At 41.8% G+C, this 144179-nt stretch overlaps 2 protein-coding genes and 1 pseudogene across 7 annotated transcripts; all 3 read right to left on the reverse strand.

The window, feature by feature from the left end:
* Window positions 1-4303: 4303 nt before the first annotated feature.
* On the reverse strand, window positions 4304-27451 carry Tmem39b (transmembrane protein 39B). 4 transcript variants are annotated; one of them, XM_076860848.1, is made up of 9 exons: window positions 27373-27451; window positions 25416-25542; window positions 24691-24910; window positions 23989-24072; window positions 23570-23724; window positions 12553-12889; window positions 11520-11707; window positions 6454-6574; window positions 4304-4740 (listed from the first exon to the last, which is right to left on the reverse strand). In XM_076860848.1, exons 1-9 carry the CDS (start codon window positions 27374-27376, stop codon window positions 4498-4500), a joined length of 1479 nt encoding a protein of 492 aa, XP_076716963.1. In that variant the 5' UTR covers window positions 27377-27451; the 3' UTR covers window positions 4304-4497. The 4 variants fall into 4 exon arrangements, with proteins under 4 accessions (XP_076716963.1, XP_076716965.1, XP_076716966.1 ...); XM_076860850.1 differs by lacking the exons at window positions 23570-23724; window positions 23989-24072; window positions 25416-25542; window positions 27373-27451 and having other exon boundaries at window positions 24691-24763; XM_076860851.1 differs by lacking the exons at window positions 23570-23724; window positions 23989-24072; window positions 24691-24910; window positions 25416-25542; window positions 27373-27451 and adding an exon at window positions 19954-20001.
* A 3222-nt stretch (window positions 27452-30673) lies between these two features.
* Window positions 30674-78277, reverse strand: Khdrbs1 (KH RNA binding domain containing, signal transduction associated 1). 3 transcript variants are annotated; one of them, XR_013091841.2, is made up of 12 exons: window positions 77708-78277; window positions 63873-63997; window positions 62691-62807; window positions 60834-60980; window positions 56946-57079; window positions 56037-56238; window positions 55520-55587; window positions 53983-54041; window positions 51239-51432; window positions 48525-48585; window positions 33456-37136; window positions 30674-30942 (listed from the first exon to the last, which is right to left on the reverse strand). XR_013091841.2 is itself a non-coding variant. In XM_076860865.2 (9 exons), exons 1-9 carry the CDS (start codon window positions 78087-78089, stop codon window positions 51335-51337), a joined length of 1332 nt encoding a protein of 443 aa, XP_076716980.1. In that variant the 5' UTR covers window positions 78090-78277; the 3' UTR covers window positions 50087-51334. The 3 variants fall into 3 exon arrangements, 1 of the variants encoding a protein (XP_076716980.1); XR_013091840.2 differs by having other exon boundaries at window positions 30674-37136; XM_076860865.2 differs by lacking the exons at window positions 30674-30942; window positions 33456-37136; window positions 48525-48585 and having other exon boundaries at window positions 50087-51432.
* An 18305-nt stretch (window positions 78278-96582) lies between these two features.
* On the reverse strand, window positions 96583-96901 carry LOC143404511 (small ribosomal subunit protein uS4 pseudogene; annotated as a pseudogene).
* Between the last annotated feature and the right edge of the window lie 47278 nt (window positions 96902-144179).

Below are 144179 nucleotides of genomic sequence, written 5' to 3' on the forward strand. Positions count from 1 at the left end.
TTTTCGCCCAGAAACTCATCCCTTCCTTTGGTAATTAAAGCCAATTACAGACTCTGAACTGAATAAGAGTAAGGAATCATCTAGAGAGGAATAGTGACTCACTCAAGGCCATAGAGATAGAGATAAAGAAAGGAAGAAGTCAAGTCTAAACCCAGGTTTTCTAAGTCCAACACCCAAAGCTGTACTTAAGACTGCAATCTTTTTTTTTTTTTTTTTTTTTAAAGAGAGAGTGAGAGAGAGAGAGAGAGAATTTTAATATTTATTTTTTAGTATTTGGCAGACACAACATCTTTGTATGTGGTGCGGAGGATCGAACCCCGGCCGCAGGGATACCAGGCCAGCGCGCTAGGGCTTGAGCCACATCCCCAGCAAGACTGCAATCTTATTGGGAGATTAAGAAATAGAAAAATAGGGACTGGGAGTATATATATAACTCAGTGGTAGGGCACATACTTAGCATGCCCGCAGACCTGACCTTAACACCAAGCACCAAAAAAAAAAAAAAAAAAAAGAGGCGGGGGGGGGGGGGGGGAGGGAGGGAGGGAGGGAGGCCTGTGCAGCAAGCCTCTTGAGGGCAGGAATCAGTTTTATATTGTTCACCAGTGTATGGCCAGCACCTAGCTCAGTATCTGAGACATGGTGTTGGATGAATAAACAAATACAAAGGACAGTAAGTTACACAGAGCAAGTGGCATGATCTCCTTTTTTACCAATAAGGAAATAGAGGCTGGGAGCGTTTATTTCATGTGCCTTTTGAATCAAGAAAATGGCTGGACAGAGTGCCTATAATCCCGGTGATTGAGGAGGACCAGAGTTTCAGGATAGCCTCAGCAACATAGTGAGATTCTGTCTCAAAATAAAAATAATAAAGGGCTGGAGGGGGGCTCACAAGTAAAGCACCCCTGGGTTCAATCCCCCATTACCACAAAAAAGAAAGAATAAAAAAAAGTAATGGCTGGTACCCATTAGGTACTAGCTCCCTCTCCACACTGGGGATCAAAACCAGGCCTCATGTATGCTCTACCATTGAGCCATACCTCTTTTTTTTTTTTTTTTTTTTTTTTTTGGTACCATGGATTGAACTCAGGAGCACTCAACCGACCACTGAATCACATCACCAGCCCTTTTTTGTATTTTATTTAGAGACAGGGTCTCACTGAGTTGCTTAGCGTCTTGTTTTTTGCTGAGCCTGGCTCTGAACTCATGATCCTCCTGCCTCAGCCTCCCAAGCTGCTGAGATTCCAGGCTCCAGACCTCCTTTTTGGCATAATAAAATGCCAGTCCACCCATCTTTTACCTCAACCTAGAGCCAGGTTATGTCTTCAGGTCACAGGTCCCAAAAAGGACCTAAGTTTTAGAGAGAGAGAGAAAAAAAAGGGCCTATGTTTTAGAGATTAAAAAAAAAAAAAAAGGACCTGAAGGACCTGTTATCTGGTGCCCAGGACTGTCAAAACAAATAGCCAACTCTAGTTGTGTGTCTGGCCCATTCAGGGAAAAACTCAAAAGGTAAACTGTAGGGGCTGGGGATATGGCTCAGTGGTGGAGCCTGTGCCTTCCATGTGCTAGGCCTGGGTTCAATTCTCAGCACCAAAAAAAAAAAAAAAAAAAAGTAAACTGTCTCAATGTTAGGAAAGGGAACACTCTATTTCCCTTCCTATTGTCACTGCTTAAGGTCAGATCTCATCACTGTTTGTCCTGCCTCCAGATTCTCCCTTTCCCCACAGTCTGTTAAAAAGCAGAGATGACCTAAACCAGGCGTGGTGGCTTAAATCAGGCATGGTGGCACATGCCTGTAATCCCAGCAGCTCCGAAGGCTGAGGCAGGAGGATTTCGAGTTCAAAGGCAGCCTCAGCAAAGGCAAGGCACTAAACAACTCAGTGAGACCCTGTCTCTAAATAAAATACAAAATAGGGAGATGTGGCTCGGTGGTTGAGTGCCCAGAGTACAATCCCCAGTACCAAAAAAAAAAGCAGAGACCTAATAGTGCCACACCTTGGTTTAGCAACTTCCCACTGCCTGGGTGCCAGATTGGGTAATGCCCAAACATTTCAATCTGGTACACAAGTTGGTCCTTACCAGCTTCTTAGGCCACTCCCCATCAGGCAAACCAGGCTTCAAATATATTTAGGGAAACTTTTTTTTTTCTCAAATATACTCCTATCTTCTCATGTGCATTTGCATATACTGTCCTCCACCCCTTGACCCTGTAGCAAGTATTCACTTTTTTTTTTTTTTTTTTTTTTTAGGTACTGAGGATTGAACTCAGAGGCACTTGACCACTGAACCACATTCCCACCTTTATATTTTAATTAGAGACAGGATCTCACTGAGTTGCTTAGTGCCTCACTTTTGCCTAGCACTCTACCAACTGAGCTCTCCTCAGCCCCTGAGTATTCACTTTTAAGACACAATTCAACAATTACCCTTCAGAAGAAGCCCACCTTTCTAATCAGGGTTCTGTCCTCTGTTTCTATAGTACTGAAGCCAAATTTAAAGACAGGTAGTCAGTGTAGTTAGGTAAATCGGGTCTAATATCCAAAATGGAGGTCATGTTGAGAATGAATTCTGGAAAAAGCAGAACAACTCTTGGATGTTAATGTCCCCAAGGCCCAGAGCCCATCCCAAAGAAATGTTAATGAAACAGCTCCCAGCAAACTTGAAGACTTGAAGATGCCGTCCAAAAGTCCTAAAAGATTATTTGTTTGGCATACCTGTGCCCCACTCTTTGGGCCTTCCCACCTACATTCCATCACTGAAAGATAACAGAACAAAGCACAGGAATGGGGGGGGAACAAGATAAAAAGGGGAGACAACCGCACTTCCACGGATTCCACCTGTTGGGTCCCCTTCTTCCTCCAAGAGAAGTCTTTTCTGCTGTCCTTTAATAAACTTCTACTTTCCACTCTGACCTTGCCTCAGTGTGCTTCTCTGGTGTTATTCTTCAACATTGGGGAAGCAAGGACTCGTCACTGGTCAACAGCGTCACTGGTCAACAGCGGTAACAGTACTCTGGACATTTTGTTTTCCTTAGGACTTCACACCCTAATTTATTCATAAGGTGCATTCATCTCTCTCTCATCTTTGCAACTATCCCAGTTTTTAGCACAGTGCCTGCCACAACAGACACACCAAAAACATGTTGAAGAGTCTGTCCCCCATCCAGCTCATCTACATACCTGTGGCCAATAAGGGTTCAGGGAGTATAGGTTGTATAGAAGAGAGTGGCGGCTTCTCTCCTTCCAGCCTAAGCTCCCTCAATTTAATGCCAATAGAAGCCAGGTGACCCTCCACACAGCTGTTTCCATTCTAGCATTTGGCCCTACTCACACACCTCCCTAGGCTAAGGCCCTAGGTCCTCCCTGATCTAACCTCTGTTGTCCTTTTCAGCCCCACCCCTCACCCCACTTTCTTTATCCTTTCTGCCTTAGAAACCACATTCTGCTTACCCTCCCCAAGCACACCCAGATGTTCCAAATCTATATGCTGTTGTTGGTACCCTTTTCTCTCATTGGAATGTTCTTTGCTCCTCTTGCTCACCTCTGAAGTGACTAATACAACTCAGACTATCCCCTCCTGTAAGCCCAGAGAGTTTTAAACATTCTTTCTCTGAAGTATAACTGTGACACTCATCCAGTGTAGTGTTGTTTGTATGTGCATCTTGGCATCCTGTCTACCACAGTACTTGGCACACAGCACAGCTGCAGTGTCTGCATGCTGAGAGAGTCAAGATATCACCTTTCACTAGGGCACCAGTGTCATCATTCAAAAGTATTTTTTTAATGTCCATTTCTACCACTTCCTAGCTGTGCCAACACAGGCAAGTCACAGTAGCTCTCTGAGTTCCACTTCCTCATCTACAGGAGTGATACCTCCTAGGGTTGCCATTAAAAGTTAGATTTGGTCAACCAGTTGCACATGCCTGTAATCCCAGCAGCTCGGGAAGCTGAGGCAGGAGGATGGCCAGTTCAAAGCCAGCCTCAGCAACGGCAAGAGCAATTCAGTGGGACCCTGTCTCTAAATAAAATACAAAATAGGGCTGGGGATGTGGCTCACTGGTCGAGGGCCCCTGAGTCTAATACCCAGTAGCTAGATTTGACAAGGCCTGAATACACAGAGCAGCATCTATACACAGCAACCAGTTAGCAGCAACAATCACCACCATGGCCTCTGATGCCTTCTCCTCTGATGCAGAGGCCCCAAGACCAGAAGCCACATGTGAAGCTTCCCAACCCAGAATTCCATATTTCTGACTCTCTGACTGACAGAAGAGAAAGAACCACACAGTACACATGCTTGTTGGGAATATAAAAATAGGACTTTTTTTTTTCTCTTGTCACATCAATTATCAAAGAAAGAAACAGTACGTAACAAAAATACAAAGCTCTGGTGGATTTTTTTTTTTTTTTTTTAAACCCCACACTCAACCCTCCCCAACAGCCACTTTCCAGGGAGCTCCTGGCTGAAGCCTGGATGCTGTTCCTGGGGTTACCCTGAGACTCAGGAGAATCGGTGATCCAGGTCTCTCTGGGGGCTGGCTGAGTAGGAGTAGGCCTTGCCCAACACAAGGCGGTCCCGCAGCAGCTTGAAGAAGGCATAGTAGTTGCTGAAGAGGATGAGAGCCAGTGAGATGGTCTGGTGCCACTTTTCGGAGGACATTAAAGAGTACAGCTGGTAGACAATGACAGCACCCTCCAGCAGGAGGAGGATGTTGAGGATCCGTAAGGGTTTGCTGAAAAAAAACTGTTCAGGAAAGGATAGGCATGGACCAGAAGGTATGCTCCAGAAACCTGCCTCTTGGACGCAGTCTCTAGGTGGGCTAGGAAAAGGAAAAGCTTTTGGGGCCCCATGCACACTTGGTGGGGAGAAGACTGTAAGATGTGCGTGAACTTTGCTACCTCATCTGCCTTTGCTTGTGGTAATTCTCCTGACAGGTCTGCTGCTCTCACCTAGTCGTTTAAGATACTGTTCAACTCCTACTTCCTCCTGGAAGCATTTCTTGAGGTCTTGCTTGATCTCTCAAACTGTCTCTCTGGTCTAAAATAAACATGTTTTTATATGTCATCCTCTTGGTATTATTGGGCCTAAACAAATTAGAATCTTATGTCATTGGCATGGAAAGTTACTATAGACTGTACAGCCTGCCTACCTACTATTTCCTGTGTGGCATCCCTAACTAGGCTGGAAGCTTCCAGGGAACATGGAAACACCCCACTCTTACCTGATGTTTCAGAACAAGGTAGAGTGCTGAACTTAAGAACTCCTAAGTTCAAAAGAGTGCTCAAGGGGCTGAGGTTGTGGCTCTGTGGTAGAGTGCTCACCTTGCATGCATGAGGCACTGGGTTCTATCCTCAGCACCACATAAAAATAAAATGAAGACATTGAGTCTACCTAAAACTAAAAAACAGAGTGCTCAAAATCTAGGAAATCTCAGGCTGGGGTTGTGGCTCAGTGGTAGAGTACTTGCCTAGTACACGTGAGGTACTGGGTTCAATCCTCAGCACCACATATAAATAATAAACAAAATAAAGGCATTGTGTCCATCTACAACTAAAAAAAAAAATGTAGGAAATCTCAGCTTTGCTGGGGCTAAGAAACCTAAACCTCTTCTCTGGGAGAAGAGGTGGCAGGAAATGGGAGTTCAAGAAATTGGGATGCCACGCTCAGCCTCCACTCTGCACCTGACAGTTCCTTCCCTCTATGGGCCTCAGGTTTCACAACTGTGAAATGAAGATAACATCCTGGATCAGTGATTTCTTAAACTATAATTTTTAGAGTGCCAGGTTCCCCAGAATTCCCCCAGGAGCTTCAACAGAGGCAAGTGGGAAATAAAGGGAGATCCAACCCCTCCAAATAGAGCAGTACCATATAAAGTCCTATATGTTGAATTTTGGTCTCTTGTGTTGGAAACAGAGATTTTTGACAGTAAAATAAATAAAATGGAGACCACTAGCCTTGCTGATTTTGAGCAGCCTTTTCCACAGTGCTGAGTCATATGTCCTTACCCTCAGTTCCCAAGTTTCCCGGGAAGTACCCTTGAATAAAAGTTAAACTCTCTAAGCTGATTTCAGTATTTGGAAACAGGGATAGCCCTGGCATTTCTCTCTCAAACAAGATTCTGGGGAATATTGAATGGGAGGGTACATGAGTGCTTAGCACAATTCCTGTTATACAACAAGGGATGATCGTTATCCTCTCCACCAAGAATCCCTTCCTTTATTGTATGATCTTCTCCAACAGATACTTCTCTGAAGTATCTGTTCCCAAGTGAGCTGCAATTATGAAGTGATAATCTGTGTCCTTGTGCTGTACGAATGCACTGTCTTCCTATGGGCTTGGGAAATTCTAAAAATAGCTTTCTCTTGCTATGACATCACCTTCCTCCCTGCTGATCCCCACCCACCCGCTGTCCTCTAGATCAGGGTATGGCCCTCCTTCCCAGGGAAAGAAACTCACATGGAACCGGAAGTGGGAGACATCAGAGGGGATGGCCACATTGTAGTGGCCCACTGCCTTGTAGACATTCTTGCTGTGCTTCACCAGTACGCCCTGCGGCCACATGCATTCTTCAGTCCACCTGAAGGCACAGTCCAAGAGTGCCCCTTATCCCCAGCTCACCCATGAAAGAGGACCAGAAGATTGGGCACAGGGTGATTACCAGGGCTCTATTTCCATTTCATTGCTTGGACACAGTGACTTTCTCTTTTTCTGGGCCTCAGCTGCCTCTGCTCTAAATAGGGTAAGAACCATGAGAAATTCACTGCACTGGAAGTCAGAAAGTCTAGAGCTGAAGGGCTACAAGAAAACCCTTTTTTCCTTTTCTAGTGTATTTGTTTCACCTGTTCTCATTTCTATCCTCCAACTGGTCTACCACACAGCTGCATGAGTGTTTGCTGTTAAATACCAGGCTGAGCCTGACTATGAGCTTCAAATGAGCTGCAGGCTTCCCAGTGCCCCACAGTTTTAGCATGGCCTCTGAGGTCCTGTATGGCTGCCTGTGACTCCCACCACATAGCTCATGCTCAAGCCTCTCAGAACTACTTCAGTTCCTCTAGCACACCATATTACTACTGTTTCAGCATGAGCTGCTCCCTCCAACTGGATTGACCGTCCTGATAGCCTTCCAGAAAGCTTTTCATCAGCTTAAAAAACCCAGGATCCTCCAGAAAGCCTTTGTTTGTTTGCTCTGGTGCTGGGGATTGAACCTAAGGCCTCATCCAAGTTAGATAAGTACCACTGAGCTACATCCCAGCCCTTTTTACTTCATTTTGAGACAGGGTCTCTTTCCAAGTTGCCCAGACTGGTCTTAAACTTATGATCCTCCTACCTCATGTCTCCCAAGTTGCTGGGATGACAGGTGTGCATCACTATGCCCGGCCAGAAAGTCTTTTTTAAAACCCCCCAGTGTTGAGCATCCTTTTACTGTTACCTAAATCTCCTGCTACTGGTCCACATTCCCCAATGCTGGTCATTTATTTATTTCCCCATCTGTATCCCTAATTAAGCTGGGAGCCCTTTAGGGATAGGACAGTGTCTGATTCATCTCTGTGTCCTCAGAGCATGCCACAAAGCCTGGCACTAAGAGTCCCCCCCACGAGCATGTGTATAACATGGTGAAATCAGTGAGTTTTTTTCTAACATCCTTTCTTCTCACATTCTCCCAAATGTTCTAGGCCAGAGACTGAGAACCACAGCTCCCTTCTAACCCATTCCTGACCCACTAGTTCATTTAAAAACTAGTTATGGCCAGGCACAGTGGTGCACATCTGAAATCCCAGCTACTTGGAGGCTGAAGTAGAAGAATTGCAAGTTCAAGGTCAGCCTCAGCAATTTACTGAAACCCTAAGCAACTTAGCAAGATCCTGTCTCAAAAAAAAAAAAAAAAAGCTGGAGATATAGCTCAGTGGCAAAGTGTCCCTGGGTCTAATCCCTAGTACCAATTAAAAAAAAGAAGATGGGGCTGGGGATGTGGCTCAAGCAGTAGCGCGCTCGCCTGGCATGCGTGCGGCCAGGGTTCGATCCTTAGCACCACATACAAAGATGTTGTGCCCCCCAAAAACTAAAAAAAAAATAAATAAATATTAAGAAAATCTCTCTCTTTAAAAAAGATAAAATAAAATTAAAAAAAAGAAGAAGAAGAAGAAAGAAAAAGAAAAGGAAAAACTAGTTATGTGTGCCAGCTGCAGTGGTGCATGTCTGTAATCCCGGCAACTCAGGAGACTGAGATAAGATCCTGTGTCAAAATAAATAATAAAAAGGGGGGCTGGGGATGTGGCTCAAGCGGTAGCGCGCTTGCCTGGCATGCGTGCGGCCCGGGTTCGATCCTCAGCACCACATACAAACAAGTGTGTCTGCCGAAAACTAAAAAATAAATATTAAAAACAAAAACAAAAACAAAAACAAAAAATAATAAAAAGGGCTGGGAATACCCCTGAAAACAAACAAAAAAACTATGTGGGCTGGGGTTGTGGCTCAGCCATAGGGTGCTCGCCTAGCACGTCCATGTGCAAGGCCCTGGGTTTGATCCTCAGTACCACATAAAAATAAATGAATAAATAAATAAAATAAAGGTTAAAAAAATTTATGTTATACACAATCACAAAGATGAACTTCAAGACAATATGCAGAATGAAAAAAGATGGGGGCTAGGGATATGGCTCAAGTGGTAGCGAGCTCGCCTGGCATGCGTGCGGCCGGGGTTCGATCCTCAGCACCACATACAAACAAAGATGTTGTGTCCACCGAAAAAAAAAAAATAAAAGATAAACAAAATTCTCTCTCTCTCTCTCTCTCTCTCTAAAAAAAAAAAGAAAGAAAGAAGATGGACATAAAAACATCTACTTATGATTTCATTTATATGAAGTTCTAGAATAGGCAGAACTAACCTATGGTGAAGGAAAGCAGAAAAGTTGTTGTCTTAGGAGTAAGGGGTCACTGGGAAGGACCATGAGGAAATTTTCTGAGGGGCTAGAAATGTTCTGTACCTTGATGGGGGTAGGTTACAAGGTGTACATATCTGTATCAAAACTCAAAGAATTGAGTAGGACGTGGTGGCACACATCCCACTGGCTTGGGAGGCTGAGACAGGAAGATGACACGTTTGAGGATAGCCTCAGCAACCTAAAGAGGCCCTAAGCAACTTAGTGAGACCCTGTCTCAAAATAAATAAATAAATAAATAAATAGAGTTAGGGATATGGCTCAGTGGTAAAACACCCCTGGGGGCAATTGCTGGAACCAAAAAAAAAAAAAAAAGAAAAAAAAAAAAAACCCTCAAAGAATTGTATACTTTGTAATTTGTACATTTCACTGTGTGTAATTTTTTTAATCCTCCCAAAAATGGAGAAAGAAAGAAAAGAGAAAACTATACATAAAAACCACAAAAACTTTGCAATGTACCTATCATAAGCCAGGCAACTCTGGCAGGGGTCAGGGGAGAAAGCTGAGGTTTAAATAGGGCAGGTGCTTGACCTCCAGAAGCTTTCAGTCCTAGAATGGCAGACAGGAAACTAAGTAAACACAGCAGAAAGCATTAAATACAATAAGTATGGTACTAGGTACTATGGGTGCTCAAGGGATAGGTTCCCCATAGGGGAAGGTGCTCTGGGTGTACTGCATCCTGCAGCTAGGCCTCTTTCGCCTCACTCATTCTAACTATTTACTTACATGTCTCTCCCCAACCAGTCTATAAACTTGTTAAGGATTTCATCAGTCATTTCCTTATTATTATCATTTTTTTCTTCAGTGCTGGGGATTGAACCCAGGGTCTTGCTTATGCGAGATAAGCATTCTACCATTGAGCTACATCCCTGGTCCTTTTAGAAAATATTTTGAGACAGAATCTCACTATGTTGCAGAACTGGCCTGGAACAACACCTGCCTCAGCCTCTTGAGTGAGTGGGATTATAGGCAGGTGCCACTTTGCCTGGCCTGAAACCATTCTGAGGTGGTCAGTAAAGTGTTCCTGGAAGAAGCAAAGTACTAACGGATGGATAGGAAACAATCAACCAAAGAAAGAAAGAGCATTCCAACCAAAGATACATTGTGGGCAAAAGCTGGATGCAGAAATATATAAAGCATCTGAAGACCTGGGTCAGTTTGGTCTGGCTAGAGCAGAATATGAATTAGGGCACAGTAAGAGATGGGTAGAGGGCAGGGGATATAGCTCAGTTGGTAGAGTGCTTGCCTCACATGCACAAAAGCCCTAAATTCAATCCCCAGCACCACCAAAAAAAAAAAAAAAGAGAGAGAGATGAGCAGAAAGGTTGGCAGGACTCAGTTCATCAGCTGGGAAACCATGCAAAGGAACCTAGATCTTATCTGAAGACCTTAGTGAGCTGTAGATCAGTTTATGCTCACATTAAGCTAAATTCTCTTTCTACTCTTCCCCCACCTCAGAGCCTAAGGCTAAGTCAATCCTCCTTTGGCCCATTCAGTCACTTTTCTGGATACCTGGAAGGACAGAAAAGAACCCTGATAAGCAAGGAGGACCAATGCCAGGAGGCTTGGCTTATGTGGCCTCCCTGTACATTTTTGCTCCTCAGTGGGCCTACCTCTTTAAACCTATCCTATGGGCCTCCTCTGCCAGGCCTTGTCTTGGGCTCAAGACTCAAATGCAATTCAGAGGTGGTCCTAACCTTGAGGAACTTCAGCCTGATGGGGGAACACAGGCAGGAAAATTAGTATAACCTGGGGCAAAAAGTACTTTGATAAAGGGTGGAGAAACATTTGGCAGCAATGAAGAATAAGCCAGGCTAAGGGGAGGACAGCTCAGCAACTCACGGTTCCTGAGCAAGGTAACATCTGTCTCTGCTCTGGGTGTAGTGCATCCTGCAGCTAGGTCTCTTTCGCCTCACTCGTTCTAACTATTTACTTACATGTGTCTCTCCCCCACCAGTCTGTAAACTTGTTAAGGATTTCGTCAGTCATTTCCTCACGGTGGCCCTCCTTCCCTGGCCAGGGTTCCCTATTAGCTAACATAGCACCACATCCTGTCCCAGGCTGATGTTTCTAAAGCACACCTTGAAACACCTCTGCTGTTCAAAATCCTCTACTGCTCCCCTTAGCCTGTAGGTCAAAGTGCAAGTTCCTCTGCCTGATACATAGAACCCAGTTTGGTACAGAGTAGGTAGAAGCAGATGTCTACTGAAAGAGCAGATAATTTGATGATGAGTGATTAAGCGAGCATGTGAGAAAGGAGTGAACAAGGAATGAATGAATGAGTGAGTGAATGACCTCATGAGCAAGTCAGTCAATGAGTGAATAAATAAATAAGCCAGTGAATGAGGCAACCAATGAGTACATGAATTTACCACCTGCCCGCCTCCCATCCCCAGTACACTACAAGCTCCCCAAGGACAGGAAACAATTCTGTCTTGGGCCCCACCACACCCTACCCTGCATGTAAGACCTAATACTCAAAACAAGCTCAATAACTATTTACTGAAGTGAGCAAATGGGCAGGTGACACCAGACACTGACCAGGAGGGCTGGGGTTGGGCAGAGCCAGGAGGGGCAACTCACGGGTGCTGTAGCACATTGGAGCATAGCGCAGGGTCCACCTTCTGCCAGCAGCCCAAATGGGCAGCAGCTTTGTGCAGCAGGTCGCAGTAGCTGGCAGGAAGCAGGTGTTGCATGAGGATCACTGAGGTGCTGATGGACACTAGCAGGAAGAGCTCACAGGACCAACGCTTGTCGTAGTAATGTGTGTTCTGGGAACAAAAGGAGGTAGGTAAGGCTTGGGATGTTCCTAACAGCCTCACTCCCTCTCTCCCCTGATTCTACCTGCCTCAGAGGTTAGGACAGTCCTGGGGAGACCTCAGGATGGCCTGATACCAAGAATCACACCTAAGAAAGAAGGTTTAGATCCTGTGCCAACTAGTCAGTTTTCTATAAAGAAAAAATTGCTCCCAATGCCCCTGCTCTGAGCCAGAGTACAGGCTGCAGGGTCCAAGAGACATAAACTCAAATCTTGGCTCCTCTGCATATTAACTATTTGACTTTGGGCAAGCCACTGTGCTTTACTGTCCTCATCTTTTAAATGCAGGTAAGAGCACTCTAAGATGCATCAGAAGGATTATAATACACATGAAACATCCTAGCATGTGGTAAGTGCTCAAAAGGCATGAAGTCCTAAATGTGCAGGTACCTTCCTTGAAGGCCATATAAGACAAACACAGATTTTTGAAATGTCTCAGATCTGGATGAATCCTTGCTTCCCTACTTAAGAACAAAGCAGGATATTGTGACATGCTTGCTGTCAAAACAGCCACTGAAATACAAAGTCACTGCTCTTTCTTATCAAACACTATGAATAACAATGCCATGTCTCCCTCATTGGCTAAGTGACCTTGGATAGGTTACTTCCTTTCAGGAAGCCTCATTCTCTGCACTCCAAAATGGAGACAATTGTCACTGTAGTGCTCCAGATGAGAACAGATGGGAAACCCCATCAAAAACAGAAGAGTTATTTATAGAAACAGTAAGACCCCTGTGGGATAGGCAGCAGGGTAAGGCCCCAGCCAGGCTTTTTCACTCTCTGGATTGAGCTGTATACCTTCACAAACCAGACAGGTACAAAGGCCACATAATAGGCACTCAGCATGGAGCTGACGAGCACTTCCTTCATGCGCCAATTGAAGTCCATCTTAAGGAACTCCACTTCGCTGCGGATGAGGCTGGGTGACAGGCAGCAGGCATGAGTGGGCATGGCTTCCGGGCCATATAGCTGTCGTGTGTGCTGCTTCCATGTCTCCCGAAGTGTCAGCAGGTAGTCCCGACTTCTTGCCAGGCCACTGACTGCCTCCCGGGGCCCCACGGAGGCCATGTGGCTGAAGAGGTTTGTCTTGCGGAGATCACAGTTCAGCTGTAGGAATGGAATGTACATCCCAAACCTGCTGGGGAAAACAGTGGTATGGGCAGGCCTGACTGTGGGCCAGGATCCCAACCCCGAGCCTCAGAGGGGACTCTGCTTTCCTCTCTGGGTCTCAGCTCTCCTGGATGCTACAATGGGAGGATTTAGACATCTGTCCAATCATCCATCTTCACATCAATGCTCCCCTTAGCATTGAGTGTGTCATAAGCATTGGGAATATAGCAGGGAACAAGAGACAAGTCCCTGCCCCACAATCTAAATGCAGCCTGCATTTATTGGGTACAGCCTATATTCCAGGTACTAAATACTTTACATGCATCCTCTTATTTTTTCTTTTAAGAAAAAAAGGAATTAGATACTGTTATTTTTGTCTCCTTTTCAGCTGAGTAAACTGTAACTTGGAGAAGTGAAGTAAATTCTCAAAGGTTACACAATTAGTAAGGAAGAAATGGAGCCAAGGCTCACCTCTAGCTCTTCTGGTACCAGAGACCAAGACAGATAATGTAAAAACAAAAAACAAAAAAATCACTACCAATAATTAATTAGTTAAAAGTATACATAAATCCAGCACAGGATGCATGCCTGTAATCCCAACAGTTTGGGACGCTGACATAGGAGAATTGCAAATTTGAGGTCAGCCTTACAATTTAGTGAGACCTTCAGCAACTCAGTAACACCCTGTCTCAAAATAAAAAATAAACTGGGTGGGGTTGGGGCTGGGGATCAGTAGCAGAGCACTTGCCTAGCACATGTGGAGGCACCATATACAAAAAATAAGCACATAAAATAAAGGCACACTCTCCAACTACAACTACAAAAAAAAAAAAAAAAGACTTAAAAATATATAAATAAACTGGGTGCAGTGGTGCATTCCTATAATCCCAGAGATTTGGGAGGCTGAGGTGGGAGGATTATAAATTCAAAGCTAGTCTCACAACTTAGTGAGGTCTTGTTTCAAAAAATAAAAAAAGAGCTGAGGATGTAGCCTAGTGGTAAAGCAACCCTGGATTCAATCTCTGGTACCAATAAATAAACAAATAAATAAAATAATGGGGATGTAGCTCAGTGGTAAAGTACCTGTGGGTTCAACCCCCAGTATCAAAAAAAAAAAAAAAAAAAAAAAAAGGCCACCACAAAAAAGAGGTACACATTGTATAATTGGGTGCATATGTGAGAAGTGGCTCTTCAGTTTGCAGAAGAGGGCAATTTAGGGATGAATATTTATTTTGTGTCTATGTAGTGCACTGGAGGCAGTAAAATAGACCCTTAAATGGTACAAATCCCTTCTTAGAAGCACTCCCAGGCAGGGCTGGAGCTAATCAGTCAAGAGTTTTTCTGAGTGTGTAGATAGTACTTCATTAGGAAAAAAACTACATAAACACGGGCTTAGTGGTGCACGCCTGTAATCCCAGTGGCTTGGGAGGCTGAGGCAGGAAGGATGGGGAGTTCAAGGCCAGTCTTAGGAACAGTGAGGTGCTGAGCAACTCAGTGAGACCCTGTCTCTAAACAAAATACAAATAAGGCTGAGGATTTGGCTCAGTGGCTGATGCCCCTGAGTTCAATCCCTGGTATCCACCTGCCCTCCAAAAAAACTACCTAAACCCACAGCCTAGAAGAATATAGTAGGTCTTCCTTATCTGTGGATTTCATATCTATAGGTTCAACCAGCCCCAGACTGAAAATACCCAGCAAATAATGTTACATAGTGCTGGGCACAGCACCATACTCTCATAAACCCAGCGACAGGGAGGTTGAGGCAGGACTGAAAGTTTGAGGCCAGCCTCAGCAACTTGGTGAGGCCCTAAGCAACTTAAAAAGACCCTGTCTCAAAACAAAATAAAAAGGGCTGGGATGTAGCTCAGTGGGATAAGGTGCACCTCCTTATCTAACAACATTTTACATAGCATTTACTGGGTTTAATCCTGAGTACCCCTGTTAAAAAAAAAAAAAAGTTACATTGTTAATGAGTGCAGCTGCATTTAGGCCTACAATGGTTAAGCCTGTACTGAACTTATCATGTACAGGCTTTTATTCCTTATCATTATTCTCCAGAGTATAACAACATTTTACATAGCATTTACTGTTGTATTAGGGATTAAAAGCCAGGCAGGGTGTTACATGCCTAGAATTCTAGCAACTTGAGGAATTGAGGCAGGAGAATTGCAAGTTAGAGGCCAGCCTTGTCAATTTAGTGAGAGCTTGTCTCAAACATTTTTTTTTTTTTTTTTTTTTTTGGTATCAAGGGCACTTTAACAGTGAGCTACATCCCTTTTTTTTTTTTCCTTTTCTTTTCTTTGGAGACAGGGTCTTGCTTGGGTGCTAAGGCTGGCCTCAAATTTGTGGTCCTCCTGTCTCAGTTTCCCAAGTCCTTGGGATTACAGGTGTAAACCACCCCAAAATAAAATTTAAAAAGGGCTGGGGATATAGCTCAGTGGTAAAGTGCTTGCCTAGCATGACCAAGACCCTGGGTTCCATGCCCACCACCACACACACACACACACACACACAGTAATCTAGAGATGATTTTTCTTCCCACTATTCCTGGGTAAGAACAGTACATGGCACATCCCTGTAAACCCAGTGGCTGAGGCAGGAGGATCATAGGTTCAAAGCCAGTTTCAGCAACTTAGTGAAGCCCTAAGCAATTAAGTTGAGACCCTGGGTTTCAAACTAAAAAATAAAAAGGGGTGGGGATGTGGCTCAGTGGTAAAGCGCCCTTAGGTTTAATACCCAGTACCAAAAAAAAAAAAAAAAAAAAACTGGCCTTCACTCTTTCTTAGGCAACTAACTGGTGGTTCCTCACTTCCAGGAAGTCATCAATATGGTGAACTGAGTATAAACACCCAATCAGCATATGCACTATAGCCCAGAACACCTGGACTCAAGCAACTCTCCCACTGCAGCCTTCCAAGTAGCCCGGAACACAGGTGCATACCACCACGGCCAGCTGGCAGGTATTCCCTTTTATTCAGCTTGAGGCCTCTCAATTTCCCCAGGTCCCTAGAATTACACAACCTCAAAAGGCCTCCAGTGAGGGGGTGTCTCCAAAAGGTTAGGGTCAATGACAGACAGTGATATACTTCTTAAAAACAATATTTTTTTTTTCTTCTTTTTTTGGTATTGGGGATTGAACCCATGGGCACTTAACCACTGAGCTACTTCCCTGGCCCTTTTTAAATTTTGAGACAGAGCCTCACTAAGTTGCTAAGGCTGACTTTGAATTTGCAATCCTCCTGCCTCAGCCTCCCAAGTTGCTGAGATTACAAGGTGTGGCCACTGTGGAGGCAATTTTTTCTTTTTTCCTGGGGACCCAAAATGGGATACCTAAATGTTGGGGGCAAGTAACATCCTGTTTGGGGTTTTGTTTTCCAGGGATGTCACTATCTTTTTTTTTGTTGTTGTTAGTTTTCAGCGGACACAACATCTTTGTTTGCATGTGGTACTGAGGATCGAACCTGGGCCGCACGCATGCCAGGAAAGCGCGCTACCGCTTGAGCCACATCCCCAGCCCATTCACTATCTTTTCTGAGGTAAGGTTAGGTAAGATATCTAGAGAACTATAGTCAAGAGTATAATCTTAGCCAGGTGCCACAGGTACAATCTTGTAGTTCTAGCTACTTGGGAGGCTGAGGCAGGACTACTTGTTCCCAGGATTTCAGGAACATCCTGGGCAAAATAGTGAGAACTTGTCTTTAAAAAAGTATAATAACAACATTTGAGGTCAAAGAGGCCTGGATTAAAATCTCAGCTTTGCCACTGACTAGGTCTGTGATTTAGGATAAGTTATTTAACTTTTTTTTTTTTTTTAATGGTGTTGGGGATTGAACCCAAGACCTTGTACATGCGAGGCAAGCACTCTACCAACTGAGCTATGTCCCCAACCCCAGTTACTTAACATTTATTTTTTAATTTTTTTGTGGGAGGCATACCAATGATTAAACCCAAGGGCCCTTAACCACTGAGTCACATCCCCAGACTTTTTTATATTTTATTTAGAGACATGGTCTTGCTGAATTGCTTAGGGCCTCACTAATTTGCTGAGACTGGCTTTGAACTTATTATCCTCCTGCCTCAGACTCCCGCCCACTGCGATTATAGGCATGCAACACTATACCTGGTAAGTTACTTAACTTCTATGAGCCTCAGTTTCCTTAACTTTCCCTAAGTAACATAGCTGATATTGATCCTCATCTCTCAGCCACACATTAAAATAGTAAGTTTCATAAATTTTTTAATTTATTTATTTTTGGTACTGGGGATTGAACCCAGGGGCACTCAACCACTAAGCCACATTCTCAGCGCTTTTTTTTTTTTTTAAATATTTTTTTAGATATTGATGAACTTTTATTTTATTCATTTATTTATATGCAGTGATGAAAATCAAACCCAGTGCTTCACACATGCCTGGCAAGCACTCTACCAGTGAGCCACATCCCCAGCACTTTTTTATATTTTATTTAGAGACAGGGTCTCACTGAGTTGCTTAGAGCCTCGCTAAATTGCTGAGGCTGGCTTTGAACTTGTGATCCTCCTGCCTCGGCCTACAGAACCTGTGGGATTACAGGTGTGCACCACCAGCAATCCAGGGTCTTCAGAGTACTAGGCAAATGCTCTACCACTGAGCTATATCCCCTTACCTTTGTAAAATTTACTTTGAGACAGGCTTTCCCTAAGCTGCCCAGGCTGGCCTCAAACACTCCATCCTCCTACTTCAGCCTCCTGAGTAGTGGGGTGACAGGGGCTTTCATACTCTTAGTCTTTGAAACAAAACCCAGCATGATGCTTCTGTATAGTTTTGAATAGGGAAAAAAAAAAAAAAAAGGATAGTGATTTTGTGGAGGCAAGAAAGAAGACTGCAATAGAAATTCCTAAAACATCCTCAGAATACCTTATAGGAATGAGTGTGTGGCACTTAAATGAAAATAAAAGGTAAACAGATTCAACCTTAAAAGCAAGTACTTTACCGATTAAGTCCCTATTTTTAAATTTTGTGACTATTTCAATGAAACTGACACAGGTGCGTTAAAATACATTGGAAATCATAATCTGGAGCATATATAGCCTTTATACATATTTTCAAATATGTATATTTCAAATGCTGTAATCATTCACCTATTACTTTTCTCTAAAGAATAAAAACAATATTGATTTTCAGAAGAGCATAATTAGTATATTGTTGGTCAACTTAAATTTTTTACAGGTGTTCTATATATAGGACAATGGATAGTTTAAGAAGCTCCTTGACTTTCCCTCTAAGCAGGACTGCAAATAGGCCCTGTGATCAATTAAATTATTTGGTGATAGTAAGTGACTGCTCTGACAGGTCAGAAATTAGAAGCAGCTTCACATGCAAGATGGCAAATTCCCTCCTACCCCCTCCGCACCCAATATGTGACAGTATAAAAGTAGAAAATAAATCCATACCAGCAGAAAGGAAAAAAAGAAAAAAATGAGTGGGGTTATTAGTACACAAATGATTTTGACAAATTTAGAAAGCATATGGAGACTTGTTGGCAGATGAGGAAGCTGTTACCTAGAGCAGAGCTTTCCAACAGAAATACAATGAGTGTCACATATGTAATATAAGTTTTTCCAGTAGTTACATATAAAGATGAAATTAACTTTAATATTCTATTTTTACTTAACCCAATACATTTCAACATATGATAAACATCTACTAATGAGATTTCTTATATTTTTGTAGTAAGCCTTCAGAAATCTAGTGTGTATTTTACAGTTAGAACACATCTCAATTCAGAGTAGCCTATTTCAAGTGCTTACTAACCACATGCAATTAGAGGCTGCTACACTGGACAGCACAGACCTAGAATATGCTATGAAAGGATGCACTGGCGGGTGGGAACTTATCTGCCCAGAGTGACCCAAGAGAGACTGGCTTGAAATGGGCATATTTGATAGAGGGTGAAAATGAGACAAGGCTGAACAAATGGGATTAAAGAAAGATCTCTATCTGTAAGAATCAGTTCTTTTATTCTACACACTTCACATAACCTACTCTGAACAATTCTAAAGAGAAATTGAGTGAATTGTGTGTGAAGAACTGAGGTCCTAATGTGACCATCTTAGACTAATACCCCCTTCCCTCTTTCTGACCTAAGGGGGCCCACAGCCTAACAACTAACATCTCACTCATTTATTCTAGGGTAAAACCTGCCAGTCAGTGTGTCCTATCAATGTTCTTAGAACTCCCAGTCAAACGTCCCAACCCATTGAAACAGAAGCAGAGGGAAAGGAAACGAACTCCTAATACTCAGTCCTTCATTCTTAAACATAAATAAACAACTGGAAAAAAAACAACTCTACTTGGAAAACTAGGAGAATGAAACAGAAAAACTGGCCCCAGTGAAAAGATAAAATCAAGAAAACATAAGAGGTTTTTAAAACAAGAACAGATATCATGAGAAAAGAACAAATCAGAAAACAAGAAAGCAGCCTTAGTAATGAGGAAAAAAATTACTGAAAGAAATCATTAAAAAGGCTGGAAGACAAAGGTAAAGAAATTTCTGAAGGCAAAGCAAAGAGACAGAAGAAGGGACAGAAGCAGGGTAAGAAATAGAAGGAAAAAAATGGGAAAATATAAGAGAAACAGATGATCAATCTATGAGGTTTATCATCTGATGAACAGAAGTCCCAGAGAGAACAGAAAAAATGGAGACGAAGATATTATTGAAGAAATAATAGAAGAAAAATTCCCTGAGCTGAAGAAATACCCAAATCTCCAGGTTAAAAAATATCCTAGAATATTGATAGGATGAATGACAAAAAGTTCTACACCAGATACTTCTTTGTGAAATCTCAAATAATCAAAACATAAACTGAATATTCTTAAAAGCTTTCTGAAAATAAAAAAATCATCTACCTACAAAGGAATAGGATCAAACTGGCATCAGATTTCTTACTAGAAACACTGAATGCTGGAGAAAATGGAACAAAAATTTGAATTTAGAAATCTACATTCAACAGAACCATCAATAAAGTTTGAGAGCAGATTAAAGACATTTTTAGACATGCAAGGATTCAGAATGTATATACCTCCCACATACCCACTCTTAAGGGAATTACCTGATAATGTACTCCAGCAAAATAAGGGAGAAAACCAAGAAAGAGGAAGACATGGGATCCAGGAAACAGTGGATCCAACCCAGGAGGGCAGCGAAGGGAAGTCTCAGGCTGAGAGCTGTACAGCAGGCCTAAAGAGCAACCACTCCAGACTGGAGCAGGAGAATGGAGGCCTCCAGGAGGGATGTCTCTAGGGGGAAAAATGAACTCCAGGCAACAGGTAGCATGATTGAGAGGCTGGATAAACTTGAGGATATGCTGAAGGCCCATCATTCTTTTGTCAACAAGAAAAAAGAAAGGCAATTAGAAACTCCAAGAAAAAGTAAAAGCTAAGAAAGTTACAATCTAAATATGAATCAAACTAAAATGTGACGATTTTAAGCATTTGATGGAATGTAAGAAAAGAGGAACTATTTGATTCTGACATGAGGAACATTCTTATAAGAGACCCAAGATTATAACTAACTATAAGTAAAGAATGTCATTTATGTACACTACTGGGCAATGAATGATATTTTCATACATATAATTACACCAAAGTTACTTATTGGCATTTAATTTTTATAATTAGCTTTTGACAAAGAAGAGAAGATTTAAACATGGTTATATAGGAGAATATGAATGTCAAGCTTGACAATATAAAAGATTACAGCTGCCAGGAAGTAAGAGGAGGAAGAGGGCAAGAAAGATAGATAGGTAGGATTCCTAATATTCTCATCTTGCATAAAAGGGATTTAAAATACTATTGTTAATGGAATGAAAAACACTTTTTTTATGTGTGTACAGTGCTGGAGATGGAACCCAGGGGCTCATGCAAGCTATGTAAGCAGTCTATTACTAAACTACATCCCCAGCCTCTAGCATACTTTTACTATTGATAAACCAAAAGAAAACTAAAAATAACAGTTGACAAATGCTGGTAACAGTAGGAATAAAAGGTTGAGATAAAACTTCATCGGCTATTGAAAAGAATCAATGTGCATGCACATGCATGCTATGTGTGGCACACTTGTATGTGCATAGAAGATTTATCTCCAAGATATGCAATAAACCAGAAAAATGGGTGATTATCTTAGAAATGGAAACAGTGACTGAGAGGCACAGTCCAGGGGAGACTTTTTTCTTATGCCTCTTGAATTTTAACTATGTAAACCTATTACCCAATTATGAAACCAACAATTATAATTTGAAGGTAATAAACAAAGGTATAAGGGTAAAAGAATTATGGAGGTAACTCAGAAAACAAAAGCAGACAATGATGGGGCTGGGGTTGTGGCTCAGTGGTAGAGTGCAAGGCCCTGAGTTCAATCCTCAGCACCACATAAAAATACATTAAAAAAAAAAAAAAAGGTATTTTGTCCAACCACAACTAAAAAATAAATATACAAAGAAAAAAAAAAAAAAAAAAAAAACACGTATTGTGTCCAACTACAACTGAAAAAAGAAAAAAATTGCAGACAAGGCCAGGCACCAAGGTACATGCCTATAATCCCAGCCACACAGGAGGCTGAGGCAGGAGGATCTCAAGTTCAAGGCCAGCCTGAGAAACTCAGTAAGACCCTGTTTCAAAAATTAAAAAAAAATAAAAAAGGTGAGAGAGATAGTTCTTTGGTGGAGCACCACCAAACACACCTCAAAAAATAAATATATAAAATAAATAAATGAATAAAAACCCAGAAAATAAAAGAGATTGCTTTTGAAGAGTAGAACTAAAAATCTGGAGAGTGGGGTTAGTGGCTACTGCTTTTCACTATAAGCATTTTAGCATTAGATTTGATTTTTTTAATGATGTAAAATCCTTTTGAAGGGCAATTTGTTAATATCTATAACTTTTTTGGAGTGAGTCTTCTTCTGGGAACCTGTTGTACAGAAATATTGGATAAATGTGCAAAGATGTATGTGCCTCATTGCTATGAATAAGGAAAAGCTAGGCACAATTCAAAAGTACCAACAGAAGATAAAAGAATTGAATTTAAAATTCTATACAATAGATAGTATAAGGTCAATCCCATATGTGCCACTGTAGAGAAATATTCAAATTATATGATATTAAATATGCAGTAAATTGTATAAAATCATGCACAGTATAATCCATTTTTTGTTTTAAAAAAGTACATGTATATGTATTTTCACAGGAAAAAACTTGAAGAACATGCTACAAATGATATATGAACTTATGGGGATTGAGATTATATGAGACTTTTCATTTCTATGTAAAAGCTTCTATAGAGATCTGGGATGTCACTCAATGATAGAGCATTTGCCTAATATTTGCAAGGCCCTGGGTTTGATTCCCAGCACTCCAAAAAATTCTTTTAAATCTGTAAACATTTTTATAAAATATATGTCATTCTAGTAATTAAAAACTAGATATCAATCTGGGCACAGTGGTGCATGCCTGTAATCCCAGCAACATGGGAGGCTGAGGCAGGAGGATTGCTAGTTTGAGTTTAGCCTCAGTAACTTAGGCCTTAAGCAACTTAGTGAGACCCTGCTTCAAAAAATAAAAGGAGTTGGGGATATAGCTCAGTGGCAAGGCATCCCTGGGTTCTATACTTAATCAATAAACAAATTAATTAATTAAAAACATTAACTATGGATATTGTTCAGTGGGTTCAATTCCTGGGTTCAATCCCCAGTACCTAGAAAAACAAAAACAAAAACTAGTTATCAAGTGTGACAGGACTCCCATGCCAGTGCTTTCTTAGTTATGCAGGGAGAGAAGGAAAAGTGTCGAGCTCTGAAGTTTTCCAGGAGTCATGATTGGCCCAGCTTCAGAGAAGTTGGATTGGAAAATGACTGTTAATGCTAAGGCAGTCAGAAGCCTGCCCCAGGCAGCAAAATTAGATCCTAGGGTCTGGGGTCATGGCTCAACGGCAGAGCACTTGCCTAGCATGTGTGAAGCACAGGGTCTGATTCTCAGCACCATATATAAATAAATAAAGATCCACTGACAACTAAAAAAAATATATTTTCAAAAAAGAAAAAATTAGATCCTTTGCCCTCCTCAACCTGAAAGGTCAGAAAGGGGCAATCCTGTGCTCTTTCTAGAACTATTCCTCCATCCTCAACAATCTGGGTTCTGGTGAGGTGTAAGAAGTGAGTGAGCTAGACACTGGTGGGGTGGGGGGGCACATAAACATGCATGTACAGACACACATTCATACAGGCATGCTTTGTGCAGATACCCTCACAGAGTCATGCAAACATGCAGTTGTTTGCCAGCCACAGACTTGGGGAGGCACCAAGAGATTATACAAACACTGAGATACACAGAAAGGGAGAGACAGAGAAAGATAAGGAACCAGAGAAAAACGAAAGAAAGAGAGGGAAACAAAGCCTGTTCATTCCCCTTGGGAATGTTCCTTTGGAATATGTACTTAGATCTGAGTCCCATTTTGAACTCCCATCAGTAGGAGCTTGGGTAAATTATGCCACCTCAGTTTCTTCTGTAAAAGAAAGTTAATCTTCCTGATCTCAGTGGGATGATATCAGGTAATGTGAGAGGATACTACTGCTGCCTGCCTGGGAATCTTCCAGATATTGAGGTCTTCCCAGCCACAGGCAGAGATCAGGGGCCAGGTGCTAGGCAGTGAGGGATGAAGTGAAGGGTACTCACGGATAGCAGAGGAACAGGAGGTTCAGGAAGGAGTAGGTCCTGAAGAGGTGGATGAGGGATCGGCACAGACTCCAGCCTGTTGCCGTGAGAACGGTGAAGCGGGTGAGGAACAGCAGGATGGAGCGAAAGAGGGAGACCTTCCCCCTCTGAGAAGCCTGGGTCAGGGCGAGATAGGACGGGATGGGGATGGAGGCCACAGGGACTGTGCCCAAATCCCACCCAGCATGGCCTATGATCCACCCAGGGAAAGGTGCACAGCAGGATGGGCAGAACATGACAAGGTAAAATCCTTCTCTTCGATGCCCAGTAAACTCTGAGAGTTGATGGGATGTGGATAATGTTCTGGGCATATCTCCTTGGCATCCCCAGGGGAAAAGGGAAGTCCCAAAGTCCCTGGCCAGACTCTAGGACCCAGTCACCTCCTTCACGATGGACCCAATGAAGCGGCGGCCCAGAACAATGGTGGTCACCATCAGCAAGTTGAAGTCGATCAGGTGGAAGTTCTGTCGGGGCAGAGGCCTGGGGGTCAAGCGGGCCCCTTGCCCATATAAGGGCTTTTCTCATACCCACAACCTCCCCTTGTCCAGTCCTTTCCACAGAGACTGTACCCACTCTCTGACCTTTATTGGCCTCCAGCTGAGTCAGGCCAGGAAATTACCTAGAGGAGTAGAACAAGACCCAAAGAAGGGAAGTGGGACAGTCCCTGGGGATAAGAGAGTGGTGTGTAAGCCCTCTTGTTCTTAAAACCCATGCCCTGTCCCTGTACCTTCTCTTCTGCACAGGGTTCTTTATACCCCTGAAACACTTGTGTATGTCTGTGGCTTATTTCTCTGATAGGATTTAAGATGACTCTGAGTGCCTTTTGGCAAAATCTGTGTCAGATTAATCTCTGTTACCCTTACATTGACCAGTGTGGTTCTAAGCACACTAGCAGTATTCAAGAATCAGTTTCCTGTTCCTTCTATAATCCTCAATGCTCAGCACTGGGCCAAGTGCACAGCGGTGCTTGGTAGGCTATGTTAAGCTGAAACCAAATGTCTGTCTGTCTGTATCTCTCTCTCACACACACAGATACACACACACACACACACACACACAGTGGGCCCTGGCTAGGCACCTACCAGGGAGGTATGGGAGGGTGGGTGAGAGGGTGGATACCACCACACTGTCTTGTAGATGTTGATGTAGTGGACGAAGAGGGCTATGAGCTGGCAGAAGAAAAGCTGTAACTCAAACAGAATGCTGGCCTGAACTGGCAGCTCGGGGATCTTGCAGTGTTGCAGAGGCACAACTGTCTGAGTGGCCAGAGGAGGGCTGGAGAGGCCTGTTCCAGAACTGCTCCTGGGGTGGGAAGGGAATAACATCAGAAAATGACCTAAGAACCTTACCGGGAAGGGCTTCTGGGGCACAGGACTATGGGGTAAGAATAGAGAAAAGCAGCTTGTAACAGACAAAATCCTCCTACTCTTGACTGGCAGACAAAGAAGATGACAAAGTCTTTGCTATCCCTAATTTTATTCAGGTCATCCAACATCCCCCAGAAGGAAAATATTAGGTCCACTTTACAGATGAGGAAAAGGGGGCCAAGGGAGAAAAGGCAACTAGTCCAAGCCATCAGTAAATCAGAATTGTCCTTGGAATCCAGGTCTTTGAGCTTATTCTAGGATGTCTACCACAGCTGTCAAATGACTACCTTCAATTGAGATCCCTCTGGGTCTTTTCTGCTGCTTACTTCCATGTAAGCACCACCTGGCATATTACAGAATATTACATGCTAGAATTCAGTCATCCCACAATGAAGTTCACTCTGCCAAAGGGAGGGGCAAGAGGCAGAGAAGAGGCTTACCTAGTGCGAGAACGGACACTGGTCACTGATGCGCTAGAAGTGTGGCCCCCACCAGAGCCTCCTGAGGTTCCTGGCTCACAGAGCGGATTTCGACAGTAAGATGTCCTGTTGGGACCTCTTCGTCCTCCTGTGGGTCTCAACATAAAGTAGATGCTCAAGCCAGGGAGTATAAATCAAGGATAATAGCAATGATACTGGCTACCAGTTACCCGTTGTCTCATTTTATGAATTAATTTTGTCATTACCTTTTTCTTTTTTTCTTGGAACTGGGGATTGAACCCAGAGGCACTTAGCCACTGAACTACATCCCCAACCCTTTTTATTTTGAGACAGGGTCTCACTAAGTTGCTGAGGCTGGCTTTGAACTTGCACTTCTTCTGCCTCAGCCTCCAGAGTTGCTGGGATTATGGGCATGTGCCATTATGTCCAGCTTGCTGATACCTCTTGCACTTGGTGTATCCTCTGTCTGAAAAACCCTTCCCAGAATGCCATTTTTCATTTCTCTTCTTTTCATTCTTTCTTTTTTTTCATTGCTGGGTGTTGAAACCAGAACTTCACACAAGCTAAGCACACACTCTACTACTGATCTACCTCCAGCCCTAGCAAATATTTTTGAAGTACCTGCCCCCATCATTTTCTATATTATTTTTATTTTCCCCCCACAATTCACTCTCTAAAATTATCTTATTCATTTGTTAACATATGTATATTGTCTGTCTCTTCCACTAACATAGAACATCAGTGAGGTCAGTAACTACATCTGTCTTTTTCACTGCTTTTTCTCATATCCCTATCACAATACCCAGCCAAGTATATGTTGATTAGCAAATAAGCCCAGAAAAATAGGTTCTTCGTTCAGATTAGGAAGCTGAGCTTACACTGTATCAGAGACTGGGTCTGAGTCCAGAGTTCTCAGCTTTGGTACACATTGGACCCCATTTGGATACAAGTTTCTGGAGGTTTACAATATTCCTCCAAGGTTCTAAGATTCAGTTCAATGGGCATCCAGGTGTCTCAAGGGCAGGACCCAAGGCCTGAGCTCAGGGTCAAGAATGTGTGCTCTGGGAGAATGTTGTGGTTTTGGACCCAAAACTTGAATTCACAACCTATTTCCCTAGGCTTAGCAGTCTAGATCAAGATCCCAGGCACCACCCAGCACAAAGCTCTTAAGCATCTAATTAAATTCATAACCTGTCCATATTCCTTAGGGCAACACAGCAGCCTCCATTCACACACACTTCATGCCCTAGCTCCTCTCTCAGATTTTACCACGTCTCCAAAAAGTGCTTCTCCGGGGAGCTCTGCCTTCAACAAGCCCTCAGAACAAAAGTTCACTATTAAATTTGGCTTGGAAAACCCCACACAAACAGCCTCACCCCAGAAGCTCTGCCCACACCCTCTCCTGTCTGTAGAAGCTCCGCATCCTCTTAAAGCCCCTCAGTCCAGAAGCCCCGCCCCCACACAACTGTCAGCCCAGAGACCCCGCCCACAAGCCAATAAAAGCTCTCAGCCCAGAAACCCTGCTCCAGAACGGGCTTCCTAGTAATGCAGGGTCTCCTTCCTGCTCCACCGCGCCCAGTATAATCCCCTACAGCCCAGAATGTTCACCTCCGCACAAGCACTTACAACCCAAAAAGCCCCGCCTTTAACATAAAGCCACGCCCATCGCCGGACCCCGCCCCCATTTCTAGCCCTGACGAACGGGTCCTCATCAAAGCCCGAGCCCCCAAAGAGCGCTTCATTTTGGAAGCCCCGCCCACCACTCTAATGTCCCGCCCCCACAACAGAGGGCCCACCCCGCTAAACGACAGGAGGGGGCGGGGTCCCATCTGCACCCGCATCCCCTCCCCCTCCCTTCGCCGGGATCCGGTCCGCGTGGGGCAGCAATTTTGCAGCTTGGTCACCCTGACCCCCACGCCCTCTAGTTCCCCAGCCGAGCCTGATCCGCTGTGCTCACCCATCTCCTCCCCCCGGCGCTCTCCGCTTCGCCGCCGCAGCTCCTGCGGGCAATATGTCGGAGAGGACGGCGGCCGGGAGAGGACTAACCGCCGCAGCCCAGTCCTGGGTATCAGCCGCGCGCTCTCGCCTCACTGCTAAATTTGCATACAAGGCGGGCTAGGCGATGGGAGCGCGCTTCTTAAAGGGCCACCCGAACAAAGGCGGTGCCTGAGCTCCCTTTGTCTCCTGGTTCCCTGCGCCCTTCCTGCATTAGCCGCTGAAGAGATAAAATGGGGAGTGGAATTCACCTCCAGTTCTTCCCGTGTTTGCCTTCGCATCTTCAGACTCCAAGAAGAGGCCAGAACAGCCTTTGTGCTCCTGCTGGAGATGATCTGTATCCATGAGCAGCCTACAGGCACTCAAACTCAAAGTGTCCCCAATTGGACTTTTCATCTTTCCCTTGGGCTTTGTTTCATTTTGGTCCACCCCAGCCAAAACCTGGGAGTAGTGGCGCTTGCGGCTAAGCCTAGCTACTGGGGAGGCTGAAGCAGGAAGATCGCAAGTTCGAAGCCTCTCTGGACAACTTGTCGAGACCCTTTCTCAAAATAAAAAAATAAAAAGGAGTTGGAAAGAAGTGTAGCTCAGTGTTACCACCCTGGATTCATTCCCCAGGGCAAAAAACGCTGGAGTCATTTCCTCCTTTCCCTCTGCTCCCACATCCAATCTGACCTAGTCTTGCTGACCCTAAATTCTAATAATTTCTCATATTTGACCCCCACTCTCCATTCTCTGCCACCCACCACCTTAATCCAGATCCTGATTCTTATTCTGCCATTTCCAAGCCTTGAAATCCCATTTCTTGGTTTTTAGAATGAGGTAGGTAATATTCACCTTGTAGGCCTTCATGAGGAATAAATGAGATAACACATGTACAACAGTCTGTTTTAATTAGTGTTAACCATCATTGTTATATTTGGCAAGTACTTAACCCAGAGGATGAATTGGATAAATAAGCTGTTGCTATTAAGGGCTATTATGAGTTATTCCCTCAAAAGAAAAAGACTTATAGGGCTGGGGCTGTAGCTCAGAAGTAGAGTGCCTGCCTTGCACGTGTGAGGCACTGGGTTTGATCCTCAGCACCACATAAAAATAAATAAGTTATTGTCTCCAATACAACTAAAAAAAATTTTTAAAAATGAATAAGACTTATAAACAGTCTTAATCACCTTGTAGCTACATTTTTTATCACAGTGCTTGGCACATGGTAGACATCAATATTAAACCAATTGAATGAATTATCTATTTAATTGATATCTACAGAGCTTATGGCCAAGTGGGAAAATATGGATAAACAAAATTCTGTAGTATGTAAGAAGGGAATGATTGGCATGGAGGAAAAACAAGAGAGAATGGAAGTTTCCAGTTTAAGTAGGATGGGCAGAGAAGACTTCACTGAAGACACTGAGTTAGTCACACACAGAAACCATGAGAAAGGGAACATTCCAGGCAGAAGGAACCACAGTGTCCTGGGGCACAAGTGTGCCTAGTGCATTTAAGAAATACCAAGATCATGCTGGGGGTGTAGCTCAGCAGTAAACTGCTTGCCTACCATGTTGAGGCACTGGGTTTGATTCTCAGCACCGCATATAAATAAATAAATCAAAGGTCCATTGACAACTTAAAAAGTATTTTTAAAAAATAAGATCATGCTGGCAATGGTTCCACATGCCTGTAACCTCAGTAATTTGGGAAGTTGAGGAAAATTACAAGTTTGAGGCCACCCTCAGCAGCTTAGCAAGACCCTGATTTGAAATGAGGACTGGAGCTATAGCTCAGAGATAGAGCACCCCTAGATTCAATCCCTTTTTACCAAAAAAATAATAAAATAGTAAGGTCAGTGTAGCTTTTACTATGAATGAGATGGGGAGTCCTTGGAGGGTTTGAACAGACCCCCTCCCATGCTGGGGACTGAATCCAGAGCCTGTCAGGTAAGCACTCTACCACTGAGTAGTGTCTAAACTTCCCGCAGTGTCTAAACTTCCTAGGTTTTCTTTTATTTTTGAGACAGTCTTGGTCTGTTGCCCAGGGCTCAATCAATCCTGCCTTAGCTTCCCAAATAGCTGGGACTATAGGCATGTACCACCACGCCCAGCTTCCATTTTAAAGAACCACTCTGCTCTGTGAAAAAAACTTCAGGGGCACAAGGATGTAAGCAGAGAAATGAAACAGGAGGTTATAACATTGATCTTATTGCAATGAGATTTTGATGCTTTGGACTACCTTGGGTAAGAAGATGAGACATGGTTGGATTTTGGATTTGAAGGTAAAGTCAACAGGACTTGACATCTTGGATAGGAGTTGGGGGAGAAAGTACATTAGTCCTTACCTGGGGGCAGAGGGAAGTTGAGGCTCAAGGAGGAAAAATAAACATCCCTGGGTCACTAAGCAGAGTAGAATCCAGTACTGATATTTTTCTTTCTTTCTCACTCCCCCCACTCCACTATTTACTTACTTATATGCATATGCAGTGCTCAGAATCTAACCCAATGCCTCACATATGCTAAGCAAGTGCACTACCACTGAGCCCCAGCACCAGTCCTTAGTCATTTTTATTTTTTGAGAGAGGGTCCTACAAATTGCTGAGACTGATCTCCAACTTGCAGTCCTCCTGCCAGTCTCCCAAATAGCTGAGATTACAAGTGCATACCATCAAGCCCAGCTGAGATTTTTTTCCAAAGAAATTCTGAAGGAAAAAAAATGGAAAAAAATTCTGATAGAATTGGCCTCTTTAGAAGGTGCTAAATCTGAAATATATCAAATTTCAAACCCTGAGAGCCTAACACAAACTGGCACATAAAGGGCATTCAATTTGGTTTTTTTTTTTTTTTTTTAAAGAGAGAGAGAGAGAGAATTTTTTAATATTTATTTTTTAGTTCTCGGCGGTATGTGGTGCTGAGGATCGAACCTGGGCCTCACGCACACCAGGCGAGCGCGCTACCACTTGAGCCACATCCCCAGCCCCTAAAGGGCATTCAATTTGTATGAGGTTTGCTACATGAAAGTAGTGGCAAATCAGCTCTTGAAAGGAATCCTAGGGCTGGGGTTGTAGCTCAGGGGTAGAGCGGTTGCCTTGCACATGCGAGACCTTGGGTTCAATCCTCAGCACCACATACAAAAAATAAATAAGTGAAATAAAGGTATTTTGTTCAACTACAACTAACAAATAAAAATTTTTTTAAAAGAGAACCTAATTAGTAAAAAAACCAAAACAAAACAAAAATGATTTCAGGAATATTACACAGAAAACCAAAGCCAGACCATTCTTAGTAATACATTTTAATTCATCAGGTCAATATTTCTTAGCATCTACTACATCCTGGGCACTGGCGATACAGAGGTAAATGAGTGGCAATGGGGAGACAGAATAATTGATATATTAGGCAGTATGTACCAAGTTCAGAGGCAGACAGAGGGTGACTTAACTCTGATGGGAGGGAATGAAGACTTCATATGAGATGACATCAGTTTCCTAGATGTGTTTGCTTGTTGTGCTCCTTTCAGGAAGTAATGGCTTGAATCTGGTAATTGCCTATAGGGTTGGTGGTAGGGAAATGTGTTACTGTGAATCTGTTACATAGAAGGTGTTGGGGTTGTGCATAGTAAATACTAATGTTTGCCAATGTCCAGCATCCATTTCTCCTTATTCTGGTAAGAAAACTGATTTTCTCTTGGTGAACTACCTTTCCTTACTCAGTCCATTTGTGGTTTGGTGAGATTGCCTTACCTTGCAGTTCCAGTGGGCAGATTACCCTGAATTGGCAAATCAAAGCATTCCAATATTCCTGCCACCCTAAGCTAGTGACTGGATGACATTGGGGGAAGTGTCAGGCTAAAAGACATACAATCCCAGGATCTATAATTGAACTATTGGGGGAAAATTTTTTATTCCCTCTTGGGATGGATAAGCAAATATGAGATAAACTTGGAGCTCTTGGTGGCTACCTTGCCACTTTTGGAGAAAAACTTAGCTGACAAGGAAACATTATCAAGAAATCACCATCTAGGCTGGAGATACAGCTTGCCCTGCTTGCACAAAGCCCTGGGTTCAATCCCCAGCACCACCACCAAAAAAAAAAAAAAAAAAAAAAAAAAAAAAAAATCACATTCTGGCCAGGGTACAATAGTGCATGCCTATAATCACATCAACTCAGGAGACTGGGGCAAGAGTAAGGCAAGGACTAGGCTAGCCTGGACAATACAGAGTCAAGAAAATAGAGCTGGGGCTGTAGCTCAGTGAGAGTGCCCCTGTGCTCAATCTTCAGAACTGCAACCCACTCACCCCTGGAAAAAGAAAAAAAAAAAATTACAATATATATATAGTGAGGCTGGAGATGTGGCTCAGTGGTGGAATGCTTGCCCAGCGTGAGGCCCTGGGTTCAATCCCCAGCATTGCCTCACTCCCCACAAATAATCACTTTCTAAGGGCATCATTTAAACTTCTGGATCCAACCAAACCTGAAGGCTTATTGGACTTTCCTGTTACAAAAAGTAACAAAAACAAGTTTGGTTACCTGATAACTGCAACTGAAATAATTTAATATATTAATCCCCATATCTACCAGAAACATCTAGAGATTTGGTCTTTTCATATCTGCCTCCTATAGAGTCCCTAGAAAAAAATAATCATATGATGGCAGGATATTGGTTAGCCTCTTGTCCTCCAGATCTGTAACTGCATCTCTGCTGCTTTGTGACCTTAAAGCCCTCATATCCCCTCTCTGAGCCTCTATTTCCTGAGTAACTTGTTCTCTATTGGATCTCCCAGGAGTCTTGAGTCTTTGAGGAAATGCCACTGGCTCCAGGGCAATCCTGTGTCCTTTTCCTTGGTCATGTTATTCTGGGGCCAAGGCACAAAGCTGGCTCGTCTGTCCACTAGATAGTAATTTTCAACCTGGACTATGCAGACAGCTGGTGGTAGATAGAGGAGATGCTGAAACCACAGGAGAAAACACCACAGCTTTCTGGAAGTAGTTTTGTCCAATGGAAAAGGCATTTTCACTATTAAAATGTAGTTGTTGGGGGCTGGAGTTGTGGCTCAGTGGTCGAGTGTTTGCCTAGCATATATGAGGCACAGGGTTCGATTTTCAGCACCATATATAAATAAATAAAATAAAGGTATATCAACAACTAAAAATATATTTTTAAAAATGTAGTTATTAGGTTAGGGTTGTGGTTCAGTGGTAAAGCACTTGCCTAGCATGTGTGAGGCCCTGGGTTCAATCCTCAGCACTACACAAACTAAATGAATAAAACAAAGATATTATGTCCATCTACAACTAAAAATATTTCTTAAAACTCTAGTTATTAAGAACATCTTATCTGGAGCCAGATTTATATGGAGTAAAATCACAGCCTCACCACCTACTGGCTGTATGACTTTAGGAAGTTACTTAACTTCCCTATGCCTGTTTTCTCAATATAAAGTGAGGATAGAGTTATTACCTACACTGTTTGCAATTATGACGAGGATCAAGTTAGTCTGTTTAAAGTGTATAGAATAGTACCTGGTGCCAAGTAAGTGATACTTATAGTTATTATCAAATCATGTATTATATATGATTGAAGGCTTTGGATAATGTTACCTGCAGTTCTATCCCAGACTGTCAGGGATTTGCTCTCTCACTTTTTCATGCCAGTAAGAATACTTACATCTCATTTTCAATATAGAAACCTACAAGAAATTCTAGACGTCTTCATGTTCTTTCAAATTCTTGGGTCATCATTTTCACTCCATGCATACATTAGTCCTCCCATATAACCTTCCACCTCAGGGCCACCTACACCTAGTACTCACCTAAATATCCCCTGTTTGAAAACAATAAACCATAGGGTTTTGATAGCTAACGTAATTGCAAGTGTGAAGGTAATGAAGATAAAGCATGAACAAAGGTGCAAGGTGGGCTATGTTCCAGGAATGAGTTCATCTTCCCTTAAAAAAACTGAAGATGAGGTTGAAAAAGTAGGTTCAGTTCAGATCACTTGAGGATCTTGAATGCTATATAGGTAGTAAGGAACTTGGACTTACATTCCAAACAGACTTACTTTATAATCTGTTTCATCTGTAAGATTCTGATAATTCCTCTTCATTGTTGTGAGAATTACTGATGGAGATAAGTACATGGGAGAGAAATCCTGTATGAGAAACAGTGACCCATCAGGAGATAAGTACATGGGAGAGAAATCCTGTATGAGAAACAGTGACCCATCAGGAGGTGGAGAGGATTTTTTTAAACATTTATTTATTTATTCATCTATCTATCTATCTTTAGAGCAAACCATCCCACTTCTAAGAATGGCCTGAAATTCAGTCTCACACTGGTATTTTATTCTCCTGCAAGGCACATCTTAACCACCAGAGAGCGCCCAATACAAAGAAATCAGAGCTCTCAAATCAGAGCACAGGAAATTAAGCTGGGCATCTTTGGGCAGGATATGAGAATCTTGGAGCTCCTCAATGGTAGGGGTGAGGCATGCTGCACAACCTAGAGTTTGGTCATATAAGAGAAGGGGGGCTGGGGTTGTGGCTTAGCGGTGTGAGGCCCTGGGTTCAACCCTCAGCACCACATAAAAATAAATATTGTCTCCCACTACAACTAAAAATAAATAAATAAATCTCTAGAGGACTAGGGATATATCTTAGTGGTACAGTGCTTGCCTGACATGCATGAGGCCCTGGGTTTGACTCCTAGCACCACACACACACACACACACAAAAAAAAATGGTTCAGTAAGACTAATCAACCATTCTTATAGGAGAAAAAAAAAAAAAAAAAAAAAACAATCTAGGAAGGTGGAAGAGTAGGGAAAGGAACCAGGTTATTTGGGAGCTTGCCTCCATCACCATCAAGACCCATCAACTCTGCCTCCAAGCCACTAGACCAAATTTCTTGGAATACTGTCAGGCCAGCTAGTTTAGCTAGACCTGGGAAACTAGATGGGACTGCAGTGTGAGGGAAGGGGAAAGGAAGAGTGAGGGTCATCTCTTGAGTCTTTAGAGTGGTATCTACGTGGCATCAGACCTTAGCCTCTAGGTCCATCAGAAAAGATGATGTGATCTAGTTCCTTCAGGATATTTTCAAATCCTTTTTTACCTTGTCTTTCCACTTATCTGCATAAAAACAAGGGACTTTTTTTTTTTTTCTATTATAAATGTCAAAATAAAGGCCTAAAGAAATGTGAACAATTTACCTAAAATCACAGCACAGTTGGATCTTGTGTTCAATAAGAACAGCTCGAGGAGCCCAAGTAAGGAAAGGTAGGCAAAACAGCTTTCAGAATGGTAAGCACTTGCTCCTGGCCAGGCCTCATACAGGACTCTTCTAGGTTCAGCTCTGCTTCCAGACTCCAGGCTGCCGGCCCCACCTCCACACTTCTACCACTCCCTGAGAGCCCATCACCCTGGCAACAGCCAGAGAAAGGTCTAAAATATTTATGGCTCAGAACAGTCCAGAGGCTAGGGGAAGGTTGATGTCATCCTTCTCCACTTGCAGAGTGACCGACATGTAGGGTTGCTGGGTCGGTGGACCAAACCCACCAATTCAGAGTACTTAAAGGAAGATCCCTAGGGACCAAATGGAAGGAGGGTAGAGGGTGTGTGCTACAGGTGACAGGACTGCCAAGACCTACTGGGCAGGAATAGAGCAGGAAGGATGTGTTGAGCAGTGTTATGTTTAGACCTCACGCTAAGCATTTCAAACATACTTCATTTGCTTCTTAGACCTTCTTCAGTAGAAAGGGATTGTTATCCTACTTTTAAGGAGTAAACAGGCCTGAAAAATACAGGGATTCGGGGTCTAGATCTGTTTTGCCCTGTTAAGCTTTCCAATAAAACTTGGTGTCCTTCAAATAAAAATCTTAAACCTAGGGGTGGAGGGGTATGCCTGCAGAGGGTCCTCACCTAATGCAGACTTCTCAATGACCCACTATCTGTAACTAGGATGCCATCTGGCTCCCTCCCCACTGCAACTCCTCCCTTGTCTGGTGAACTGAAAGGACTATGGCCACAAAGTAAGGCCTAAGAGACTAAGAAGCCAAGGAAAGTACAGCCTCAACGGCCAGTCTTGGACTGATAATCACTAATGCAGAGTGACAAATTTTTTCATCTAGGACTTTCTTAGTTTTAGCTCGGAAAGTCCCATATCTCGGAAACCTGACAGTTTCAAAGCACTTGTAGCTGTCTGATGAAGCTTTTTCTAACCTTAGCCAGTTATTTATTCTTTTTAAGCCTCAATTCCCTGTGTAAGAAACAGTGCATACAAATGTTTGACATAGCTGGGCATGGTGGTATTCACCTGTAATACCAGCAACTTGGGAGGCTGGGTCAGGAGGATCACAAATTCCAGGCCAACCTTAGCAACTCAGTAAAAACTTTTTCCAAAATAAAAAAAAAGGCTGGGGATGTGCCTCAGTCATAAAGTACCCCTGGATTCAATCTTTGGTACCCCCCCCCAAAAGGTATAGTTAGCTACTATTTATAGTAATCAACAATGAAGACAAGCAGGTTCAGACATTCAACAGCTTGTCCAATGTAAATCAACTGACTTCAAGGTCCCTTTCCACTACACCTTCGAAGAATGAATCCAAGCTCATTAAAATATCCTCAGACATACTTAAAATGCAGACAGTCTTCCTCCTTAAACCCAGTCCTAGCTCTTGGTTCCTTTGTTAGGATAAATAACCTGAAGGTCTTAGGGAAGAGTGCAGCACTGGAGGTCCCTAATCTCTCAAGAAGCTCTGTAGGGGCTGGGGATGTGGTTCAAGCGGTAGTGCGCTCGCCTAGCATGTGTGCTGCCAGGGTTCGATCCTCAGCACCACATACCAACAAAGATGTTGTGTCCGCCGAGAACTAAAAAATAAATATTAAAAAAATTCTCTCTTAAAAAAAAAAAAAAAAAAAAAGAAGCTCTGTAAATCTCAGCTAGGCCTAGGACCCAGGAAATCAGAAGCCTTTCAAAAGCTGACTTCCCCTTCAAGAGAAAATGTTAAGGCAAACCATTTGGCCCAGTATAGCTCTAGAAGGGGGGCTTAGGTCCTTTCCCAAAGCTAAGAGAAGCTACCAGAGTGGGACCATTTATCACTTGACTAAACCTTTACTGAGCTCCTCAGGGGCAAATACCGGTTGGAAAATAGAATACAGATGTAAAGTAGAAAAGCCCTACCTTTCAAGAGCTTTTTTGAACAAGTAATAAACAATAAGAGAAAAACAGGCTCAGCAAGTAAATGAACCTCTGCATTTGGTTTTCCCTTAGCCCATTACTGAGGAGATGAGGACTGCTCTCTGGAAGTATCCAAGGGCTCTGATGCTGACAGCCACCAAAGAATTTCTGTATGGTGTGAGGAATAGGAAGTGAAAGTAGGGTGTTCCAGTCAGTTCTGTGACAGATTTAGGGGAAGCAGACTGGGAATGGCATAGTGGGAGGTGCCAGTCTACTGATCTGGAGGGCCATGCTAGGGACATTGTTAGTTCCACTCTTTTAAAAGTCTTGAGCAGATAGAACTGATAATATCACAGTCCCCTACTGCCCTGAGGATTCCATTCTGAGTCTAAGAACTCTTAAAGGATGATCCTGGCTGGTTTTCTGTGGTTAATTCAGACAGATCAAGAGGTGGAGTGAGACAGAACTGTTGATCTCCTCTCCATGGTTTCTTTGTGCTCAGCAAATGCCCCAGGCCAGCCTTTGAACAACAGGTAGTTCTCTCCTGGTTACTGGAGTTCTCTGATAGCTGCAAAGAAACAAAGTGGAAATTAAGAAACATGATGCCTAGAGGACAGGAAAGGCAACAGAATACAACATACTTAGTATGGCAATATGTAAAACAGTGGCTGTGTAACCAATGTGATTATGCAATCTGTATACGGGGTAAAAATGGGAGTTCATAAACCACTTGAAACAAATGTGTGAAAAATGATATGTCAAGAACTATGTAATGTTTTGAACAACCAATAATAAAAATTAAAAAAAAAAAAAAAAAAAAAGAAAGAAAGAAACATGATGCCGCCTTACCAAGGGGTTTCCCAGCCTCCCATCTGGCTAGGCCACCTTCCTTCAGTACACAGATTTCTAGGTATGCAGATGAGTGGAAAAACAGCAATCCATAGCCTATTAGCTGTCTCTTTACTCTTAGGTAATAAAAAATGGAGTCCCACACTCTATACCTCCCATCCTTGGCCATGCCTGAGTAGAGCGACCCAGGGAAGAATGAAACTGAACCTTTGGGGCCTTAACTATAGGAGAGACACATCCTAAGGCTGAGGCATAGGAAAGGGGTCTCTGATCTCATACTAAAGCCTATAGCAGTGCTTCTCCTTTTTAAAAAGACATTTATCCCCCTGACCCCAGTCAGTAACCCGGAACCTTAATTTTCAATATTATCCTATTACAAGTCTTCCTCCCAACCCTGCAGTGCTGAGATTAAACCCAGGACCTGGCACATAAATACTGGGGACTGAACTCAGGGCAGCACTGAGTTACACCTCCAGTCCTACCTACAGGCCTTTCTCATTTTTTTGCCCTCACCTAATAAGGTTTCCTATAGAGATGTATTATCAGGAAGTGAAGTTTAAAATCAGAAATCTGAGCCGGAGGTATGGCTCAGCAGTAAAGCACTGGCTTACCTTGCTGGCGACCCTAGATTTGATCGCCAGCACCACACACAAAAATAATTAATAATAATAAAAAAATCAAAACAAATCTGGAGTTGGGGATAGCTCAGGTGGTAGAGTGCTTGCCTTGCATGCACAAGGCCCTGGGTTCAATCCCCAGCACCACAAAAACCAACCAACTAACCAAACAAAACCCAGAAATCTAATGTTATTCTCCACCAGTCACTAATTTAATGGTCTTCAGTGATCCCCCCAGAATAAGGTATAGTTTTCTACTTCACCTTAAACCTGCTGCAGTTTACCCTCTGCTTAGATAATGTGCTCCATGTCCTTTCCCCAAACCCTCTCCCAAGCCCTCTGCCTAGCTAAGCCTTCCTTTTGTATCAGTTTAAACACTATTTGCCCAAGGAAAACCCTAGTTAAGTTGTATACCCTCAAAGCATCCTATCCTTTTCTTTTTAGAACTTGTCATAATCAAAATTAGCTATGTAACTAATGAGTTATCTGTTTAGCATCTGTCTCCCCAAATATTCTGTTAAGCCAGGACCATTTTATGTTGTTTACGCTCCACCAAATCTCCAGAGCCTAGCACACAGTAGGTGTAATAGTCAATATATTTTAAAAAATAAATAGGACTGGGGATATGGCTCAAGTGATAACGCGCTCGCCTGGCATGCGCGAGGCGCTGGGTTTGATCCTCAGCACCACATTTAAAAAATAAGTAAATAAATAAAGATGTTGTGTCCACCAAAAACTAAAAAATAAATATTAAAAAAATAATAATAAAATAAATAAATAAAAGAACAAAAGTGACCATTTGTACTGATTTCTGGAGACAAGTTTATGAAGAATTCTATCAGACCACATGGTATTTCTTTTTCCTTTCTTTTGGCTGTGCTAGGTCTATCATTGAGCTATACCCTCAGGCTTTCTTTCTTTTTCAAAGGCAGATGAAGAATTTGTTTCCCACATTCCAACACAAAAAGCTGAGATGGGGAGCACCCACCTCTAAAGCTGCTGGAGTCATAAGACACCAGAGAAGAATTACCCTGAGTCAATCTGTTCCCAAACTCTTCTATCTCAAGTTCTTATCCAATACCGTGCATGGTACCTGGTGGAAAGTGATTGGCTGCCCTGAATTAGACCAAGCCAGGCTCCAGAGGCAGACAAGGGAAAAGCCCTTCTTCACATCTTAATGCAGTATTAAGATCAGAAATAGTAGCCAAATTTCTGGACATGTGTGCTATTTAGCTGATTAATTTGGGCTAATACCCTGGTTAGGCCTCACACTATCTAGAAACATCAATTTTTTTTTTTTCCCCAGGAGTCCAACTGCCCCTCCAAAGCCTCCTTGAAGCATGAATCTGCCTATATCTAGGTGGGGGAGGCACAGGGCTAGCCTGTGCCCCTGCCTGAAATGCACCCAAAACCAATCAGCACAGTATGGGAATGTGGACACCCACTGCTCAGCAGATCTAGCATCTTTGGTCAAGGAGTGCTGAGAAACTGAGGATCAATCACATGCCTATGAAATTTCAATTCTTTTCCAGATACAAGTCTTCTTTCAGAGGAGAGATGGTTAGGTGAATACTAAATGAGAATGTTCACTGGGCACCAAAGTCCCAGAACAAATGATAAGAGTAGAGGACTCCAGCTCAGGGGCTGGAAAATTGATTCCAGGTGTCAGTGAACATTTCTGCTCTGTATTCCCCCAACAAAAGGATTTAGTCTGTAGCTTGAGTGTAGCCTTCTTGGGAGCTCAGGGCAGCAATCAGGCCAAAGTAAGACTACAGCGCAATGCCCACCATAAAGCCTTTATTTCTAAGGGGCTTAGAAGAGACAGGCCTATTTCCTAGGCCAGGAAACAAAAGAGTGGGTAGTTAGGCAGTTTGGTGTACTTTTTCCCCTCCCCCTAACAGCTGCTATCTCAGATAGCGGTTTCCAGCCTGCCTGTTCAATGCTATTAAATATTCATCAAATGTATGCTAGCTTTAAACATGCAATGACTATTAATCTGAAGAACAGGAGGTACGTGTGGATCTACAAAGACAGAAGGGGAAGACTCACAAGGATTAATCTTTTACCTTCAGGAATCTGGAAAACAAGTCAGGAGCACCCATCCTATACATATACACCAAGATCAGGAACTACTTTCAGTGTAAGCTGATCTTCTGGCTACTCTAGTTACAGAGGAGACTAGGAGGCAGCAAAACAGGAGTGGGAAGACTTGGGTCTGAACTCCAACTTTATGACACATAAGTTTCCAACTCTACATACCAGGTTTAATCCTCACCTCTTAGTGTTATTTTAAAGAATTAAATGAGATGCTGTATATGATATCCCTAGCACAGAGTCAACACAGAATTTAAGGCTTAAAATAGAGGCAGAGACCTCATCCATTCATGACTTGAAGAGAATGGTAATGTACCAAAGCTTTCTTCTATCAGTGGGTCAGAACCCTGAATATTGGTATCTGATTCACAGATCGAGTGAAAGGTATAGGATGTGAGGAGACTACATTAACAAATGGCAAAACCCTAATATCTCGTCAAATAGCCCAATACCTGGATGGAGAGAAGATTCTGTCTTGAGAAAGGCAGGAACCAAAGACCTTCACGCAAGAGGGAAGCAGGAGGAAGTCAAGGGAGATGATCCCCTTTACCCTACCACAAAGGAACGATGCCATTAAAGTGGCAGAAAGCTTCTCTTTTACTTCTATTTCCTACCTTGCTGGCACAGTGACAAACAGAGATGTGGTTCAAGCCCCTCCTTGTATTTCTTAAGGCGTTAAACAGTTCCCTAAACTTCAGCTTTACAAAAGCAACATTGGGGTTGTGGCTCAGCAGCAGAGCGCTCGCCTAGTATGAGCAAGGCCCTGGATTTGATCCTCAGCACCACATAAAAACAAATAAATAAAATAAAGGTATATTAAAAAAAAAATACTAACCTATTTTTCTAGCCTATACATATAGCTAGTATTTATCACATGCTTATTACATGTTATGCTAAATGTTAGTTGCATTAACTCACTCAATCTTTACAACTGTACTGTTTCGTAAATGGTATCTATATTTTATAGATAATAAAACAGATACTTAGGGAGGCTAACACACATAAGATCCTCAAAACTAGCTTTGGAGGAGGTAGAATTTAAAATTTGTCTATTTAAAGCCATAATAAAATGGTATGGTATTTGTTTCAGTGTGGCAAATTCTTAATTATCAGGGCTCAGTTGGTAGAGTACTTGCCTTGCATGCACAAGGCCGAGTTCAATCCTCAGCACCACAAAAAAAATCTAAATTATCCTTTAAGACGGAACTTAAATGTTACTCTTTTTCTTTCCTTTTTTGGTACTTAGGATTGAATACAGAGGCACTTTACCACAGAGCCATATCCCGCCCTTTCAGAGACAGGGTTTCACTAAGCTGCTAAGGTTGGCTTTGAATGTGCAATCCTCCTGCCTCAGCCTCCTGAGCTGCTGGGATTACAAGTGTGCACTGCACTTGGCTGTCACCTTCTTTCTCTGGCATTCCCTAAGCCTGTCTCCTACAGGTCTCTGGTATTCAGTGCAGCAGCAGAACACCATCATCTACTACTGTAACAATGGAGAATTTTCTCCCATTAAACTGTTTCTTGAGGATAAGGACTACAAATTGGATGCAGAAATGTGACTCAGCATAGCCAGCATAAGGCCTAAGTGGTCTCAGCAAATGTTCACTGTAATAATATTCCTGCATAGGAAGTCGTCTTCCAGGACACAGAATGACAAAAAATGTTCCCTAAGACGGTTCTGGCTTGGCAGTTGGAACTTCTAAATTCCATTACATGGTTGAAATTGATCACAGAACCCAAAATCAGACTGCCTGAAAATGAATCTCAGTTCTGCTATATAACAGCTGTGCAGTCTTTGATAATTAACTTTTTTTAGACCTCAGTTTCATTATGTATAAAAAATAGAATAATATTTACTTCACTGGTAGAGAAAATAAATAAACATTAGAATTGACAAAATGTAATAGTAACTAGACTTTTTTTCCAGGATGCATCTCACATTTGCTGTGAAAAGAAATCATGTTAGTTTAATTGGAAGTGTTTTTCCTTTGCAGCACTTAATGATTCATCTAAAAACAAATATCCTTTACAGTTAATGAAATAAGGTATTATTTTATAGAAGCAGCATGCTTTCAGAACAGAGAATGAACTCTGGTATACAGAGAATGGTATACAGTAATATTAATATGCTCCTCTCCCAATTTGCTATGCAACCAATGTAAATTACTGAATCTCTCCTAGAATCATCTGCCTCACTTGTAAAAGTGACACACACAGTAGGCATTCAAACCAAGTTCTCTTTTCCCTTAGCCAGGCAAAGTTACCTATCTTCCCTTTCTTACATTCCCCTTCTTTTAAATGAGGAAAAGATCAGCAAATGGGACAGACTCAAAAGTAGTAAAATGAAGAAAAAAATTTAAATTACTTACTACTAGCATAGACAGCAAACAGTAGCCTCTGTACGTTCACACAAAGAACAACAGTATATCAAAAGAAGGAGCTCATTGCTGCCTTATGCATTCTAACTAAGAAATGATCTTTGGGCAAAGCCTTGGAGGACACAGAACTTCAAAATTGTGAGTCAAGCCAGGCACAGTGGTGCATGCCTGTAATTCCAGCTTCTACGGAGCCCGAAGCATGAGGATTTCAAACTCCAAAGCAGCCTGGGCAACTTGGAGACCCTCAGTCTCAAAACAAAAAGGGATGGGGATGTAATTCAGTGGTAGAGGGCTTGCCTAGCAAATGCAGGGCAGGGCCCCGGATTCAATCAAACAAACCTGAGCCAAACATCTACCACCACCTCTATCCCCCATCCCCCTTCTGCCCCTGGTTCAGGAGCATTTTGCATAAGCATAGACAAGAGGCCAGCTGGGTCCCAACTCAAAGGCTGTTATTCCTGAAACAAAAAACAATCTAGAGTCTATTCCATCACTGGTGGCCAAAAAGCCCTAAAAGCTGCAGATGCACTTCATTCTTAGCCTGAGGCAGAGGGTGGCAACTGGGGGGAAAGAAAACAAAAGTGGAAAAACTCTGAGGCTATTTGATAACTGCTTTATCCCTAGGTAAGGAAAGATGAGTGTTCCTTCAGCATTAAGTGTCATTGCTATGAGTCTGCTGGCTCTATGGAAACAGGGCGAGTGAGGGTTGATAGTGGGAGATAGATATGCTGGAGCTAAGTTTCTGAGCTTCTAGAACTATATGTGGCCACGCATAATACTAGAACAGTTTCATTCCCACTTTTAACAGCCTACAGTATAATGCACAGGACATGCTTTGCAGTCACCCATACAGGGATCAAATCTCAGCTCTACCACTCATAGCCAGTCTCAGAGTGATGCCAAAGCTAGCCAATCATCTAATATTTATTATTTAGCAGCTATCATGTGTCAGAAATTGTATTAGTCAACCATTTTTAGTAGTACTTACTTCAAAAGGAAAATCTATAGATGTCTTGTGCTTTTAATTGGAGACAGGGTCCAATTAAGTTGCTGAGGCTGACCTCAAATTTCCAATTCTCTTGCTCCAACCTATTGGGATTATAAGCATGTGCTACCATACCAAACTAGACCCATAGGTCTAAGGTCAACTGATAATTTTGTTTTTTGTTTATTCACTCCTGAGGACTGAAATAGGGGCACCTTGCCACTGAACTACATTCACAACCCTTTTTATTTTTTGAGACAGAGTCCTGTTTAGTTGCCCAGACTCATCATGGATTTGTAATTTTCCTGCCTCACCCTTCTAAGTTGCTGGAATTATATGCGTATGCCACTATGTCCAGCTTGGTCAATTGATTTTATTTATTTACTGATACTAGGGATTGAACCTAGGGGAACTTAACCACTGAGCAACATCCTTAGCCCTTTTTGAGACAGCCTTGCTAAGTTGCTTAGGGCCTCGATAAATTGCTGAGACTGTCCTTGAATTTTCAATTATCTTGCCTCAGACTGCCGAGCTGCTGGGATAACAGGTATATGCCACTGCACCAGCTGATCACCGATTTTTGACAAGGACATCCATTCAATGTTGGAAGATTAATTTTAAAAAAATATTTATTTTTTAGTTGGACACAGTATCTTTTATTTATTTATTTTTATGTGGTACGGAGGATAGAACCCAGGGCCTTGCACATGCTAGGCGAGCGCTCAACTGCTGAGCCACAACCCCAGCCCCAAGACTAATTTTTTCAACATCCAGATATTCACAACAGAAGAATCTGAACCCCCACCAAAGAAAAACGGCAACAATAAGAAACCCTTACAATTCAATCATAAATAAAACAGACAAGGGCTGGGATTGTAGCTCAGTGATAGAGCACTTGCCTAACATGTAAGGCACTGCATTCAATTCTCAGCACCACATATAAAGGTCCATTGACAACTTTAAAAATAGAAATTTATTTTAAAAAATAAAAAAATAAAACAGACAAATAATCTAATTTTACAGCAGGCAAAGGATTTTTTTTGGGGGGAAGGGAACTTTAGCACCGAGTCGTCCCCCCACCCCCCACTTTTGAAATAGGATCTTGTTAAATTGCTCAGGCTGGCCTCAACTTGTCATCCTTCTGCCTCAGCCTTCTGAGTCACTGGGATTACAGATAAGCTGGCAAAAGTAGGTAAAGGATTTAAAGACATTTCTCCAAAGACAAATAACTGGCCAACAAGTACATGAAAAGATGCCCAATGATAGTAATTAGGAAAATGCAAATCCAAACCACAATGAGATGCCACTCCATATCCACTTTGATGGCTATAATAAAATGGAAATTAACAAATGCTAGTGAAGATATGGGGAAATTAGAACCCTCATGCATTGCTGGTGGGAATGATGGAGACTTTGTGAATAACAGTTTGACCATTTCCTCAAAAATTTAACATAAACCAGGCATGGTGGCATACACCTATAATCCCAGCAACTCAGGAGGCTGAGGTAGGAGGATCGAAAGTTTACAGCCAGCCTGGGCAACTTAGTGACACCCTGTCTCAAAATAAAAAACAGGGTTAGGGATGTGTAGCTCAGTGGTAGAATGTTCCTGGAATCAATTTTAAAAATTGAACAAACTTCTAATACTCGGAGTTGTCTGTCTCAAATGAAAGGGACTGCTTATGTTGTTATTTGTTTGTAGTGCCAGGGATCAAACCCAGGACTGGATAGGCAAGTGCTCTAACACTAAGCAACACTCCCAACCCCTGAAATAGATTGCTTTTGAAAGTAGTGTTTCTTATGACTAGTTTGAAATACTGATATGTACTATAACATAGATGAAACTTGAAAACATATGAAAAGTGAAAGTCAACAGAAAGGGCACATCTACACAATTCCATTTATGTGAAATGTCTAGAATTGGCAAATCCATAGAAAGATTACTCAGGGGTTGGAGAGAGTGAGTGAATACGAGTAGGTATCATACTTTCTTTTGGGGATAACAGAAATATTCTGGCAAAAAAAAAAAAAAATCACTTACAAATTTCATGTTATATGCTTTTCCCCCCCCTTCCTTATAGTGTTAATAGAGTAGCATTTATTCCTGTAAGATGAGCTGGGACCCATAGAGGTTGCCTATGATGTATGAATTTCATCTCAATTAGAAAAGAAAACCTTTACTAAATTGTTTAGCACATGCCTGTAATGCCAGCGTTCAGGAGGCTGAGGCAGAACAATCACAGATTCAAAGCCAGCCTCAGCAATTCAGTAAGACTGTAATCAACCTAGTAAGACCCTGTCTTAAAATAAAAACTAAAAATTCAAAAATAAAAAGGAAGGGGGACAGCCTGGGGATGTGGCTCAGTGGTTAAGTGCCCTTGGGCTTAATCCTGGGTACCAAAAAGAAAAGATCAATACCCTGTTTTTTAATTTACTTTTATGTGGTGCTGAGGATCAAACCCAGGGACTTACACATCCTAGGCAAGCGCTCAACCTCAGCCCCTTAATGACTTTTTTTTCTGATGATAAAGAGTCAGAGAAGTTAGGGATTTGTTTTTGTCTAAGGTGACAAAGGCTAAGACCAGGCAGCACCAAGACAAGTACTCAATCTTGCTTGGCTGCAAAGCTTACATAATTGTAATAAAGTTCACAGGTAGTGAGTACCAGAAAGTTATAGAAAACACTTGGATCAACTAAGATACACACAGGAAAGACAGATCACCAGCAAACCTGATTCTGCCTTTTTTATTACAAAGCTTGAAAATGAAACAGAAGTTTCCCCAAACTATTAATCCATTTCTCTTGCTGCTGCTTTTTTCCCTGTACTGCTGGGGATCAAATCCAGGGCCTCGCATGTCACACAAGTGGGAGGAAAAGGAGCTGGAGATACTGGCAGAGGATACAAAGTAGCAGGTATGAACAAGTCTAGACATCTGACAACAGGAGGACTTAATTATTACTTATTTTGCAGATGGAATTCACACTAAATAAGACTTAAGCTACTCTTGCCATAAAAACTATGTAAGATGATAATCTGCTTCACTATAATAAGTTTTTAATAATCTATATATATACCATATCATGCTCAATAAATATACACAAATAAAATTGATTTATAAAAAAGTCTACCCTGCAGGCTAAGGTTGTGGCTCAGTGGTAGAGTGCCTGCCTAGCACAGGTGAGGCACTGGGTTTGATACTGAGCACTACATAAAATTAATAAAATAAAGTTTTATATATATGAATAAAGTTTTATATATGTGTGTGAATATATGAGATAAATAAATAAATATCGGGGGGAAAAAAAAGTCTACCCTAGGAAGAGTTGAAACTAAATCCTTTTAATTAAGGGATTTCCTCCCCTAAATTTCCTAGCCATTAGTGTGACCAACATCAAACTAGGACTTCCTGAGTGCCAAGAACCATCCACCCAGGTTTTATACACATGACTCTCCTTAAAGCCTCCAGATCTCAGAAGTTCCTGGCTGAGAGGCAGTTTTAAAAGACCTGAGTTCTAAGAGGTCAAATTTTCACTCTCAAAAGCTACATCTACCTTTGGCTCATCTAGTTAAGATCCATTCTCCCCTCAGTGCCATCCTAACACTAACAACTCATTCAGGAACAAAGGGAATAATCAGTCAGTCAGTATACCTTGATGGTTTCAAGCAACAGGAAGGCTCATTATTGATAAAGCCCCACTTATAAAAACCAGGGTGTTAAACTTTAGGGAAAGTGTTCCTAGGAAGAAAAAATACTAATATTTACTATATATATAAAGTGCTGAATTGTTTGGCCTTACATATTATATTTGCCTTTTTGTGGTGCTACCTATCAATTCCAGGAACCCACTCATGCTAGGTGAGTGCTCTACCACTGAGCCACATCCCTAGCCCCAGCTCCATATATTTAAGAACTCCTATAATTTGCCAGTCACTATGAAATTATCACCATCTTCCTCCTCCAAATGTAAAAGACAAATATTAGTTTGGAGTCACTGCACAAAAGATAGCTTATAGATTCAACTCTGGGTTTGTCAAACTCCATGTCCTTTCTACTATACCACAATATCCCTACAAATGGTCTCCTAAGTGTGAGAAATGCCTCATTCCTAGATTAAAAGCAATATACTATAGGGTTAAGATGAAAGATTCTGGGATCAACTTGGACTTGATTTTCAGTCATAAATATGTGACCCTGGGAAGTTACTTAACCTCATTAGGTCTCATTAAAATATATTATACAGTACATCTCTCTTTTTTTTTTTTTTTTTTTTGCGGGAGGGGGGGGGGAGGTATCCCATATCCATTTCCCTTTGCTGTTAACACTTCAACTTCCTTTTGAGGAATTAGGTCTTAAAAGCATATGATTCAAGGTAATGTATGTCCAGCCTGACATTCCCTCCCTAGAACCTGAATCTTAAGTAGGAGAAAGAAACCAAATATAGTATATGAGTTTATTTATTCCATTGTGTCCAAGCAGCCAGTCTCTGCTCCAAGACCATTTACCACTACTGTCCTAGTTCTCTCTAGCTGCTATAGATCCCAAACCAAATTTTCTTTATTTATTTTTTTACCTTATTATTATTATTTTTTAATGTGGTGCTGAGGATCGAACCCAGGGCCTTGCAAGGGCGAGGCAAGCACTCTACTGCTGAGCCATAACCCCAGTCCCCCAAACCAGATTTTCTAGTTTTCATATTTAATTAGGAGTTCCTAACATCATTCTAATAAATTCCCTTTTATTTACATTACCATTTTGATGATTGTAACCAACTGAACTTCAAATGAAACACTTTTGCCAGAAAAAATAAAAAGGGATTCAAGGGATAAAAACTGACTCCATGGGGGATCTTCTTAGCCATTAGAATTAAACTTATGGTCTATCAACTAAGGTAAGTATAGTTGTGTTGTAAATTTGAAATGGCTGTAGGAAAGACTGGCCCATTTATCATCTTCCAGGGTACTTCCTAGCGTAACTGTTTTATGGTTATGATAAAAGGATCATCGTCCTTAACAGTAAGCCACCTTAACATACCTGACATGGGTCTTCACTACTCATTCTATTCCAAAAAATATCTCAAGAAGTTTTCAATCACCTGAAAATGGAGAAATAAGAGATCAGTCTTTTGAAGAGGAAGTTCTACAGACATACCAAAAAAAAAACCAAAAAAAAAAAAAAAAAACCCAAAACAACAACAACAAAAAAAAAGATAAAGAGATCCTGCATGCAGTTTACACATTACAGGAAAGAAACATGCAACTTTCAAGAAATTTTAAGTAACATTTCACTGTGAATATCAATATAGGGTCCTATGAGGCTCATCCTTGTACATTTTAAAATAGCTGAGCAGAAAGCTTTACTTTGGGGTGCAGCAGGAGGTCTAATCTACAGTCATTGAAATTTTACAATGTGTCATTTAAGATGTCAGACTTTGTGCCCAGGTTACATTACAGTTCATTTGTGATGGGCAGGATTATTAAGAGTTATGGCTAATTTATGCGGCAGCATATGGTTTTTCTTTTTACAGCTATTTTTATTAAACAAGTTTTGCAAAGTTTTAACATTAAAATTAACAGCTAAAGAATTGTTTATGCAAGTTGCTGTCACAGTTTATATAAAAGAGAAATATGTGCTATTAAAATCAGACATTTAGGTTACCTTTGGTTTTTTGCGATGCATGTTAGCTTTACACATCCTGATTCTCTTGCGATAATTTTCCTTTAAAAAGGGGGGTATAGAGTGATCTCTTTTCATCAAAACAAGACATAATGCCCTGAAAGCTGACTTCAAACCATGGTTGAAAATTCAGTTATTTACACTTTATCACAATCTACAAATACATTTTTTGTTGGTGTGTTTTTAAAAGAAAAAAAATGTCCATCATGCACTGCTGCAGGCAGCTTGGCACTTCATACAAGAGTATTTTTCACCCCCGAGCAGTTTAGGTGGCTCTCTTAGGGAAGGCATGAGAACCCTGAGAATTAAGAGAGAGGAGTGGAAATGGGGCCAACCAATTCCATATTTCCTCTCTTGATCATGCAGGAGGGAATTCAGGGCCAGTCTATCATGCCAAATCCTGCCCCAGGCCAGCTAAGTTATTCACAGCATTTCTGGGATTGGAAAGCAAACCATTAAGGATATTCAGGGTTTGCTGGATTGTCATATCTAAAGGCAGGTGCTATCCCTTTCTGAACTCAGTGATTTGTTGTAACTCTTTAGGGCCACCTAGGGGATCTAACAAGGTGCAAACAAGGGTGGTTGGCACTTTAAATATGGAGACCTACATATGAAAACCAATCCAAGTTTCAGTCAGTTAGTTGGGTTTTTCTCTCCAGATATTAGAACTTTTGATAGGATTGGTTAAAACTGCTTTCAACAACTTCCAGGGGGTGAAAAAGCTTTGGTTATTTTTAAACTAAAACTTAACAACTCAATAAACTTTTTTTTTTTTTGGTAAACTTAAAATAAAATCCCCCCCACCACTTTTAAGAATGTCTCCAACTTTTAACAAGCCCATTAACTTTAGAGTTAATTTAAGTTTATTTAAAAGAGAAAACTATTTTATTGTCCACCCAAAAAAATGACAATTCATCACATTTACTTTGATTAAAAAAGGACTAAACTTTATTGACAAACTGCTGCAGACATTTTGACATAAGTTTAAGCTACCTATTTAGGCAGACTTACACATGTAGCATTTAATCTTCCGAGAACAAAATGGGAGGACAGTACAAATCCAATTAGGACTTTAACTTATGTACAAAGTGGATTTTGATTCCTTTTTCATTCAGCTGCAGTGTCCCTTTTTATATCATGCTAGTGTTGAGACATACTTGACTATCTTGGGAACAGTTCAATATTGACAACCGTCAACTTACTGAAAAACTTCAGCTTTTGGCCCCAATGTCCAAGTGAGCTTTATGTGGAGTGCAGAATCTCAAATGGACAAAATACTTTTTGTCTTCCTGAATACTGAAACTTTAATTATTAGTACTCTTACTGAAAGATTGTGGCTAAAAAACACTACATCAAATTAAATTTAGATGGCCAGCCCCTCTGCCCCAATCAACCTCTTCAAAACTTACTCCCCCCTAAGTATCTCTCAACACTGTATGCCTGGGGCTAGATTTCAAAACCCACATAATGAAAAAGTCAGTTTTACAAACCTAATTTTGTCATTGTTGTTTTAAGTCAATTAACGTTAATAATTGCACCAACTATTTAATTCATGAGGATCTTTCATATTAAAATTTAACTTAAGATTCAATCGCCATGTGTTTTTAAAGGAAATATTTTTAGAGACGTCTGAGCTCACTTTTGCATGGTGGCACCTACTGCCGTTATCGTTTGTGATTTTAAATCTTAAACAGCCCTGAATTTTGAAATGTAGCCTAGTTTGGGATTCTGCAACTACAACTTTACGGGATGCCTCAAATCAAAACTAAGAGAAAGTTAACAAGCCTTACTTCAGAACCTTTAAGCAAGCAATGTCACTTTTGAAACTAACAGGTTTGTGTTTTTTTTTTTTTTTTACTCAACTTCTTTTTTTTATTATAAAAGGTACACTTCTGTTTATATTTAAACAACAAAGAAAAAAGCATCTACACACTTAAAAAATTAATTCGATATTCCTAAATCTATTTTAACTCATTTTAAAATACTACATACAGAAGCCAGAATGCAGAGTTAAGAATGGAGGAAGGTGGGGAGAAGAAGGGGACCACGAAGAAAAACACTTAGACAATTACTTGTCTGTTGTGGGTAAAGCAACAGGAATCCTGGGAGATACAAGAAATCAGTAACAACTTTGCTCATAACTGATATTTTTCCCCTCCTGTTTGATTTTAATAACGTCCATATGGGTGCTCTCTGTATGCTCCCTTCACTGGCCTAGCTGGAGGGGCCTTCAGTGACGGCCTGGTCCCATTCCAGTCATCTTGGCCTGTGGGAAAAGCGAAGACAGTTTATAAACCATGTGTCAATGGCATTTGGGGATAAGCAAGGGTAGGTCAACCTGGTAAATATCACCAACAACACTGCTTTTCTTTCAGTGTCTTCATACCTCCTTGGAGGTCCTTGTTCTCCACTCCGAACCTCCTGAACCATCTGGACTATTTCCCACAGTTTTGAGTGGAAAGACAAAAGGGAACAACTCATAAAAGGCTGACATTTACTTTGCAGTAATCTCTAGGAGTGAGGTTCTCCAAAGGCAACATGACTGATACCCCAGTACCCAAACCTGGATAAACCCAATACCTTGCAGCAAGAGGGAATCATTAATCTCTGTGGGTCTACAATGGCCTTCTCTGCTTCCAATTTGGTAGATTGAAGGAAGACAGACTCTTTCTATGCAACTGCAAGTCAGGTTCCCTGAGAAGAGAAGTGTTGCCTGGCTCTTTGGCAGAAGCAAGCAAGGGCCATATTTAAATGAGACCATGCACCAGCAGAGCTGGTACTTATTGCTCTGATCAACAGAAATACAATCAAATATTGCATTTACAGAACTTTTGGAACTCCTTAGAGCCTTTCTTATGTCAACAGCAATGAGAAATAAGACAATATGGTTGACATTTACAAATGGTTTTCCTTTGACAGGGAAGTCTGGGATAGATGACCATTTAATTCTACAAGTTGTGTTTAAGCTTATTCTTACCACACATTCTCACACCTTTCCTATGGCAGTTCATTCTTGAAGTATTTCTCCAGCTACCCACATTCAAAAATACCTCCTTCCATCACCACACGTCTTAAACTTCTATTTGAATCTAAAGTTGCATAGAACCCTATTTATATCCCTAGAATAATACAGATGTTCATCAATTTCCAGGAGGCTTCCAGGTACCAACAAAACAATTTATTTTTCTAATTCTGTTTATAAAGGCAGAGATCAGAACAGATTTAACTGTGGCAACATCAGACTAGGAGCACAAGGAGCAGCCTGCCTCCTTTTAGTTCAGTCTTTTCTCTAGCAAAACAGAAATTCCGTTTAGTCAAACACTTACAGAGGCTCCATTGTACTATCTCACCGGTGGAGGGAAAAACCCAATGCAATCATACTACCCTTCTAAATAATGGCATATGAGCAGAGAAGTACAATGTAGCTGATTGGCTACTTCATACCATGCTGAGGGGTTGGATTCAGGCTGTCTATCTGTGGGAGGTCCTAAGACTGTCCATTATTTTAGCTAGGGCTAAGGAGAGACGACTGTCAATCACTGTCTTCAGATGCACTCTCAACTGTTCGGCCAGCTCCTTGCTAAGCACTCTCTTGAAGTTTCCCAGGTATGTTGAAAACACCTCACATTTAAAGAGCTGCTCTCTGCATTCAATGCCACACTGCACTCCCTTTGGGGCCAATTAGCATGGGATCATAATTGGTTCATAAGGACACACTTGAGCAATGTGTTTTTAACCAAACTTCAGGCCATTCCAGCTTCTACTGCTCTCAGGATTAAGGACTGAGTTGTCTCCAAGCCAGTATAGAGCTTGATGCCAGTAGTGCCCTGATTGGTTCCAGCCCTGCAGCCTCTGATCTAATAGGCACTACTTTTGCCCACTAACCTGCTCTAATCCAATCCTTTTCAGCTTGTTTCTACACATTGAGATTCTTTTTGTTAGGATCCAAAATTTTTTCTAATATTTTTTAAGTTGTCAATGGACCTTTATTTTATTTATTGATATATGGTACTAAGGATCGAACCGAGGGCCTCACAAATGCTAGACGAGTGCTCTATCACTGAGCCACAGCCTTAGCCCAAGGGGATCCAAAACTTTTAAAAACTGAGGTGGAGCTGGGCATGGTGGCACACACCTGTAATCCCAGTGGCTCGGGAGGCTGAGGCAGGAAGATCAAGTTCAAAGCTAGCCTCAGCAACTTAGCAAGACCCTGTCTTAAAATTAAAAATTTTGGGCTGGGAATATAGCTCAATTGGTATAGTGCTTGCCTTGCAGGCACAAGGCCCTGGGTTGAATCCCCAGCACCACCACCACAACAAAATATAAAAATAAAAAAATTTTAAGAAAGGGCTAGGGATGTGGCTCAGTGGTTAAGCACTCCTAGGTTCAATTCCCCCACCACACACACACCCACACACACACACACACACACACACACACACACAGAGGTGGGGTAGAAGAATATAACAAAATATGATAAAAGTTCTTGTTTTCTACCAATATGGCTCCAGAAACATAACCCAGGTCTAGGTATACCCTGACTAAAGTAGACAATGATCAGTATTAGCTTAAAAATCTCTGCTCCAGCCCAGCTAACCTGTCATGAGCCCTAGTTTAAGAATGTACTTAGCTTCCCAAGGGTAACAGTATCACCACCTAACTTTCATAATCCCTCTTTGGACCATACATCATAAAATATAAATAAGAACAAGACTCCTAGTGTCTATGAACACCAGGGTCTTATAAAATCCAGTCATCAGCATTCTCCCAGGCACTTACTTGGTCATTTTGCCCCACCCTAGAAAATAAGACATACCATAAGCTTCATAAGAATCTTGAACCTCCCCATGTCCATAGTCATAATATTCTGAGTCCCTGAAAGCCAAAGACACAGTGTTAAAAAACTACAGCGAAACAATATTTTAGTTCCACCTTTCTCTCAAATATATTCATACCTGTCATTTCATTGTGTGTAAAATACAGGGAAAAGCCCATTTTGTTCCTTCCCTAAACCCCAAAATATTTTCAAAGTACACATGATGTACTACTCCTCCTGCAAAAAGATAAACTATAGTAAACTATAGTAAGGAAAAATGGATACCACAACTAAAAATGAATAATTCTAAACTGACCCTCTTAATGAAATTACAATAAACACATATTCACAGGGATCAATGGGGGGGAAAAATAGAAAAGAAAAAGAGCAATTCTGTCCCTAAAGTAGAATTCTGAGACTAATTTTCAATCACAGATAAGATACATGTGCACACAAACAGAATGGTTTAAGCTAAATGGAAAAAAAAAAAAAAGGAAAAGGAAGAAAGAGAAAAATCCAGGTTATGGTAGGGAGACTCTAGCTTCCTCTTAAAAATTCAGGGAATCTTAATGTGGCTGGGTTTTATTTTCCTTGAACCCAAGGTGCTTTATCACTGAGTTATATCCCCAACGCTTTTTATTTTTGAGACAGGGTCATGCTAAATTGTGGAAGGCTTTGCTAAGTTACTGGGACTGGCTTTGAACTTATGATACTTCTGCCTTAGCCTCATGGGTCACTGGGATTACTAGTGTGTGCCACTGAGCCTGGCTTGGGATACTTCTTAGTAAATCAAGCTAAGTGTGATGGTGCATGTCTGTAATCTCAGCAATTCAAGACACTGAGGCAGTATGATCAAAATTTCAGCAATTTAATGAGACCCTCTCTCAAAAGTTAAAAAAAAAAAAAAAAATTTAAAGGAGTGGGGAGGCTGGCAGGTGTAGCTTGGTGGTAGAGAGCACGGTAGTGCCCCTAGGTTCAATGCCCAGTATCAAAAATAAATGAATAATATTTAAAAAGCGGGATGCTGAGGATGTAGCTCAAAAGTAGAGTATTCCTGCTTTTAATCCCCAGCACCGCAAAATAAATTTATTTAAATATATTTTCTCTGTTTCCATGTAGTTTTTCATCTACTATTCACAGATTCTAAATTATAATTCTAGTTGGCACATGCTGATTACAGTGGCATGCACCTATAATCCCAGCAATCTGAGAGGCAAAGGCAGGAGGATCGCAAGTTAGAGGCCAGTTGGGCAATTCAGAGACACCCTGTTTCAAAATAAAAATTATACTCTGTAGAGTAGAATGGCCCCTTGGCTCACTCCTCAGTACCAAAATAAATAAATTTTTGTTTAAAAATTATAATTACTATTCAAATTTTAGAGTCAAGAATGTACCTCACAGATGTCAAAAGCAGAAAAGATACCTTTCAAACCATGAGCCATACTGCTCCTTAGGTCTGTGTAGCTTAAATATCTCAGGTCCCTTAATTCCATGTATCCATCTATCCTAGGGTACCAAACCACACTGCCTGACTCACCCTTGGCTCTGGCTGTAATAGCCTTCGTAGCCTTCATAACTCTGTTCTGCATATGTATCATCATATCCCTAAAACAAATAAAATGAAATAGGTTAGAATCAGAGGAGAGAGATGCTAATTATATCCCATGTGGGTATGATAGGCTTCTGGATTAATAGGACATAAAATTTTCCTCCAAAATAGTAACACCCACAATAGTCAGTCAAGAGAGAAAGGGTTACCAAAAACCTCACACACACGCACACAAAAAAATATCAGATGCCACAGGACAAGTGTGGGCTGAAAGTACAGTATAAAATTGAGCTTTAGTAGGAACATATTCCTTAGTAAAACACTGTACATTAGCTTACTTCCCATTTAATTTACATAGATAGTAAACTGTGCCTAAAAATGGAAAAATCTCATAGGTCAACACCCAGGGCAGATTCCAAATCTTACAGGTATTTCCTGTAAGGGTCATTCAACTTTGACAACCTTTTAGGCATTGAGAAATGTACATTGTTCAAAATATTCTTACATATTCTTCATATGTTTCTGGTGCAGGGGGTGGAGGCAAAGGTATTCTCTGGATGCCTGCTGTCCGTGCTCTTGGTGCTGGAGCACCCCTCACAGTAGGTGGAGGTGGCACCCCTCGGGTCACAGTGGCACCTCTGGTGATGGCACCTCTCACTGGGGTGCCACGCACCAAAGCTCCCCGAGGGGGTCCAACACCACGGCCCCTATAAAAAGAAAATTTTGTTCAAATAGAGCATTTAATAGGTCACTTTCATCTTCAGATTTATTTGCAAATTTTGGAGCTAGATAGATTTTACAATGCCTTAACTAGACTATCATTAAAGCATAGAGCAATGAAAGTATAGATGGGCAAAGGACCCACACAGGAAGATTTCACCAGGTCCTATAATGCATTAGTGCACCTTGGGCAGGAACGAACAGCCCATGTACCATTCCCCCCACACACACACACTGGGTCTCATTATGTGGCCCAGATTGACCTTGACTTCCCATTCCTCCTGCCTTACCCTCCCCAGTAGCTGGGAGCATTCACCACCAGGCCAGTCTAGGTCTCCACAGTTTAAACATTCCATAAGTGTCAGTCACAGGAGGTAAAATTCTGAAGTTAGATCATTAAAAATGCTAGGGCTGTTCAAAATTTAAAACTCAAAAGTTTCAACAGGACTGCAGCATTTGACTATGGTCAAAGCACTTGACATATAAAATTACATTTTTTAAATTGGTGCATTATAATTATATGTAATAGTGGAATTTATTATGCCATATTCAAACATGCACATAATTTGATCTAAAATTCCATTCTTGATGGAACAAATTCTGAGATCCCTCCTAAATTAGAGATAAGAGCACCAATAAGACAGAGATGGTGCTAACAGTCAATTTGCATCCCATTTCTAGCTATCTAATTTACCTGGGAACAGGTGGAGGGGGAGGTGCAGCTCCCCGGCCTCTCACTGGCACCCCACGTCCACGAGAGGGCTCAGGTACTCCATTCAAGTAGGACAGCTCTAGAAATTGCTCCTGGCAGATATCATCCATCATATCCTGGGAAAGAAAGATCACAAGGAACACTGTACAATATCTCCACCTTCTACTGAAAAGTCATCTGGCCCACATAAACCTTAGATGCTAAGAACAACTCTGAAAGCCTAGGTGAAGTCTCAGGTCATTCATTCTCTGAGGTCAAACGATGCCCTACCTGTCACTTCTTTGAGGAAAGTCTTGATAGCAGACCCCTCATTATTCAGATGGAGCTCTTCAGGATGTGGTCCCTGCCTAGCTCTCCAGATTACTTCCATCCTCTCTCCATACACAACCTCCTCTCAAGCTATGCTGAACAATTTATAGTTCAGAACCTGGCACACTCTCACACATCCATTCTCTGCAAATAGTTTCCTTTTCCCGGAATAATAAAAGCCACTACCATTAAGGGAACTCTATAAACTGGGACTATACAATAAACATTATATAGATTTTTCAGTTTAATCTTCAAAATGACCTAGGCAGATCTCTCTATATTACAGTTGGGAAAAGATTCAGGGATTATGAATCAGCCTAAAGACACAAAGCTAGTAAGTGACAGATTCAAGATGTGAATTTAGAATCACCTATCTCCAAAACCTAGGCTTTAAATTAATAGGCTCTATTGCATTTCTTTTACTTTTCTTTTTAACTTTTTCTGGTCTACCAAAGGGACCCTAACTAATCCTTAGCAAGACTTAATGTAAAACGGTATCCCTTTGGAAAAACTCTCTGTTGATGCTATCCCCACACATTCTCTTTTCCCAAAGCACCATGCAGTTCTCTCTATTCAAGCACTTCTCATCATTTTAGAATGGTCTTTCTTTCTCATAAATTATCAGCTCAAGAGCCATTTTTGTAATTTCATACCCAAACACAGTAAATGCACCAAGAGTTCCCAATCTAGTGCCTTTCCTACTGTACCACGAAGGCTTCCTGGTACAGTTAGTGGTTCTAAGGGGAAAATGGAGAGCTCTAGTTACAGATGCAAAAACAGGCTCACTTTTCTTCTTCACAAGACAGAAGAACTTAATCAAATGTTATTTGCAAATTTTTTCACACATTTCCTGTTTTGAGAATCATTCAGTCTTAATACTTCAAGCATATATTCAGGTGGATTCAGTTAAGAACAGAAGATGCTAGTCATTAGAGAGATGTCCCCTTCAACTCTTCATTTCCCCTTTTCTTACACATCACTGCTGCCTGAGACTCACATTCAAGCACCAATGCCAATTCCCGCTCAGACTCGTCTAACAGCCAGGTCAACACTGAGGAAGCCAGATCTACTCAGCAGGCATCTTTTTTCAAAACTTCATTTACATGCAAGCCTTGTAAACCTATTCCATCAGAGAAATAGGTTGGAGAGTAACAATAAAGAGGAGAGGGACATTCCTTCTGCAGTCCTTCAGAAAGCAGGTAGTCAGAAGATTTCAAACAACACTCTTCAAAAAGTAAAAAGTGAAGTCTGGCATGATCATGTACATCTGCAGTTCTAGCTACTCAGGAGGCAGAGGCAGAAAAATGGGCAATTCAGGGAAACTTTGTCTCAAAACAAAAAAAAAATTTTTTTTTTTTTTTACACAATACCTTTATTTTATTTATTTATTTGTATGTGGTGCTGAGGATCGAACCCAGAGCCTTGCATATGCTAGACAAGCAATGAACCGTTGAGCCACAATCCCAGTCCCTCAAAACAAAAATTAATAAGGCTGTATTTATAGCTCAGTGGCCCTAGGTCAATCCCCAGAACCAAAAATTAAAAGGAAGTGAAAAAGGACTGGGGGATATTAGCTCAGTGACAGAACCTTTGCGTAGCATGTACATGACCCTAGGGTTCAATTTTCAGAACTGCAAAGAATAAAAATAAATTTTTAAAAATTCAAGAAAAAATTAACCAGCCATGAGTTTTTCTAATGAAGATAAGGTACTTCAAGCTGGGCATGGTGGTGCACGCCTATAATCCTAGTGGCTCAGGAGGTTGAGACAGGAGGATCCTGGTTTTAAAGCCAGCCTCAGCAATAGCAAAGTGCTAAGCAACTTGGTGAGAACCTGTCTCCATAAATAAAATACAAAACGGGGCTGAGGATGTGGCTCAGTGGTTGAGTGCCCCCGAGTTCAATCCCCAATACCACCCTCTGCCAAAAAAGATAAGGTACTTGAAAATAAAGCAGCCAATGAGATGTCTGAGACAGTATTAGTACTCTTGTGGGTTCAGCTTTCAGGTACACACTTGCCTATCAACTTTTGCTCTACCAATTCTCATACCTTTTGATACTACACTTAACTCCTTCATTCAAGAAATTTAAGGACTATACTTCACCTTTTTTTTTTTAAAGGTTTTTTTTTTTTTTTTAAAGAGAGAGTGTGAGAGAGAGAGAGAGAGAGAGAGAGAGAAGTTTTTAATATTTATTTTTTAGTTATTGGCAGACACAACGTCTTTGTTTGTACGTGGTGCTGAGAATCGAACCCGGGCCGCACGCATGCCAGGCGAGCGCGCTACCGCTTGAGCCACATCCCCAGCCCTATACTTCACCTCTTCTTAAGTTTTAGTGATGAAAACATTACTCAACTTTAGTTAATAGTATTCTAAATCTATCCCAAGGTTTCAGATCCATCATTTTTTTTATTCCCATTTTTTTTTTTTTTTTTTTTTTTACTGGTGCACAATGGATATACATGCACACAATATAACAATATAATTTGGCCCAACACTTCCCCTCCTCCTCCTATTCCTGCTCACCTTCCTCTATTTATTTCCCCTTTTTCCTGAGATCCTCGCCAGATTAAGCCTTGATATTAAATATTCAACAGTAGTATGTTAAAGCTGACAACCACCAGGCCTTGCTAAGAGACAAAAATGGTACCATTCTCTCTTGATAGTAATAAAGGCTGAGCATCACTAATCTGAAATGCCCCCAAATTCAGAACCTTTTGAGTCATAACATGATGCCAAAAGTAGAAAATTCCACACCTGAGTCTGTATGATGGATCATAGCCAAAACAAAGATAAACTAAAAACACTATAGAAGTATCTTCAGGCTATATAAGGCACATATGAAACAAAAGTGAATTTTTTGTTTAGACTAGGGTCCCATCCCCCAAGATACCTCATTATGTAAATGCAAATATGCCAATCCAAAAAAATCCCAAATACAGAACACTTATAGTTGTCAGAATTCCAGATAAGCAACACTCAGCTATAATCTGACAAGGTGGTAATAAGTAAGAAAAGATATTCTGGCCTGTCACAAGACTTCCTAGGCCTCAGTTATATCCTTAAAGAAAGGAGCTGTCTTTAACCAACAGATGCCTCTTCAAATCACTCGACTTCAGTGACCCTCCAGAAGAGGAACCTGAGTGTAACAGGTCAGAATTTAATCCAATAATAATGGATGGTATAAGTTTCTTGCTGTTACCTCTAGATTCAATAGAGTCTGGAAAGTCTACAGCATAAACCCTTCAAGTGCAGGGACCTACCTTAATCATTTTCCTAACACTTTCAAAATACCGAGCTTAATGAAGACTGTTAAATATTTGTTCATCAGATCTCAGAATGGATACTCATGGACTCAAGATATTGACAACAGATACTAGTATACAATGAAAACCACATCAAACACAGGTGCTTTTGGTAATGGACCATCAGAAAAATAAACATAAATGCAGAATTGGTAGCATCAGCTTAGGCAGAGACCCTGGTTAATAACCCCTTCCTTCACAAAAGCATATAATTCTACTTTTCCCTTGCTCAGAAGATAAAGGATATGTGTTTTCTTACTGGTACTAAAAACTTCTTCACTTCTTCCATGGCATGGGCCATGAGAGCATAAGCCTCACATGGGGGTCCAAAGACTTCAATGAAGACATGCAGATCCATATTTAAGTGGGCATACTTTGGGTCTCCGCCTTTGCGAAGCTCTTCTTCCTACAGAAAAATGCAGAGACATTATATTACATGGACTAAAGAGAAAACTTTTACCTCTAGGCCAAAGGGATAGCAAGATATAACCTGAATATTTTGTGAAAAACAATAAGCTTTAAGAAGAAAGTTAAAAGGAAAAAAAAAAAGTTCTGGAGAGGGCTGGGGATGTGGCTCAAGCAGTAGCGCGCTTGCCTGACATGCGTGTGGCCCGGGTTCGATCCTCAGCACCACATACAAACAAAGATGCTGTGTCTGCTGAAAACTAAAAAATACATATTAAAATTCTCTTTCTCTCTCTAAAAAAAAAAAAGTTCTGGAGAATAGTTAATTTACACAATATACTAAACTTATACTTGGTTAACTATTCTCTTAAATCACTGGGTATTCACTGGTGCTCTTATTAGAAGGCACAAAATAGAAAAACTTAATTCTAGTCTCTATTCAGCTAACAGCTTGTTGTTAAACATTTGAAAGTATGTATGGGGTGTGTGTGTGTATTTATGGCCCAAGCATTTGTTTTTAAGTCCCAGGTAGAGAGCTCTTAATCACCACTAGCTATGCTTATCTGCTTATACAGTATGGGGGATTTCAAAGAAGGAAAAGAAGTCAAGATACAAGAAAAACTCAAATTAAGTCTCACAGGTAAACATACTTCAGCCTAAGTGTATGCATCTAATGAGAAATGTTAATGGACAACAGTAGAGGGCCTGAAAAAACAACATTTGTCAATTAAGAAAAAGGAGGCCTGGTGGCTGAGGCTGTAGCTCTGTGGCAGAGAACTTGCCTAGCATGTGTGAGGCAGTGGGTTCGATCCTTAGCACCACATAAAAATGAAACAAATAAAATAAAGGCATGCCATCCATCTACAACTAAAAAAAAAAAGAAAAGAAAAGAAAAAGGAGGCCTGAAAGAGTTTAGACTAGCACAGGTACATCTCATCTAAAAAAGCTGACCTAGAAGGCTAAGACTATTCTGTTGTGGTGGAAGTTTCTTGGTCCTTAAAACAGTACACAGTGAGCCAGGCACAGTGGCGCACACCTATGATCCCCAGGCTGAGGCAGGAGGATCACAAGTTCAATGCCATCCTCAGCAACTTGGCGAGATCCTATCTCAAAATAAAAATAAGAAGAGCTGAGGATGTGGCTCACTGGTTAAGCACCTGGTACTTAACCTAGCAAAAAATGAAATAAACAGAAAACAGTATACAGTGTATGGGCTATGGCATGGAAAAGAAGTAAGTATCGGGTAGGTTTTGTTGTCAGAATTACTCATGGTTCCTTTTGATTACAGTCCCACATTCCAGCTGGCTAAACAACAGACCATCTAAGCCTCAAACTCACAACACTACTGTTCTACTTTTTCATGTTACCAGAAAGGAGATATGTTACATGTTGTTCACATTTTGATGTGGGTAAGTTTTAGTAAACCCAGCTAACATTTCAAGTTTTCACAGTTAAATATAAACACCAAAGATGATATTGCTATTTGGACAGCCAAAATTCTAAAAGAAAACAATCATAAGGCACATCAAGGCTCTTCCAGGGTTGCCAAGCAAGTAAATTAACTTGGTCTATAATCTCTTGTATCCAGTGAAAGCTTAAGAAGTCCTATTGTATAGGTATACAACACTTGTACCGTAAGTCATCCAAACTGGATGCCAGGGCAACTAGAAGGCATTAGGGTGTTATCTTTGCCTCACAAATATGAGCTTACCTTGGCTTTGTCTCTCATTGAACCCTTTCCCAATACAGAGATCTTTGCACCAGTTTCTTCCTGCAGTCTTTTGATTGTATTCCCTTGTGGTCCAAGAATCTTCCCCACAAAATTGAACTGACAAGAAAATTTAAAAAAAACAAAAACAAACAAAAAACAGATTTCTGAAAACACATGGCTCCTATAAAACATTTCCACATATACTATTGATCTTCAACAACCACGTAAAATAGGTATTACCATTCACATTTTACTGAAGGATATAGAGGCTATATACTGTGATTAGGTTAAAGTTATACATCTAAAAAGTTGGCAGTTCACAGACCTGAATTTCAGTTTCATGATATAGTCTAGTGTTTTTTCCCCTAACACAATGCATCCCTTAGTATTTTTTTTAATATAAATAAGCATTTTAACATAAACAGAACATACATATAGCATCATTTGATAGCATGTTTGGTAAAATAAGAAGAAAACATTTCCTTAAAAAGTAAACTTTGAGTAAGAAATAATTAAATTCATCTATCTAGTCAAGAATTTGTGTTTTATTTTAAGATTCCAAGTCATCCCAGCAGCTCAGGAGGCTGAGACAGGAGGATCGTGAGTTCAAAGCCAGGCTCAGCAAAAGCAATGCACTAAGCAACTCAGTGAGACCCTGACTGTAAATAAAATAAACAATAGGGCTGGGGATGTGGCTCTGGGGTTGAGTGCCTCTAAATTCAATCCCTGGTACCCCCCCCCCAAAAAAAATTACAAGTCAATCATTTGACAGAGAGCAACTCTTCAGACTTCAAGGGATTTTGATTGTTTGTTTGTTTTCCTTCTTTTCTCTGAACATCAGATGAAAACAAATTCTTTTTGATAATAAAAAGATGGGGCTGGGGTTGTAACTCAGTGGTTGAGCACTTCACATGTGTGAGGCACTGGGTTAAATCCTCAGCAACACATATAAATAAATATTGTTGTGCCATCTACAACTAAAAAAATATTTTTAAAAAAGATGACTATATTTTCTTTTTGACTATAGCTATGTTATTCATTATGGACTTTCAACTCCCCAAAACAGGTACTCAAGTATGGAAGAGAACCTTCACAGGTTTAGATCCCATGCAGTACAATCCCTGCCAATGACTCCCCTGCTTATAATGTTAATTCAGAGAAAAGATGCACTTTTTGCCTTACCTTTGGGTACTGCTTGACAGGTATCAGCACCCGTTCTTTCAGCTTCATGTTCTTATGAGAAAATAAGTCCAAATAATTCTCCTCATCGTCCTTTTTTGAATCCCCTTTCTGAATCTTCTCAATTTCTGAGTAGGAAAAACAGAATTTATTTCTGCTCTAGTAAATAAAGGCAAATTTCCAAGACTGCTTAAAGCAATAACATGGAGTACACTGTGTAATAAAACCAAATTGTTCAAATGAATGCACTAATTTTAGATAGACTGGCTGAAAGCACCAATGCTATATGAATTTGACTAGGGAACCATGAGTCCGATTTTAATAAAAGCAGTTTGCTCTTCCAACCTCACCTGAAGACTTTACATCATCCAAATATTTCTTGACATAAGAGTAAATAGATTTAACAAAGCTAATGGGGGTGAGATGAAGGAAAGCAAGATAAAGGAATTTTTAAAAAATTTAAATCTTTATCACAAAAAAGTACAGAGTCAAACCTTCATGAAGAAGCAAAAATCAATAACTTATGTAATGGACAGTTTCATTAAAATTCCACTGTAGCAGTAGTGCTTTTAGATACTAGTCCTTAAAAGTTTGAAAGATCTAGTGGGGCAAGGTGGCACATGCCTATTATCCCAGCATCTCAGGAGGCTGGGGAAGGAGGATCTTAAGTTTGAAGCCAGCCTTTGCAATTTACCAAGACAGTATCTCAAAATAAAAAGGACCAGGGACTGAGGTTGTAGCTCAGCGGTAGAGCATTTGCCTAGCACATGCGAGGCATTGGGTTCTATCCTCAGCATCAAATAAAAATAAATAATAAAATAAAGATATCATGTCCATCTACAACTAAAGAAATTAATAATAAAATTGACTGGGGATGTAGCTCAGTGGTAAAAAGTCCCTGGGTTTAATCCCCAGTACAAAAAAAAAAAAAAAAAAAGGAAAGAAAGTGTGCTAGCTTAGCATGTATGAGGGCCCTGAGTTCAATTCCCAGTACTGGGGAACAAACAACAACACACACACACAAAAAAAAAACCCAAAAGATAGAAAAAAATGAATGAATTGAAAGATCTGGTTCTTACCGTGCCACTCGTTAGCTGTGTGAAATTAGACCAGTTATTTCACTGCTCTGAATGTTGGTCTCATTTGTAAAATACACAATATGTACTTTATGAGGTTGCTATAAAGACACAACGAGGGGCTGTGGTTGTGGCTCAGTGATAGAATGCTTGCCTAGCATGTGCAAGGCGCTAGGTTCAATCCTCCATGCCACATAAAAACAAATAAAATAAAGATATTAAAAAAAGACAAAATGAAATAACACATATACATCCAATTAAAGTCCACTCGACGGGTGTGGTGGCACATGCCTGTAATCCCAGTGACTTGGGAAGCTGAGACTGGAAGATCTCAAGTTTAAGGTCAGCCTCATTAACTTGGTAAAACACTGCCTCTAAATTGGGGGGGGGGGGGGCAATGGGGGGGAGACTAGGGATGTAGCTCAGTGGCAAAGCACCACTGGGTTCAATCTCCAGTACCAAAAGAAGAAGGGGAAAAAATAGTCCATTGCTTAGAAAATGCTTAATACATGCCCCTGTTATCTAATCTAAATCCAGTCATTGTCCTTGACCAAGAAAATGTCTCAAAGTAGTTTTTTTGGTTTTGGCAATATTGGGATGGAACACAGGGATATCAACCACTGAGCTACCATCCCCAACCCTTTTATTTTTGGACAGTCTCACTAAATTGCCCAGTCTGCCTCAAACTCCTAGGCTCAAGTAATCCTCCTGCTTCAGCCTCCCAAGTAGCTGTTAGTGCAGGCATAGTACTCCACCAAGCCCAATGGGCAAAACTATAAATGCCAGGGCTTTCCACACTTCTATGTTTCATGCTTAGAACAGAAAACAAATTTGACCTTACAATTAACAGACTGAATGCTCCATTTTTTTAAATGTTTTTGTTTTTGCTAAATGCTCCATTTAACACCCTGTTTGTTTAGTGTTTTACTGGTGCTAGATCCTGCCCTCCACCCCTTCCCATCTACTTCTAATATTAATTTTTTGGTTAGTTTTGAGCCCACCAAACTAATCACACCTTTTCTTGAGTTTGCTCACTAGAAAACTAGGTGCTTAATCCTCAAAGTCCTAGAGGAAAAAAGGTGTCACAATTCTGACTTGCAAAAAAAAAACACTGAGAAGCCTGTAAGAATGTGAAACGAGGTTGGAGTTGTGGCTCAGTTGTAGAGCGTTTGCCTGGCATGTGTGAGGCACTGGGTTCAATTTTCAGCACCACATATAAATAAAACAAAGGTCCATCGACAACTGAAATAAATAAATATATATACAAAAATTTTTTAAAATGTGAAACAAATTACATCCTTTGTTATCTATTATCTTCCCTGTTTCCTAACTACCACCATGCAGTTACAGGGTATATAGGCACCAGAAAAATCATTAAAACCAAGGCTTTCTATAACTTCAAACCTCATACTTTTCCTGTTGCCTCTTAATGGGGGCAGGTGAGGGCACTTTATATAAACAAGGAAGAGTTAGTTCAGTACTAGGGATAGAACCCAAGTGGTGCTTTACCCTTGCTTGAAGCCTGTAATTCTGTTTAAGTCCTACAGGAAGCAGAGCTGTGAAACCTAATACAGAAGAAAAGCTTATTTACATGCAATGTAATGCACTCTTGCAAATTTAGAATCTCTTTATAACAAGGATCCTTCTGAATTTTGAACTAGTAGGAACATAATAGAATCCCTTTGCCAATTTTTTTTCCACAATTTTAAAAACAAAGTGAAAGCATTTTTGGAAAATTCAAAGAATGATCATTTATAAAATATTTTTTTAGATGTTGATGAACTTTTATTTTATTCATTTATTGATATGTGGTGTTGAGAATTGAACCTAGTGACTCATATATGCTTAGGCAAGCACTCTACCACTGAGCCACAACCTCAGCCCCAAAGAATGATCATTTTAAAAGTTAAAAGAAAAAATTAGAAGTCTAGTCTAGGAAGCAAAAGACTAAGCAAAAAGCAACCTGAGCCTTCAATAAGGATCATCTTCCATATTTGGAGATTGAGTGACTATTTATTCAGTGCCTATTATTTATCAAACACACTGCAAATGTTACCTCAAAAAATAGCTCAGTGATGTAGCTGGTACATTCACATCTCCAACGCTTTTTTGAGACAGGACCTCACTAGGTTGCTGAGGCACAATACCTTCATTTTAATGTGGTGCTGAGAAATGAACCCAGGGCCTTGCACGTGCTAGGTGAGCACTGTACCACTAAGCCACAACCCCAGCGCCCCCACAATATCTTCATTTATTTATTTTTATGTGGTGCTGAGGATCGAAGCCATGTGAGGCAAGTGCTCTACCACTGTGCTACAACCCCAGCCCTGAGGCTAGCTTTGAACTTGAGATCCATCTCAGCCTCTAGAGCAGCTTACAGGTGTGAGCCCCCATGTCTGCCTTACATGACTATCTTTAGGTCAAAAGCTATTAAAGTAAAGCACCAGAAAAATCATTAAAACCAAGGCTTTCTATAACTTCGAATCTCATACTTTTCCTGTTGCCTCTTAATGGGGGCAGGTGAGGGCACTTTATATAAACAAGGAAGAGTTAGTTCAGTTCTAGGGATAGAACCCAAGTGATGCTTTACCCTTACTTGAGTACATCCCCAGGCAACTTTTTTTTTTTTTTTTTTTTAACTGTTTGAGACGGTCCTCACTAAATTGCCAAGGCCTCAAACTTGGCAGTGATCCTCCTGACACCTCCCAAGTCACTGGGATTACAGGTATGTGCCACCACATAGCCAGCTTAATAAAAGTTTAGGGAGCACAATTTATACCCTCAGATACTGTCATGCAACCTAAAGGCAATGAAAGGGCTTTATGGGTGCCTCAGATGTTCAGATGCCTGATGATCCTTTTCTTTTTCTTATGGTGCTAGGGTTAGAACCCAGGGCCTTGGCTTGTGCATGTGAGGCAATTACTCTATCAACTGAGCTATATCCCCAGCCCTATTTCTCTCCTTTTGTTTTCAACTCTATATTTCTCTTTGGCCTTACTTTTCTGGGAAAGGAAAAGCAGCCTATAATGGGAAGCAAGCCAAAAAATAAAAACAAACAAAAAAAACTTCCTAAAAATGACTTACCCTCAGGCAAAAGTACTTTCTACACAACACTTTTTTTTTTTCTTTTAATGTTTTTTTTTAGTTGTCAATGAACCTTTATTTATTTATATGTGGTGCTGAGAATTGAACCCAAGGGCCTCACACATGCTAGGCAAGTGCTCTACCACTAAAGCCACAATCCCAGCCCTCTACACAACATTTCTGAAACTGACTCCTTTAAATGATCTTTGCCAGGGCCTCTGGAGACCTTGGATGTCCCAAGAGTCAAAGAAAGAAAGCTGAGGTATAAACAACACAGATAGGTGACCCCATTTATTTCCTAGCCAGGCACCTTGAAATTAATTATATGTAGTGTCTTCACATGGCAAGAGTTTTCAATTTGTTATCTTGCTTTGTCTTTATACCAGTATCATCCCTACTTAACAAGAAACCCAGGCTCAGAAAAGTTATATAACTTGTGCAAGATTATAAAACCAATTAGTGACAAGGCAGACACTTAAACCAAGTCACTTTTTACACCAATCAGAATAAATTCAACTCATCTCATGGCATTTCTTTTACTATAACTTGATCTTTCTTTTCTCACTACCCCACAGGTCTTAAGCTCCCAAGTTTAGGGCTGTTTATAATATACCTCAAAGAAAGAACATGTTTTTTGTTTTGGGGTTTTTTTTTTTTGCGTGTGTGGGGGATGAAACCCAAGGTGCTTAACCACTCAGCCATATCCCCAGCCCTTTTTATTTTGAGTCAGGGTCTGGCTAAGTTGCTTGCCTTGCTAAATCGCTGAGGCTGACCTCAAACTTGCAATCTTCCTACTTCAGCCTCTAGCATCATTGGGATTATAGGCATACACCGCCCCCTGCCCACCTCGGGCAGAATATGAGTTTTGAATCAAGAGAGAACTGGACTTGAGTCCTGCCTCTGCTACATGCTTGGTGTGTGGCCTTTGATTTTATTTTGGTAGCAGGGATTGAACTCAGGGGCACTTAACCACTGAGCCACATCCCCAGCATGTTTTATACAGGGTCTCATTGAGTTGCTAAGACTGGCTTTGAACTCACAATCCTCCTATCTCATCAGCCTCCTCAGCCACTGGACTACAGGTGTATGCCACCACGCCCAGCATGACCTTACTTTTAAAAAAGAGAATGATGATATGCACATGTAGAAATATGGCATAATAAATCCCACTATTATGTATAATTATAATGTACCAATACAAAAAAAATAAAGGATAATAGTTTTAAAAAGTAACAATGCACACAAAAATGTTAACACTAGGGGCTGAGGGTGTAGCTCAGTGATAGACCACCTTGCCTAGCATGCACAATACCCTGGATTCTGTTCCCAGACTACATACAAAAAAGTTACTAGAAAAAGTATGAAAAAAGTATATACAAACTTTATCAACTGGACTGGTTTACCTAAAAAACAACTACCAGGTGTATTTCATTAACTCAGCATTTGATAAAGAACAAGACAATGGTCAAGATTTTCAGACCATAGCATCCAGAGATGTTTGCTTTGCTTTTTTCCCTCAGTCCTGGGAACTTATCAGGAGTAATTTACCCATGAGCTACATCCCCAACCCTTTTTTTTAATTGAACATCTTTGTTTTATTTATTTATTGTGGTGCGGAGGATTGAACCCACTGCCTCATAGATGCAAGGCAAGAGCTGCACCACTGAGCCACAACCTCAGCCCCTCCCCAGCCCTTTTTGAGACAGGGTCTCGCTAAGCTTCCCAGGCTAGTCTCAAACTTGCCTTCCTCCTGCCTCAGCCTCTGAAGTCACTGGAATTACAGGTGTGCACCATCATGCCCAGCCAGAGACAGTGCTACTAGGAGGGCAAAATTCACCGCAAATCTGCTCCAAAAGGTAAGGGATCATGTTATTCTCTACACTCTCAATGCACATGGTTCATACTTCTAACCATACTTCCCTTTCTCTTGTTAACAATTTCTGGACCCCTTCAATCACAACCAGAATATCTGCAATTTTTAGTACAATATCTGATATACAATAGGCAGCTATAAACATTTACTGAAAGAAATGTACCACTTAATATCCCAAACTTTCCTTAATGATTCATGACTTTATCATTCCCAAATTTATATTTCTCCTTCCTTTACTGTAGTACTATCTTTTGGAATCACAAATCCAATAACCCACCGTCTTTGGAGAGATGGAAAAAAAAAACAAAACGAAACAAAACAACCTCCATTCTTTATCAAAATTACATATTGTTTCAAGCAAGAGCACTAGAGCAACAGGTTCTTAATCTTTTGGGGAGTCTTGGGCCCTTCTGAGAATATGATGAAACTATAGACTAGCTTCCAAGAAAAAGGTACAAAGTCACAGTATGCTATATGTAATACTGGCTAAGGGATAGAGAAAAGGTGGGTATTGGTTTGTCCCCCCACCCCCAAAAAATAGCAATCAAAAGCCTGAATTTAGGGCTGGGGTTGTGGCTCAGTGGTAGAGCGCTTGCCTGGCATGTGCAAGGCATTGGGTTCGATTCTCAGAACCACATATAAATAAACGAATAAAATAAAGATCCATCAACGTCTTAAAAAAATAAAATTAAAAAAGCATGAATTTAGAGACCTTTTATAGGGGCTCAATTCTCACATTCCAAGACAGTGGCATACTGACTAAGGTCTCCCAGATTCTTTCCTTAGGGCACAATTTATTAGAGTTTAGGGATTAGTCTTTTTAAGATTTTTTTAAAAGTTTTTGAGATAATTGTAGATTTACATGCAAGTTTCAAGAAAATAACAGGTCCTGGCCAGGCACAGTGTGCAGGCCTATACTCCCTGAGGCTGAGGCATGAGGACTGTCAAGTTCAAAGCCAGCCTCAGCTACTCAGCAAGGCCCTTAGAAACTTAGTGAGACCTTGTCTCAAAATTTAAAATGGTGCTGGGGATGTGGTTCAGTGATTAAGTGTCCCTGGGTTAAATCCCCAGTACCAACAAAACAAAACAGAAACAGATCTGTATACTCTACACCAGTTTTCCCCATAATAACATTTTTCTTACCTATACTATAGTACTGCACCCACAAAATTAATATTAATGAAATACTATTGGTTTTATTCAGATTTCACCAGTTTTGTTTTGGTACTGGGAATTTAACCACTGAGTCACATCCTCAGCCCTTTTTTATATTTTATTTAGAAGCAGGATCTCACTGAGTTGCTAAATACCTTGCTAAATTGCTGAGGCTCACTTTGAACTTGTGATCCTCCTGCCTCAGCCTCCCAAACTGCTGCGATTACAAGTGTGGGTCCCCCCACCAGATTTCACCAGTTTTACATGCCCTTATTTGCATGTTTAGTTCTATGTAATTTAATCAAATTCAAGATACAGAGAGCTGGGAATGTAGCTCAGTAGTAGAGCACTTGCCCATCACCACGTCAAAGGCCCTGGGTTCTATCTCCAGCACCTCAAAAAAAAAAAAAAAAAAACACACCCGCACACACCTTTCAACAACAAAACTACAAAGAACAGTTCTATCATAAAGATCACTCATGCTACCCTTTTATGGCCAGTAACAAGTTCCCTCATGATTAGCAACCACTAATCTGTTTTCCATCTCTATTATTTTTCTTTCAACAATGTTATATTAATGGAATCATAAAGTACTTAAAACTTTTTTTTTGGCGGGGAGGGGATATTGGAAATTGAATCTAGGGGCATATAACCACTGAGCCACATCCCCAGCCCCTTTTTGTATTTTATTAGAGACAGGGTCTCACTGAGTTGCTTAGGGCCTCACTAAATTGCTGAGGCTGGCTTTGAACTCTAGAACCTCTTGCCTTGGCATCCTGAGCTGCTGAGATTACAGGCTTGTGCCACCACACCTGCTGTACTTAAAACTTTTCAGATTAGTTTTTTTTCACTCAGCATAATTTTCTCAAGAGTTTTTTTTAATTTTTATTTTGAGATAGGGTCTCATCATCCAACTGTTGCATTTATCAAAAGTTCATTTATTTGCATTGCCGAGTAGTATGCCATGGCATAGATGTACCATGGTTTAATATTTCACCTACTGGAGGCATTTGTTTTGTTTCCAATTTTAATGATTTTGATTAAAGCTGCTATGAACATTTCATGAACAAGCTTTGTGTGAACCTGAGTTTTAAATTCTTTAGACTATATAAGATATAACTGCTAAGTCTTATGGTAAACAAGATTAAAAAAAAAAGAAAACTGCTTTATTACAGATAATAATGCTTCCCAATATTTTGTTTTATCTTGATAGTATTTATGTTCTTCAAAAATAGAATCGTGGGTGGAGGGCCACAGCTGACAGGGTACTTGTCCAGCACTGGCAAGGCTCTAGTTCAATCTCCAGTACCACAAAACAAAAAGAGAAACAAAAATAAAAACAGTACTGTATCATATGTAGTCTTATGGAGGCTTATTTTTTCACCTAACATTAAATTCCCAAGATTTCTCCATGTTGTGCAAGTGGTTAGAGTTGATTCATTTTTACTGGTTACAAATATTTTATTTTGCAAATCACATTATTCAATGACTGGTCAAATAAATCACACCATTTTGTGAACAAGGAGCACAATTTTATAAATGAGGTATTCATGTGCAAATTTCTTTAATCACATTCCTAAGAATGGTGTTGCTGAGATTTTAAGGAATTTCAATGTTCAGCTTTCAGATGAAATGTGGTTGAACCAATTCACATTCCCACCAGCAATGTATAAGAATTCCTAATTTTTCAGGTGCAAGTGGTGCACACGTGTAATCCAGGAACTCAAGACGCTTAGACAAAGGTGCACTCTTTTGTAGTCCCAGGAACTCAGGAGGCTGAGACAATAAAACTGCCAAAATGGAAACCTGCCTGGGTAATTTAGTGTGATCCTATCTCAAAAAATTATTTAAAGGACTGGGAGAATAGCACAGTGATACAGAGTGTTTTAGGGTTCAAACCCTGGTACGGAAGAAGGAAAAAAAAAAAAGAAATTCCTTCTAATTCACATCTTAACAAGCTATACTTCTTGTTTGACTTGATTTTGCTCGATGAACATTTTCATTAATTTCCTGTCTCTTAAAACAAATTTACCCATTGTCTTCATTTACTCTTTTAATTACTTTATATTCAATTTGTCAAGTTGGAAAAATCCAATTGGAATTAGTTTAGAAAATGCAAAACCAACAGATTAATTACAAAGTATTATTCTCATTATACTTTTAATTCCCCTCCACTCCAAGGATATGGCTTATTTCTCTTTTGATTCAGATCAAGATCTTCTGGTGACTTTATTTTTTTAATTTAATTTTTCTGCACTACTGGGGGTCAAATCCAGGGCTGTTACATCCTCAGCCCTTTTTAATTTTAATTTTGAGATAGGGGCTCACTAAATTGCTGCGGCTAGCATAAAACTCAAGATCCTCCTATACCAACCTCCCTAGTCACTGGGATGTCAAGCCTGCACCATCGTGCCCAGTAACTATTAAATCTATTATACTAACTTTTTTTTCTTTTTTGCAGTGCTGGGGATTGAACCCAGGGTCTTATGCATATTAGACAAGCACTCTTCCACTATACTACATCCCCAGCCCTGCTTGCTTATATTGATCTTTATTTAACTGTGAAAAGTTTAAAAAGAAAATTAAAAAGAGCAAGCAGACACATATAACAGCATTTTACGTTCATTATATAAACTAACACAAATAATAAAAAATCATTTTTAAGCCAGACACAGTGGCACACTTCTGCAATCTCAGTGACTCCAGAGGCTGAGGCAGGTCACAAATTCAAGGTCATTCTCAGCAACTTAGTTTAGTGAGACTGTTTCAAAAAAAATAAAAAGCAGGGGTGGGGGTAGGGATATATACCTGTAATCCCAGCAATTTAGGAGACTGAAGACAGTAGGATAGCAAATTTGAGGGCAGCCTCAGAAACTTGGCAAGGCCTTAAGCAACTTAGTGAGACTAAAAAGGACTGGGGATGTAGTTCCATGGTAAAGTTTCCTGGATTCAATCCCTAATACAAAAAGAATATTTTTTCTCCTTTCAGAAAACAAGTTGACTGGGGCTGGGGATGTGGCTCAAGTGGTAGTGCGCTCGCCTGGCATGCCTGCGGCCCGGGTTCGATCCTCAGCACCACATACAAAGATGTTGTGTCTGCCGATAACTAAAAAAATAAATAAATAAATATTTTTTTAAAAAAAGAAAAAGAAAAAAAAGAAAACAAGTTGACTGAGTCCTTGTGTTTCTACAATTGCATTTTATTGTCATCACAGCTGAATATCAATTTGGTTAACAGAGAAGTCTATATTCAAAATCTACATCCCTGAGAATTATATCAATATTTTTCCATCAAACAATGAAGATGAATATTCATTCATAAAATAGCATGAGGCCATTCTGGGTAGCACTCAAGACACAGGGGAAACAACAATGAATAAAAAGGCAACAACAAAAAAATCCCTGCCCTGGTGGAGCCGAGAGTATAGCTATGAAGGAGTAATCAACAAATACATAATTATATAATACACCAAAAGGTAATATGTACAAAATAAACAGGAGATAGGGCCAGCAAGATCTATATGGGCGGTACAAAAAAAGTAGTTTGGGTCTCATGGCACCTTATGAGAAATGGGCAGGTTTCCCTGGAGGAATCCTAGTCTAAGTGCTAGGCTCTGCACCTTGGATTTCCTCCTTTTTCTGTATCTCAGCATCCTCATTTTCACTGGCCTGTTAGCACTTGTGAACCATATCCCCAACCCTTTTAACTTTTTTTTTTTTTTGGAGTCAGGGTCTCACTAAGTTGTTTAGGGTCTTGCTAAATTGCTGAGGTTGGCCACAAGCTTGCAGTCCTCCTGAGTCAGCCTCCAGAGTTGCTGGGATTACAGGTGCACACCACTATGCTCAGCTAGGGCTTACTATTTAAGTACTGTATGTACTACAGTGGGGGAGGGAGAAGGGGTTGTTGCAGGGAAAGAGGTGTTAGGTGTGTAAATCCAGACACACTGATTTAAAATCCAGTACATAGCTTACTAATTTTGTTACTTTTCTTTTTTAGATGTTGATAGACCTTTATTTTATTCATTTATTTATATGCAGTGCTGGGAATCCAACCCAGTGTCTCAGACATGCTAGGCAAGGGCTCTACCACTAAGCCACAACCCCAGCCCTAATTTTGTTATTTCACACAAATTACTAATCTCTGGGTGCCTTGATTTCCTCATCATCTGTAGAAATAATAAGAGAAAATTCTCATAGTTATCATGAAGGTTAAATGTTAAATGTAAAGTTCTTGGTCCTGTGTCTGGCACAGTGTTAGCTATATTTTTCTTATATATGTTCTTTCTTTTAAAATATATATATATTTTTAATTGTAGATGGGACACAGTATCTATTGTTTATTTCTTTTTACATGGTGCTGAGGATTGAACCCAGTGCCTCACACGTGCTAGGTTAAATGCTCTACCCCTGAGCCACAAACCTGATGTTCTCATCAGGGCTGAAATACTACTATTTGAGTCTTGGAGTCTCCTTTCCTCACAACTTGTGATAACTTCACTGCAATCCCTTTTTACATATCACTTAGAAATACCTTAAATACTTAAAAGTGAGGCCCAACAAATATCAAGATTTATCCAAGTTAGAGTTGTCATACATCCCAACAACTCTCTTGCTTCAGTGAGTCACATTACCTCTAATTCACAAATTAAAAATTCAGTTTGGTTTATAAAAAAATACAACAAAAAAAGCACTGAAATGAGCTGGGTTGTGGCCTAGTGATAGAGCACTTGCCAAGCATGTATGAGGCACTGGGTTGATTCTCAGCACCGCATATGAATATCAACAATTAAAAAAAATTTAAAAAGAAAAGCACCAAAAGCTCAAGTTAAAACAAAATTAAAGAGCAGTCTCTGAGAGAGAAAGGTGAAAATCATAAATAATAATTAAGGATCCATAGTTTTTGAGGGTAAGCCTAAGAAACCATCTTTTAAAAGATTAACACCCCAGGCACTAGATGCGGTCAGAAAGAGGAAGACATATCTGGTGTTTTCAGACTTTGTTTAAGTCCCATGGATCTACAATTAGAAGAAAACTGTAGTGACAAAATTTTAATAAAATGATTATAGGTCAAAGGAAACTGTCACTGATTTTACATAACCATTTAATCTCACCACCCCACTTTATAGAAGAGGTTACTGAGACTCAGGAAATTTCCCAAGATCAAGTTAAAACTAGTAAAGGATCAATTTCCCTTAACTGGGAACTGTCAACACCTTAAAGCTCTGAAGTTATTTTATTCTCATGCATTTAATCTAAACTCTTTAAAGCTTTGAGAAAATAAAAAATAAGACCATCAAGTCAACCTTTACCACTTAGTCTGACATTCCAGAGTCTGCAAGTGCATACTTTCAGGTTCAAACACCCTGTTTACTATTAAATACGTATCAAACCTTGCCCTCAAAGAGCCTGTCAGAAGAACACAACAGAACAGGAATGTTACAATTTGATGTTACAGAAGAGCCAATGTTGAAAATTAAGTAGCTTATCTAAAATGTTCTTGATCATGTGCTTTTATTACTATGATTAAAAGACCCTTTACCAATGTTGGGATAAAGAACAAAGAGAGGGAAATTGGAAATTATATTTTCATAATGAATCATTTTATCACATTATCAATCTTGCCAGACTCAACTACTCATTCAGTGTCGTGGGTTGTGGCTTTTTACTTGTTTAATAAAACTCAGGTATCATAAACATTTTCTAAAACAGTATTTTAACTACAAGCAATGATCAAACAGGCAACTCGAGGGAGAAATCAGAGTGTCTGTAAGTAACTGGCAGTGCTGATCAGGAAAGGAGAGCTAGACCATGGAGAACAAAGGCTACCATTCCTAACGTATTCACTACTGAAGCAAAAACTAAAAACTAAACAAAAAGAACAAGCCTTTCAGGTTCAAGCATCGTACAACTTCTCTCAATTTTTATCCATCTCATTGGGGAACGTCAAGTAAACCATCCTGGAGTCCCTTGCCTATCTTCTCATTTCACTCTCTCTAGGGTTATTTCCCCGCTTGAAGATAGAGAACACATGTTGTAAAATAAAAGTGAGTAACCTTCAGGGTCTGCAGCAATTTCTCATTTGATTGGCCCAAGTCAGAAATCGGATTCGGGAAGCCTCAAGCTCCGATTCCCACAAGTCGCTTCTGCCTCTGAGCAACTTCAACTCCAATTACCGCTAAATCCAGCCAAGCCTCAGTGACCGCGGCGCGCTGGACAGGGCATTCCTCTGCAGCTCGACCCTCCCTCCCGTAATCCCTCCCCGCTCGGGCTGTCTTCACCTCCTACACCGCGGTGGAGGCGCTCCCGGGCCACCCCGCGATCAAAAGGCTTTCCCTCTGGGGAGAGCGTAGAGATGAGGGTACATTCTGGAAGGCTCTGAGCACTTGGGGAGCCGGGCAGCTGCAAGAGGGAGGAGGGGGCAGGGTCCGGGAGGGGGCGGGAGTCGGCGCCATCCATCAAACGCTCCGCGCTAGGAGATCTCGGAGTTGTAGCCGGGCCTCCACCGCAGCCCAGGAATCCTCCCTCGCACCCTGGGCCGGGTGGGTATGTGGGGTCCAAGCTCCCGGAGAGAAGTGATGAATCGCGGCCCGGATCCCCAGGGGACGTGAGGCAAGAGGAACAAAGCCAAGGCCATCCGGAGGCCCGCTTACCTGCCGTCAGAAGCTGCATGGCATGAGTGAAGGACGGGTCGAGCGAGTCCTTTTCAGCCATGAGTTCGGGCAGGTACTTGTTCTCTGGCTCCATCTTGACCGAGGCCGTGGCTGACGGGGGTAGCAGTGGGGTCGGCGCCGGCCCGCCCACTGTCGCGTCGGGACCAGTGGCCGAGGGAGGCAGCAGCGGTGGCGGCTGCGTGGCTGGCGAGGCCCGGGCGCCCCCTCGGGGCCCCCCTCCGCCTCCCCGGGACCGGTGAGGCAGCGGAGGCTGCCGAGACGGCGTCTGACGCACCGAGGGGTGGGCACCTGAGGGGTCCATAGAGCCGCTGCGGCCCGAGGACCGGGTCATGCGCGCGGCAGGATCGTCCCGGCGCTGCATCGGGAGGATGTGCGAGCGAGAGAGCGAGCAAGGAAGCGACGCGGCAGAGACCCGAGCGGCGGTTGGCAGGGATGGGAGAGCAGGGGCGACAGCGACCGAAGCCGACCCGAGCGACCCAGCGAGAGAGCACCGGAAATGAGGCGGCGCGCGTGCGCAGCCGGCCACCGGCACCGCCCTTGGGTTTCTCCGCGAAGAACAAAGTCCCCAGTCGGGCCACGGCGCCTGCGCACCGCCACGGCGCCCAAAGACGTCCCCTCCCTGTTCCTCTTTTCCCTCTGAGCCCGCCGGGCCGGATCTTGGGGCGCGTGCGCGGGCGACCGCGGGTTTGGTTCGTTTTTTCTTTTCCACGTGACTCCGCGCTAGCGGGACACGTGTCTCCTCCCCTTCTGGCCGGGTGCGCGGAGGGGGCGGAGGATGTGGAATGTCTTTGTCTGCGCGCGGGCCCGCGGAGTGTGGGGCGGGAGACCTGTTACTCGCGGGCCACGCCTCCTCCAACGGCTGAGCCGCGGGGGACCCTGGGGGCAGACGGTGCAGGACCAAATGGGAGTGGGGGTGGAGTGGGGGAACCGTCACCGAAGCGAGGGAAGGAGAAAGTGACGCGGGGGTGGTGGGAAGGGGAAAGAGAGAGAACTCAAGCGGGAGGTGGCGAAGTGGGAAGAGACAGGGACCTGCGCAGGCAAAAGGGGAAGACTATGGGAGCTTCTGACGCAGGGATGAGTGGTAGGGATGGAGAAGGGGATGCTGGAGTGAGAAATCGGAGGCTGCCTCAGTGGGAAGACTTAAGGCCACTTATTGCAGGGCTTCAACGAAGAGGGAAGTTTACATGAGCAATGAGAACCGAAGAAGTCGTGTCCCAAGGCTTCCAGTATGTTAGGTTTTAAAACGTTCGGCATTGTTGGTCAGAGAAATCTTATTAGAGAAGCTTTTTAGTGGATCATGTAACATATTCTGTTGCTTTCTGCTGACTTAGTGTTTCTCCTCCAAAAAGGTGGATTCAAGGCCAGGTCCTTCAGCATAGCTGCATCATTAGGATGGTTCCTTCTACCACTGATGTGAACGTTAGTCTTCTGCCTCAGTTGGCTTTTCACAAACCTTCACAAACCTTTCCAAATTTGCTGGAAGAGAGAGCTTTAACACTGCCCTAAAGGCCAAGATACATAGTTTCCTAAGGTATTCTCACCCTGGGGTACTGTATGAAGTGGAGCCTGGGTCTCTACCACCACCACCCCGCCAAAAAAAAAAAAAAAAATCGGGGCCTTCCCCAACTTTCCCTTCCCTTCACAGAATTTCGGTTTCCCCAAACTAGTCACTTTATTCCTTCTCCTTTTGTATCTGATGAACCAACACGGATCCAATGAACCCACACTTTTCAGGAATTCTGGAACCTGGAAATTGTGGACATTTGGATCTGAAACTTAGAACCCTTCAACTAGGGAACATTAAGGCCTGGCTATGACCTTCTTTGGGGTAGGGGGAAAAAATCAACAAATTACCCGAAGAAATAACAAAACAAATATCTGTATATATTATATATGTATAGAATATTATTTATATTATTGCATACTGTGTATTGTGTTGTATGTAAATATTGTGTATGTTTTATGTTAAAAATTTCCTGGTGTCGTGTTTGCTTTTGAGATCATTTAAGTGACCCTTGTCTCCAAGTCGTGGGGACTTACCCCTATAATCCAGGCTACTCAGGAGGTTGAGGCAGAAAGATCTCAATTGTGAGACCAACTTCATCAACTTAGACCATGTCTCTAAATTTAAAAAGGACTGGGAATGTAGCTCAGTGAGAAAACAGCCCTGGGTTCAATCCTCAGTACACAAATACAACATACTCAGTGACCCTTGTCCTTAGGTAGTTTGAGGTCAAGTAGGAAAAATATGTTATTTCTGTGGCTTTTTTTTTTTTTTTTTTTTTTTGATGCTGGGGATCAAATCCAGGACCTTGTGCATGCAAGGCAAGCACTTTACCAACTAAGGTATATCCCCAGCCCACAACAATTTTTTTTAATATTTATTTTTTAGGTATAGATGGACACAACACAATGCCTTTATTTTTTATGTGATCCTGATGATCAAACCCGGATCCCATCCATGCCCACTTAGTTTTTGTTCTATACATCTTATTTTGGAACAGCTAGTCTTTCCACTTTAGGACAAAAGGTATTCTTTTTTCCTTTAATGAAAACCTACCTTCTATACCTCATAGCTTTGCTTAACAAAAACATGTCTTACTTTTCTTTCAAAAATAGGAATTTTGTAATAATTCTGGTTTTAATTGCCATATTTTTTTAAATATTTTTTTAGATGTTGATGGACTTTTTTTTTTTTTTTTTTTTTTAATGTGGTCTGAGGATCAAACCCAGTGCCTCACACATGCTAGGAAAGTGCTCTACCACTAGGTCAAAACCCCAGCCCTTAATTGCTTTAAAATATTAATTAGAAGTTTTCTTTGTTCCTCTTTGATGTTGGGGATTGAACCAGGATTACACTCTTGCTAAGCACATGCTCTACTACTGAGCTACACCCCTATCCCCTAGAATTTTTTTTTTACATTTTTAGTTGGACACACTACCTTTATTTTTATGCAGGGCTGAAGATCAAACCCAGTGCCAGGCAAATGCGTACCACCACTAAGCTGAAACCCCAGCCCTAGAATTTTTAATTCTTAGTGACCTTAACTTCTAGTGAAAACCTAAGAAGTATACAATTTTGAACTGATTTATATCGGCATTTTGTAGAAGAGCACCATTTCATAATTTTTAGAAAGATATTTCTTCATAAGACAATTTTTCATGTTTATTTAAAGACCCAAATACATTAGATACTATATACCATATAAAAATAAGATGCACTTTAAACTTCCATTTGGCAATTAATGTTTCAGTATTTTGAGTAGAAATGACTCATGTTTTTAATGAATATTAATTTAACATAACATGGCTTTAAGATTTCAAGTTACTGAAAAAGACTTTTGAAACTGTGACAAATTCATTTATTAACTTTTGTCCTGTCTACTTTTACCTAGTTACTCATCCCTAACAATTATGCTTAAATTGCTCATTAAACAAAACTAGCTGAAGACATTCAAGAAATGCCACCCAAAACATGTTTCCTTGATATATTGATTACCAAAAGGAAAACAGGCAAGGCTTTCTCAATTCCCCTTATCTGTCCAAACACAGATCCTTCAATAGGAAATCAATTGTCATCAGTCCTCTTCCCAGGGTGTCCCAGCAATGAGGAGAAATCAACTTTTATCCCAGGAGAGGAGATTTCACCATACTCAGACCCTATCACCAACCATCCCCCAAGAATCCTTTATACTATCTCTCTTCATCCTCTGACCATTGTATCTATTCCAGCAGGCAACTAAGTTAAATAAACAACCTTTGTTCTTTCTTTGACTGTCCTACCTGTTGATGGCCTTGGGTCAGAGCCAAGATAAAAAGCCTAAGAGTGAAACCCACAGAGTTGGGTCATGTAATGCTCTCAGTGGACCTTGTTGCATGAACATTTTTTTTTTTAATTTATTTTTATTTTTCGGCGGACACATCATTTTTGTTTGTTTGTGGTGCCGAGGATCGAACTCAGGCCACACACATGCCAGGCGAACGCACTATCGCTTGAGCCACATCCCCAGCCCCGCATGAACATTTTCTTGAGTCACCCAATGTTAGCTACCCTGTGCCATGGTGACCTTATCCTTTCATGAGTAATAATAGTAATAATATTACTATTATTATTTTGGTGGTGAGTTCTCTTACAGAACTGAAGTGCCAGAGGCCTGAACCATGGCTCACAAATCAAATTGTAGCTTTGACTCTTAAATCCCCTTGACCAACTTAGCCATGATTTTCCCCTAAGAAAATGAAACAAAGAGGATAGAACACAAAGTCCCTGAGGATTTCCAAAAGCCAGAGTTCACACTTTCTGCAGTAATTGCCATTTATTGCCAGTTTGTACCTGACTCAGACACTTAAGAGTCCTCTCTATTGAACCCATTCCTCTTTCTGTCTTGACTTCCACTCTTGCCAGTAACTTGTCAGCAATTGCAAATGCCAAAAGGTCATATACTCTCTCATGGCACAAACTAAACTTGGATTTGAAAGTCACAAAGATTGGGGGACTCAAGGAAAAAGGGCAAAGTCTGACCTAACAGGCACTTAATTTACGACCCCTGGGGTTCCAAGAAGATAGGGGACTGCAAAAGGGGTCAGTGGCACCTCTCTGGTGTTCCTCAAGGGTTCTCAGGAATTTGCCAGAAGTATATTTCAGGTCCCTTTTTTGGTTTACCAGAACTGTGAAGACAAAACAAATTGGGTTTAGAATCTTAATTGGCTTTTATTTGTGATTCTAGATTCAGTCAACACATTCTGGAATGAGTGTTCCCCACAAAATAATTTTTTTTATAATAATTGTAATGAAGACCATGAATGTGACAAATACCAAAGATAGGTGAAAATTAAGTGCTACTGGAGTTCAAAGCAGAAGGTAGATTTCAACCAGGGGAGAATGAGTTCCCAGCAAAAGAAGTGTGAATAAATGAGCAGAGATGAAGATGTGAGAGATGCTTTCAGGGGATGGGAGCAATCCTATTTCAGACTGTGAAGGAATAAATGGGCTGAGCAACTTCATGAGGAGGGGGAGGGGCGTGGAGGATCCATAGCTCCCCTGCCACCCCACCACACCTGTCTGCTGCCTTTCTTGAAACTCCTGCTGTGTGTTACAAATGGCTGATATGTAATGAGATGCCCAGATAGGTACCTTGAGCTGAGGGTAATAAAACTGATAAAGATATGTATGGGGGCTGGGGATATAGCTCAGTTGGTAGAGTGCTTGTGTCCCATGCACTAAGGCCCTGGGTTCAATGCCCAGCCTCACAACAAACAAATTTGTCTGAGAAGGAGCTGGGTAGTTGTGTTTGTGGTTTTTATAAACTACTGTCATTGCATATGCATATCAAAACATCATGTTTTACATCTTAAATATATAAAGTCTTTCTAGATTTTTGCCAGACTTTGACTTGAATTCTCTGAGAGTGCTCTAAGAGGAACATATGAGTTCTTTCTTCTTCCTGGTGAGACCTCAGAAGACAATCTCAGAGACCATGAGTTGCAGAGGCTGTAGTGTACCTGCCAAGCAAGTGATGAAACAGCCTTCCATTTGGGGCAGGATGGGGCTCGGGAAAGGGGGGGGGGCCTTCCCTAGGGACAGCGAAGCATAATTTCTGCCCTGAAAGCCTTGAGGACTTTTTTTTTTTTAACCAGGGATAAAACCCAGGGGCACTTAACCACTGAGACACAACCCCAGCCCTTTTTTTATATTTTATTTAGAGACAGAGTCACTCAGGGCCTCTCTAATTTGCTGAGGCTGGCTTTGAGCTCGCAATCCTCCTGCCTCAGCCTCCAGAGCTGCTGGGATTACAGGCATGCATCACTTTGCCTTGACCACAGTATGATACCCCAGGTTCACCTGAGGGTTCACACCCTTGTGAAAAGACTGACTTCAGGGAATGAAGCAGACAGATTCAAACCCAGCAATACCTCCTTGTTCTTGCTATGTGTCATTAGGAAAACCACAACTTCTCTGAACCTTTAATTTCTTCAGTTTCCTCTTCATAAAGGGAGGGTAATAACATTTACCTTGCAGGCTGATTGTGAATATTAACAAATAGCAGTGTAAGCCTCTTGACAATAGAATTTAAAAGCAGAAGTAATGGTGACTATTACGCTATTAGAGTCCAGTGAAGATTCAGGGGTGCTTTATGTTGGCTGTGGATCTGAATGTCCTAATCTAATCTGTATCTTTTTCACTGAGTTTAAGGTAGACTTTGATTTGGAGGTGGGGAGGTTCCAAAAAGAGTTTCTTCTACCCTATTTCCTCCCTTAATCTAGTAACTATGGTGTAGGATGCAGCCACACTGAGAGCAGAGTGATTCACAGTCAGATGGAGTTAGGCCCTCCCCTTCTGACCTGCTGAGTGACTGAGCACATTACTTAATCTTTTTTTTTTCTTTTTTTTTTTTTTTTTAAAGAGAGAGTGAGAGAGAGAGAATTTTAATATATTTTTTAGTATTTGGTGGACACGATGTCTTTGTATGTGGTGCTGAGGATAGAACCTGGGCCACACGCATGCCAGGCGAGAGCCCTACTGCTTGAGTCACATCCCCAGCCCAGCACATTACTTAACTTTGCTCTGCTTCCTCTTCTTTGATAAAATAGAAGTAATAACAATACCTACCTCAGAGCTATTAGGGTTAAAAGAGATAGTGTCTGTAAACCACTTAGCACTGGGGATGGCAATTAGTAAGTGCTTGATAAATGATAGTGGCCATTGTTATTATTACCACACACATTTATCCCATGTCTTCCTGCAGACTTTCACTTTTGAGTCCCTAATGCACTGGTTGGAAGGACTTGACATTCACCCACAGCTGCCTGACCTATGTGATAGCCCTTCACAGGCCTCATCTACCCTCTGAATCTCAAATCGCAGCCACTATAGAAAGAGCTCCAGCCCCAGGGAGAAGAGTTTCTCTTCCAAGTGTGTAGTTCCTGTATTTAATCTTTGTGTGTGTGCGCGTTTGGGGGGGCGGATGCGTATTGGGAATTAAACCAAGGATGTTTTACCATTGAGCCACATCCTTAGTTCTTTTTTTTTTATTTTTTATTTTTAATTTTTTAATATTTTTTTTAGTTATCAGCGGACTCAACATCTTTTTTTGTACGTGGTGCTGAGGATCCAACCCGGGCCGCACGCATGCCAGGCGAGCACGCTACCGCTTGAGCCACATCCCCAGCCCCTAGTTCTTTTTATTTTGAAATAGGATTTCACTGAGTTGCTGAGGCTCAAGATTGCAGTCCTCCTGCCTCAGCCTCCCAAATTGTTAGGATTGTAGGCATGTTCAATTTTGAATGCCTGCTTCATGCCAAATATGTGGAATAAGGGGATAGTGTTACAGGGCTGGGGCCTTCCAGGAAACTGAGGCAACTTGAAGACACCCTACTCTTCAAACCCCTAATCTTGAGATCAAGTCAGAAAGACTTCAGACTTGTCACTTAGAGTAACAGGAATGAGTTTACTAGAAGGTATGGAAAAGGGGAAAAGGTGCCACTCTCAAGAGAGAGAGTGTACCTCTGAGAGGGACAGCGTATCTCTCCTGCACTCCAGTTTTATTGGGGATCCCAATAAAGAGAGACCCACCAAGGTCCACCTCTTGATTTTTGACCAATAGCAAGATGATATCAGACTTTCAAGTCCCCACTGCCATGACAACTCTAGGTCACTTTGACCCATGCTGACTGGTTTTAATTGGATTTTTAACCATAAATTCCTCATAGATGGTATGATTAGGAGGAATTATCCTTATCTCCCTGAGTTCCAGGATCTGGTCCATAAAAAGGGTCACAAGAGTTTCTCCTTTAGGGTAACATTATTTCAGGCCTGCATTTCTCCTGCAGATAACAGGTAGTTTGCTAAGGAATGTGACATATCCTGTCCACCTAAGCCAGGCAAGGCTGCTGGTAAATTGGTACTTGGAGAAGAAAGCATATGAGGGACAGCAAAGTAGGTCTATTTTATAGAATTATCCCCTTAACCTCATGTTCCCACCACTGGCATCTGTCTGTTCACCATCAGTAGGAGACCAAAATTCAGCATTAAGAGCAAGTCTTTGGACTAGGTATGTGGCTCAGTGCTAGAGTGCTTGCCTAGCATGCACAAGGCCCAGGTTCAGTCCCCAGAACATCACACACACACACACACACACACACACACACACACACACGAGAGCAAGTGTTGTGATACAAATATAACAAGAGCTGCAGGAATCAGGCACAATGGAAATTCCAGTGACTTTGGGAGTCTGAGGCAGGAGGATCATGAGTTCAAGGCCATTCTCCAAAATTTGGCAAGGTCTTAAGCACCTTAGTAAGACCCCATCTCAAAATTAAAAGTTGACTGGGAAATGTAGCTCAGTGGTAAAGCACCTGGACTCTAGGTTCAAAGCCCAATACAAAAAGAAAAAGAACAGGAAGGAGTTATGGAACAGCCCCTCCAACTCAGATGATTTAGGCAAGGCAAGTGGGGTGTTTGGGAAGTTGTCAGATGGAGTCATGGAATGGGGCATTTTCATGTTGGGACTCCAGCGACTGTTCTGCACCAGTATTTCCTCCTTGAGTTCCCAGCTCTGGAATATAAATGGGTGGCTCAAATTTCTGAGTTCCAAAACCAAACAATCCTATTGTATCCCTGACATCCTCATTTGCATGTCTCAATGACCCCTAAAAAACTCAACATATCTGCCAGGCATGGTGGTACACACCTGTAGTCCCAGCAGCTCAGAGGCAAAGACCAGAAAATCTAAAAGCAACTTAGATCCTGTCTCAAAATGCTCAGTGGTAAAGCACCCCTGGCTTAAATCACCAGTACCAAATAAATAAATAAATAAAATAAAAAGTATGCTCAATAGATTCAAACTGCAGGTACTTCTCCAGGACCCAGATGATAACACAGCTCCTCTGTCATGGAGCTTTTCTTTGGCAGGCCTGCTCCTGCACCTTGCCTAGAGAACATCAATTTAGCCAAACTTCAGGGCCTCCCTCCTAGCCTGGCTCATTCATGTCCCCATGCTGGCCTGAGCATTCCCACAGCAGGCACCTTTGGTAGGAGCAATGGGCAGTGGCAGAGGGATCAGATCAGGGGCTAATGTGCCCAACTGTGGCCCTACTGCTTATGCTGACTACCACATAAAAAGTCATTAAAAGCATCCCAGAAATACCTGAAGGGGATTTTGCAGGGGCAAGAAAAGGAACTCAGGATGATTAATATTCATGTAGCTTGCTTTGAACCCATAGATTGCTGAGGCCTGCAGGACAATTTGGACTGTAATCATCTTTTTTTGTGCCCATCTTGCTAACCAGAAAGTGAGGTGCTTGTAGGCAACAACTCTTTGTTTTTGTGTAGACAGAGGCTGCAGTGGAGTACGCATTCCATAAATATCTGTTGACTGAATAAATAGCTGCAAAATAATTAAACTGCCCTTGCCTTCACCACTGACCTGCTGCCCCTCAATTCCCCTAATCTGGGGAGTGGCACTTCCACTCACTGTTCACTTTCGAAATCTGGTGCTTTAATTTCTTTCCACTGCCTCTCTGCCATACCCTGCCATATTCTTGTTTTTTTTTTTTTTTTTTTAATACCAGGTTTTAAACACAGGGGACATATCATTACCACTGAGCCACATCCCCAGCCCTTTTTATTTATTTATCTATTTTTCTGAGACAGAGTCTTGCTAAGTTGCTCAGGGCCTCACTAAATTGCTGAGGCTGACTTTGAACTTGTGATCTTCCTGCCTCAGCCTCCTGAGTTGATGGGATTGCAGGATTGTGCCACCATGCCCAGCTACCCCTGCCATATTCTTAAATGCTATTGTCATTTACCTCATCAGTATTGCAAATTCCACCCACATTTCTGTATCCATTTACCTGTGCCCCACCTAAACTTTTGCACCTCTGAATTGGTCCCCTGCTGGTACTACTGCACCTTTTCTCTGTTTTCAGCCCAGAAATGAGCATACAGTTTTCAAAATGCAAATTTGGTTATGTCTGTCTCCTTTGTTCTTTAAATGTATATATATATATATATATTTTAATTGTTGATAGACCTTTATTTTACTTATTTATATGTGGTGCTGAGAATTAAACCCAGAGCCTCACACATGCTAGGCAAGTGCTCTACCACTGAGCCCCAGCCCCAGCCCTCCCTTGTTCTTTCTTATACACACACACACACACACACACACACACACACACTGGTTAACCTGTTCAGTAATTTCCCATCGCCCAGTGGATAAAGATCAGAATCCTTACCAGGTCTGACCTGACCCTGCCGACATGGCTGGCCCCACCTAGTTTTCTTTACCTCATCTCATGTCCTTGTACTCAGTGACTCTGGCCTTTTTCAGTCCCTCAGATAAGTCAGACTCCTGCCTCCCCCAGACTGAGCCCATGCTGGTTTAATCACTGCTTCCTTCCCTCCAATTCACCACCCCCACATCCTGCTGCCTTTTTTTTTTTTTTTAACCAGGGATTGAACCCAAGGGCATTTGAACACAGAGCCACATCTCCAGCACTTTTTTTTTAAATATTTATTTTAATTATAGGTGGATACAATATATTTATTTTTTTATTTTTTAGTGGTGCTGAGGATCGAACCCAGTGCCTCATGCATGCTAGGCGCGCGCTCTACCTCTGAGCCACAATCCCAGCCCTCCAGCACTTTTTATATTTTATTTAGAGACAGGATCTTGCTAAGTTGCTGAGGCTGGCTTTGAACTTGCAATCCTCCTGCCTTAGCCTTCCAAACTGCTAGTATTACAGGCATGGCCCAGCTCCTGTGTCACTTCTTCAGGAAAGTCTACCCAGGTTGTCAGGGCAGGCCAGCTTAGCTCATAATGATAATAAGTTTTTATGGCTCCTTTCTAGTATATCACATTTTAAATTTACTTGTGTGGTTATTTGAGTAATCTCCATCTCTGCAACCTAATTGTAAAAGCTCTATGAGAACAAGAGTTTTGCCTCCGTTGCTTAAAGTTATGTTCTGAGCATGCACCACAGTGCTGGGCTGGATTGGCTGATTGGCTAATCAATAAACATTTGTTGAATCAATGAATATACATACAAACAGCACATGCAGAGACATTAAAGCATTACAAACTTGGTGGGGGTCCCTTGAATGGCAAGTCATGTGAGATAACCTAGATTGGGGAAGGAGATACATAGAAAATGGCAGGAGATGAAGCCAGAAGGTAGTGAGTTGTCATACTCAAGTAAAGAAATTGGGTGCCAATGGAGAGCCGGATGATAATATAACCAGGGACTTAGAGTAGACAAGGAAACAGGCCATAATTGATATGCTTATATATTTTAATTGCCCTATCTAATTTTTAAAAAATCAAATTAGTTGCTGATACTTAAACATTGGGAGATTGCAAATTTTTAAAATTCTGGATTTTCGTCGGTCATGGTGACACACACATATAATTCCAGCAGCTCAGGAGGCTGAGGCAGGAGGATCACAAGTTCAAAGCCAGCCTCAGCAGCTTAGGCAAGGCCCTAAGCAACTTAGTGAGACCCTGTCTCTAAATAAAATACAAAATAGGGCTGGGAATGTGACTCAATGGTCGAGTGCCCCTGAGTTCAATCCCTGGTACCCGCCCCCCAAATCTGGATTTCCAGTTTTCTTCTCTCCTCCACCCACCCCCACCAAGTATTTTATCACTGAGATACAGTCTCACCCGCTCACTCCCCTCCTGTTTTTCTTGAAGCATCAGATGTAGGAACACTGGGCTTGTTTTCTTCTGCCTTTAGATGGTGCTGCTTCAAACTTCCCTGGCATCCATGCTCAGCCTCACTCTTAAGCATTTTAGTTAGAGGCCCTGTCCTACAGGGAACATTTTAGTGGGGCAATCAGAGAAGAGATTGGAATGGGATAGTGGGGGTCAATGGAAGCTAGAGTCACCCAGGCAGAGAAAGAAGTTCATGTTCAAGTTAGAGACACCTAGATCCAAGGGACACTACACCTGGACTCAATCATTCTTGGTCCATTCTGTTGGACAAGGATATCAGGGTGGGGGATAATTTTCAGAATCCTCAGCCCCTCTTCTGCCATCAGAAGCTTTGTTGGGCTCCAAGACAAGATAAAAGAAAAACAGGAAATCTACTATGATGCTGGCTGATCTGAGAGCAAAGAGTAGAATTTTAACAAGATAAATGCTACCTTCTTGGCCCAGGCCCAACCACCCTCCTAATTCCTCAGAGAGATATAAGATGATATTAGAGGAAATGGAGAGTCTTTTTTTTTTTTTTTTTTTTTAAGAATTTTTAAAGGGCTGGGGATGTGGCTCAAGCGGTAGCGCGCTCGCCTGGCATGCGTGCGGCCCGGGTTCGATCCTCAGCACCACATACAAACAAAGATGTTGTGTCCGCCGAGAACTAAAAAAAAAAATAAATATTAAAAAATTCTCTCTCTCTCTCCCTCTCTCTCTCTCATTCTCTCTTTAAAAAAAAAATACATTTAAAAAAAAAAAAGAATTTTTAAAAAAATATTTATGTTTTAGTTTTCGGCGGACACAACATCTTTGTTTGTATGTGGTGCTGAGGATCAAACCCGGGTCGCACGCATGCCAGGCAAGCGCGCTACCGCTTGAGCCACATCCCCAGCCCGAAATGGAGAGTCTTGTGGGGGAGAAAATATTTAACTAAATAGTATAGGCAGGCAAGATAAGAGAATAGGGAAGCATTCATTCATTCAATAAATCTATTTTGAGTATCTACCATGTTCCAGACACTGTGCTAGGTACTGGAGATAATGTCATGATAGAAGACAGACATGGCCCCTGCCCTCACAGAGCTGACACCTAGGAGGTCTGGGAGACCAGAGCAGGACAGAATTAACTGTAAAGGAGGTTCACATCTGGGGTGGAAGTTCTGGAATGTTTGAGCTAGGCCTGGAAGGAAGAATACAATTTTACTAGCATTTGGGTTAAAGGATAGAAGGTTGATTCTGTCACAGGAAAGACCAGGAAAAGGGGAACAAACTGGTGAGAACATATAAAATGTTTGAAAAATAGCGAATAATTATGCTAGAGTAATTTTTGCAGAAGAGCAGAAGGCAAATGATTTAGACCCCAAGTTGCTTTTTAACCTAAATATCATTGCATTTTTTCCCTAGAAATTAAATTCTCTAAAATGAAAATATTTCAAAAATAACTGAACAAAAGTAAAAATACTGTGGTCCCAGTCTAAAGTTTCAGTGTAAAATAAGGTAATACTTTAAAATCAACACAGCACACCCAAATTTACACGTTGGAATGAGAAGCTTTTTAATTTCTCTTTTCTTTTTTTTTTTAAAGAGGATGTATTTTTTTTTTTTAAGAGAGAGTGAGAGAGAGGGATAGAGAGAGAGAGAATTTTTTAAATATTTATTCTTCAGTATTTGGTGGACACAACATCTTTGTTGGTATGTGGTGCTGAGGATCGAACCTGGGCAGCACACATGCCAGGCAAGCGCGCTACCGCTAGAGCCACATCCCCAGCCCTAATTTCTCTTTTCAAATCTCCTTTGGAAGCTGGATGCTGTGGCGTATGCTTAAAATCCCAGTGGCTTGGGAGGCTGAGGCAGGAGTATCCCGAATTCAAAGCCAGCTTCAGCAAAAGCAAGTTACTAAGCAACTCAGTGACCCCCTGACTCTAAATAAAATACAAAATAGGACTTGGGATGTGGCTCAGAGATTGAGTGCCCCTGAGTTCAAACGGAAATACCCTCCCCAATAAAAAATTCCCTTTGTAAGCTAAAGTCCAGTCTACTCTTAGACTATTACTTAGGTGACACTCATTTATTCTTTTTTTTTTCTGGTGGTGCTGGGGATTGAACCCAGGACTTTGTGCATGTGAGGCAAGCACTTTACCAACTGAGCTGCATCCCTAGCTCAGCACTCTTTTATTCTTTTTTTTTTTTTAAAGAGAGAGTGAGAGAGGGAGGGAGAGAGAGAGAGAGAGAGAGAGAGAAGTTTAATATTTATTTTTTAGTTTTTCGGGGGACACAACATCTTTGTTTGTATGTGGTGCTGAGGATAGAACCCGGGCCACACGCATGCCAGGCGAGCGCGCTGCCGCTTGAGCCACATCCCTAGCCCACTCTTTTATTCTTAAGGGTGGATTTGATTTGGACAAACAGAACATTCAGAACCAAGCTTAATATATAAGGTAGAAATCAAGTTGAAATGATTTAGAGTAAAAATTTAGGTGTGATTATAGAGTAGTGAATCTGACTTTCTTATGTAACTTTTAATTTCTTTCTTTTTTTTTTTTTTTATACTGGGGATTGAACCCAGGGGCACTTTACCACTGAACTACATCCCTAGTCCTTTTTATTTTTATTTTGAGACAGGGTCTCACTAAGTTTCTGAGGTTGGCCTCAAACTTGTGGTCTTCCTGCTTCAGTCCCCTTAGTTATTGGGATTACAGGCATGTACCCCTGTGCCCAGCTTTCTTATGTAACTTTTAAAGTGATCTGGAAGTCAATTTGAAAAGATGAGTTTCCAAAATGCTGTGGGCAATGACAACATCATCAGAACAAGGATGGACAGACACATCCACCCACAGTGACTACTTCAAGACAGCACTTGTTTTCTTCATGCATTCATTTCAAAAAGTATTTTATTTATGTCTTCTCCATACCTGACATGATGGTTCACAATTGTAAGCTCAGCTATTCAGGAGGCTGAAGCAGGAAGATCACAAGTTTGAGATCAGCCTGGGCAACTTACTGAGACTGTCTCAGAATACAAAATAAAAAGGATTGGAGACATACCTCAGCGGTAAAGCATCCCTAGGTTCAATCCCCTCGTAACACAAAAAAATAACACACACACAAAATAACAACCACAAAAACCTCCCTAATAGCCTGATGTGGTAGTGCTTGCCTGTAATCCCAGCAATTTGGGAGGCTGTTCAAAGCCAGACTCAACAAAATTAGCGAGACCCTAAGCACTTTAGCAAGACCCTGTCTCAAAATAAAAAATAAGCCAGCTGGGGTTGTGATTCAGCGGTACAGTACTCACCTAGCCCATGTGAGGTACTGGATTCAATCCTCAGCACCCCATATAAATAAATAAAATAAAGGTAATGTGTCTACCTTCCACTAAAAAATAAATAAACCGGGTATGGTGGCGCACGCCTATAATCCCAGCGGTTCAGGAGGCTGAGACAGGAAGATCATGAGTTCAAAGCCAGCATCAGCAAAAACAAGGAGCTAAACAACTCAGTGAGACCCTGTCTCTAAGTAAAATACAAAAATAAGACTGGGGATGTGGCTCAGGGCTGGAGTGCCCCTGAGTTCAATCCCTGGTACCAAAAAACAAAACAAAACCTTCCCTAATAGACACCAGCCATTGTTCTGGGTGTTGAAGTAAGTGATGAACAAGATAGACAGGATAGCACTCCTTTTGTGCTATTCTCTACATCAGATAAGTACCAAGTAAGTAAACAGGGTAAAAGCAAGCTTTAGAAAGACAATAAAACAAGATGCTGTGGTGCTGAGCACGGTGGCACACACCTGTAATTCTATAGGCAGGGAAGTTTAGGCAGGAAGATCGCACGTTCAAGACCAACCTCAGCAACTTAAGCAAGGCCCTGTGCGACCTAGTGAAATCCTGTCTCAAAATAAAAAATAGAAAAGAGCTGGGAATATGGTTTAGTGGTTAAGAACCCCTGTGCTTCTATGTTCAATCCCTGGTTTTTAAAAAATACTGTGATAGAGTAACTAAGAGGTAAGGTTGGATAACTTAGATATGTTGGTCCAGGAAGATCTCTATGAAGAGTTCTGAAGGGGTCCTTCCTCTTTCTGAATGGCAAGTACTAATGGAAGATCATGTGCAGGGGCCCTGAGGCAGGAACTGGTTGAGTGAACTCTAGAAATTGAAGAACATATGGCTAGGGGATATAGTAAGCACAAGGAAGAGTAGGTAATGATAGAAGTGAGCAGATAGGGAGCATCAGAATCATGTATGGCCAACTAAGGACATTTTTCTGGCTGTCGTGTCAAAATTGGTGGAAGGGGTGCATGTCTGTAATTCCAGCAATTCTGGTGGCTGAGGCAGGAGGATCACAAGTTCTTGGCCAGTCTCGTCAACTTAGCGAGACCCTCAGTAACTTAGTAAAACCCTCAAAGTAACAAAACCCTATCCCAAAAATAAATAAATTAAAGACTGGGTGTAGCTCAATGATAAAAATACTCCTGTATTTAATCCCCATCCAAAAGAAAAAGAAAAAAACTGGAGGACAGAAGCATGAAGAGCAATTACTAGGCTATTACTGCAAGGAAAGCAAAAGAAGACAGAAGCAAGGTGCAGGAGCAAAGGAAAAGGGGCTGCTCATCCGAGCTGCCAGCTTTATTTATATCCACAGGTTACATTAGTTCATTGGCATCATTAGTACATATTGTTCATTGTATAAAGTTACTGTTATACTGGCAGGTTAGGGTGCAGAGACATAATTGTGTTGTCTAAGAAGAGAGTTTCTTTATTCCCAAAAGCTGAGTGTCTGAGATTAAGGTCGAGGCTGATAAGACTCTAGCACAGAGACTTCTCATGAAGGACATTACCATAGCAGCTAGGCATTGAGCATGTATTAGTTAGTCATCTTACTAGTTCCTGGGAGAAACTGCAGAATATTCCAACTTTGGGAAACAGGATGCCTGTTACCACCAACCCCCGCCCCCCAGCCCCGGGGGAGTTTGCTCACCAGAGGAACACTGCCTTGTACATTTCCACAGTCAGAATCCTTACATATTATAATAAATATTCAGAATATTTATTGAGCATCTACTGTGTGTCAGGAAGTATGCTAGATGCTAGAGATGTAATGGTGTACAAGATATGGGTTACTATCTTCAGGTTGCCAAGGACAGTGAAGGACATAGATGAGTAAACTGGCAATCACAGATCAGTGTGGTAAGGCTCACATAGGGTAAGGACAAGGTAATGTGGGAGTACAAGAGAGTCTCCTGATCCAGTCTTGAGGGTAAAGAATGCTTCCTGGAGGAGGCATCATTCAAGCTGACCAGGAAGGACCTCAGGAGCTAGGAAGTGAAGTGCTGAAGGAAGGCATCTAGAGGCATCAGGAGAGGCCTTGGGCGACTGGGGTTGTGGCTCAGTGGCAGAATGCTTGCCTAGCATGTGTGAGGCACTGGGTTCGATCCTCAGCACTACATTAAAAAAAATAAATAAAGATACTGTGTACAACTAAATACACACACACACACACACACACACACACACACACACACACGTATAAAAGAGAGAGGGCTGGGAAAGAAGTGAGAACCTGGCAATTTTGAGAACCCACAAGTAGTTCAGCACATCTCCTTAGAGGCATCTACCAAAAAATAGACCAGTTTATTTTATTTTATAAGCCACTTGAGTTTGTGTAGGAAAGGAATCTAAGGTTTTTCCAGCTTTGGAATGACATGGTTCAGAGCTGCCCAATCTCAACTCTCTCTTCTTAGACTCCTCTGTCAGTCTTAATAATCATCTGTTGAGCTGCAACTTGCCTGACTCACTGTGGAAAAAAGCAAAGCATGTTGATCAAACATCTCTATTCTCCCCTAACGTGATGAACAGGCGCACAGGTGGGGGCAGAAATGAAGTTGTTACTCTATCAGGGAGGGAAACCACCTGAGACTCCTGGGATCCTCTCATCCATGGGGCCACAGTGAAAAGTAAAGAGTGGGAAGGAGACTGGAGCTGCTTAAAGCTTTTTAAATGGACTTTCAGAAAATTCCATTTATCAAAGGATGAGATGAGTCTGTTGATTCTATGCCCCCAAAAGCAGACTCACTGGGAAGATGTGAAGTTCACTACCTGTGCAATAAGACGTTTTCCTGAGAGGAGATCACTGGGATACTTGTGATTCTGAGATACTTCTTTTTTTCCAGACTGTTAGTCCTGTTTTTATTATCTGACTAGAAAACTAGATGATCTACCAGTCCAGAAGGCAAGGGGTGGGCTTAATCCTCTTCCTCACCTATGGATCCTGCCCCTCCCCCTAACCCTTCTTTTTTGCGGGGGGGTGGGGGGTGGGGGGGGTGGAGTGTACCAGGGATTGAACTCAGGGACACTAGGCTACTAAGCCACATCCCCAGCCCTATTTTGGATTTTATTTAGAGACAGGGTCTCACTGAGTTGCTTAGTGCCTCGCCTTTGCTGAGGCTGGCTTTGAACTTGTGATCCTCCTGCCTCAGCCTCCCAAGCTGCTGGGATTACAGGCGTATACCACTGCACCCTGAAAGGTGAGTGACTCACCCAAGATGGAGATTCAACCAAGAGATTTTATTGGGGTGCTGCCCGAAGGAGAGGCATAGAGAGGAGAGGAGGAGGGCAGAGTGAGAAGAGAGAAGAGGGTGTGTGTTTACAAGCTTCAGCTTAAGAAGGGTCGCATAGGGGTCGTGGAGGGTGCTGATTGGCAGGGTGACTCAGGAACAGCAAGTGGACACTGTGTCCTGTGGGGATTGGTTGAGGAAACCTTTGAATTTGGCACTCTTGGGGAAGGGGAAGGGATTTGGAGAGGAGGGGGAAGGGTAAGGGATTCCATGATGAAGGGGGAGTCTCCCACACACCCAACACCCCCGGCTTCCTAACCCTGCCTTGATGTCCTTCAGGCAGATTGGACTGCCACCCTGGTCCAGAAGGTGGAGGGAGAGGATGATGTGCCTCTGGATGTGCAGGACAAGGAGGGTGCAGGTTCACCATTTACCTGCTGATGCTGATAAGGCTCTGGGAGATCCACAGGTGGGCATGGTGAATGGACTTGGCCAAACCCAGGCTTAACACCTGGGTCTGTGGCACCTCTCCAAGAAATCCCCATCTTCAGGCTCCAAATGTAATCCAGCTTCACGTGACCCTTGTTCAGCAACTTACAAGGATCTATTGCAACAGGGCATTGCCTTCAAACAGATGCCGAGGGGTCCTGGCCCATCACCAACAGCTCCTGGGCAGCCTTGTGGATCTCCATCAGAGCAAATCTGGCCCTCCAGATCTTACTTTTGTTTTGGAGTGCATATTCCCCCATCAGCTTCAGTTCTTGGTGAAGGCAGGATTTCTGGCAGGGTCTCCATGGAATCACATATGTTTTGCCACAAACTCTGCTATGGTCAACTGGTATGTTGCTCCACTGCCGAGATTCTATTTTTGTTGGACAGGCTGTCCCTACTTCTCTCCACAATGTACTTGTTACTAGGAACATGGAGTCACAGAAATAATAAACAATGATAGTTAACATCTACATCTGTTTGGTTCATTGAATTCTCACAAGAAACCTGTGAGGCTAGTACTGTTGCTCTGATTTTACAGTTGAGAAAAATCAAAGTACAAGGAGGTTAAGTAGCTTTCTTAAGGTTACCAGGGATTTGAAGCCAGGTTGTCTGACTCAAGAACCCCAATTTTTAAAGCACTATTATATAGTGTAGTAATTTGGGGGGCCTAAAGACAAAGATTTAGCAGGGTATGGTGCACACCTGTAAATCCCAGTTACTCAGGAATCAACTGAGTTAGGAAGATTGCAAGTTCAAGGCCAACCTGGGCAACATAGTGAGACCCTATCTCAAAATAATAAAAGGGCTGGGGACATCCTCACCAAAATTGAGGTGCTAAGTAACTCAGTAAGACCCCATCTCTAAATAAAATATTTTTAAAAAGGGCTGGGGAATGTAGCTTGGTGGCTTAATGCACCAGGGTTCAATCCTCAGTACTGCTAAATAAATAGATTTAGCTATAAACTCCTAAAATTATGTACATTTGTGAATTTTGGCCCTTAGTTCTGTAAGTTTGGGCATAATTATGTTGAATTTAGTGATTGTAAAATGGTTTCAACAGCCTACAAAATATTCTTACAATCAATAAAAACTGAATTTCTTTGTAACATTAAGTTCACTTAAATGAACTGATTTGTTCTAAAGGTATTATTAAGTTGCTAAGATAATGCTCAGATTAAACCAATTGAGCTTGCTTGCGTGTTCTGTCTTGTGTTGGGGATTGAACTCAGGGCCTTATGCATACTCTATCACTGAGCTACATCCCCAGAGCTTGCTTAAAGTTTATCAAGTCTTTATTTGGGAAGTGGGGAGGAAGGATTGGAAAGAATTTTTTTTTTTTTTTTGTACTAAGAAATTGAACCCAGAGGCACTTCTGCCACTGAGCTACCTCCTCAGTTCTTTTTATTTTGATTTCGAGACAGGGTCTCACAAAGTTGCTTAGGGACATCCTAAATTGGTGAGGCTAGCCTCAAACATGTGATCCTCCTGCCTCAGCCTCTTAAGTTGCTGGGATTCCAGGTGTGTACCACCATGCTGGGCCGAAAGGAAGATTATTCTAAAAATAAAAACAAAATAAAACAAACAAAAACCAATCTAAAGAAAATTTATGTTGGAGTATTTTCCTTTTGCTAAATTTTTCTATTATGAGCAGAGAAACTTCTGAAATCTTTCATTCATCTTAGAGCCTAAAATGCCTAATATGTAATAACTACTACAAATCACAATTATTAATATTTTAACCAATATTTTTGTTATTGAGGATTGACTCCAGGGATGCTTTACTACAAAGCTACACCTCCAGTCATTTTTATTTCTTATTTTGAGACAGTCTCAATAAGTTGTTAAGGCTGGCCTTGAATTTGTGATCCTTTTGACTTACCTCCTGAGAGCTGGGATTACAGGTGTGAGTCACTGCATGTGGGTATTTATATTTTGTATTTGTGTGTGTGTGTGGTGTGCTGGGAATCAAGGGCCTCTTGCCACACACTGCCACACTAGGTAAGTATTTTACCACTGAGTACGTTCCCATCCCTATAAAGGACTTAGTAATAGCAGGCTCTATGTTAGCCTTTAAGTCTAGGAGAAAAAGGAGTATAATAATAACTACAGAGAGAAAGAGTGGGGCTCAAAGCTCATGTACCTAAGTCACATAAATGGTAAATTAAGTTTTGGAAATCAAGGTTTCCTGATTTCAAAGTCCAAGCTCTTAGGCCACAAATAATTGTAGATTTGTTCTAAGAAATAGATACTTCTTTAAATAATCTGAAAATGATTATTATAATAAGGATGCTTCTTCAACAAATTTGAATATAAAGTCCAGACTCTGTTTAATCCCAAATGGTTCCACAGATATCAGATCAAAATATGAAATGGGAAGCATTAGGGCCACTATCTTTTCTTCTTGATGTTCAATACAGGACCCACATGACACTGTTGATATGTCATGAGCATATACACCTTAAGAATGGTTGCAAGGTCATCAGCAATTTTTCTTACTAGCAAATTTAAGGCATCTCTTTTGGGGACCACAAATCAAGTCAAGATGGCGCCTGGCAATTTGCCAGGTGGAGTGGTTTGGGAGGCAACGCCACCGAGCTATTAAGATGATGGGGATTCCTTATTGGCTGATTGCTGTATCTGGATGATGCTAATTGAGTCAAGCTGTGTGTAATCAGTTAGGTATATATACACCGCTGTTCTTCCGTAATAAAGCAGTTCCCGCTTCAACCTTCAAGTTGCTTGTCACCTACCGGTTATTTTGCCCAGCCAGACTGCAGCACATCTCTGTGGAAACTGTTGAAATAGTATAGTGGGCACATTCTCCACTGTATGGGGAGAGGCAAATAGAGCAGCAATATGAATAATAATAATTGGGCACCAAATAGCATGGCAAAAACCAAGCATCCCAGGTGGGATGTGCAACCTAAAAGAAAAACTACAGAAAGAGAGTGATTATTTTCTTGGTTTTGGTGATGAAAATGCAAGGTGCCCTCAAATAACCAAAATATCCTTTCAAAACTAACATGGAGAGATGGTAGAGTCACTAGCAAAAATTTCCAACTCTAATGTCGCACTTTATGACAAACTATGGATGGCATAGAAATAGCTTTAAGAAACCACAGCTGACTGATTCCTTGGAATGCCATCTAGCAAAGAGCAACTCACAAAATTAGGATAACGTCAAAGGATGTGTTAATGACTATATGACTTAAACAAGTCACAAATATACCCTCCTTTCCATAGCCAGAACACAGAGTTCCACGGTAGAAGTGGGAGTAACCCTTCTCATGTTCATACTTAACAATCCAGAAGATTTCTGCTTTTCTTTGTGGGGGTGGTGGGGATGCCAGGGATTGAACTTGGGAGCACGTGACCACTAAGCCATATTCCCAGCCCTATTTTGTATTTTATTTAGACAGGGTCTCACTGAATTGCTTAGTGCCTCTTTTTTGCTGAGGCTGGCTTTGAACTCACAATCCTCCTGTCTCAGCCTCCCAACAAGCTGCTAGGATTACTGCACCCGGTAGATTTCTACTTTTTGTGTCTGCAACTTCAGTAGGTTCAGTAGGATTGGAGGTCCTATTTCCCAAGGGAGGAATGCTTCCTCCAGGAAACAGACATTGAATTGGTTTTGCTGTTGAGTCAATGGCAGAAAAGGAGTTTACAATATTGGCTAGGGTGATTGATCCTGATCATTACGTGGAAGTTAGGTTGTTACTACCAACAGGTGCAACTGTTGTTTCTAATGGATTCACCAGGGAACCTCTTAATAACTGTTGGTGTAAAACTATAGCAAAGCAATAACTCAATAAAGACAGGACCAACTACCCATTAAGGCTTGAATCCTGTGGAAATGAAGGGAAAGAATCCCTTCTAGCCAACATGTTGGCAGAGGGTAAGAGAAACATGGATTGTCTTGACAGTGGAAAAAGACAGTTATAAATACCAGCTTAGCCTTATGACCACCTATAGCTCTGTGGATATCTGATATTCACTGATGGTTTCTTTTTCTTCTCAATTTCCATACTAGCTGATGTGAAAAACACCTATGGTGGCTAGTTTTACAATTTAGATTCCAGATGGAGGGATAATTGCACTGAGATCTCTTGGCGATGATAGAGTTGGTAACTGATGTTCTTTATGCTTCCCCTGTGCTGCCCACCCACATCCATTCCTGACTTTGTTTACCTGCCCCCCAGAAAATTAACCTCCATGGAATGCATCACCTAGGCTCTCACCTGGGTTCAGCCAATGGAAGACAGAAGCTTGGCATGCAGGAGAAGAGAGAATTTGAGGTCCCCCCCATCTGTTTTGAGACTTTTCTCTTTCTTTCCTTTTTTTTTTTTTTTTTTTTTTTTAGTACTGGGGAGTGGACCCAGGGTCTCATATGGGCTAGGCTAGTGCTCTATCACTGAGCTACATCCCCAGCCTTTTTTTTTTTTTTTAAAGAGAGAGAGAGAGAGAGAGAGAGAGAGAGAGAGAGAATTTTTTTTTTTTTTTTAATATTTACTTTTTAGGAGCTGGGGATGTGGCTCAAGCGGTAGCGCCCTCGGCTGGCATGCATGCGGCCCGGGTTCGATCCTCAGCACCACATACAAACAAAGATGTTTGTTGTGTCCGCCGAAAACTAAAAAATAAATATTAAAATCCTCTCTCTCAAAAAAAATTACTTTTTAGTTTTCGGTGGACACAACATCTTTATTTTACTTTTCTGTGGTGCTGAGGATCAAACCCAGCGCCCTGCACATGCCAGGCGAGCTCGCTACCTCTTGAGCCACATCCCCAGCCCCATCTCCAGCCTTTTTTAAGTCAAATTAATTTTTTTCGGGGGGGGATTTACTACTGAGCTCCAACCTCAGAACTTTTTTTATTTTTGAGACAGGTTCTCACTAAGTTGCTCAGGCTGATCAGGCTGACATTGAACTTTCAATCCTCCTGCCTTAGCTTCCCAAAGCACTGAGATTAAAGGCAAGCACCACTATGGCTCACTTGCCCTGCCTGCACCTCTTAAATATTCCCTTTATAAAAGTTTCTGGAATTATCTGAATTTAGTTCAGTTTCCTGCCGAGACCCTATCTGATAGATCAGCCATTTAAAGGTATGTTGCAAAATTCTCAGAATAAATCTTGAGTTTATTAAAAATAAGTTAATGAATTAAAAAACATTAAGAAAGATAGGAGATGAAAGTTAAATAAACTCTTTACTCAACATATATACAAACAGGTATTGAGAATATAAAAATTAAAGTCAGTTGCTATCTAGTGTACAAGTTAGCTAGGAGATGTGTACGTACATAAACTGCACAGGGTGCTAAGGACCCTCTGATAGCAATATCTAAAGTAGTAGGGAACAGATTTGAAGTTGACTCATTTATTTCACATTATGGATTTATTTTAGCACCCCACCCAAAATGACCATTTGGTGCATGTAAAATCTAAGAGAAACAATTATTTTAAAAATATTATTTTCATATACTTAGTGTAAGATATTAATTCTCAATATAACAGAGAAAGATCTGGAGAGAAACTCACCAAAGTGTTCCCAGTTGTTACCTTTGAGAAGTGGAAATAAGAGAAAAAAGTCCATTATCACTTTATATATTTCTACATTATTTAATTTTTTTTTTCTACTGGGGATTGAACCCAAGGAGGCCTAAACACTGAGCCACATTCCCAGCCCTTTTTATATTTTGTTTAGAGACAGGATCTCAGTAAGTTGCTTAGGGCCATGCTTAGTTGCCGAGGCTGGCTTTGAACTTGTGATCCTCCTGCCTCAGCCTCCCAGGCTGCTGAGATTACAAGCATGCACCACTGCATCTGGCTTCAATTTTTAATTTAATTTTTTTCTTTTTTGTAAAATCTCTATGCAACTAGATATGCAGTATAAAAGAAAGGAAATAATGCTTACGCAGAACTCAGGAGGATTAAAGAATGAGTATAAAGAACTAGGGTTGAAGCTCAGTGGTAGAGCACTTGCCTAGCATACATGAGGCCAGAGTTCAACCCCAGTACCACACACACAGAAAACAAAACAAAACAACCTAGGAGAGGAGCAATTCATGAAGTAGAGAAAGGGAAGGGGATACAACATGATCTCAGAATATCTTATCAGATTTTCAGATTGCTGTACCTCCTTCACACTTGCTACTGGAAATTAATTTGTTGATAGGTCCTTTTCAGAAAATAAACATGTATGGAGTCCCTACTCTATGCCAGTGTAACAGATACCAAGGCAGTGTAAGTCAAAGTTCGTGTTCTCAAAGCATTTACAGTCCCAATGGGGAGTTAAGACATTCTGAGAATACAGACAGCCATGGTTAAGTGCCAAGGGGTTTGGCCCATGAAAGAACAGAAAAACTTGAGTAATTGCCAAGGTTTGAGCCTGGGAGCCTTGGAACAGTGGTGCCATTTATAAAAATGGAAAGTTGGGCAAAGAGAGCCAATTCAGAAGCAGATATACCTATAGAAAAATGCACGGTCCATGCAAATCACTTGGGCTATGCAGATGAGGGCTGCAGACATAATGTTTAGCCAGCAAGCTGCTGTCAGGAACTAATCTCCACTTTTTCTTGATATGGACCATGTGCCAGGCATGGTGCAATGCTCTTTGCATACGTTATCATTTAATTTTCACAAGTCTATGAAAAGAGAGGAGATGGATGTGGATAAGCTACTCTTGGAATAAAGAATCTGAGTGGGGCCTGATGGAAAGTCAAATATGGACAATCAGATATGAAACACCATGAAGCTCTGAATCTGCTATAGGAAGAAAAAGGCAGGGCATGGTGGTGCACACCTGATATCCCAGCAGCTCAGAAGTCTGAGGCAGGAGAATTGCAAGTTCAAAGCCAACCTCAGCAACTTAATGAAGCCCTAAGCAACTTAGTGAGACCCTGTCTCTAAATAAAGTACAGAAAAAAGAAAATGCTGGAATGTGTCTCAGTGGTAAAGTGCCCAGTACTGGGGTTCTATCCCCAGTACCAAATATTTATCTATCTGTGTGTGTGTGTGTGTGTGTGTGTGTGTGTGTGTATGATTTTGAGTGGAGATGAAAGGGTGGAAGCAGGAGAATACCTGGTATACTTAACATGATCTTTTTAGAAAGCCTGCAATATTTAGAATAGATTGGAATCATCCATTTAAACTAAATCAGGCCGTGCATTGGCATATGTCTATAATCCCAGAAATTTGGAAGGCTGAGGCAGGAGGATCTTAAACTCAAGGCCAGCCTGGATAACTTAGTGAGATCACATCTCAAAATTTTTAAAAATAGAAAGGGTTGGGGACACAGCTCAGTGGTAGTGCCTCTAAGTTCAATCCCAAGTATTGCCAAAATAAGCAAACAAAACAAAAATTAGATCTGAGTTGATATTGATCTCCAATGGCAAGAAGGAAAAGATGGAGGTGGATGTGAAATGGTTTGAAGGAAAAAAACAGAGATACTTGGCAATTGCTTGGATTCGGAAAGAGAGAAAAGAATAAAGACAAGAATCTGGGATTTAATATCATTGAGATCAGGAGGAAGTACAGACCTAGTTTTTTGGTTTTGGTTTTGGTGATCATGAGGCCTTTCTCTGGGGGAGAGCAGGTAGAATGTGGGGGTGGGAGGACAGCAGAATAAGCCAGGGAGGATGAAGAGCCTTGGAAGAAGGGAGGAGAGATAGGAAGGCAAATATCTGGGGAATAAAGAGTCAAGAAAACCAAAGTGTGAGGGAGGTCACAAAAATGTCAGAAGTTACCACCAGGGTCAAATATTAGAGATGGCATGAAGAATCAGGACAAGCAAGAGACCAGTGGCTTTGAGAAAATCAATATTCTCTCTAAAGTAAATCACTTTGAGCAGACCTTCATCTCTCAGTAAAAACTACCAAACAAAAAGGTGAAGGATGATGAAAAGAGGGTGATGATTCTGTGCTCATGGCAGCTAATATTTCCTGAGCACCTTTTCCCTGCTTGGACCCAGTGACAACTAGTCTATCCTGTTGACAAAGCAGGTGTTATTGATATCTTTTTACAAAGAGTCTGAGGCTCAAAGAAATTAATTACCTCTCCCAAGGCCACATAAATGAGAAGTGAGAGAGCCAGGATTTCAAGCCAGGCCTGTGTGGCTCTAAAGGTCCCACCACATTCCACCTCCCTACAGTGTCAATGCTGTAGGAGCAGCCACCATCTAATGTGTACTTCCTGGGCACCATACTGTGTTAAGTAGTTTATGTATGTTAATGTAATTCTTTTTTTTAAATATTTTTTTAAAGAGAGAGAGAGAATTTTAATATTTATTTTTTAGTATTTGGCAGACACAACATCTTTGTTTGTATGTGGTGTTGAGGATCGAACTGAAAGACCCCAGCCCAGAAACCCCAGGCCCCATTGTGAAACCATCAGGGCGTGTTGCTAACCCACTAAACACCGGAGAGGTCTATCTGTTAATCAGTTAAGGGTAGTCTATTGTGAAAGGACAGGATGGTTGGAAAAAGAACAAAAAAAAAAAAACAGGTCCCAGGGCATTCTTAGGCAAATAGGAACTGATAACATAAAGTGAAGAACAACTTTGCCCTTTAGCTAATCTATATGCTGGGTTCAAAATAACCAATAAGAAACCTGTTGCTTACCGCGCGCGCGAAACCTGCCCCATTATCCTATAAAAGACCTGTACCCCAAAGCCCGGTGTGCCAGTTCACCAAAGCTCCGGCTGAGGTTTTGCTGAGCACCCACAGGCGTCTGTGTCTGAATAAACCTCTTGCGTTTGCAGCCAGTGCCTCGTGCGTCTTTCTTGGACAGGGAATCGGTGGGTCTTTCATTTGGCGAGCCAGCCAGGAGAACTCCTGTAACCCCGTCCGGATCCCTGCCCGAGGAACACCCGGCAACCACTGGGAGGTAAGCTGGCCAGCTCGTGTCATTTTGTGTCTCTTTTGTTCTATGTTTGCAGTCTTTGGTCGTTATCTGTCTGTGCGCGGTGTCCGTACGATTACGCGTAATCGCTCTGTTTTCTGGGCAGCTCGAGAAGGAGTTGACGAACTCGGACTTCTCTCCTGCCACCCTGGGAGACGTCCCAGGGATTCCTGCCACCCTGGGAGACGTCCCAGGGTTCTGAGTGGATTGCCTGTAGTAAAGTATTTTGTGAAGTATTTGGTAAAGTATTTTGTAGTTGACGGATCCATCTGAGCCTTTAGTTTCTGGGTAGCAATCCACGACGTGCTGCGAATTTTGTGGCCGCGCTGCGAATTTTGTGTTATGTGTTTCTATTGTCCTGTCTGTCCCCAGCCCAAAACCCTGGCAAGAGAACTAATCTCCCAATCTGGCGTTGTCAGACCCAATCTGAGGGGGATGCTCCCCCAATCTGAAGGGAAGGCCCTAGTTGGCTTGGGGCCAGCACCCACTTTCATTTTTTGACAATCTGAAAAGGGAATCTATGTCTTTGTGTGTCTCTGTGTGTTTTTTTATGTCTCTGTTTAGTGTGATGGCATTGTTTTACTTTGAACTGATGCAGAGTCCCAAATTCCAATCTGCCTTAGAGGTGTGGAGATAACTTTAGCTAAATTTAACCTAAATTGTAAGCGAGATTAGGGAAGCAGTGTTTTCTTTTCTTCCCATAGTTGGCTTGTGTGCACCCACTGCGGTTAAGAAATGCCTGCTGGGGATCTAAAAAACTTTGATATCTCGCTTTAACTTTTCTCAAAACCCTGTCCTCATTATTAAATTGGCATTAATTGGCTTTGGGAATGGGAGCCGAACTTTCAGTCATAAATTCTGTCCCAGACTGAGATTCTACACCGAGGTAAGTGCACGCACCCCATGTCTGTTTGAGGTGCATCTTTCTCTCTCTTTCTCTCTGGAGGGTAAGGTGGGCACCCGACGGCTACTTAAACGCAACTAGTGCAGCCGCCACTCTTCAAGACTCGGGTGAGAGGTTTCTCGGCCTAGGCAGCTCTTAATCACCTGTTCAATACAGAGCAGGCATGTTGGGTTCTGCCAAAGCCGCTTCCAACTTTTCTGTCTGGGCCCGGAGAGCAATTGGCGTGAGTACACAGTGTCCCGAATCCCGATCTGCCTCAGATGCGTGGAGGTGGAGGAAGGAGTTTGGAACAACTGCGGAATTCTGGTCTGGGCTACTCTCAGACGATTCTTAAGGTTCCTTTCTCTTGAGCCCCCTCCCGACAGCCCTAAGGGGTATCTAGGGTGATCGGTAGATGAATGGCACTGAGGGAAAGCCCCAATCACATTTGCCTCCGTATGGGCTACGCAACACTCCCACAACCTCGCATCCATTCCTCCTGGATGCTCCCCTTCCTTCGCAGGTCAGAAATGTTAGAAAATCAGGTTGCAGGACTAAGAAAGGCACGGGATAAATAGCAAAATCTGCCCAGGTTCCCTAAGGTGCATAGGTAACTTTCAATAGTCTGTTTTACCACCCCAGTGTTTAAAATGAGCTATGTTCTTTAAGCTGCTAGAGAGGCATTTTTAGAATCAACTCTTCCGGTAATCTGCTACCTTACAACCAGTAGATATCCCTTAACACTTAGGCGGCTCCTTTAGTCTACAGTTCTGCCATGAGAAAAAGAGTCAAGAAAAAAAAAAAACTTGAGCCGATCAAAGTACATTCCCTCTTCCCCCTTCAAGACCTAAGGCAGATAAAAACTGACTCTACTGGAAAGTTAGGAGATATGCCAGATTGCCTGGGATTGGGTCTATCCAAAGAAGTTAATCCTGTAAGTAAAGGGGAGACTGAGAAATTCCCAGCAGCTGCCAGAGCCACCTTTGCTCTGGGGAATTTCCTCATTCCTTCCCTGCGCTGTAAGGATTACTCCACCTGAATGCAGTAAAGTCAGTCACACTGAGGCCCTTAATTTTACACCTATAGTTGCCCCTATGTGAAAACATCTGGTCCACTCATGGGGAAATCTATGGTGCCACTGATAGGAGTCATAATTAAATGGAAGTTCAAAACCTGGAGAGATATTTTCTTATCTAGTTGTCTGATTGTTTCTTGGGGATAATCTAGGCTAAATGTGTGTCTAAAAGATGATGTTTCATTGTAACATCTGGTATCTAAATGAGTTTGAAGCATTGCACAATCTTGCAGTAAAAAGTTAGGGTTAGGTAATTGTTTAGTTTGATTTCAGATAATTCATGCCAGAGAAATTAGATACTTAGGATAGAAAATTAAAAGAACTCTACTTCCAAGTTGGCAAGTAACTCCCAATCATTCAGTGTTATTTTTTAATCAATTTTGAACTGGGTAGCCTGAAAAGATTTCACTAGGTGTACCAGTGCATTAATTTGGGCAAGGATAGTAAATTATGATTTGGTATCTGTTCCCCTTAGTGTATAAGATTCAGGAAAAAAAAAATGTTGGATTGGGACGTTGGTCTGGCTTATTGAAATAACATTGAATAGCAACAGTCTTGGAAATTTTTTTTAAAAGCTTAATTTTGGATATACATGGTAGTGTGTAGTTCTCTTTTAAGATTTTCTCCAGGTGATTTAATGAAACTTAATACTACTTTAGGAACTTCAGAACAAAGAAAGTGACTTAATGATCCTAAATAAATTTCTTCTGATGGTAGAGATCCTATTTTCAGTTTTGTGTGAGCAAGTTTTTCTAGTGTAGGAAAATGTAAAAGGTATGAAATTTTATAAATTGCATCTTAAACTTGTATCATAATTTTCAACATCCAAACCTGGAAATTGTGACTTATGGTTAAAATGCCTTAGGCATGAGGTTTGTGCTCAGAATTCCAGTTTTCCCAGACCTCAGCCAGGACTTAAGCTGATATGCAAATAGAAGAAGCCTGGAGCACTCAGTAGGAGACAGATCTGAGGCCCAAGGAAAAAAAAAAAAAAAAAAAAAAAAAAGTAAAAGTGTCTTTTTATGGGAACTCAAACTAGATTAAACCAGAGAGTAAATTGTATGGCATTTACTAATTACAGGCCGGTCAATTTTTTCTAGGACTTTTGCTTTTTTTCTTAGATTCTGTATTTTTTTTTTGAGCTCATGATTTTGATCCTATAGACAAGTTAATGTTTTTCTGATAAGTTCTATTTTTGATCAACTATGGAGTTTTTTTAACATTGCAATGAGATATCACCTGAGAAAGCAACAAGGCCTTTACTATTGTGTTGTGTTACACTGTGTTACGTGTTGTATGTCAGTATGTCTGTATGTGTGTATGTATGTTCATATATCATGCAGTGATATGCCAATTGACAGATGAGGAGCGCTCATGAAAAATTTTAAAAATGGATCCAAATATCTTTGATTCACGTGATTCAAATGGCTCAATTTAAATTAGGTAAACAGATGAGAGTAAAGATGTCTTTAAAATTAAGCTTATTATAAGTTTTTCTAGGTGTTCAAAAATAAAACCTAACAAAATGTTTATGTCTATAAAATAATCTGATTAAATTCAAAATTTACAAGTATTGTTTCAAAATGTGAACAGAAGGAGGTTAACAGATAAAAAAGAGAAACTAGAAGGTTCTAGGTATGGATTTCATAGAGGGAAAATGTGTTTCTGGATAAGAGTCTATATGATTAAGTAATTAAAAGAGTTTAAGTAAATGATATAAAGAAGGTCTGTGTAAGTTGCTTACAAGTATAAGTTTTTGAGCAAGTAATCTTAAAGAAATTAAACAGCTGGTTAAACAAGTGCTATTGTTTTAGAGAATTGTGCTATGTTATCTCTTTAAAAGCTAAACTTGGTTAATATAAACATCAATGTAATTGGTGCTATTAATATGTTCACATCTTCCAGGTATACAAGTCTGTTAGGTAGAAGCCTTAGAAAGAGCATTATATCAAGCTGGTGTTCTAAAGTTATATGGTAATTTTAGGCTTAAAAGAAAGACATGTTGAAGATATAATTAAATCATTTGTGTTCTATAACTGGACTTGTTATCAATAAGATGTACAGTTCTATGTTACCTTTTTACACTGAGATACAACAAGTGTATTTTTAAGTTAATGAGGGCTTAATCTGTGTAAAGGTTTTATTGTAAAACACAAAAGTACTTTACTACTTTTCTACAAAAGGTTAAAAGTTTTCAACCTTTCTTTAATTCATGTTTTAGATGTGATATTATGTTGTGTTTGCTCAAGTTCACAACAATTTATGTAGGCTTTGTAAAATAATGTTTAAAAAGCAAAGATCAGTTTCAGAACTATAGTATTTAAGATCTATGAAGAGCCCCACCTTACTTGAGATAAGGCTCTGTGTCCCATCTCACTGCATGTGAAAGTGACTATGAAAGAAGTAGGCTAGATTTCAGTACATTTAAAGTTGTGCCCAAAAGTTGTTTTTTGTCAAGATTACTAGGATCTCAAACAGGGGATATAATGTATAACTCCACCAAAATTCAAGGTAGCTATTACATGAACTAAATATGTTTTTACTCTTGATAATTTTATCTTGTAGTTTTCAAAATGGCTTAAAGATTGCCTGTTAATGTTTTGCAGAGGTACTGATTTAAGAACTCACAACCTGGGTTAATGTAAGATAAGGAGTTATCACCTACAGGATAGAGAGATAGACATTAAAGCCCAGTGCTCTTAATATAAGGCTGTTAAAACTTATTTGCTGGATGTTTAAGATTAAGTTTTAAAATTAAAAATTTGGCTCTTGCCCTCTGAGTCAGTCTGAGTCAGGGGATAGGGGACTTTTCCTAAGGGCTCTGCAACTCTAGGCCACATAACCTCCTGAACAGGGAGATTAATGAGACCAGTGGAGTACAGAAAGCCAATCAGTGCATTTGCTGTGAAGAGGAGGGTCATCAGAAAAGGGAGACACCCCTGATGCTTCCGAGGGAAGCCACATGGTCAAGCAAGGCCTGGACCCATCCTAGCGCAAATGGCACTAGCAGATCTGAAAAGCTGCTGTAAAGTTCCCGAGGACTCCCAAGGAAACTCAGCTGACTGTTAACAATAGATAGAAACAAAAGTCAGTTTGACTTGCTTCATCTTAAACACTTAGCAAAGACAGTCAAAGCCAAAACACAGCTATTCCTGGGCATTTTTAAATAAAATAATAGTTAAATGTAACTTCCATAAATAAGTAAACTGGAGGCTTCAAAAGAGATTCTCAGACAGGAATGCCTGATAACTATCAAAAGGAACTGCCAGAGTAGTTTTTAGTTCAAGGCCTTTATTTCTAACCTACACAGGTAGGCATGGTGTTTGCTAGTATGGTTATCCAGCCCTGAGTAACAGAATTAAAGATTTCTCTATTAGACACAGAGGTCAAACTAGTAAAAGGATTTTGCAAGATCAGATGACATTAAATTATTAAACTGTGTCTTAAGGGAAAGGACATCTGTAACCCTAAAAGTTAAATGTTATGTTTACAGTCCTGGTAACTGAGGATGTTAAAGCCTGATGAGGGAACTTATGTATAGTGACATGTTCCAGCTTTTGCAACACTTATTCAGTACTCATGGTTTTTGTTTCTCTCATAGAAACACCCATCCCCAGATGACAACCTGTTTTTCCCCAACCAGATCTCAAATGGAACTGACTTCTAAATGGGAACTCACGTCCCCCAAGTCGCCCCCCACGTCTTCAAGCCCCCCTCATGTTCGACACCCCTTTTCAGCTCTGAAGCAGCCAGAACGAGTCATCGCCCCTTCTCCACACAAGTTTCTAAAATTAGGGGGAAACAAAGCCAAAAATGGAAAGGCAGTGTAGATAGGTAAATCGAGTCAGGTTGGATCTAGGAGGCCAATTTTAAGTAAGTCTGGAAAGTTAAAGACTGTCCCCTGAGGATTACTGTTTACCAAGATGTAGAGTCTGCCTAAATAGGCCCCCAACTGAGGGAACCATGATTGGTTCCCAAGTTTCCAGACAAAGGGGGGAATGAAAGACCCCAGCCCAGAAACCCCAGGCCCCATTGTGAAACCATCAGGGCGTGTTGCTAACCCACTAAACACCGGAGAGGTCTATCTGTTAATCAGTTAAGGGTAGTCTATTGTGAAAGGACAGGATGGTTGGAAAAAGAACAAAAAAAAAAAAACAGGTCCCAGGGCATTCTTAGGCAAATAGGAACTGATAACATAAAGTGAAGAACAACTTTGCCCTTTAGCTAATCTATATGCTGGGTTCAAAATAACCAATAAGAAACCTGTTGCTTACCGCGCGCGCGAAACCTGCCCCATTATCCTATAAAAGACCTGTACCCCAAAGCCCGGTGTGCCAGTTCACCAAAGCTCCGGCTGAGGTTTTGCTGAGCACCCACAGGCGTCTGTGTCTGAATAAACCTCTTGCGTTTGCAGCCAGTGCCTCGTGCGTCTTTCTTGGACAGGGAATCGGTGGGTCTTTCAGAACCCAGGCCGCACGCATGCCAGGCGAGCGCGCTACCGCTTGAGCCACATCCCCAGCCCCTTAATATAATTCTTATGACAACCCTTCAAAGTTGTTATTATTTTGGTACCAGGGATGGAAACCCAGGGATACTTAATCACCGAGCCACATCCCCAGTCCTTTTTATTTTTTAAAATTTTGAGACAGGTTCTCATTAAGTTGCTTAGGGCCTCACCAAGTTGCTGAGACTGGCTTTGTACTCTCCATCTTCCTACCTCAGTCTCCTGAGCTGCTGGGATTGTAGGCTATTGTTATTAATCCCATTTTACAGATGGAGGAAATTGAAGCTCAGAGAGGTTAACTGACATGGCCAAAGTCACATAGTCAGAAAGTGGTTGAAGTGGGCTAAGTATGAAACTATCCATTTCTATTGAACTCAGAGGTACTCTACCACTGAGCCACACCCCCAGCCCTATTTTGTATTTTATTTAGAGACAGGGTCTCACTGAGTTGCTTAGCACCTCTCTTTTGCTGAGGCTGGCTTTGAACTCGCAGTTCTCCTGTCTCAGCCTCCTGAGCCACTTGGATTTCAGGCGTGCGGCTCACCAGAAGTTCTTAAAGGAAATTTCTACTTGGGTTCTAATAGGTGAACAGTGAGTGCTTGGAAGCATTATAAGTCATTAATTGTATAAAACCAGTGTTATAAGCTTCCTGGTTGGTTCTCGGTGGCTCCAGTGCTGTGCTTCTGGTGTAGCATCAGTATCACTCAAGACTGCTCTATTGAGCTACAGTGCTTCCTCTTTATCACAGTCCTGGCTTCACTCCAGGGGTTGGGGACAGCATGGCTTTTGAACTTGCCTTTCATCAGGGATGGAGAAAGCATGAGAGTTCATCCACTGCCTTAATTGTCAGAAGTGTCCAGGCAGAATCAGGCACATGTGGCTGGCCACTGTCTCTCCCTGGTAGTTCCCATGGCTGGCACCACTTTTCTCCTCTGAACTCTGCAGGGAGAAGCTGGCTGAGTGGATAGAGGCGTCCACCTGACAGTGGGGGGCCTGTGAAACAGAGCTCTAGTTCTTTCCCAGCAGCCTTAGTTGTGGCCTGGGCAAGACCTAGTGAAGGCAGGATCTTAGTGACAGCGGCCTGGGTGGGGAGGAGGCAGGCATGCAGAGTTCCCTGTGGGGTTCTGGGCAGAAATAAGAGAGCAAGCTCAGCTGACACTGTGTGATTGGTAGGGCAGAGTGAGGAGGGGTGCGAGGCCAAGTGCCTCTCTTCCCTTGGGTCATCGTTAATCAGAGAGCCTCAGGAAAAATGTCAGCCATCCTGATCTGATATAATTTCAAGCCCCCTGCTGTATAACTGAGTGATTCTTTCCGCACATGGTCAGCAGCAGATATTTCTCAAGGTGAAAGCAATTAAGCCTTCATTTTCCTCCTCCCTCAGCTGCTAGAAAGAAAAGAAAGAGAAAGATGGAAGGGAAGCAGTCCCTGCTTTTGCCAAGGTCAGTCAGGGTGTCCTGGTCCGTTCCAGTAATTGGCTTGCCACCTGCTCACACCTCTCCCAGGTTGTTAGTGTCCCTCAGGGCTGAGGCTGCGAAGAGGGCAGAGTGACTGCTTTTTGCTTCTCTCCTGAATGAGAAAGAAGGTATCACCCTGCCTTGGGCAGAGAATGAGCAGGAACACTATGAGCCAGGCCTGGGCAGCACACATAGGTGGGGCTAAGCTGTTCTCTCCTTTTCCTGGAAGATTCAAAGCTAAGAAAGAGAAAAATTCCTTGGAAGCTAAAGAATTCGTTTAGACTCAGTCAATACGCCAAATTCTTTTCTAGGAGTTCCTGGTACCTGTGGTCTTGGTACTTAGTGGGGAGCAGGTCAGGTGTAGAAGTGGAGGGTCAGAGAAGTTAGTGTGTAGGTCATTACAAAAGTGCTGAATGGCTGGGCAGGTGGCACACACCTGTGGTCCCAGCACCTCAGGAGGCTGAGGCAGGAGGATCACAAGTTCAAGTCCAGCATAGGTAATTTAGCAAGTCCTTATCTCAAAATATAAAAAGGGCTGGGAATGTAGCTCAGTGGTAGAGCACCCCAGGGTTCAGTCCCAGTACCTCAAAACAAAACGAGAAAGAAGAAGAACAACAACAAACAATCCAAAGGTGCTGAATGTCACAGAGGAGGAGAGCAAGATGCCATCTGGATCTGATCACCATGAAGTCAGGCAAGATTTCCTTAAGAAGAGACTTTTAAAAAAGGATGAAATCTCATGATAAATGTTTAAAAGAGAAAAAGCATAAAGTGAAAATAGAAACTTGTAATTATCCCCCCAGCCTCTCTAGTGCTCCCAACCAATGGTAGTGTTAGGTACTTTCCTAGGAATTTTCCATAATGTATCCAAGTGAACATAATACATATGGCGCTCGCTCGCTCTCTCTCTCTCTCTCTCTCTCTCTCTCTCTCTCTCTGACAGTGCTTCCTTAAGTCCCTGAGGCAGGCTTCCAACTTGGGATCCTCTTGCCTTATCTTCCCAGATCGCTGGAACTACAGGTGTGTGCCACCCCACCTGGCTACAATCCGATTTTCTTTCTTTCTTTCTTTTTTTTTTTTTTTAAAAAAAAAAGAGAGAGAGAGAGAATTTTTAATATTTATTTTTTAGTTTTCGGCGGACACAACGTTTGTTTGTATGTGGTGCTGAGGATCCAACCCTGGCCTCACGCATGCCAGGTGAGCGCGCTACCACTTGAGCCACATCCCCAGCCCCAATCCGATTTTCTTAAGAAGTAGGTTGTCTGTCATTGTGCATAACGGTAATCCTAGCTACTCAAGAGGCTGAGGCAGGAGGATCCCAAGTTTAAGGCCAGCCTGGGCAACTTAGCAAGACCCTGTTTTTTTAAAAAAAAAAAAAAAGAACTGAGATATAGCTCAGTGGCAAAGTGCCCCTGGGTTCATTCCTTCCTTCCCTATCCCCAATACAAAAACAATCCCCCCCCTCACACAAAAAAAAAGCTACTGGCGCCTATTCTTCACAATATATCCAGTGCATTTTCCCATGTCAATAGAGAGCTTTTCCTTATTCTTTTTGAAGGTTGTGTGATGTGAGGTAGTGATTTTTTTAAAGGTGAAACCTGAAGAATAAAAGAGATTAGCAAGGCAAAAGGGTGATTCTCTGAAGGAAGGAGCCTGAGAAAACAAAAACAACCGAGATCTCCCTAACCATAGAGTGCCTCCTAACCTCTCCTCCTCCTGTTCTCAGCCCTTGCTCTCCCTGCTGCCACATTTTCCCACTGTAATTTGCAAAGCAAGGCAGCTCTCTTTGTCTTGCCTTAGCCCTGGGGAGCTTCATTCTTCATGCCAAAGCAACTTAATAAGTATTTTCCTAAACAAAGAACCATCTACCCAGAGAAAAATTATGCCACTCCCCTAACAGACAAAAGTAGCTCCAGGCAGTTGTTGTTTTAAATAGCAATTTTAAAAAATCTGTTATACACATAAAGCACCTGGCAATTCAGAAAGGGTGGTTGTTTGTTACTATTATTATTTTACATGGGCTGATGGATGAAGACTCATTTTTCATCCTGGGGGACGCATCATTTCCCTAAGGACACCCACATTTCTTTGGTGCTAGGGAGAGAACCCAGGACCTTTCACATGCTACGGACTACCACGGAGCTGCACCCCCAGCCTTGGCACCAGCCTCTTGTTTGGCAGCTTTTAAAGTGCAGAGATGGTGGCTTATTTCTTGTTCTATCCTTGGCTCTCAACACAGGGCCTGGCACAGAGCAGATGCTCAGAAAGTGTGTTGAGTTGAACTTCTTAGGGCTGGGATGTGTTTTTTGTTTTTTGCTTTATTATAGGTATTGGGGATGGAACCCAAAGGTACTTTACCACTGAGCTACATCCCCAGCCCTTTTTGTTTTTTATTTTAGGACAAGTTCTCACTAAGTCACTGGGGGGGTTTCCAATTTGCTGAGGTTGGCCTCCAACTTGTGATCCTCTGCTGGGATTACAGGCAGGCACCACCAGGCCTGAAGTTTTGAGTAGACAAACAGTCATGGATGCTGTGGGCTTGCTGTGATCTTGAAGCTAGAATTAGACAGGCGGCAGTCAGTATAGATAGGTAAATCCAGTCAGGTCAGGTCTGTCAGGCCAATTTTGAGTGAGTCCCGGGAAGTTGGAGACTGCCACTGAAGGATTGAAATGTTAATTTCTTCAGAGCCCTTCCTCTACTCTTATTAAGAACCTGCCCCTGCACCAACCTGTTGCTAAGGTCCCAGGAATTTCCCCTCCCTACAGGGAGCTGTAAAGTTGTTAATGAGTCCTTGGCTGCTCCATCCTGCCCTTCCCTGTTCAACCCACCTGTTACCCACCTTTTGGCCATCCCGCTGAGCATTTCTGGGCCTAGTCAAATGCCTAGTCACCTACCAGGAAGGAGAAAAATAAGGGGAGAGAGCAGGAGAACAAAGGAAGCCTAGGACATATAAAAAGGGCAGAACACCTCGCTTCTTGGAATACCAGGATGCCAGCTATGGCCACCTTCTCCCTTCTGGGAGATGTCTATATTACCTCCTTCTCAATAAACCTTGCTTTATATGCTTGCCTCCGCGTGCTTCTCTAATATTCAAACTTCAACATGTGGGGAAGCAGGACTCATCACTGATAATCGGTATCAATCTGAATCCCCAGGCAGATGCCCTGAACAGTAGAGATAAAAGCCAAGGGAGGTTCTAGTCCTGGGAGCCTTCACTCTCGGTTGGGCATCAGGAAACATCGTGTCTAATCAAAAAATAGGAAATGCCCACAACCCCCTCACACTGTATAAAATAGATACAAGTACAGGTGGTTGCTGTTTTGGTTACTTTATGGTGCTGGGGAAGGAACCCACGCCTGGCACATGCTAGTCAAGTGCTCTATCACTGAGTGAAAGATGGGAAAGAGGCCAAGAGGCCTCTTTCAGATATACCCTCTCCCATCATAGAAACCAATCATCATCTAGTTACACCTGTTTTTGAGTTTTTTATAAATGAACTTGCACAGAATGAATTATTTTAGGACCCACTTTTTCCACTTGACATTATGCCTGTAAAATTCATTCATGTATGCCCAGGTGCAGTAGTGCACACCTGTAATCCCAGCAGCTCCAGAGGTTGAGGCAGGAGGATCACAAATTCAAAGCCAGCCTCAGCAACTTAGTGAGGCCCTAAGCAAATTGGACAGACCCTGTTTCTCAATGAAATATTAAAAATAGGCTGGGCATGTGGCTCAGCAGTCAAGTGTCCCTGGGTTCAATCTCTGGTATTAAAAAAAAAAAATCATCCATATTTCCACATTAGTCCTTAGTTCTCTATGTGTACGTATGTGTATGTTTGTAGCATTCTACTGAATAAACATGAAGTAAAAGGAACTTTCTTCTGCACTCTGAAGTTTTAATAATTAAGTCTGCTGAAATAAACTAACACTAGGCATATTAACAGAACAGGCATACAAATTTATTATCTCTTATTTCAAAATATAAAAAGGGCTGGGAATGTAGCTCAGTGGTAGTGTAAGGGTCCAGCGAAACGTCGGAGAAAGAGACCACAAGAGACCAGCCTCATGCAACACGCAGGGGAAGTTTATTAGGATCCGGTTCAGCGCGCTGAGGCTCTAGGCAGGCTCACACAATAAAAGAGAGAGCAGCCCAGAGCCCTGAGCAGAGGTTAAGGAGAGCTTAAGTACACTTTTTGGGGAGGGCGGGGGGGGGGGGGGGGGGGGGGTTGGGGGGGGGCTTTGCATACATCAGAACAAATCATCACAGGGCGCAGGAAAATTGAACAACAACTCTGAGACCTGATTAGTACATTCATTGGTGGGAACAGATTGGTCAGTGGTGATTGGTTATTCCTAAACGGGGTACACATTCAAACTGATTGGTTCGGGCCCTGTATGCTCTAGGCTATGAATCAGCAAAATAGCCTAGTAGGGTGTTGTCTTAACTGCCTCAGGGTGTAGCAGAGGAATTTAACAATACCTGGTCCTTCACTTTTTAACTTCAATTTCTTTTACTCTTACAGTAGAGCTACTGGAGACATCCCAGAAAAGTGAGTACCCAGGAACCCAATGTGATTTAGAAACTTATATACCCTTTTCCTAGGAGAAAGAGAGACATGGAAATATAAGTAATTTTAGAGGAAGAATAAGTGATTCTCAGGGGAGATGAATGAATCTCAAGAATAGATAATAGCTGGGACACAGTTGTCCTGGGCTCTGGGCCCTAGCCATCCTTCCTGCAATGTGCATGGGTTCCAGGGATGGTGAGATATCTGGGGAGGATCCCCAGCTATCTGATGTCTTCTGGAGGTTCCAGTCTGCAAGGTAGACAGGGGAGCCCCCAAAAGATCCCTTCACTCATGGACTGCTCCCTAGGCTCTCAGTTTGAAGTCCAAGTATAATTTTCTGAGCCCAGTGGTTTGTTTCCAGTGTTTGGCTATTCTGAATAATACCATCATGAACATTCTCTTAGACATTTTTTGGTAGACTTAGTTCTGTATTGCTAAGTCACAGAGGATACATAGATTCAGCCTTAGTAAATTGTATTAGTTTTCCAAGAAGATTATACCAATTTAAAGTCCTATCTATGATATACGGGTTCTAATTTTTCTATAGCCTTGCCAATATTTAATACTGTCAATTCTTTTAATTTCAAATGTCAGCCATTCTGGGTGACATGTAGTGTAGTCTCATTGTTTAAATGTGTCTACTCGGGGCTGGGGATGTGGCTCAAGTGGTAGCGCGCTCGCCTGGCATGAGTAAGGCCCAGGTTCCATCCTCAGCACCACATACAGACAAAGATGTTGTGTCCGCCAAATACTAAAAAATAAATATTAAAATTCTCTCTCTCTCTCCCTCTTTCTCACTCTCTCTCACTCTTTAAAAAAAATAAATAATAAATAAATAAATAAAATAAAATAAATGTGTCTACCCACACAATGAAAAGTAATGATGTTTTCATATGTCTATTTCTTTTCTTTCTTTCTTTCTTTTTTTGGTATCAGGGATTGAACTCAGGGGTACTTGACCATGAGCCACATCCCCAGCCCTATTTTGTATTTTATTTAGAGACAGTGTCTCGCTGAGTTGCTTAAAGCCTTGCTTTTGCTGAGGCTGGCTTTGAACTCAAGATCCTCCTGCCTCAGTCTCCCAAGCCGCTGGGATTACAGGCAGGAGCCACTATGCCTGGCTCATATGTGTATTTCTTGTACTTGGTTTTTTCATGTGCTTATTGACCATTTGGATTTCCCTCCCCCCAGTTCTGGGGATTTAACCCAGGCTCACACATGCTAGGCAAGTACTCTACTATTGAACTGTACCCCAGCCCTGCCTTTGTGTGTATAGAGGTGAGGATACTGACATTTGAACCACTACCTGACCCACATCCCCAGACCTATTTATTTTATTTGTTTATTGTGGTAGTGGGGATTTAACCCAGGGGCACTCTACCACTGAACTATTCCCAGATCTTTTTTTATTTTTATTTTAGACAGGGTCTGGCTAAGTTACCCAGGCTGGCCTTCAGTTTGTGATGTTTCTGCTTCAGTGTCTGAAACAGGTGGGATTGTAAGTAAGCTCTCTCACACTCATCTGTGAACAGATTCTTCAAGAAGGATATCTAGGTTGGGTGTGGTGGCACACACCTGTAATTCCAGTAGCTCAGAAGGCTGAGACAAAAGAATTGCAAGTTCAAAGCCAGCCTCAGCAACTTAGTGAGGCCCTAAGCAACTTAGCAAGACCCTGTCTCAAAGTAAAAAAATAAAGAGGGCTTGGAGATATAGTTCAGTGATTAAGCACCTGGGTTCAATCTTTGGTGCCAAAAAAAAAAAAAAAAGACATCCAGGAGCTGGACTCAGTGGTGCATGCCTGTAGTCCCAGCTCCTTGGGGGAGGCTGTGCAAGTTCGAGACCAGCCTCAACCTCAGCATTTATTAAGGCCTTAAGCAACTTAGTGAGACCCTGCTTCAAAATAAAAAATTAAATGACTGGGGATGTAGATCAGTGGTAAAGCACTCTGGGTTCAATCCCCAGAACCAATGTGGGAAGAAGAAGGAGGAGGAGGAGAAGGAAAAGGGAAACAGAAAGAGGAAGAGGAAGAAGAAGAAAAGGAGACTGGGGGTGCTGTAGTTCAGCTCAGAGGTTAAGCTTTTGCCTAGTGGGTTGAGGCCCTCGATTCAATTCCCAGTTCCACGACAAAGTCTGTTCACCCTTGGCCCTCTCCTCGAAGTATGTCTCTCCATGACCATTTAGTGACCGTTCACTGATGATCACTTCATGGTTGTCCTGTGCTGATCACACCCAGATCTCTATTTAGAGATCCAGAGGTCCTATTCCTAAACTCCACACTCACATATCCAGCTGGTTCTTTTTTTTTTTTTTTTTTTTTTAAAGAGAGAGTGAGAGAGAGAGGGAGGGAGGGAGAGAGAGAGAGAGGAGAGAGTTTTTTTTTTTTTTAATATTTATTTTTTAGTATTTGGTGGTCACAACATCTTTGTATGTATGTGGTGCTGAGGATCAAACCCGGGCCGCACACATGCCAGGCGAGCGCGCTACCACTTGAGCCACATCCCCAGCCCCTCCAGCTGGTTCTTTGCTGTCTCTAACAGGGTGATTCCACTGTCCCTCAAGGTCAACATCCCAAACTGAAATCTTCATTTTTTTCTTCCACCCCATTTCCAATTTCCCTTCTGTTCAGGCCCACTTCAAGGTGCCCACTCTGGTCCTTCACCTTTGTTCTCATTGCCCCTGTGAATGTTCAGGCCACATCTCACACATTCCATTGAAGCCAGATTTAAAATTAGGCAGTCAGTGTACTTAGGTAAATCAGGTCTAATATGGAGTGAAATCTAAAATGGAGGCCATATTGAGAATGAATTTCAGGAAAAGTTGAGCAACTCTTGGAATGTTAATGAAGCCCAGGAAACAGCCCCCAACAGATTTGAAGATAGCCCATCCCAAAGAAATGTTAATGAACAGCAAACTTGAAGATGCTGACTCAGAAGTGCCCAGATTACTTCTTTGCCCACCTGTGTCCCAACCCTTCCAGCCTTCCCACCTACATTCCATCACCAAAAACTATAAAAAGGGGAACACATTTGCCCTCCAACGGATTCCATCTCATGGGTCCCCTTCTTCCTCTGGGAGAGAAGTCTTTTCTGCTGTCCTTTAATCAACTTCTAATTTTCCACTCTGACCTTGCCTCAGCGTGCTTCTCTGGTGTTATTCTTCAACATCGGGGAAGCAAGGACTTGTCACCAGTCAACAGCGGTAACACTATGACCTGTTCTCCTTCCCTGCCCTGTACCCTCTTTGCCCTGGGTGCCTCCTCCTGGGGTGCCAGCTCATGTACCACTTCTTCTGGGTTTCCTATGTACTTCTCCAGGGCCCGTTCCTCCCTGCTGTGTGATTTATCACACTAGGTTGTAATCACCAGTATCATTGCCTGTATCCCTGCTTCAGACATCTATCTTTGTGCCTACTCAGCTTTCCTCCTCCTGTTCTTAGTACTCCAATTTCGCTCTGGAACCATCCCTCCATTCTCACTCTGTGGTTTTGGTGAGGAAGGGTATACATATCACCCAGGCCTGGTCAGCATATTTCATCCTTTAGCCCCATAACTGGGTCAAGTTAAGCACACAGAACCAAGGCAGTTGATCAGAGTCAATCTTAGGACTTTCGTTGGAACAAATGGGAAAAAAATTGTCCCCCCCCACCCAAGGGAGACACTGACAGGCTAAGATGAAGGCCCAGAGCCTGGAGGGGATCTAAAGGGTTGATCCTAGGCCTCACCCATCACTCATTGTGTTTTTCTTTCATTCATTCATTCATGCTGGGAATTGAAGCCAGGCCTTGCACATACTGAATACATGTTCTACCACTGAGCTGCACCCCCAGGCCCTGCATGTTCTAGGTGGGAGATTTCCCTTCTACACTACTGGAGTACATAGATTCTAAGAAAAATCACTCCTCCACAGCCCTTCTGCATTTCTAGCACTATGATGGATTTTCTAATTATCTTCACTTAGCTTTGTTGTCAAACTTCAGAGTAGCAGTTGTTAAGAACACAAATTCTGGAGGCAGACTCAAGGGTTAGGACGCCAGCACTATTACTTACCAGTTATATGATGTTGAACAAATGACTTAACCTCTCTGTGCTTCAGTTTTGTCATCTATAAAGTGGAGATGATAACAGTATTGATTTTGTGAGAATTCAATGAAAAAAAAAGAAAAAAAGACTTGTTTACACTGGGGGAAAACATCACATGGGACATTTCACAAAGGAAGTGAGAACAAGGCCAAGTTTCCAAGTAGCTAAGGATAGCTCTGTTGGCAGTGGGGAAGACATCAGGATAATAGCCTGTGCATCTTACTAGAAACTTAGTGAGTTTCTTTGTTTTGTCTGTCATGTGTTCTTAATCTCACTGACATCACTAGTGGAATTATTTTTAAGTGTTTGGCATCTCATCAGGGTCTGAGAGCCAGAGCTATGGCCAAGTGAATTTAACTACAAAGGGATGATGATGGTTATCTGCAAAAACTTGAGAGATGTTGATGCTAAACAGAATATTTATTTCACTTATATACTAAATTAGGTTCACTGACTAATTCAGCTCCCACCCACATGTAACCATGTTACAGAGAAGATTCAGGAATTCCTCCAGCCACTACCTAACTCTGGGGCTGCCTGTACTGAGGATGCAATAAAACACTGCAGTTCTAGGGGCTGGGGTTGTGGCTCAGTGGTAGAGTGCTCACCTAGCATGCATGAAGAACTGGATTCGATCCTTAGCACCACATAAATGTAAAATAAAGATATTGTGTCCACCTAAGACTTAAGAATAAATTTTTAAGAACAAAAACAACAACAAACCTCTGCAGTTCTAAGAACACGGACTTTGAGGTTCCTCCTACTTGAGTTGAGGTCTCATCTTTGCCATTTGCTTCCTTATGGGAACTTAAGTAAGTAATGTATCCTTTCTGAGTCTCATTTTTCTCATCAGTAGAATGGGTAAAGTAATTGTTCCCAAGGTAACCCCACAGTACAGTGCAGGGGCTGACAGTCACAACATATTCAATGTATTCATGGCACTTACTTTACAAAGCTGCTATGAGGACTGAGACGGTTCCCACAAGGCAACTAGCTCAGTGACAGGCAGCAAGAAAGCACTCAGTAAATGTTAGTTGCCAAAGGGATTTTGCATGCAAAAGTATCTCTGATAAGTACCATCATCTGGAGAGAGTGGAAATAGGAGCATTCATGAGGAAGGCTTTTTGAGGAGACTCTTCAAACTGGATTTGAAAGGTGAGGAGGAACCAGCTTTAGCAGGGATTAGGATGTGTTTGGGGAAGAAAGAAGAAGGAACAGGTGACTGTGACCAAAATGAGACACTTGGATTTGGCTCAGCCTTGTCCTCAGGGTTCTTTTGGGCCCCTGCCAGTAGTGAGCAATCCTAGAAGCTTCTCTGGCTTGGCTGCAGAAGGAAGCAGACATCTCCTACGGAGAGAAAGGGAAGTCACAGAGCTATTATCTGGTAGTGCCTGCAATTGGAGACACATTGGCCAGCAGACAGACTTCTGTGGGGATCAGGGAGCTGGCAGGATGAAGGCCTAAATAAAAGTAGCCCAGGGCTCTCTGGCCATGGGGGCCACGGGGCTAGCAGCTTCTTCTCCCCTGCAAAGTCAGCAAGACACCTTCCACGTGTCATCCGATGTGGTCTTCTCTAGGCAGGAAGAGCAACAGTGGTCCCTTCACCTTCTGAATATAGCTCACATTGCTCTAAGGCTTATTATTATTTTTTTTTTGATGTATATTTTGTTCTCTTCTCCTCTCTACCCCTCCATAACAAGATTAGGGAGACAGTATTATCTTTTCTTTCCCTAGAACACACCCACTACAGGAAGGAGATGCCTGCTAAGGATCTGAAAAGTGAATATCTCCTAATGAACAAGTGAATCCTAACATGCCATCAGGGTGCCCTGGGACCCAATCACAGCACATTTGGAATGTAACCCTTGAAGAGTTCCTTTAAACACTTGCCCGCCCTCCCACCCCCATTCCTCCTGTAGTCACAGTCTTTGAGACAGGAGTCCCCTGTGTTTCTCCCTTGCTAGCAAAGCAATAAACCTTCTTTTTCCTTTTTCTCAAAACCGTGTCCTCATTATTAAATTGGCATTGATTGGCATTGGGGGCAGGGACTGAGCTTTCCATAAAGCAAGAGCTATATGTAGGAAAGACTAAAGGGAACTATGGCAGTTTTAAAGCTCTGGTCTTTACAGTCGGGTGCAATGGTGTATGCCTGTAATCCCAGTGGCTCGGGAGGCTGAGGCAGAATGATTCCAAGTTGAAAGCCTCAGCAAATTATTGAATCCCTAAGCATCTCAGTGAGACCCTGTCTCTAAATAAAATACAAAATAAGGCTGGTGATGTGGCTCAGTGGTTGAGTGCCCCTGAGTTCAATCCCAGTAATCTGCCCCCAACACCCCCTCTAAAAAAAAAAAAGAAAAAGAAAAAACAACCTCTGGTCTGGGGTTGGGAATGTTGACCGGAGGTGGTAGATATTATGCTTAGCATGTGTGAGATCCTCAATTTGATCCCCACTGCAAAATAAAAATAAAACATTCTGTTATAAGTTTCCAAAAGGTCATTGTAGGGCAGTGGGAGATAACCAGACCTGTCACTTTCTAGGTGGGTCAGCCATCTCTGTCTGCCCCTCTAGATCCACACTTCACTCTTCTAGGACTTAGTCTGACTTACGTGGACACATAGCTGCTTCCTTTTTACCTTCTGACTTCTGGCAGGGTGTAGCCAATGGTGAGGCTGGGGAGGGAGGCAGGAAGAGAGAGGGGGGGTGGGCATTTATTCCCTGTCTGGCTCCCCAGGTTAGCCTGAGCTTTAATTGTCACTGCTCTTCTTAAGCAGGCCTATTTTCCAAAACTCCCTTCCTCTGTGTTCAGGTAATTATCTCCTCTGTCCCTTCAGGGCTAAAGGGTGGTGATAGTTCCTCAGTTGTTATTAGCCCCAGGTCATTGTGCTATCCCTTGTGGTTCCTCTATACTCACCTATAGCATCTTAAATAAGCCCTCTTCAAATTATTATGAATGTGCAATCTGTTTTCAGTTGGGATCCTGACTGATACATTTGCCAAATAATGATTCTTGTTGTTTTAAGGGAAAGAGGAAAAAAAATATATTATTGCCTCCCTGTTGTTTTTATGTTCCTGAACTTGAGGCACAGATCTCAGACAAATCTGTTTAAGAGTTTAGGCAAGGGCTGGTGAGGTGATGCAGCTCAGTGGTAGAGTGCTTGCCTAGTATGTGAAAGGCCTTGGGTTCCATCCCCAGCACTGACCCTCCCCAAAAAGGAGTTCAGGCTAGAGCTCAGTGAACAGGTCAGTCTCCGCATCCTTCGGCTCTAGTCCTGCTGGATTTGCTTTGCACTCAGTTGCTCTCTCTGTCTAGCAGCTCCCAGCGGCTCCAAGTTTATATCCTCTCAGACTAAAGTCCAAAGAAAGGTTCATCCTTTTTCCAAGGGGTTGACAGAGATCCTTCATTCTCATCCACTCAGCATGAGTCTCAAGTCCACTCAAACTCATCACTGTGACCAGAGGGATAGAATAATAATTGGCCAGACCTGGGTCAAATACTTGCCTCTGGGTCTCAGAAGAGGGCTATTACCCCTCCTGAAGCAAATGGCCTGTGGGTATTGGGAGGTGATTATCAAAAGAAAGTGAAGGTACTCTAACCAGAAGAACACAGATAAAGAGTGGACCAAGACCACCAGTGTATTCTGCTTGCTGTTTGATCTAAGACAGGTGACCTACCTCCAGAACTTCTCTGTCCCCTCCTCCAATGCTAAGATGAATGGTTATTGATCATCTGTGTGGGCCAGGCCCTACATTAAGGTTTTTTGGTTTTTTGTACCAGGGATTGAACTCAGAGGCACTCAAACACTGAGCCACATCCCCAGCCCTATTTTGTATTTTATTTAGAGACAGAGTCTTACTGAGTTGCTTAGTGCCTTGCTTTTGCTGAGGCTGGCTTTGAACTCCTGCCTCAAGTGGCTGGAATTACAGGTGTGTGCCGCAGTGCCTGGCTATGTTAAAGGTTTTTTGTTGGGCTGGGGATGTGGCTCAAGTGGTAGCGCGCTCGCCTGGCATGCGTGCGGCCCAGGTTCAATTCTCAGCACCATGTACAAACAAAAGATGTTGTGTCCGCCGATAACTAAAAAATAAATATCAAAAAATTCTCTCTCTCTCTCCTCTCTCACTCTCTCTTTAAAAAAAAAAAAAAGGTTTTTTGTTTAGTTTCTAAATTTTATTTATTTATTTATTTTTGTAGTTATAGATGAACAGAATACCTTTATTTTGTTTATTTTTATGTGATGCTAGGGATCAAACCTCACACATGCTAGGCAAGTGCTCTGCCACTGAGCCCCAGCCCCAGCCCATGTTAAGGGTTTTTTTGTTTTTTTTGTTTTTTTTTTTTTTTAGAGAGAGAGAGAATTTTATTATTATTATTATTTTTAGTTATCGGCGGACACAACATCTTTTTTTGCATGTGGTGCTGAGGATCGAACCCGGGCCCCACGCATGCCAGGCGAGCACGCTACCGCTTGAGCCAAATCCCCAGCCCCCATGTTAAGGGTTTTTTTTTTTTTTTTTTTTTTTTTAAAGAGAGAGAGAGGAGAGAGAGAGAGAGAATTTTTTAATATTTATTTTTTAGTTTTCGGCGGACACAACATCTTTGTTTGTATGTGGTGCTGAGGATCGAACCCGGGCCGCACGCATGCCAGGCGAGCGCGCTACCTCTTGAGCCACATCCCTAGCCCCCATGTTAAGGGTTTTTAATGAATCTTTGGTAGGTAATGTTTTCCCCCCTTTACAGATGAACAAACCAAGACTAGGAAAGTAAAAGCACTTTCCCAGCATCACAAAAACCTAGCTGTGGCAGAGCTAGAATTTGAGCCCAGATTTTTCTGACACATAAGCACATACCACTGTACCAACCTGCCTCTCATTTGGAGCCGAGCTTGCAGTACTGTAAGGATAAAAAGAGATATAAAAATAATACAGCCAACATTTATTGTATTCTGTGTGCACTTATGATGTACCAAAACCTGAGCCAAATGCTCTCTGTGGATTCATGTTTGATCCTTACAATAATTGCACTCCTGAAAACATCTAGCACAGCTCCTAGGCCCCATGGGAACTCAGTGGTAACTTCTCTCCCTAACTTTTTCTTCATGTTTGTTGTTTCAAGCATCTCCCCAGTGTTTGCCATTCTCTCCCTTCCTTCTTCTCCTCCTCTTTCTTCAATGCTGGGGATTGAACCCCCGTCCTCACACATCCTTGGCAAGCACTCTATCACTGAGCTACATCCCAGTCTGTGTTCGATGTTCTTCAGTGGTGGGCAGGGTCCGCTGAGCTATTTCCCTGGTTGCCTAGAAGAGGAATCTGACTCAGGGACCTTGTGCCTGGCAAAGTTCTGATGGGGCATAGGACTCAATCAGAAGAGCATGTGGGCAAACAGGCACGGGATAAGGATGTGGTTAGCATCACAGCCTCTAGTGGTTTTCCCCTGAGCAACTTTAGACACTTTTACAACTTCTCCAGGGTACTAGGGTTTACCCTCCTGGGGAAGTGAGAGGTAGAGGGTTTATGAGTCCAAGGCTGCCCAGCAAGTGGGTATGAGGAGCTGATATGTATTCTGGTTTGCCTTCCAATCCCCCATACGGCTTTTATCCTGAGACCTATTCTCCATTATTTTTGACTCTTCCTTTATTCTTTTTGGCTAATCGGGTGCCAAGAACTGCCAATTCTCCAAGATGATTGTTATTACCTGAGAGGTTGTTCATGGAAAGGATTGACCAAGTTTTCTTCATTTGGATTAAGGGTAGGGACTATATCATTTTTGTGTTTCCAGCAACTAAATGCATGTTTAAGTTGAACTTAATAATAGTGATAATTTATTCAGAGCCTCTTGTGAACCAGTTACTTTACTGATCAAGTTTAATCCTCCCCAAGCTGCTGCTTTTATCTGTATTTAACAGAATGGGAAAAGTGTAATTTGTGTTAGGTCACAGAACTAGCAAATAGCTAAATGGTAAACTAATAAGTAGTATGGACCTCTCTTGTAACCCCAGACCTGCATTTCTAGCTGCCTATTTGAATTTTTTCTTTCTTTCTTCCTTTCTCTCTCTCTCTCTCTCTTCTTTTTCTTTAGTACTGGGGATTGAACCCAGGTGCTTTACCATCACTGAACTGTATCCCCAGTCCTGTTTACTATTTATTTTGAGTCAGGGTCTCACTAAGTTGCCCACACTGGCCTGAACTTGCAATCCTTCTACTTCTGTCTCCTGAATCTCTGGGAGAACAATCCTCTTGATTGTCCAATGGGCATCTCAAAATAAACATGTCCAAGACCAAGTTCCTGGCATTCACTCTCCTCCAACCTGTTCATTAGTTGTAACTACATCTTTCAGCAGCTCAGGGCAAAACCACTGAGCCATCCTTAACACCTCTCTTTCCCACACACCCTAGTTCCAATTCATATCAGGTCTACCTTCAGAGCACCTCCAGAACTGACCACTCCTCATTTTCTCCACTCTTCTGTTCTGGTCCAAGCCTGTCATCACTTCCTGGGATGGTTCTGGTAGGCCTCCTCACTGGTCTCCTGGCTTTTGCCTTTGCCCCCTTTAATCTATTTTCAGTAGAATCAGATGTGTCACCTCTCTGCTGGAACCACTTCAATGGGTAACTTGATGAGTAAAAAAGCTAAAGTCCCTACAAGGTGTGATCTGACCTGGCTTCCTGAGAAGTCTCTTACCTCATTTTCCAGTCTCCCCACTTTCCATCACCCTGTTATTCTCACGTTTCTTCAAGCCATGCAGTCTTATTTCAAAGCCTTTGCATATACTGTTTACTCTTTCTGGAAATCTCTTCCTTTAAATATTCTAAATACCCAAAGCTTATTTCTGCATCTCTTTCAGTGTTTTTGTTTTATTTTGTTTGTGGTGCTGAGGATTGAACCTAGGACCATTCACATGATAAGTAAATGCTCTACCAATGAGCTGACCTCCAGCCCTTTGCTGAACAATTTATCTTTTTATTTTGAGATTATAAGAGTTCTTTTATGTGTTATAGGTAAAAGCCCCTTTCTGATACACTGTAAATTTGCAAATATTTCTTCCTATTCTGTGAGTTGTCTTTTCTCTATCAGGAGTACTGGGGATCTAATCCAGCCCTTTATCACTGAGCTACATCCCCAGTCTGCCTGCCCCCTTTTTCAGTTGTAGACGGACACAATACCTTTATTTCACTTATTTATTTTTATGTGGTGCTGATAATTGAACCCAGAGCTTCACATGTGCTAAGCAAGCACTCTACCGCTGAGCCACAACCCCAGGCCTCCCAGCCTCCTCCCTCCTCCCCCTTTTTTTAAATTTTGAGACTGGGTCTCACTAAATTGCTAAGGCTGACCTTGAACTTGTGAGCCTCCTGTCTCAGCCTTCTAATTCACTGGAATTACAGGCATGTACTATCTCACAGCAAGAGATGGTATTCTTTGAAACAGAAGTTTTTAATGTTTACAAAGTCCAATTTATCTATTTTTTCTGTTGTTTGTGCTTTGGGTGTCATATCTGAGAAACTATTGTCTAATCCAATGCAATGAGGGTTTACCCCTATATTTTCTTCTAAGAGTTTTATAGCTCTTACATTTAGGTCTAAAATACATTTTGAATTGTTTATATGGTGTGAATGGGGTCCAATTTCATTCTTTTTCTTGTGGGTATCCAGTTGTCTTTAATTCTTTTTTTTTTTTTTGGGGGGGGGGGCGGTAGTACCAGGGATTGAACTTGGGGCACTTGACCACTAAGCCACATTCCCAGCCCTATTTTGTCTTTTATTTAGAGACAGGGTCTCACTTAGCTGCTTAGCGCCTTGTTTTTGCTGAGACTGGCTTTGAACTTATGATCCTCCTACTCAGACTCCTGAGCTGCTGGGATTACAGGCATGCACCACTGCACCCTACTTGGTTGTCTTTATTTCTTGTTAAAAATTAATTGACTCGGGCTGGGGATGTGGCTCAAGCGGTAGCGCGCTCACCTGGCTTGCGTGCGTCCCTGGTTCGATCCTCAGCACCACGTACAAACAATGATGTTGTGTCTGCCAAGAACTAAAAAATAAATATTTAAAAAAAAATAATAAATTAATTGACTCTAGCAGGGCATGGTGGTGTGTCTGTGATCTCAACAACTCAGGAGACTGAAGCAGCAGGATTGCAAATTTCAGGCCAGCCTGGACATTTAGCAAGATGCTGTCTCAAAATAAAAAATTAAAACGGGCTGGAGTATAATTCAATGGTAGAGCACTCCTAGGTTCAATCCCTAGTATTGCCAAAATTAATTGATTATTTAATTAATTAAATTGACCATAAATGTAAGGGTTTACTTCTGGACTGCCATTTCTATTCCATTAATTCATATGTTCATTCTTATGTCAGTACCATACTACCTTTATGACTTTATATAATAAGTTTTGAGATTGGGCAGTGAATCCTAAAACTTTTCTTTTCAAAATTGTTTCTGATGTTCTGTATCCTCTGCATTTGCATATGAATTTTAGGATTGACTTGTTCATTTCTGCAAAAGCAAAATCCAGCTGAATTTTTCCCCCTAATCCTGGAGATCAAACTGGGGGCCTCATACATGCTAGGCAAGCACTTTACTAGTGAGCTACATATCCAATCCCAGTCAGTTGAAATTTGTATAGATATTGTATGAAAAATGTAGATCAGTTTGAGTAATGCCATCTTACTCCGCAAATACCATCTATTCACTTTTATTCATGAACATGGGATGTCTTCTCATTTATTTAAGTCTTGTTTAATTTTTTAACAATGTTTTATAGTTTTTAGTGCATAAATTTTGTACTTCTTTTGTTAAATTTACTCTATTTTTCATCTTGATGCTATTTTAATAAAAACATTTTCTCAATTTCATTTACAGATGGTTCATTTTTAGTGTTTAGAAATCCAACTGATTTTTGTGTATTGATTTTGTATACTGAATCTTACTGAACTCATTTATTAGTTCTAATAGGCTTTTTGTGGATTCCTTAGAGTTTTCTGTATTCAAAATCATAAAAATAGGGCTGGGGATGTGGCTCAAGCGGTAGCGCCCTCGCCTGGCATGCGTGTGGCCTGGGTTCGATCCTCAGCACCACATACAAACAAAGATGTTGTGTCCGCCAAAAACTGAAAAATAAATATTAAAAAAAAATTTTTTAAAAATCATAAAAATAGAGATAGTTTTGATTCTTTCTCTCTACCCTGGATACTATAATCATCAGTTCTTATCCTCTTTCATTTCTTCTCACACACAGCCTTTAGACTAATTTTCCTTTTTTTCTCCTTTCAATTTTCTGAGATTTATGTTCAAGCTAATTTTGGTGCTGATCCTTTCTTATTTCTTCAGGTACAAACTTCTCTGAAAAAAGATACACTAAAATGAGGTAGTAGGCTGGAGGTATGGCTCAGTGTTTGAGTACTTGTCTACTATGCACAAAGCCCTGGGTTCAATCCCCAGCACTGCAAACAAATAAGTAAATAAATAAATTTAACATAACAAGATGCTACACAGTGAGATGTAGTTCTGTGTATGTGTGTTTGTAATGGGAATTTACCACTGAGCTACATCCCTAGTCCTTTTTATTTTTTACTTTGAGAAAGGTTCTTGCTAAGTTGCTGAGGATCTCATTAAGTTGTTGAGGCTAGCCTCAAACTTGCAATCCTTCTGCTTCAGCTTTCTGAGTCCGTGGGATTACAGGCCATGTGCCACCATGCCTGGCAGAGACATTGTTATTAGTTTCAGATATTTCCTTCCAATAAATTCTATGCATACTGAAATACATATATCTACATTTATATAAATTCAAATGTATAACATCCTTACACATAGGAGCTGTTATATGTCTTGATTTTTGTTTTATCTTAACAATGAGTTTTGGAGGTTGTACCACAGTAGCACCTAATTTTCATTAACAGTTATATACTCTTCCATTTTAATGAAACACTCTCCTATTGAGGGTTATTAAGGTTATTTCACCTTTTGTGTTACCAACAATTCTGCAGCAGACATCCTTGTATGTTTATTTGTACATGTCAAGTTGCCTTGGGCAATATTTTGAAAGGAAAAAAAAAAAAAGAGGTGTAGGAGAGCTAGGGTTTTATGATTAGAAGGATTGCAGTTGTCTTCCTGCAGCCCTGCTCTGTGCCATCTCCAGGCCCAGTCCTGACCATCAGTGCTCTCTGGCAGACAGGAGAGCTCTCCATCATTCTGCTTTGGCATTTGGAAAAGGGCATCTTTTGGGAGCCTCTGGCATTGGCCAGATTTGCAATCATTAGGCTCAGCCTGGCTAAGCCTGGGTCATGGCCTGTTTGGGAGTGGGATGCTGAACCACTGATGCTGGTGTGCAGCACACTGACTGCGGTGGGTAGGCCAGAAGTCAGCCTGTGGGGATGACCTTGGCTGTCAGGATGTCCTGAAAGCTGTTTAGCTAGATCCGGTGCTGACCTGTTCTGACCACGAGAGGGTAGTAATGAGCTGCCTAGCGTTCCAGGCTGTTGAAGTGCCTTCTCTGTACAAAGAAGCTCTTGTGTGGAGCAGCTTCCAAGAGGACAGGACAGCCAGGTAAATTATATTCCTGAAGAAGAAGGATGTATTAGAGGAAATCTAGTTGAACATATTTGAGAACACTATAAAAAGTATAAAATCAAGATGGACCACTTCTCATGAAAATAGCCTCATTATATATATATATATTTTTTTTTTCCATAAATATAGTACATGCACATTACAAAAATTTCTAATAATAAATAAAAGTACAAAGTATGACCACTGTTCACTTTTTGGCAATGTTTTTGTAACCTGATTTTTTTAACTCAGAAAATGTGTGGTTATCTATCCTTGTCAATACCTTTAATGTTAGAGGCCTCAGGACTTGTACTTACATAAATGCTTCATAAATTTTTCTACCCCAGTAACCCCAAAGGCAGAGAAGATGAATGCTTAGCCAGGCAGGTAGTGGTGAGACTGTGTGTGGAACTGGAATGTAACAGAACAGGAGAAACTTCTCTGAAATAGTGTGCTTTTACCTTAAAAGTTCAGACAAATTTTGCATTATACCCCATACATTTTGCATTCTCCTTCCCCTTTGTGTTTGCTTAAAAATCCGATGTCTTTTTCTCCTCCACATCTTTATAACATCTCATCATATGTATGTACCACATGTAATGCTGGGCATTTAAGTCATTTACAGTTTTTTCTATACTATAAATACTATCTCACTATCATGTTGGGTGCAATGGTGCATACCTGAAATCCCAGTGGCTTAGGAGGCTGAGACAGGAAGATCATGAGTTCAAAGCCAGCCTCAGCAAAGGAGATGTGCTAAGCAACTCAGTGATACCTTGTCTCTAAATAAAATATAAAAAATAGGGCTGGGCATGAGGCTCAGTGGTCAAGTGCCCCTGAGTTCAATCCCCAGGACACACAAAAAAAAAAAACCCAAAACAAAACAAAACACTATTGCAGTGAGCATCCTTCTGCCTATGTAGTTTCTCTTTTCTGATTATATCATTAGATTAGATTTCCAGAATGGGCACTTTAAAAAAACAAAGATACTCCCTTGCTCCCTGTGCTTTTGAAAAATTTGGTACAAGTGAGATGAAAAGGTGCTGAGGGGGAGAAGGGCTGTTCTTTATGCTTCTTGTTCAGGTCCTGGCTGGGACCTACCAGTAGTCTGGCTCTAGGCTTGGATCCTGCCCTTCTTCTGCATTCACACAAGGTAACATGGCTTCCCTGTGCCCAGCAAAGTGCCAGGCTCTTATTTCCACCTTTTCCCATGTAGTCTTCCTAACAACCTGTTAAAATAGGGATGATTATTCTCATTTTGCAGAGGAGGAAGCCAGTCCTGTGAATCCAGGTGTTTTGGCCAAGGTTTCACAGAGAGGAATTTGATGTTTGGGTATCTTGATTCAGGGATTCAGCATCAATGTCAGCTTAGGGAACAGGACAGCTTAGCTGTAGACTTACTCCTAGGATAGTCGCCTGATAACCTTTGAATCTAGCCACTCAGGAGGATGAGACAGGAGGATCCCAAGTTCAAGGCCAGCCTCAGCAACTCAGCCAAACCTTGTCTCAAAATAAAATAAAAATAACTAAAAGGGTTGGGGGTGTAGGTCAGTGGTAGAGCACTCATCTAGTATGCAAGAGGCCCTGGGTTTGATCCCCAGCACCACAAAAAAACAAAACAGAACAAAAAACCTTTCAGTTACAAGTAAACACAAAACCCCAAACAACACTAGAGTTATTTTAAGTTTTTTTTTTTTTTTTTAAGGAGGAGTAATGGTGGGGGAGGGAATTACATGAACACAGAGAAGTCTCACGGAGCCCAAGAGAAAAAGTAATTAGTCTCAGGAGGAATGAGGAAGCAGTGCTCTCTCTGTTTCTCTTTCTCTGGGAAATCATGGCCTCCAGCTTCTGCTTCCCTAAGTGCATCTAACTCACTCCTCTCCTTTAGCAGATCAGGTTCTCTGCCTTGGCATGAATGTGACCTTCTCCCAGCTTCCAATTTTACATCCGCTCAGTTTAGGTCTGCAGCCTAGACTGAGCTGGGATCTCTTATTCTAAGCCCAAATCCCCAGGAGAGAGAATCTGATCTGATTACCTTGTGATATGTGTCCACTTCTGATCCCAACAGTGGTTGCCTCCGTGGGGAGGACTGGGTAGTACACACATGGCTATCAGCCGGGGAAGTTCTTAAAGGACAGGGATCATTGCTGGCTGGCAGATTCCTATAAAGGTGTAGGAATGTGTCTACTTTGTCTCCCTGTCTGTATAAAACCCCAATATTAAACAGCATTCTATTAGAGGAAAAGGGATGGAAACCCAACTCAAGTTTACTTAAACAAAAAAGGGAACTTTTTATCTCTAACAGAAAGTCAAGGGCTTGATTTCAGGCACAGCAGGATCCACTTGCTCAAAAACACTGCCAGGAACCATCTATCTCTTTTCATCTCTCAGTTTGACCTTCTTCTGTGTGTACTTCATTCCCAGGGAGGCTTTTTCCCTTGTGGTGATAATGTGGCTACGAGCAGCTCTGTCTCATGACTTAGTTTTCTCAGGGGGAAGCAAATTTCCCCTTTCCGATAGTTTCAGTTCTGATTGTCTTTGATTGAGCCAGAGCTTATTCTGAACCAATCCCTGTGACCAGGGGACAGTTGTCTGATTGGCTAACCCTGGGTTACATGATCATTCCAGAGCTGAGGTGTCACTGTTCCCCCAAAGAAAAATGGAGTGTTATTAACAGAGATTCCAAGGCTGGGGTGTAGCTCAGTGGTGAAGTACATGCCTAGCATGCATGAGACCCTGGGTTTGATCTCCAGAATCTCAAAAAAGAAAAAAAAAAAATTACAGAGATTCTGAAACCTATTTTTAGAAAAAGAGGATTAAAATGTTCATCAATCACCTCCTGGGATATGTTAAAAAACGCTGGAGGAAAGTAAATAAAATTCTCTCATTCTTTTACTACATGTTTATTATTATTTGCAGGACTGAGGGTTGAACCCAAGGGCACTTCATCACTGAGCTACATCCCCAGTGCTTTTTGTTTTTTTAAATTTTGAGACAGGTCCCACTAAATTAGTGAAGATAGACTTAAACTTGCCATCCAACTGTATCAGCCTCCCAAGTCACCAGAATTAGATGTTCGCCACTGATTCCAGCCATTCTTTTATTTGATATACATTTATTGAAGGTTCTATATGTACTCCTCTCTGTGTTCAGGGGATATAAGAGTGAATCAGAGGATAGTAGAATGAATCGGACATTATTACCCTTGTGTGCATACGTGATTACACAACCAGTGTAACTCTACATCATGTACAACTAGAAGAATGAGTATACTCCATTTAGATATGATGTGTCAAATGCATTCAATGGTCATGTATAACTAATTAGAACAAATAAAAAAAATAATTTAAAAAGAGTGAATCAGAGTGGGGTGCTGTGGCTCATGCCTGTAATCCCAGTGACTTCCAGGAGGCTGAGCAGGAGGATTACAAATTTGAAGACAGCCTCAAAAAAAAGTGGGGGTGGTGGTGCTAGTAGTGTAGCTCAGGGGATAAGTATCCTGGGTTAAATTCCCAGTACCAAAAAATTAAAAATTAAAAATAAATTAAAAAAGAGAGAGGGGCTGGGGTTGTAGCTCAGTGGTTGAGCACTTGCCTGGCATGCATGAGGCACTGGGTTCGATCCTCAATACCACATAAAAATAAAAATAGGGCTGGGGATGTGGCTCAGCAGTAGCGTGCTCACCTGGCATGCGTGCGGCCCGGGTTCGATCCTCAGCACCACATACAAACAAAGATGTTGTGTCTGCTGAAAACTAAAAAATAAATATTAAAATTCTCCCTCTCTCTCTCTCTCTCTCTCTCTCTCTCTCTCTCTCTCCCGCTCTTAAAAATAAATAAATAAAAGATATTAAAAAAAGAGAGGGCTGGGGATACAGCTCAGTTGGTAGAGTGCTTGACTCACATGCAGAAGGCCCTGGGTTCAATCCCCAGCACCACAAAAAAAAAAAAAAAAAAAGAGAGAGAGAGAGTTTTCTCTGGTTTTCCATATACATGGCAGGAAGTGACTGTGTTCAGCTTTGGGTCCAGTGCCTAAACCTGACTCCTTGGCACCAATTGCAAAGTGACAGCCCTGTAGGCCAAATATGATGCAAAAAATATGCTTAGCCTGTGGCATTTAGAAAAATGAATTAGTGCCCCAAATTAAAAAATTGGGAAACTTCAAATAAAAATCTGGAAAATCAGAATATCTGACAACTCTGGTCTTATATTCCCATGGCAACCATCTGTTAGAGCAGAGTAGCAGCTGCTGCCTGGAGCCCAGGCACACACATTCATTGCCTTGGTTGCTGCCTTCCCTATTGTCCTTCACTGGGTGTTTCACTCCTTTTCATTACTGTTGTGATCCTTGGGGGCATTTGAACTTGAGTCACTTTGGCCTGGTTTCAGAGTCCCTAGAGACAAAATTCATCCCAGATTGGGTCAAATGTGGATCTCTGATTCCAAGTACTATGGCCATAGCAGGGCAGACTGCATCAGTGAGGTCCACATGGGACCCAGGGCACCTCTTCAACAAAGTTTGTGGGAAATAGCAGGTTCTCAGGAAAAGAACTGTAGATGGGCAGACAGTCCAAGAGGAGCCTAGTACAAGGGGAAGGAAATGAAGGCTGGTGCCCACTTATTACACCAGACATGTAATAAAGGCCTCTACTGAAGTGGACATAGTGGGCTAGAGAGAAGGGAGATTAATTTATAAGTTGTTAAGAACATGATGCCAACTCTAGTAACTTGGGAGGCTGAGGCAGGAGGATCTCAAGTTCAAAATCAGCCTCAGTAATTTAGCAAGGCCCTAAGCAACTTAGTGAGACCCTGTCTCAAAATAAAAAAATAAAAAGCGCTGGGAATTTAGCTCAGTGGTTAAGCACCGGGAGTTCAATCTCTAGAGTCAAAAAAAAAAAAAAAAAAAAAAAGTACATAATGGGCTGAGAGGAGGCAAGACCCTCTGACTTAGGTAACAGTAAAAAGTGGTGTCCTTCATCAAAATTGAGAATACTGGTTAGGGATATAGCTCAGTTGGTAGAGTGCTTGCCTCAAATCCACAAGGTCCTGGGTTTAATCCCCAGCATCACAAAAATAAATAAATAATAATAATAAAAAAAATTCCAGAATACCAAGAGAAGAAGGGTTGGGGGAAGATAAAGAGTTCCTTTGTGTTTTGTGGAGCTTGCTGTGCTGTGCCTGGGGTCATGCTGGTAGAGCTGCTTGGTAGCAGGCGGTACAGGCATCCTTTGGGGAAAGATGTGGGCTTGATATATGCACTAAGTCACTGGTTAAGAGAGAGAAGTCGAAAACACAGGCACAGGCTAACTGTGGGAGCAGGCCTGAGGGGTGGAAGGGAAGGGGGCCAACCAGTAGAACCACAAGGAGTACTGCTAAAGGCACAGAGAGCTGCCAGAAATGCTGGTTGCAGGAGGAGAACCAGGGGTGGCGGCCTCACAGAAGCCCACGGAGCTCTGTCCATTTAAAAAGAAGAGTGATCATCAGCAGCACACATTTAGAGGAAGTAAGAAGGCTTGGATACAACTTTTTGGATTTGGCAATTAAGAGTTTATCAGTGAATGGGATAAGCGTGTCATAAAGTGGTTGTGCAGAAACCAGAAACCCTGGGCTGGGAAATGAGTGGGTAGGGAGGATGGGAGACTGGGTGGCAACTCTTCGAGCACTGGGGTGTGGAGAGAAGGAGAGAATTAGTCCAAAAGCAGAGTTTGTGTCCAACAAGATGCCAGGGGAAGGCCTGGCTGCTGGCTAGAGACCCAGGTGTAACTAATGCCTTCATCTGGGGATGGGAGGGCCTGAGAAGGCTTCAGCTGCCAGGTGCTGTCTTATTTGTGGAACCCAAGTGAAAGCAGAGAGGCCTGCAGAGGGAACTGCTCTCCGAGGAGGCCCCAGCTTTGTGGCTGGGGTTTTCCCATTCTGCATCTAGTTTCCTTGATCCACTGATTATCTTGGGCCGGTTTTGCTGAATGACTCAGGAGCTTGAGCAAGCTTTGCCACTTGGTTTCACAGCTCTGGGGGAGGGGAAGCCCGATTCTTTTCTGATAATCCGGGAACAGTCGTTATTGAGATTGAGAGAAGCAGGAAAGTGAGACCCCAGCTTCAGAGCAAAGGCTCATCAGGACTTTTTTTTGGGGGGGGTAGGGGTACGGAGGATTGAACTCAGGGGCATTCAACCACTGAGCCACACCCCCTGCTTTGTTATTTTTAAATTTTTTAATTTAGAGACAGAGTCTCACTGAGTTGTTTAGTGCCTCACTGTTGCTGAGGCTGGCTTTGAACTCACGATCCTCTTGCCTCATCCTCCTGAGCTGCTGGGATTACAAGTGTGTGCCACCACACCTAGCAAGTCTTTATCGTTTTTTTAAAAAAATTATATATATATTTGTTGATGGACCTTTATTTTATTCATTTATTTATATGTGGTGCTGAGACTCAAACTCAGTGCCTCACACATACTAGACAAGCGTTCTACCACTGAGCCACAACCCCAGCCCTCCCCCCTTTATTCTTTTTCTTTCTTTCTTTTTCTTTTTCTTTTTCTTTTTTTTTTTTTGTACTTGGGATTGTACTCAGGGGCACTCAACCACTGAGCCACATCCCCAGGCCTATTTTGTATTTTATTTAGAGACAGGGTCTTGCTGAATTGCTTAGCGCCTCACTTTTGCTGAGGCTGGCTTTGAACTCACGATGCTCTTGCCTCATCCTCCCAAACCGCTGGGATTACAGGCATACGCCACCACATCTAGCCCCTGCCTTTATTCTTAATAAAATAATATCTAACAATTATTGAGAGCTCTTACCTTTGCTGAGCAATGTTCTATGGTCCTCCAGGCTTATCTGTGAGGTGACTCTGATTATTCTCTGCTAGGAGGAAGCTGAGAGTCAGGTGAAATGACTTGCCTGGGGCATCCAGCCAGTCACTGGAATTGCTGGGAATTGGAGGCCAAAAGTCAGTGACTTTAACCATAATGGACTCTGCACTTCTGATGATGTCTCCAGGTCACCCAGCAAGGTCTGTGGGATTGAGGAGGGACCTCCCAAATGAGGGTCCTGGGAAAATGGCTGAGAAATAAGGACCTTCTAAGAAGCTTCTCTCCAGCTAGAATTTCTTCTGTGAAGAAAAGGATGAGATCTTCTGAGCTTGTTCTGAGGCTCCTGTTACCTGAGACCCCTTTCTGCAGCCCCCACCCTTCTGCTTAGATAAAGGGCCTATTCATCAGCCTCCCCAGAGCTGGATCTGGAACCTGGGCCTGGCATCAGCCAGAAGTTTGTCCTCAGCCATGTTTCCCTCCTCTGGCCTGCCTTCCTGCCTCTCCCTGTGGACTTGACACCTGGTATCTCTTTCCTGTGTCCCTGAGCCCAGGGCTTGTGAGGCCCAGGCAGGCACAGTATCACTTTCTTCCTAAACTGTCCCTGAAGCAGGAACAATTTTGCATGCTGCCTGCCCTCGTTGTCAGCACACACTTCCAAGGGTTCCTGTGAAATTCAGGCGCCAGTAAACACCCAAAGAGGAAGAAACAGGCCAAATAATGAGCCTGCAATTGCATCAGAATTGACGCACTCCATGCCTTTTCCCCCACCTCAGTCTCCAGAGGAGCCCAGTGGGGCCAGGCCCAAACCCTCTCCCCTTCATTTGGCCTAGGCAAGAGGCTAAAGCTGGGGTGAAGGGGCTATGCTGAGGAGGTGACATAGACTCCAGCTGTACCCTCCTTGGTCTCAAAGGTAACTTGCCGACACATCTAAAAGCTAGAGAAAAGGCAAAGATGGGGTAGCCTGAGGAAAGACTCCAAAAGCATTGAGGGTTTTTGGAGTGTCAGCCAGGTGCCAGGCTCCTTACACTTGTAACAATAATAACAATAATGATATCTGACACACAGGCACTTGATCTATGATCAAAAGTTGCCGCCATTTTCTTTTTTCCTTTTTTTTATTTTTTTTAACCCAGGGTTACTTTGCCACTAAATATCCCCAGCCCTTTTTATTTTGAGACAGAGTCTTACTAAGTTGTTTAGGGTATCACTAGGTGTTGCTGAAGCTGATCTGGAACTTGTAATTCTCCTGCCTCAGCCTCCTGAATCGCTGGATTTACAGGTGTGCTCCATTGTGCCCAAAGGCAGCTGCCATTTTATTGTATGATGGCCCTATATGATTTACATGCATTATCCTACTGAATTCTGGCAACACTCTTATAAATTAACAAGATTACAATTACTCTTTTACGAGTTAGGGAACTGAGACTGAGAGGGGTTAAAGTTCAGAATCAACCCAGGTCACTCAGCTGGGCATTGGAGAGTCTGGGTTAGGAACCAGGTCTATTTGGTCTTTGCTTCATCCTATGTGTTAATTATGTGATCTTTTCAAGAAAAATAGAGAGTTATTATTGCTTTGGCTTACAGATGGGGAAACTGTGACCTCAGGCAAGTCTATTCACTTTCCTGAGCCTGAGTATAAATCTCAACACTATTATTGATGACCTCATGCTGAACTCTGGGGGGCTCAAGAGTACTCCTAACTCCAGGAGTCTTCCAAGAGTCCCTTGAAATGCAGTTTGGGTTTCACATGGCTCCCCCTCCCCAGGAGGTGATAGAACTAGCCCCTGCCTAAGTGCTGATCATCTGGCTTTGATCATCTGTTCACCCAGCTTTGCCCCTGGACTGCCAGTTTCTGTGGACCCCTCTGGCTATTCTTTTAGCTCTGTATCTGGTAGGGCCTAGCTCAGAGGACAGGTTGTTTGAATTGGGGGGAAAATGGATCCCAGGAGGAGCTGCGATTTGATCCTAGGTCTGTTGGTTCCAAGAGTCATTTCCACTCCCTCCCTCTGCCGTAGCCCCCCCCCAGCCTGGTGAGGCCTAGGTACACAAGCTGAAGAGCAAAGAGTCAAGGCAGCAGGTCAGAAGGTTTAGAATCTTTCCCCTGCCCTCCCCTTTCCTTGTCCAGAAGCCAAGGAGAATTATGAAAACTCAACTGCCCTGTACCAGTCTCAGCCCCAAGTTAAGGAATGCAAAAGGTGAGGAGTTGCCATGGTAACGGCAGTGCCAGGTATGTTGGTGGGTACTTAGCTTGTGAAGCATCACAGGAAGGCCTGCCCAGTGCCTGTCTGAGGGTTTACATTTCTGGCGACAAGGCAGTGGCATTTCATTTGTTCTCCTTAATGGGACAATATGGGAGACTTGCTTTTCATTGCCTCCATTTTTTTCTAAGTAGAAAGGAAGGAAAAAAATCATGCTTTTTTCCTTCCCACCCACTCAGAGAAGTGCTGGAAAACACCAGCATTCCCTTCCGAGGCTCTGCTGCAGCTGGTCATGAAACCCCATCATCACTTAAATTGCTCCATTTTAAAGGTTTGTGAAAACTGCACTAAATTGATTTTTCCCATATCACTTCTATCTGTTATTCTGTGGTCTCTCGTCAGTGCTGCATTTTCTCAGAGCAGGGAAGCAAGTCTGTAAGGAAAGTCTTTGCTAGTCTGGGAGCCAAAAAATAAAGAGGATTTTAGAAAGTACCAAATTCTTGTCTTTCTTTTACTTACTCATGCACTTATGTATTTATTTTTACCCTGGGTCTGTTGAAAAGGATTTGGCTCACAGATTCTAAACTCAATTTAGCTTCAGGCCTTAATCACTGCGGGAGCAGAGAATCTTATAATCACAGGGATGGAAAGAATCTTAGAAGTCATCTGGTTCAGAGACCCTCCAACTTTTAGATATTATCAATAGTTAAAAGTTTAAAAAATAAGAAGGGAGACAAAGATACAGTTGCCAGCTTTTAGTCTAGCCAAACAAGAACATCAAAAGCTGCAACTAACTTGTTTCACATTTTATTTATTTATTTTGGTACTGGAGATTGAACCGGAGGACCCTTAACCACTAAGCCACATCCTTAGCCCCCCACTTTTTAATTTATATAATTTTTTTTAGTTGTAGGTGGACACAATATCTTTATTGCTTCAACCCCAGCCCCCCAGCCCTTTTTATTTTTTATTTGAGACAGGATCTCCCTAAGTGGCTTAGGGCCTCACTAAGTTGCTGAGGCTGGCCTCAAACTTGCTGTCCTCCTTCTTCAACCTTTCAAGTCCCTGGGATTAGAGGCCTGGGCCACACACCTAGCTTGTTTCACATTTTAATATCAAAGGGTAGGAAGGATACATACTTTCAAAATACAATACTGTTCCTTAAACCATATAAATTTAGCACACATAAATTCACCTCTTAATCATTTATTTAGCATACTTTTCCACGCACTAGCATCAGTCTGAAGGTGGACATTTGAGAAGTAGTAAACTCTGGTTTACTGTTCTTACCAGTATTTCTTGGGGATGATGTCTTGGTCTCTGCTTGGATACTTCTGATAACTAGGGTGCTTGCCACTCTTCCTCTTAGGTTGATTCAAGCTGTTATTTATTCTTTTACTTTTTTTAGCACCAGGGATTGAACCCAGGGACACTTAACCACTGGGCCACATCCCTAGCCCTTTTTAGTATTTTCTTTAGAGACAGGGTCTTGCTGAGTTACTAAGTACCTCATTAAGTCAATGAGGCTGGCTTTGAACTCAAGATCCTCCTGCCTCAGCCTCCTAAGTGATTAGGATTACAAGTGCGGGCCACACCCACTTTTATTTATTGTGTGTGTGTGTGGGTGTTGCCAGGGATGGAACCCAGGGCCTTGCACATGCTTGGCAAGCACTCTATCTCTGAGCTACATCCCCAGCTGTTACAACTCTGAGCCCTTCCCTTGTCTACCCTTATTCAAGTGGTGGGATGTCCCTCCTACACATTTCCTCACCTCTCCTGCAGTTACCACTTTTATGTATTAATCTCAGGTGTTGTAATTCCCAGCTGACACATCATCAATATCAACTTCTTGAAGGCAAGATCTATGGCTGTTTACTGTTGAATCCTGGGACCCATCACATGGCAGAAACTCATCAATAATTGTTGACCAAAGGAATGAATGTTCATGCACTGGGCTAATGACATCATGACCATGAAAATAACGAACATTTGTTTCATGTGTACTGTATGCTAAGCATTTTATGTGATTTTGATTAGGAATAGGATTTTATGCCAGGGCATTTGGAATAAGAGTAAAATTATAATTGATGAGGTATGTTTTAAAAGGAAGTTTCCCTGGGAATTTATCCTATAGAATTCCCTTCAAAGTGCTCTAAGATGTATGTGCAAAAATGTCTACTGCAGGGCTGGGGTTGTGGGTCGGTGGTGGAATGCTTGCCTAGCACATGTGGGGCCCAGGGTTTGATCCTCAGCATCACATATAAATAAATAAAATAAAGGTATTGTGTCCACCTACAATTTAAAAAAATATTTTAAAAAATGTCTATTGCAGTATTGCTTCTAATAGGAAAAAACTGGAAATAACCCAAATAATTATCAAGAGGGAACCTGTTAAGTAAATTATAGTTTGGCCATACCATGTAGGCAGCATTTAAAAAGAACAAGTTATATCTAAATGTACTGATATGAAAAGCTGTCCAAGAAATATCATTAAGGAAAACAACCCTACTTCTGTTAATCATACATACTCACCCCAATATACAGAAAAAAACACAAACATACAGAAAAAAAAATCTGGAGAGACAATACAAATCATTAATAGTAGTTCTTTCTCTGTATAGATTTGCAAGGGACTTTTACTTTATTATAAAGTATCCATTTCTAATTAAAAAATAAGCTGGATGTGGAGCCGGGTGCGGTGGTGC

The sequence above is a fragment of the Callospermophilus lateralis genome, chromosome 7 (genome assembly GCF_048772815.1).
Source record: "Callospermophilus lateralis isolate mCalLat2 chromosome 7, mCalLat2.hap1, whole genome shotgun sequence".
NCBI lineage: Eukaryota > Metazoa > Chordata > Mammalia > Rodentia > Sciuridae > Callospermophilus > Callospermophilus lateralis.

What these genes read in the sequence shown, in the direction of transcription:
- Tmem39b (XM_076860848.1), bottom strand. An exon ending in TCCAATGTGCTACAGCACCC is followed by an intron (nt 6,575 to 11,519) that starts GTGAGTTGCCCC and finishes CTGTGCCTTCAG; the next exon opens with GTGGACTGAAGAATGCATGT. An exon ending in TCTCCCACTTCCGGTTCCAT is followed by an intron (nt 4,741 to 6,453) that starts GTGAGTTTCTTT and finishes TTTCCTGAACAG; the next exon opens with TTTTTTTTCAGCAAACCCTT.
- Khdrbs1 (XM_076860865.2), bottom strand. Translation starts at nt 78,089, where the DNA reads ATGCAGCGCCGGGACGATCCTGCCGCGCGCATGACCCGGTCCTCGGGC. An exon ending in CAATGAGAGACAAAGCCAAG is followed by an intron (nt 60,981 to 62,690) that starts GTAAGCTCATAT and finishes ATTTTTCTGTAG; the next exon opens with GAAGAAGAGCTTCGCAAAGG. An exon ending in CAGAAACATATGAAGAATAT is followed by an intron (nt 55,588 to 56,036) that starts GTAAGAATATTT and finishes TATTTGTTTTAG; the next exon opens with GGATATGATGATACATATGC.